Genomic DNA, 144,179 nt, shown 5'->3' on the forward strand with positions numbered 1-144,179 from the left:
GTTTTAAATTCTTTCCCAAGTCTCTATTATGATACAAAGGCATGATTCTGTTGCTTTTTTCTACAAGGAGGATTTCAGTACAGATTTCAAACAGTGGTAATACTAACACGTTTAAAATTTATCTTTTTCTAAACTTAAAAAAAAATCCTTTTAAGCTTTAGAGAATGCACTCAAATCCACCCCTCAGAGATTAATGGACACCAGAGAAGTACAGTCAATCAATAGCCTTTTTCCTTGCCCAACTGCCTATTCATGAAGGTGGGACTCCTTTCCTGATTCCGTGCTTTTGAGATTTACCCTGCCCAAACCTTCCAAGATCACAGGCCTAAATGTTTCAAATGTGCAACTAAGAAAATGTTTTTCTCCCTACATGACTAAACTTTATCTTCTGCCATATATATGTATATGTGTGTGTGAGTGTGTGTGTATGGATATGGATACACACACACACACACACACACACACACACACACACACACACACAAATTCCAGTATCCTACCAGGTCCAGATTTTCCTACAAAATCTGTACCTAGGATAGCTCCTAAAGTGGCTGCCCCAAGTGGTCTTATAACCCTAGACAGCAAGTAAAACAGCCTGCTCTTCCTGGACTTGGCCAACAAAACAGCTTGTTGTACCCATTTACATAACGATATCCCAATGTCAGCTGGAAGTAGTCACAGATGATTATGTAGCCCCTTATCATTTATTATCAAGAAAAGGCTGGGATGTTGGGATTCAGATTATGGACAAAGAACTGATGTGCATATTTTACATACCAAAGAGAACCTGGCCTCCAGGTTCTCCCAGGATTCCTTAGCCCTTACCTATAATGGGTCATGGCTAGGATACCCTGCCTTTATCCTGACCTTTCCAGATCAGGGATCCCCCAGAAGTTCTTCAATCTATAATCCAGACATATTGGCTCCTGCTGTCTCTCCTCTGTCTCTGTCTGTATCTCTGCATATTCTTTCTCCATGCTTGTGCATGTTCTTTCTCTTTTTCTCTCCCCCACTCCTTTATTTTCCCATGGTAACTTCCCTGGCCAAATCCTTGAGACCAGTGAACCTGTCCAAGAGTGGCTTCCCAAGAAACTTGCCTTTACATATTTTAATTAGGCTCGAATTGGCTCGATTATCTGCAGAGAATACCTATCACATATTATTAACTATCTACCTAAAAATAAATGTTACCCAGTGTATAAACATACACTTATATTTCAAGTGAAAATTCCCTATCGGCCTATTCAAAAATCCTCTAACAAAAACCTTAATACCAGTTATGAGAAGTACTCTGTTCTGGTGTTCATCAGTGTTTGCAAAGAGACTCCCCAAAACACTGTAATAACAGTGCTTCTCAATCTTCTTAATGCTGTGACCCTTTAATATAGTTCCTCATGTTCTGGTGTCCCCAATCACATATTTTCACTGCTATTTCATAACTGTAATTTTGGTGGTTATGAATCATAATGTAATTACCTCTATTTTCTGATGGTCTTGGATAGCCCTGGTGAAAGGATCATTTGACTCCCAAAGAGGTTGTGATCCACAGGTTGAGAACTACTGATGTCACTATAAATATATATGTTAAGGTTCAACAATCACTGAAGTAAGACTCGGAACTCAAATAGTATGCAAGAACAAAGAGTGTTTATTCTTCAGAAACAACCAGCATGCAGGAGTCACCACTTTCAAAATGGTGACCCAGACAAAGGCACTCAGGCCTCTTTAATAACAGAGCTGCTATTCAGTCTCTCTAATGTCTAGACTGCAATGATAACTCTGCCATTCCTCAAATGTCAAGAGTTAATTGTTTCTGAGACAATAAGCAGACATCTACAACTTAGAGCAACACTCTGAGAGGTTGTAAAACCATTAACTAAAGGTCATAAAAAGGGAACTAAGGGGGGGCTGGGGATTTGGCTCAGTGGCAGAGCGCTTGCCTAGGAAGCGCAAGTCCCTGGGTTCGGTCCCCAGCTCCGGAAAAAAAGGAAAAAAAAAAAAAAAAAAAGACTGTGTACCAAACACATGTCCTAAATTCTTACTAGGATTGTAAAATAGAGCATTTTCCATGTAAGTTTAATGAAATGATATAGAAAACTTGTAATCAGACCCACAAATAATTTAAAAAGAACTTTTCACTTCTACACTATACAAAACTTCAAGGAGAACTTAGCTAAGGTTTTTAAAAGCCATACAAGCTTTGAAGGAAGAGATGCAGTGAGCAGCTGTTATGGTGCCAAAGAACCACGAGGATCCTTAATCAGCACGGCAGTGAGCCCTGAGTGCAGTACTGGTGCACACAACTGACCAGTAATTAATCAGCATGGCAGTGAGCCCTGAGTGCAGTACTGGTGCACACAACTGACCAGTAATTAATCAGCATGGCAGTGAGCCCTGAGTGCAGTACTGTGCACATAACTGACCAGTAATTAATCAGCATGGCAGTGAGCCCTGAGTGCAGTACTGGTGCACAGCTCTCTAACTTGGGCTTAAAACCCACTCAACAAGAGAAAAATAAAAACCAAGACAACTACTCGAGGATCGTGACATGGATCTTGGAGGAGAACCTACAACTGTCATCCTACAAAACCAGAATCCCACCTACTCTCTAAACATTAGTCCTTAGATTCACATATAAAAATCTTCACCCAGAATCAAGCAAAATTCCCTATGAAACAGACTTACAGACAGTTACCATAAACCACAGCCAATCAAAATGTAGAACTGCAGAGTCTAGTCCCAAGAGATAACATCTACAACAACAACCAAAATTCAAGAATCATTGTTGAAGAGGGAGGGGATGGAAAAATTTTAGGAGCCATAGGACCAGTCCAGGTGCCACCAAGACTGCTTAGGCATGAGCTGAACAAGAACAACAATAGACATGTTAATGTGGCTGAGAATGGGTGAAGGGAGGGTAAGGGCGGAGTCCTGAGGTCTGAACCCAAACATAAAAACACTACTAGAACTAAAGCAATGCTGACAGCAGGAAAAATGGTCTTGCACCAGGAAGAATATTCTAAATGGTCAGTCCTGAAAACATAAAGAGAAGTAACATCATACAGACTGAGTAGGCTGTATTTATGTATTTTTGAAATACCTCCCACTTCCAGCCCTGCACACACATATGCAACAATTAATGGAAAAAAGTTATGAATTTGAAAAACAGCATGCAGAGTTTTGAGTGATGAAATGGAAGAAATAAATGTTAAAATAATATAATCTCAAAATACTTTAAAGTATGAAGAAAGAAAATACTATTATTCTTGGTCCTTTACAACTCCTCTGAGGTAGTAGAGTACACAGCACATTCATCTGAACACTCAATCAGGCCAAATGCTGCAGTGTACAAGTAAAAAAATCCTTTTAAGTTATTTTGGGGTCTGATTACAACTTTTCTATATCATTTCATTACACTTACATGGAAAATGCTCTATTTTACAATCCTAGTAAGAATTTAGGGCATGTATTGGGTACATAGAAGGTTACTATGGCATTCTTCTACCTGACATCGAGGCTACATTACATTATTAAGCACTTTGTTATTCTCAATAAGCTTGTTTAGCAATATCTAGACTATATCTGCATTTTAATAGCAACGATATTTAAAACTGTCAGAACTATAAGCTTCCCTATGTAGGAGGCACTTAGCATGTGAAATTTAAATTTCATGTTAAAGCAGCACACTAAAGCAGACATTTTAGAGAAGACTCAAATAAACCCAAGCAAGGAAATTAATTCTAAATAAGTAGTAACAATTTTATTTTAACTCAACGTGCTGAAACACACAATCTATTTCCAACAATAACACAAATAGTGTGTATCTCATCATAAAACATCAAATGGATTAAATAAAGGCCAGAAAGATTAAATGTTAAAGGTCTGAGTTTTAAAAGTCAACTTCCTTCTGAACTTAAATAATTTTAGCAGAACTTTATTTTCAAAAAAGTGGGCTCAATTCATTTGTAAGCAATGCTAAATTACTAGTTAGATTACAGTATATAATAAGCTTTACTAACAAAATATTTAAAAATAAGTATTACTTCTCAGATATAAACTTACATACAACAACAGAAGATACAGTATGATTTCATTCCTAGTAAAGAAGTCTTACATTGGAGGCACTCAGTATTATTTCAGATTGACATAGCCAACACTTACATCATTCCATGAACACTTAAGTTGGAGCTCACATTCTCTACATAAAAAGCTTTGTAAAATACTCTCATACGTGCTGAAAGTGCTGTATTTATTTTCTGGGAACACTGAAACCCACTCACTCATCCACTCACCTCTCTAAAGAACACAACAAATATTTCCATTGTAACCATCAAAGACCAGACATGACCAAAAGAGATTACTTCACCTCTTCATGAACATGTGACTTGTAGTAAAACTGCTGCGTTAGATTTTCATAAAACTTACCCAAGTCTTTGCTTCTGTTTTCTAAATGAATCATATCTACGATCCCATCTTTTTGTTTGTTGGTATTGCTATGGATCCAACACATGGATCACAAATATTCATAAACACACTATCTATCACTGAGCCATACTTGAGGCCCTTATCTATAATTTCACATAACAACTTAAAATTCATGAATAAAGCTTTAAATGAACAAATTAATATTTCTGAAAATTTAAACTCTCAATTCGATCGAGTTAAAAAATAAAATAATAATGTTCATGACACTTTAAAATATTTAAAGCAACTATTTTTAAAATTTAATTATTCTTGATAATGTAAAATAGCACTATTTTCCTATTTTATAATGTAGAATGCTGGTCACATTTTTGAGGATTACACTGTCTTCTGGCAATCTACTGTCTTTTTAAATAAAGCACACGCATATTTAACCAAGTTCTATTTTCATAAATTCACTCTTAAACATATTTCACACAGCTTAAGAAAATACAAACACATACATATCTCACATAAAGAACCACATTTCGTTCAAGGTTCTCCAATTATTATTTGAAGATAGTAACATAGAAAAATTTAAGGAGGTAACATGAGCAAGCCATCTTATGGCACCTTTATATTTGTGCTCCAAATATCAAAACACATTAAAAGAAAAACAATGAAAAAGGCACAAATACCGTATTTCTAAATCTTACTCTAAAGAACAGTTTTCTAATAGATACATTTTTAAATTGTAATATTTAAAACCAGTCATTGTGTTCTGAGAAAAGTCTTGTTTAGGTGACTAGAAGGTAAGAGGAGCAAACTGGTAACTTAAAGCACAAAGACTGCATTAAGCAAAAATCATACCCAAGTTGTATTTATATAGATAGTTTAAAAATGAGTGAATGAGGAAAATGCAAACAGCCTTTTACCACACACTCAAGAACCAAAACTACTAAAATACACATTAAAAAAAGAGAGAGAGAAAAGATTGTATGATTCTGTGAGTGTATGTACCATCTAAAATGTGGGCATTTCAGCAAACACTGGTATTTATAGAGCACAGTGTTGAATTTTTTTGGTAGAAAATATGTTAGCAAAGTAAAACCAAAAGCCTGTATAAGAAAATCCTGAACATTATCAATCAACATTTACAATGTTTATTATATGGCATTACTACTGATTTCACCATGGTTAGAAATATAGACCAAATCAATGAATCAATTTACATACGTTGTACATATGTACAGTGTTTTTATGATATGTGACAATGTATTCCACCAGCTGAGGGGAATCTTTGCTTTTTGCCAGACCATGAAAATATCTTGTATTAAAAGTGTGTATATATGTGTTTAGAAGTTTGCGCTGTTAATGTAACAGGACTTGTTTTATGATGAAATTAAGGGAATAAATTTTTGCTCATCATGATTCTTTTATAGGGTAAAGCCCACTGTCACTTGAAAATTTTTCCTCTATCCCAAATAATCTTACCATTTTAACACAACAAAGAATCAAAACTAAAATATCTAAAACTACAATCTTTGTTTTCTCTTGATAACTAATGATTTGACAGTATTTTCTCAATGTATTTTAAGATTGCTTTAGTTAACAGCTAAAAAGCTATAGTTAAAAATAGTCTATTTTAAAACATTATGCTTTTTTCCTGAATTTTATAACTAAATAAAAAAAGCATGTAAAATTTAATACAGGGAATAAGCTATATATGCAAAATACAGGTACATACACCTGTTTTTCCAGTAACATGCTCTATCTTTATGTAGAAAGCATATCATCAGTGATCTGACACTGACCACTCCTGCTTCTCTAGAACAATGCATCACAACAGATCTCCCAACTACTAAAACATTTTTGTGTTTAAAGCTAAACTTTAATAACAATAAAAAACTGGTTCACTTAAAACAGTTAACAGGAAACATTTATGCTGTTGACATTATGCAAAATTTCAATAATCTGCCATGTTAGCAACTGAGCCACCGAGGAGAAAAGATTCCTAGTGCGGTTGCACATACTCACTCTGCTTCCCCACACAGCGTGCACAAGCAAGTATCTGTTAATTCCTTTGAAAAGAAGCAGACTATATGGGGCTCATTTACTGTTAGGTGCCTTCCCCAAATGTGATAAAGCTAAAATAAACTCAAATAATAATAATTTGAAATCCAATCAAGCATAATTTTATCTATTATCATGAATATCCAAGTTGGGCTCCATATGTCATAAAAACTTCTTTTAAATGTTGAAACATAATTAAAATCTTATTAATCCACCTAAAAAAAATATATGTGCCATTCATCATAGAAAACTTCCACATTAAAAGTGCAAATATACCTTTCTTAATTGGCCCGCTCATTACATGTACATTGGTCATCCTGACTTACACGCCTATTGAATTTTTCTTTCAAATGAAAGTCATTATAAATTTAAAATATTAACAAAAGCCATGCTTTCTTTTTATCGAAATCTTAACATTATTTTTCAATCTTTACAAATGTGCATAAACCCAGTTTCTTGAGCAGTTAATATATAGACAAACACTACAAATATTACTAAAACTTTAGATCAACTCATTACCTGTCCCTTGAAATGAAAAAAAAAAAAAAAAAAAAACAGAGCAGTGTATGGCCATCATTTACCTAGATGGTAACAGGCTCTTTAGTGTCTACACAACTGAGACTGGAGGTGCCTCTGGCAATCTCCAAATCCAAAAGAACCTAGTTTGATACTTGGAGATCACATAGAACAAAACCTATAAAATCTTTTGTTTTTAAAATAATGGAAGATCCTTTGAAACCCAGTATTATCAGTTATCAATATTACTGCATTGTGGAGCTAGTGCAATCCTGCATGGCCTTGGCAAACTGACAAGGCACAATAACAAAACAAAACAAAACTATTATATGAACAAGAGAAGTCACTGAAGACAATTTAAGGCCTTGAAGTGAATTAATTAGTCAGATTTAAAGCTGAAGTATAAACCATAAATTATCCACGTGAAAGCAAGCAATATGCTTTTCCAGCTCCTGCTCTGTGGACAAGAGACAGAAACAACTGCTGCTTATGGTTTGTATTGGAGTCCTTCGGGACCTTTCTATTGTCTGTGGAAGACTCAAGACTGCTTTAACCTTTTGCGTGGAATACCAAACTGTGGACACTGTGAAGAAGCAAGTGCTCGGAAGGCTTCTGCCACTAAATGAGGACGAGACTGAATCATGGACTTCCACCCTGATGTTTCCATTATGTCAGTTGCTTGGCTGAAAAACAAGATTAAGTGAAGTTTACTGAAAAGACACTTTACAAATGCATTGCTGAATTATCAATTTTTTGTTTTAATTTGTTTTTTAACTTGTGTGTTTTGAAATTTTAGACATCATATCTCTTTTCATACACTCACTTGAATGTTTAAAAACATCTTTATCTTATTAGCATTTTCTGGCAAAACTGAACAGGTTTCTTCTGCAAATCTGAACATAAAGACATGTCATTGTCCCCACGTTCTCCACTGATGGCTAGACACTTCTATCCAGATCACTGCTTTTCCCTTTTCATGCATACCTCCAACAGATTTTCTCCAGAGTTCCAACTTTCACTTAACATTCTTCTCCATTTACTACACTGTGCATGTAATCTTATCCACTTGTCACATTTCTAATCATCAGACATAGTAGTTCCCTGTTGATAAGTCAAATCTCAGTGCTTCCCTGTAGTCAACTGCTGTTTTTATCTGAATGAGCCGTAAGTCTCAGGATCCCAGCACTGTCATGTGAGAATGGATCACTTTTCTCCTTACGTCTCAAGTTTTTTCTCCTTCATTTTGACTGAAGCTTTCGCTGTTGTTCAGTGATTCAAGTTAAACATCTAAGAGCCCTGATTAAGCACCAAAGTCCCATTTTTATTCTAAATGTCATCAAGCAACCATATATTAATTTCATAATCTCACAACTGGATTATCACATTCTCCTAATGCTCTGACAGACACATGACTCTATTATGTTTTATTCCACTTTTCTTTACCTACATTTAAGTTTTAAAAGTGAGAAATGTGGTCCCATCCTTTTTATACCTTTGCATTCCTAGTTCTATACTCTGGTTTCCCCTTTACAATAGTTCTTTTCAACTGTTCTGTGTGTACTACATGCTCTTAATGAGCAATCAGAATAAGTGAAAATGCAATAAACACATTAGTTCCTTTCTCTTCCTTCTGTCCTCTATACCTTCCACTTACCTGAATTTCACCTTGTTTTTCAAATACCAACATTATGACAACCTTTCTATGCGCACTCATCAACCTACTAAATACTGTGTCTCACCAGAGGTATCACCTGTTACTGGAGATTCACTACTCTTGACTCAAAGCCCTAATGTGTGGTTTGGGGATCTGACCTTTGCTGACTTTCTCTAGCTTTTGCACACTACCCACTTACTTTACACCTTCTTTACTCTGATTTTCTATAATAGAAGTAAAACTAGATTCCATACTTTATTTCAATTACTTGTTTCATCAATCTGCTATACACCATAAACTATCTGTAGAGAGGGGAAATATCTGTTATGCTTGCCACTATACCTGATTTACTAAGCAGTAGAGTTCTGGGAACTTGGTAAACAAAGAATCAGGACCCGTGTACAGTGCTATGCTTTGTTTCATGAATCCCTTTTCATTTGTCAGGTCTGATTTTTCCTTCTCACTCCTTCTGCTACCTCTTGTTCATGTTTTAAAATGCAGTTCAGCCCAATCTGTGAAGCCACTCCTATTGTCCCAGGGCTTAGTCAAGTCCCTGAGTATATCTTCCTCTATCAATCATGTTAAAGGGTACAAGTGTGTATTTATCTCCATTAGATTAATTACTTAAAAGCAAAGACATTTTTACAATGTCATTTTATATGTCATATATTAGAACAATGATTGAAATATATTGAACGTTAAGTATATTGAATTAAGTACTAGCTGATATCAACAGCATCACTACTGTTTAAAATTTTAACTAGTTATTTAGAATCACATTGGTACTTATTAATTTACTTGAATATGTTCATTTATCAATTCAATAAATATTTGTTGATTAAATAAATATATATTGAATAGTCCGTACATATAACAGCGAAAGTGTATAAAGTTACCTAATATTTTGATAGAAAAAAGGTTGTATGATGTACTTTCTTAAGACTAAAGTAAACCTGGAAATACTAAAACTAAGGAAAAAGGACCAAAGAGAGACACTGCTGCTAATGCACACACGAAGTTAGACTCACACCCTGACAGCCCTGAGGTCACTGCTGCTAATGCACACACGAAGTTAGACTCACACCCTGACAGCCCTGAGGTCACTGCTGCTAATGCACACACGAAGTTAGACTCACACCCTGACAGCTCATGGCATCATACACTAGTCACTGAAGATAACTACCACAGATTTGAAAGCAGTAAAAAGCTTTACTTTCAGAAAACAGAATTTATAAATATGAAACTGACAGATAAGTGCAATGGAAAATAGTTAAATATGCACTGTCTTTAATACTATCTCCTTTTAAATTTTATCGACTATCCCATGCCCTCGATAATGTATTTTGTGATAGACAGCCCATGGCAGTCTGTAATTTCATATCAACTTTAGATAATTTTTCAAAGGCAGAATTTAAAGGTTTACAGGTAAAACTAAAAGTTTATGAAAAATCTATCATCTATTCTTTTTGTTACTGCAAATAATTACAAGAATACTAGAAAATAAGAGATAGGGAAAAGTAGAAAATTATTCATTTCTAATACTTTATAGGCTCAGCAGGACTTAACACTCACCCAACCTCAACAACAATGCTACTGATTTACAGTAGTAAGCAACTTAGGATATAAGGTGGAGCATTTGGTGATCTAAAGAGTAATAATTTAGCTCTTGAGGTAAAACAGGAAGTCTCTGAGTTTGATGATGGGCCAGAATGCATAGCAAGACTATAACTCAAAAGGATGATCTGTAGTCCTGACTATTTGAGAGGCTAGGGCAGGAAGAGTCGAGTCTGAATCTATCCTTAAAAAAAAAAAAAAAAAACTATTAAGATCTTGACTCAAAATTAAATTTCAAAAAGGGTTATGAGTTAGGTAGCTCTATGGTAGAGTCTTTGCATGTGTAAGACCTCAGGTCCAATCAACAAGCATTATCAAAATCAACAAAAATTTTAAAGACTTCCAAGGCAAGTCTTGAAGATTTAGCCTTCCTTAACACATTCTGAAAACAGAAACCAGATTTCTAGCAACCTTCATAATGACTGTACTCAGCTAAAGGCCATGTGTGTGATGTGCATGTGTACCTGTTCAAGAAATTAAGAGCATCCATCCTCCCACACAGTGGCGACACACAACTTCAGAGGCAAGTGGGACTTCATGAGTTTGAGGCCAACCTGGTCTACAGAGCTAGTTCCAGGACAACCAAGGCTACATAAAGAAACCCTATCTTGAAAAACAAACAAACCAACAAACAACAACACAATAGCGTCCATCTCAATTTGCATGAAAACTAAACTTTAAGCAATCTACTAAAAGAGTAAAATTACTATTTTTAAAATAACTGATAGTTGGCTTTATCGGAAGCCACAATTACTGTTCGTGAACAAAAGTATATACATCTTACTTGTTGTTCCAGTTTTTCCCATCCTTACACCCAAGTTGTCGAAGAACACTGCACCTGCATTAAAGATTTAAACAGAGTTTAAGAAAATCCCAGTGAAAAACATGTTCAATATGTCATGTCCAATGAAATGCAAATATAGCTTACCTATTAATAAAGTCTATTGCCTGGGCTTTCAACTGTTCTGCACTGTGCAAATCTGCAAGGACAAGGGTATCAGCAACATTTTCTACTGAGAGGTTACTACACAAAGCTTCTTCACACATGACCTTCAGCCGTTCCAGTGCATACTACCCAAAAGAAAACATAATTATTAAACATTTATCCCCTTATTTAGTGGGTAAGTATGTGATATTTGTAACATAGCAAATAAAACTCAGAAAATTTTGTTTTGAACTAATGTTATTTTAAATCAATAACCTGTTGTTTTAGCTTATGAAGAAAACTTAAATAAATACATTCAAGAGAAATACTAATTTGCTTTAGAAAATGGTTTAAGTACAAATATAGCAAATCTTAAAGTATGATTTATGCAAGACATCTATCTTAGTAATAAGTTATACTAAAGAATATGCTGTCAGGCAAACATTTATCTCAGTTCTTTTCTTCTCAAAGTAAATAATTCATCTGAGAGAAAATTTAATCTATATTTTGTTTAGTAAAAGAAAGCAAAGTAATGAACACATAACAGAGATCTGAGTGAAACTGTCCTTAAGTTGGGGAAGTGTAACAGCAGTCTGGTAGATTTTGCATAATGGATTTTTAAGATGTTTACAGCCCCTTTTCGTGCGACATAATTTTCAAATTTCTCTTTCTGGGTAGCACCTTCATTTCATCTCATTCTACTGTATGCTGTCTGAAGTCATAGTACCTGTGATGGTTTGCATATGCTTGGCCCAGGGAGTGGCACTATTAGAAGGTGACCTTGTTGGAAGAGGTGTGTCCCTGTAGGGTAGGCTTGGAGACCCTCCTCCTAGCTGCCTGGGGATGCTCAATCTGTTCCTGGCTTCCTTCGGGTGAAGATGTAGAACTCTCAGCTCCTCCTGCACCATGCCTGCCTGGATGCTGCCATGTTCCTGCCTAGATGATAGTGGACTGAACCTCTGAACCTGTCAGCCAGCCTCAATTAAATGCTGTCCTTTATAAAACTTACATTGGTCATGGTATCTGTTCACAGCAATAAGACCCTAAGACAGTACCCTTTTTAAAAATTCATTATGTATTATTAGATCTTCACTGATGTGCATATTCACCATTGTGAAAAGTATCCTAATATCTCAATTTCTAATTTGGAGGAAAGAACACAAGCTTAGATTTAAGGATGCTGAACTACAGAAAGGCATACATTCCACTATCACGAGGTAACAGTATAGTTACCAAGCTGCCTTAGCTAGTTCCCTGGCACTAAGTGTGAAAATACCTAACTACAGAAATAGTGACTGTCTAGAACCCACTCGTGTCATCCCTCTTGTTCACCTGTGCTGCCAGTTACCTCCTGCCACAATTCATTTTCTTTTCCATATTTTACACTTAGTATATAGCATACTGTATTTCTTTTGCCACTATTCAACATTGAAGAATGATTTAACTGAAAGCTAATTAAACACTACAACTACTATTTTTTTTTGCAGATATTAGTGTAAAGTTGCACTAGTAGGTTTGCTGAGGTTTAATGACAGAAAATAAATAGCACCTGTTTAAAATTTTGATCTTGATGATTTAACACAACCATAAATTCATCATCCAAAAGAATGAATATACCCTTTGAAGTTATCTTTCTCATTCAATTCCAGGCAGTTTCTGTGCTACTGACATGTGCTGAGGAACTGTTTTGTATTTTCTGAAGTTATTTTCACAAATGTAATTATACAGTATGTTACTCACCATCTAGCACTGCTATACAGTGTGACTTTTTTCAGGCTCGTGCACATTATTGATTATAGTTCAACCCCTTCTTACTGCTATGTAGTCGGTCATTAAATATGAACATCTTTCTCTTTCTAACTCCTACTCTCTCTATATTTACATATGTGTGTAAATAAATGAACATATGTACATATCTGTGTATCTGTGTGCCAGATAACTAATATAACAATTCATTTTCTTTCCTAATACTTCAAACTTAGCATTTACTACTGAGTATTTACTCTGCCAACTCAATCTTGAAGAATGACCCTTGAAACGTGAGTAAAAATTAACAACCACTATTGTTGCAGCTAACTACATACACGTACATATATTTACCAGATGATGACCATTTATTAGTGCTAGTTCAATTTTTCTTTCTATGCTATATTAAAATAAATCTATAAAGAGAATAATGTAAAGCCTACTGCTCTTAAGGAAAATACACAAAAGTTGTGCAGTGTGCCATAAGTTTCGTTAATATTTTATATGCAGCTATATGCTGCATTTATCTCAGAAATTATTAAGCTTATGGCTTAATCTTCCATGGAAAATTCCAGACCCCTCATACTTTCCTATCCTATTGATATTTTAGTCAACTTTATTCCTATTGTAGTCTACCTTATGCTATTTTATAAAACTGCCTAACTAATAGTATAAATTAAGTTATATCAAAAGTTGTTTTTAGATTTTTATTTATAATAGCTTCCAATAAATGGCAAGTTTGAGGATTTTTTTTTTGTTTTTTTTTGTTGATTTTGTCCTCTAAAAATCCCATTACTTACTTTATCTGCAGCTGCCAACAAGTTGTCAGCCATTTTATCAAGATTTGGTGCCTTTCCTGTGTAAACGAATCTCATCATTTCTTTAAAAACCTCAGGGTCTAAATCATTTATTTCCACTCGATTCTATTATTGAAAAGAACAAAAAAATTAGGAACAGGTACACATATACAATTCCACATGAATCTTTGTTAAAAACATAACATTTCAAACTCTATTTTAAAATTGAGGTTAAATCTATTTTAAGTTAATCATCCAAACTATAGTATAGGCTATGTTAACAACAAAAGCATACACTGAGTAAGAGATATGACCAGCCAGAGAGTAAATGCAGGGATAGTAAAACCAGGGTAAGCATTACTATGTGGGAAGCTTCACATTTTCTAATTTAAAAAAAAGACAAATAAAATACTGCAGTTCAAATAAAATACTTCTGTGTACGTTTCTGAACACAGTTTCAGAAGACAGTTGCTGGCTTTCCCTGAGTACCTAAACTTTACAGCCACAAACTCTATTCAAAGTTTTTAAGTGAAAGAAGAGACTACAAATACTTGTAATGAAAGCTTACTAGCTGAAAAGACATGCTTTTGCAAAATGCCAGGTGATGTTATTTACTGGTTAGGACAGCTATGCTTACTTGAGACATACTCCCATACAAATAAGACCAGTTGCTTTTATATTTCTGTGTCCTTATGTCCAATTCTCTTTTAAGGTAAAGGAAACAGGAAGTATCAACATTTCAGAAACCATCTTGGTCATTTTGTGAAGTCAAGATGTTAGGAACATAAATGATATCATTTTGTATAAGTTAAAAAAAACCATCTAGTGAGGGTTGGGGATTTAGCTCAGCGGTAGAGCGCTTGCCTAGTGAGCGCAAAGCCCTGGGTTCGGTCCCCAGCTCCAGAAAAAAAGACAAGAAAAAAAAAAAAAAACATCTAGTGTAACTTTGTATGTGGTGTCTAAGTTTGCTACCCAGCAACTCTGATAGAACTAGGAACAAAGAGCTCAGAAGGAAGCACCAGGCTGGCAGCCTGGTGCTTCAAATAACAGCATAACCCAAGACAAGCCTTCTTATGCTGATGGACTAAACCAGAGGTGGTGTTGATTTGCTTGTGAACCAAGCTCCAGCTGTGAGCCCTGGTGGAGCAAAGCTACCAGGTAAAGAAATGATACCAAAATTACAACTTTGGAAATGGTTCCTAGGATCACACAGCTGTGCTCCACAGAAAGGTTTCTCTAGCTTGTGTTGATACTCATTTGCAAGACTTTAGACTCTGTGTGTGACCCTGGGCTCATGCAATCCCATCTGTTAATCACATAACCTATGTTCTCCAGGATGTTCTGGGCCATCCTCCCAGCCTCTTCACTATGGATATGGGTTGAGCCTGCAAGCTTCTTCTGAAGCATCCTCACTGGAGAAAATTCTCCAATAGAATCCATTATGCCCAACCAACTGTTCCCCACATAGAGATATGCCTGTTTAAGTTTTATATTAATATGCTACTATAAGGAACGTTTGTGTGAACAAACCAAGCATATTTGAAACAAAAATCTTGTGTGGATATCGTAATTGCTGAGCACCTCACAGTCCACTGGTCAGTGCTCTCCACACAAGGCATGGGATGAGACTTCAGATCCCAGCTTACATCACCCTGTAAAAGTGGGGTTGTGGGGGAGACTTTGGATTCCACCTGCCCACCCACTGAGGTCAGGGAGCCCACTAACACTTCAGATTCCACAACAGAATATGCTGGGAAGTCAGGGAACTTAAAACTTCAGACCTTACTCTGGGCTGACACTGTATTGAAGTCATAAGTATGCTGATGCTTCATTCCCAGCCCCACGATTACCTCTGAGGTGGAGAGTATATTGACATTTGCCCCTACACCACACTGTTCTGTGAGGACAGGGAATGAATACAGACTGATTCTCTTGCTTAGACTCTCTGCACCTCCTATCCCACCCTGCAACTATGCCTTACTTTTATGATATCCAAAATGAATGCAGCAGGACATTCTGACATCTCACGGTTCATACTTTACTTTTTTCCCTCCATCTTTGTTTTTTCCAGTTGTGTTCCTCTCTTTAAGTCCACTTTCTCTGACTTCTCCTCAGGAACATGTTTGTTAGACTAACAAAGTAACACGACTCCTCCTCCTCTTGCAGATTAAACTGTTATGTGTTACCCGAGTGCAAATATGTTACTCCTCACTTCTCACTCTGAATTTAAGCATCTCCCCAAACCTGCATCATTTTCTCTTCCACTTCTGTTCTTCTACTTTCTATTTAACAATCTAATACTTAGTATTACTGTGACTTTTCCCTCACTTATCCCCACAATAATTAATATTAATATATATTAAACAAAATACTATCGGTGTCCTTTTATTCACCAAAGCACATCAAGTACTTAGGATGTGAGTGTACTCTCTTCAGTGTAATCACTGCTACAGTCAGAATTGCTGCAGATAGTAGTCAACTCTAAGGGGGTCCTGGAACTAGCCCAGTGTCCTTAATATCACTAAATTGATTCTTAAAGAAGAAAATATAAATTCCCCACCGCTCCCTGCACCCAACCCTGTGAAGGAGAGAGCTGGACCCTCAGAGGCAGGAACAATCCTGAGACCTCTGGGGAGACTGTTACTTCTGTTTACATTCCTGGCCCAAAAGCAACCTGCATAGTGGCCTCTGGATACAGGAATATAGGAGCAGTCAGCTGAAGGAACATGCTGGTTTCTCCTTGTTCCCAGAACTGAACTGAATCACACAGCTTCCTGTATCCAAATCCCGTCAGGGAGAGACATAGACCCTCAGAAGTTCTAAATATCCTGAGACCTCAAGGGAGACAATTTCTGTCTACATTCTCTACCAAAAAAGAGGAACCTGCCTAGTGCCCTCTGTGACCTCTGGGCACAGGGACCTAGAAGCAGTCAGGGGAAGAACCCTTCGAGTTTCTGCCTGTGCCCAGAGCTAAAAGCCAGTCACCAGGAGTGCCTACACACCTGAGAGCCCAGGTAAGACCAACTTTTCTGCTCCAAGCTACCTACTTGGTGGCTTCAGAACACACAAATGCAAAAGTCGTCTGGGACAGGACACTAACCAGACACCAGGTACCAAAGTTAAATCAGGATCAGATAAACCATCTAAACAATCCCACTTAAAAGTCTCCCAACCAAAAGGAGCCCAGGACCAGATGGGTTTACTGCAGAATTCTATCAGACCTTCATAGAAGACCTCATACCAATACTATCCAAATATTTAACAAAATAGAAACTGATGGAGCGCTACCCAATTCCTTCTATAAAGCCATAATTAGGCTTATACCTAAAACACACAAAGACCCAACAAAAAAAAGAGAACTTCAGACCACTTTTCCCTAATATATATCAACTCAAAAATACTCAATAAAATTCTTCAAACTGAATCCAAGAACACATAAAAAGGATCATCCATCATGATCAAGGGGCTTCATCCCAGGGATGGAGGGTGGTTCAACACCTCTTCACAAAAAAGGTCTTGAAAAGATGAGGAATTCAAGGCCCATACCTAAACATAGTAAAAGCCATATACAACAAACCAGTAGCCAACATCAAACTAAATGGAGAGAAAGTTGAAACAATCCCACTAAAATCAAGGACTAGACAAGGCTGCTGACTCTCTCCCTACCTATTCAATATAGTACTCAACGTCCTAGCCAAAGCAATCAGACAACAGAAGGCGGTCAAAGGGATACAAATTGGATACAAATTTTGACAATATCACTATTTGCAGATGACATGATAGCATAATTAAGTGACTCCAAATGTTCCACCAGAGAACTACTAAGACTGATAAACAAATTCAGCAAAGTGGCTGGGTGTTTAATTAACTTCAATCAGTAGCCTTCCTCTACTCAAAGGATAAAGATGCAGAGAAAGAAATTAGGGAAATGGCACCCTTCACAACAGTCACAAATAACATAAAATATCTCAGTATAACTCTAACCAAACAAGAGACAGATCTATATGAGAAGAACTTCAAGTCTCTGAAGAAAGAAATTTAAGAAGATTTCAGTAGCAGGATTAATATAGTCAAAATGGCCATCTTGCCAAAAGCAATCTACAGATTCAATGCAATCCCCATCAAAATCCCAACTCAATTCTTCATAGAGTTAGAAAGAGCAATGTGCAAATTCATGTGGAATAACAAAAAACCCAGGATAGCAAAAACTATCCTCTATCATAACAGAACTTCAGGAGGAAATCACCATCCCTGACCAGAAGCAGTATTACAGAGCAACAGTGATAAAAGCTGTACGGTACTGGTACAAATACAGGCAGGAAGATCAGTGGAATAGAATTGAAGACCCAGAAATGAACCCATATACCTATGGTCACTTGATCTTTTAAGACAAGACCTTAAACCATCCAGTGGAGAAAGATACCATTTTCAACAAATGGTGCTGGTTCAATTGGAGGTCAGCATGTAGAAGAATGCAAATCAAACCATTCTTATGGCCTTGTACAAAGCTAAGTCCAAATGGATTAAGAACCTTCACATACAATCAGATACACTCAAACTATTAGAAGAAAAAGTGGAGAAGAGCCTCTAACACATGGGCACTGGGGAAATTTTCCTGAACAAAACACCAATGCTTTATACTCTAAGATCAAGAATCGACAAATGGCACGTCATAAAACTGAAAAGCTTTTATAAGGCAAAGGACACTGTCATTAGGACGAAACAGCAACCAACAGATTGGGAAAAGATCTTTACCAATCCTACATCTCACAGAGGACTAATATCCAAAATATACAAGTAACTCAAGAAGTTAAGACTCCAGAGAACTAAATAGTCCTATTAAAAGTGGAGTACAGAGCTAAACAAAGAATTCTGAGCTGAGGAATATCAAATGGCTGAGAAGTACCTAAAGAAATGTTCAACATCCTTAGTCATCAGGGAAATTCAAATCAAAACAACCCTGAGATTTCACCTCACACCAGTGAGAATGGCTAAGATCAAAAACTCAGGTGACAGCAGATGCTGGCGAGGATGTGGAGAAAGAGGAACACTCCTCCATTGTTGGTGGGATTGCAAACTGGTAAAACCATTCTGGAAATCAGTCTGGAGGTTCCTCAGAAAATTGGACATTGAACTGCCTGAGGATCCAGCTATACCTCTCTTGGGCATATACCCAAAAGATGCCCCAACATATAAAAGAGACACGTGCTCCACTATGTTCATAGCAGCCTTATTTATAATAGCCAGAAGCTGGAAAGAACCCAGATGCCCTTCAGCAGAGGAATGGATACAGAAAATGTGGTATATCTACACAATGGAGTACTATTCAGCTATCAAAAACAATGACTTTATGAAATTCATAAGCAAATGGATGGAACTAGAAAATAACATCCTGAGTGAGGTAACCCAACCAGGAAAAAAAAAAAAAAAACAACAACAACACACATGGTATACACTCACTGATCAGTGGATATTAGCTCAAAAGCTCGAATTACACAAGATATAATCCACAGACCACATGAAGCTCAAGAAGAAGGATGACCAAAGTGTGGATGCTTCAGTCCTTTTTAAAACAGGGGAACAAAATTATTCATAGGAGGAGATATGGCAACAAAGTTTGCAGCAGAGACTGAAGGAACAGCCATTCAGACCTGTCCCACATATTTATACACAATACATACATACATACATACATACATACATACATACATACATACAGCCACCAAAATTAGATAAGATTGATGAAGCTAAGAAGTGCATGGTGACAGGAGCCTGATATAGCTGTCTCCTGAGAGGCACAGCCAGAGCATGTCAAATACAGACACGAATGCTAGCAGCAAACCACTGAACTGAGAATGGGACCCCCGTTGGAGAAATTAGAGAAAGGATTGAAAGAGCTGAATGGGCTTGCAACCCCATAAGAAAAACAATGCCTACCAACCAGAGCTCCCAGGGACTAAACCACCACCCAAAGACTATACATGGACTGACCCATTGTTCCAGCTGCATATGTAGCAGAGGATGGCCTTGTTGTGTACCAACTGGAAGGAGAAGCCCTATGTCCTGCCAAGGCTGGACCCCCAGTGCAGGGGAATGTCAGGAGGGGTGTGAAGAGGGGTGGCTGGGGAGGAGGAAGACCCTCAAAGAAGAGGAGGAGGGGATGGGATTATGGCTGGGAAACCAGGAAAGGGAATAGCATTTGAAATGTAAATAAAAATATCCAATAATAAAAAAGAAAAGAAAATATGAACTCAATTCTATACAACCTCATCTCTCCTGAACATTGTAAACATGTCCACTGAAATTAAAAATTAATCTGAATTGAAAACATCTGTAAAATAGTAAAAAACTCAACCAGTTATCTAGCATCAGATGAACCGTGCTGATGCAAAAGTCACAGGTAATCCGAGATACTTTATCTGCTATAAAAATCTACCAATCTTATTAGAACATGCATATGTTCAAAAAGTTCAAAAAACACAGACTTCTGAAAGAACCACAGACAAACAGTCAGTATAAAGGAAGGTGCAGATGCAGTGCTGAGTGTCTAATGCAGACATTAGCAGAAGAGCACAGAGAGATGTACTTCAAGTTCTCAAAGATCAGAACTGCCAGTTTTTACTTAATACATGTGGCGAAACTGAAGGAGAAAGGGACAGATGTAGGATAATGCAATTAATGATCACCAAGCCAGTGCAATAGAGGATACTGAAGAAGAAACTCTGGACTGAAGAAAACAAACAAACCAAGATGCTACAGGTAGTTGTTAAATGCAAGAAGACTAAAAACACAATGAACTACAAAATTTAAGGAAATGTAGGGAATTGCACACCCCTCTTAATAATAACTGAACATCAACATTCTCATTTCTCCAACCTGAACCACACAAACAGAGGACTGGATTAGAAAACAGGGTCCTGGGGGTTGGGGATTTAGCTCAGTGGTAGAGCGCTTGCCTAGGAAGCGCAAGGCCCTGGGTTCGGTCCCCAGCTCCGGGAAAAAAAAAAAAAAAGAAAACAGGGTCCTTCTTTTTGCTTCTTAAATGAAAAATAGCTCACCATCAAAAACAGACATTACCTTACAATGAAAGGACATAACAATGTATTCCAAGAAAGTGGCATGAGAAACCAAGCAGGTGGTGCTCGTCCAGTACCTGAGAAAATTCAGTTCCAATCCAGTAAGGAGAAATAAAGGTCACTTCATACTGATGAGATAAACAATTCATCAAAAGGACATTACAAAATCAAAACGTGCAATGCCTTCAACACACGTAGATCCAATTTTATAAAACACATACAACTAAGAATACAATCAAAGATTAACACCAACATACTATTAGTGGGAGAATGTTCCACTCTTACTATCAGACACACATCATCAAGATGAATATAGAGAAGCATGGAATTAAATAACCTCGAAAGATGCAATAGTCCTAACAGAAATATGTAACACTCCCTCAACTAAATACTAGAATACATTCTAGTAATAAGCCCAAATAGACTACAGATGGAAGAGAAAGCAAGTCTCAACAAAACAGGAGGAAGATGAAATAACTGCCTGTACCCTATCTTACCACAATGCAATAAAGGAAGAAATAAACAGCAAAGTACAGAAAACATGTAAACTCAGAGAAAATAAACAATATACCTCTGAATAATAAGTCATTGAAGCAATCAAAAAACAAAAAATTCTTGTAATGAACAAGAATAAAAATGTAATATACCAAAACTTAGGAGATAAAATGAAAGAAGGTCTAAGAAGGTAGTTCACAGTTCTTAATACCTATAGGGGCCGTGGGTGGGACAACCTAGCAACCTAAAGTCCCAGCCTAGTGCCCACATGCTGATTCCTGTCTATCCTAGTGAATCCTCTGACTTAGTCCTCAATCCTCAGACCTACTGGGGCTCCACATGTAGTGCCGTGGTGCCCACACAGTCTAGTGATCTCTGTTTGCATCTTTCTAAATACTAGATTTGGCCCTGGTTACACAACTTAGTGTCAGTCTACCCTGCTGATGTTCTCTGACCTTAACCAGCCTGTGGCCTTGCTAGACTCAGTCACTTATGTTCTGTATGTTGAGAGGTTGGATGACTTTGTATTAACTGCCAGTTACTACAACTAGTTTCTCTGACAATTGCTGAAATATACATTCATCTATGGATATAACAATAAGTCATAAGGAATTATTTTTAATATTATGTCAATACAAGTCAGTAGTAATCAGTTCTTACCTGAGGCTTATGACCTGGCTAGTGAGAGTTACTAAAAATAAGAAAAGAAATGAGAAAAATATCCCTACTTAACATTCCTTACTTAAGAAGCCCTATAGATTCTATTAAAGAAAACACTTAGATTTGGTAAACATGTTCACTACAGTTGTAGGATACAAAACCAGCATACTGAAGTCAGAAGGACTGAAGAGATGGATGAGCCAGTAAAGGTTAGGCTAACAACCAAAGATCAGGAGACTTCATATATTCCAACAATGAACTTACTGAGAAATTAGGAAAAGCATCTCATTCAAAATATCTCCCAAAAATATAGTGCTTATAAATAAACCTCAACAACATGAGAAAGACACATAGAACTTGGCTTTAGGATACAGAAAAGAAATTTTAAAAAATTATAAAATGGAAAGTCATTCTATGCTCCTAGAATGAAGGTCATATTATAAAAGGGACAGGATAACCAAAAGTATTCTACAGGTTCAATATAATTGCCATCAAAATTCCAATGTCATCCTTCATAAAATAAAAAATAAATTCTTATGATAACAAAAATGACCACATATAAGCAAATAATATTTATAAGAAAGGGCAATGCTGGGGTTATCACAACACTTGACCTCAAATTATAATACAGAAAAAGTGACAAAAGAATGGCACTTGCACAAAACATACATGTAAATTAATGGAGTAGTAATGGAATAGGATAAAAGGCTCTGAAATAAACCCACATTGACAAAGGCCAGGTGATTTTTGACAGTTATTAAGAACACAGAATGTTGAAAAGGATAGCACATTCAACAAATGGTGCTGGCAAAGTAGATATAGAAGCATATTTCTCAGACTGCATAAACATAAATTCAAACAGACCAAGGAATACCTGACCCTATCTGAAACTTAAATTTTTCTAAACAGCAATGATAATCTATTTGCAGAGCAAATACACAGTTCATGAAATGGGAAAGACAAATCTTTCAAGCTATTCCTTAGACACAGTATGATATCTAGAATAGCAAAAGAACTGTAAAAGTTAAACTACAAAACTTCCAATCAATAAATTGTCTAACAAAATGAAAAGACAGACTTCAAGAGAAAAAAAAATACACTAAGAGTTTATATATAGCATGTCAGACAGAACTGTGATCAAGTAAACAAATAGCAACAAATGCTAGTGAGACTAAGGTAACAGCTGGTGGGGTTGATTATCAAGAATTAGAGTGGAAAGTTCTCAAAAAATTGAAAATATAACTATCAAGACTTAGCTAAAACACTTGTGTGTATGTACATATTCTGTAGCTTACTAGCAACATTCCGGTACATCTATGATGGTGACTGTTATACTGTTTACAACAGCTAAGAAATAGAAACAGCTTAGAACCCATCAATAGAGGAATGGAACACAATTATGTAAAATACATTTTTGTTCACCTGTTAAGAAAAAGGAAATTATGAAAAGTGATAGCCACAGCTGTAAAATATTTTAAGGAAGGTAACCCTGTCTCAAAAGGAAAAAGAGTATATATTTCCTCTCCTATGGAGTTCTACCTTCCCATATTTGTATATAAACACCAAGGTGGTTTTGAGATGATGTACAGACTACAGAACTAGAAAGGAAAACACCAAAGGACAATAAAAGCTAGTGACAAATTGGGGAAAGGTCGTGTGTTATATCAGTGTGAGGAAGGCTACTGAGGACTGAAAGGGTATAAGGGAGAAAGAGTGTACAGGTAAAAAGGGGGAACAGCAACAAAAATGTTGTTTGAAAAAAATGCTATAATAAAACCTAATTCATTATTAGCTAATAAAAATAGAATGAAAGTACAATTCAAAGGATTAACAAAATAATGAGATGGTACTTAGAACGAGAGTGAGATAAATTAACCAAAGTGAGTCCTAAATTAATATTAGCCATAAAGCACAGAATACTCATGATACACTCAAAGATCAAAGAAGTTAAAAAGAACAAAGGTCCAAGTGAGGATGCTTGAATCACAAAACAGTCATAGGAAGCAGAGGGAGGAAGGGAAGTGGGTGGGAGAGAGGGAGAGAGGAATGGAGGGGAGAATCAGATGTGCTAAGAGACAAGAGACCTGGAAGGCCAGGAGAATGAACAGAAATCTGCAGCTGCTGGACGTGGGGGCAGAGGGTGGAAGATCTTCAGGAAGTTCCAGAGACCTGAAGCAGACAATGCTCCCAGCAGCCATGCAGCCACCATATACACCAATGACAAACACGGGGGGAAGAAAAGCAGAGAAATAATCATATTTAAAATAGCCTGAGTAAAAATGTCCTGAAATAAACCTAATCAAGAAAATGCTCTCTATGGGGCTGGGGATTTAGCTCAGTGGTAGAGCGCTTGCCTAGGAAGCGCAAGGCCCTGGGTTCGGTCCCCAGCTCCAAAAAAAAGAACCAAAAAAAAAAAAAAAAGAAAATGCTCTCTGATGAAAACTTTACAACACCAAATAAAAGTCAAAAACTAAAGATAATATAAAATGGAGAGACTTTCAGGCACATGTACTGACTGACAGGATTAATATTAAGAAAAGAGTGGACAGTCTGAAGGCCTGCCAAGATATCTGCTGCACACAGAGCAACACTTAAGGGACCCTCCAAAACAACCTCATAAGCTAGGAACCCTAAAGAGCCCAGCAAACAGACCCATCCGCAACCCCAGCCCCCTCAAACTACACCCTCTTCCTTAGGGATAGATCATTGGCTTATCTGCTCCTCTGAAGATCCCACAGTCCCAAGGACTCCCAGAGGGCTATTACAGCCAGGGCCACAGGCCTCCCAGGAGACCTGCAGCAACCCAGGGGCATAAGCAGCAGGCTCCAGACAGAAACACTCAGACTACCTAACACCAAAGATAACCAGAAGGCAGATGGCCAAGGGGCAAGCACAAGACCATAAGCAACAGAAGCCAGTATACTTTGGCATTGTCACAACCCAGTTCTCCCACCACAGCAAGCCCTGGATACACCAACACACCTGAAAATAAGGAAGCTGACCTAAAATCCTATCTCATGAAGATAATAATCCTTTAAGGAGGATATAAATAACTCAGTGAAAGAAATAAAGAAAACCATAGGGAAACAGGTAGAAGCCCTTAGAGAAGAAACAAATTCCATAAAGAAATACAGGAAAACACAATCAAACAGGTGAAGGAATTAAACAAAGTGGTTCAAGGCCTAAAAATGGAAGTAGACACAATAAAGAAAACACAAATGGAGGCAACTCTAGAATGGAAAACCTAAATAAAAGGAAATAGAGATACCAGTATCAACAACAGATATAAAAAGAGAATCTCAGGTACACAAGACATTGATACAAGTCAAAGACAATTCAAAACATAAAAAACTCCTACCCCAAAAACAAACAATGAAAGGACCAAATCTAAGAATAGGAAGAGAGGAGAGCAAAGATTCCCAGCTCAAAGGACCCAAAAATGTCTTCTACAAAATCATAGAAGCAAACTTGCCCAACCTAAAGAAAGAGGTGGCCATAAATGTACAATAAGTCTATAGAACACCAAATATATTGGACCAGAAAAGAAAATCTCTCGTCACATAATAATCAAAACAGTAAATGCACAGAAGAAAGAATATTAAAAGCTATAAGGGAAAAAGGCCAAGTAAAATATAAAGGCGGACCTATCAGAATTACACCAAAATTTTCAACAGAGACTCTTAAAGCTAGAAGAGCCTCGGCAGATGTCATACAGACCTTATGAGAACACAAATTCTAGTCCATACTACTATACCTGGTAAAACTCTCAATAATCATAGATGGAGAACCCAAAATACTCCAAGACAAAACCAAATTTAAACAATGTCTACCAATCCAGCCCCACAGAGGGATTCTAGAAGGAAAACTCCAATACAAGAAGAGTACCTACACCAAAGAAAAAAGCAAAATAGTAATCATCTCACAATAAAACCAAAAGGAGAGAAATAATTATAGATAAGGCCTCATACTACTACTACAAACACAACAGGAACGAACAATGAATCATCTGTCTTTATATCTCTCAATATCAATGGACTCAATTCCCCAATAAAAAGACATAAGCTAACAGACTGGGTACCCAAACAGGAGACAGCATTTTGCTGCATACAAAAAACGCACTGAAAAAAGAGTCTTCAAGCAAATGGTTCAAAAAACAAGGTGGAGTTGTCATCCTAATATTCAATAAAATCAACTTTCAAGCAAAAGTTATCAAGCGAGATAGGGAAGGACACTTCATATTCATCAAAGGAAAAATCCACCAAGAGAAAGCCTCAGAACATCTATCTATGCCTCAATGGCAAGTCCACCAACATTCATAACAGAAACTTCTCTAAAATACTGAATGCTAGTCAATAACTGTGGAGACTTCAACACCTCAATCTCACCAATGGACAGGTCATTGAAACAGAAACTAAACAGAGACACAGTAAAACTAATAGACATTATGGATCAAATGAATTTAATAAATATATACAGAACATTTCCTAAAACAAAAGAATATACATTCTTCTCAACACCTCCTAGAACCTTCTCCAAAACTGACCATATAATCAGTCACAAAAGAAGCCTCAACGATCCAAGAAAACTGAAATAATCCCATGCACACTATCGGATCACCACGGATGATGGCTAGACTTCAGTAACAACAAAACCAACAGAAAACCCACATATCCACGGAAACTGAACAACTTTCTACTCAATGATAACTTGGTCCAGGCAAGAAAGAAAGAAATTTAGGACTTCCTGAAATTCAATGAAAATGATGACACAGCATATATATACACACACATACACACATACACACATACACACACATACATACATACATACATACATACATACATACATACATACACACACACATATTCCCAAACTTATCGGACACAATAAAAGCAGTGCTAAGAGGAAAATTCATACACTAAATGCTCTCATCAAGAAATTGTAGAGATCCTATCTGGCAATTTAAGAGGATACTTGAAAGCCTTAGAACAAAAAGAAGCAAACACACCCAAGAGAAGTAGACAGCAGGAGGAACTGGTCAAACTCAGGGCCTAAATCAATGAAATACAAAGAAACAGAATGATATAAGGACTCAACAAAACCAAAAGCTGGTTCTTTTAGAAAAATCAACAAGATAGATAAACCCCTAGCCCAACTAACCAAAAGGCCCAGAGGCAGTATTCAAATTAACAAAATCTAAAGTGAAAAGGGAGACATAATAACAAGAAAAGAAAAATCACCAGATTCTACTACGAATGTCTATATTTGACAAAACTGAAAAATCTAGATGAAATGGATGATTTTCTAGAAATAAACCACATACAAAAATTAAATCAAGTACAGGTAAACAATCTGCTAAAGAAATAGAAGTCATTAAAAATTTCTCAACCAAAAACAAAACAAAACGAAAAGAAAAAAAGAAAAAAAAAAGAACAAGACAAAAAAGAAACCAAGAAACAAAAGGAATACTATCTAATTCATTCTATGAAGCAAATTACAATGATATATAAACCACACAAAGACCTAACAAAATAAGAGAACTTCAGACCAATTTCGCTTATGAATATTGATGCAAACATACTCAATACAATTCTCCCAAACCAAATCCAAGAGCACATCTAAATTGTCATTCACCAAGACCAACTAGGCTTCATCCCAGGGATGCATACAAAATCCACTAACATAATCCACTATATAAACAAAGTCAAAGAAAAAAAAAGCCACATGATTTATTTTCTTAGATGCTGAAAAGCCTTTGACAAAATACCTCTTCATGATAAAAGTATTGGAGAAATCAGGAATTCAAGGCCCATAAAAATTATGTTTATTACTAAACATAATAAAAACAATATACAGCAAACCAGCAGGAAATATCAAATGAATACTTGAAGCAACCCCACTAAAATCAGGGACAAAACAAGGCTGCCCACTCTTCCAGTATCTATTCAATAGAGTACATGAAGTTCTAGCTAGACCAATAAGACAACAAAAGGCGATCAAGGGGATACAAATTTGCAAAGAAGTCACGGTATCACCATTTGCTGATGATATGATAGTATAAGCAACACAAAAATTCTACCAGAGAACTTCTACAGCTGATAAGCAAATTCAGCAAAATGGCTAGATGTAAAATTAACTCAAACAAATCAGTAGCCTTCTTTTATATAAATGATGAAAGGGCTGAGAAAGAAATTAGGGAAACAACACCCTTCAGAATAGCCACAAATAACATAAAATATCTTGGGGTAACTCTAACCAAACAAGTGAAAGATCTGTATGACAAGAACTTCAAGTCTCTCAAGAAAGAAATCAACGAAGACCTCAGAAAATGGGAGATTCCCTCATTCTCATGGATTGGTATGATTAGCATAGTAAGAATGCTCATCCTATCATACTGACAGAGAATCAATATTTACAATATACAAAGAACTAAAAAATCAAGAAACAAGCTAATTAAATGGACCATACTTTAATGCAGAATTCTTAAAAGAAATACAAATCAACATTCTTAGCCATTGAGAAGATACTAATTAAAACTCCTCTGAGGATACCATCATATCTCAGTCAAAATAGCTTTTACCAAGAAAAAAAAATATACTGAGGATATGAATAAAGGAACCCTTTATTCACTTCTGGTGGGGATACAGACTGATACAACAACTATGAACATCTGTGTGGTGTATCTACATGATCTGCCAACTGACCCAGCTACACCACTCCTGGGAATATATCCAAAGGAACAATACGTGGCTTCAAAGAAACTTGTATATTGATGTTCATTGTTATTCTATTCACAGTAGTCAGGCAATGTAAGCAACTTGGATGTCCATCAACTGACAAGCAGATAATGCACTTTGGAATTTTATTTAGGTACAATAATTAATGAATTAATTAATTAATCAATTGAAATTTTCAGGTAAACAGGTTGATTTAGAAAATACCATCTATTAAATGAAGTAATCAGGTCTTGATTAGAAAAAGTCCCCCATGGTCTCTCTCAGGACTCCAGCTTTTCATTCTTAGACTACACAAACTTTTAGAATGGGTCCATTAGTAGGAGTGGAACAGCATAAGCCTAAATGGAGAGGAGAGCAGTAGAAAACATGTTCTGTGAAAATAGAGAGTGAACTACTAAGGATGGAAAGGTTTTCTTGCATGGGGAAGAAGTCAGGGAATGCAGGTGAAGATATAAAAGGAAGAAATAACAAAAGCAATGGAAAAGCTCCATAAAGCTGACTATTTGTTATCTTTTAAGTTAATTTATTAAAATATAATTCAAAAGAATTCTGAACAAAAGTCTGTACACAGGTGGGTAATTTATGCCCTAGGAACCAGAGATTACTCAGTAATCCCCCGTGTGACTCCTTCCATCCCTCTCTCACTAGGGATGACTCACAGGCTTTCTGCACACCAGTAAGTGCTCTAGCAATGAGACCATGAAATCAGTTGTCCCTTACGAGGTTCAGTGAGCATCCACATTGACAATATTTACTATTTTATTAAAGGATGCATTTCCCCCCAGTTTCTAAAGTTGTTCTGTTATAATTTGAGAACAAGAACATGCATAGCTATTTTTAATATGTGTATTTTATACACATACATATATACAAACTAAATAATATGAAGCCTTTTAACAACATTTACCTTTGTGCATTCTTCCATTTCATGTTCAAACATTGCATTAAAAACTGGGGATCGAGCTATAACAAGAATAAGCATCATTACTCAATGCACAGATTTATTTTTAAAATGTTATATTATCCAAAGGAAAAGGTACCTGCAAGCACTGACTTATGAGCTTTGAATTCTTTTCCTCTCACAAAAAAGCAGCAATCTGTAAATCTTGTGTTTTCCCAAAGATTCCCTAAGTCTTCTGCTAGCCGACATTCTGGCACCTTCAAAGTGTTTGTATTAGTATGTCCTGATACATTTACTGAATCTTGGACCACACTCACCTAATAAAGAAGACAACAAGGAAAACATTTTAAACAACATTAGCAATCATTAGTTATTATGTGAACATTGTATTTACTAAATGTAAGACACCCTGATTAATTCAATGTACCTAATACCTAGTAATCCCAGCTTCTAGTACCCTCAAAACATATTCAATGATACAAACGAAAAAAAGCCAAGGGGAACTAAGAGATCACCTAAATCCTTTCCACTGGTAACACTGTATATAAATAAATGACTATTTAATCAATTAGAAAGCTCACTAATTATAATCACAGAATTATTTCTTACGAGAAACTCCACAATTATCATCAGATTTGAAGAGTTGACATTTTGTTAACAAATTTTTGTTTTTTTCCCCACTTACATTGCACACCTATTAACATTTCAATTTTACTATACATGTAACTATAATAATTATCAAAGATAAAACTATTACTATATAAAAAAGGGAATCTTAGAGGTAGAGAAAACGGCTCAGGATTCAGTTAAGAGTCCAGCCTGCCATTCTAAAACACATGGGTTCCAGAACCACCAACACAGTAGCTCTTAACCATTTGTAACTCCTTGGGATCCTATGTCCTTTTCTGACCTTTCTTGGAACCAGACAGTCAGTGGTATAGAGACACAGATGCAAAATACCCCCACATATAATAAGGTAAATATAAAAAGAAAATTGGTAACTTAATTACTATTCCTACACATTTCGACAATATCTGCTAAAATTTACTTAAAATAATAAGAAACACACTTAAGAAAAAGAATTCCCACTGTAATTTTTAAAATTCATGACATTTTCTAGAAAGTCAAAGGTGAGCTCAATGCAAATGTTTAGTTCAATTTGCATATACTTTATCAGTGAAACACTAAATAAGAATTGGGATAACTGTGACACTGCTTTTACGTAGATTCCCCCATTAAAAATCGTTGCTTACTGAATCAAATCTTATAACCTTCACACCATCTTTAAGAGAATGCACCCCATTATATTATTTTATAAATACATATTAACAATGAACAACAACAGAAATGAAACACTTCAACTAACAAACCAAATAGTTCAGAGCAAATGAACAATTTTTAAAAATTAAATTGCATGTGCTATATTAGTTATGCTTTTGAGTACTAAATATTGGGAACATTTTTTACAAAGCGGTAGACAAATGAATTGATTTCTCAAGAGTGTAATTTAAGGGTACACACTGGGCTTGAGAGATGTCTCAGGCAGTTCACGGTCTGCTGCGCAAATGTGAGGATCTGTGTTTGATCTCCAGTACCCAAGGGAAAAAATAATAATTTACAGCAGCAAGTGTAATCCTAACACTGGGAAGGCTGAGATAGGGGGATCCCTAGTACTTGCTGGCCAGCCAGCCAAATGAGGAGCACCAGGTTGAGTAAGGGGCCCTGTCTCAAAAAGCAAAACAAAACAAAACACCATGCAGGAAACTTGTATTACAATAAATCATGTAGAAAATGAAAATGCATAACAGATAAACTGGAACAAATTATTAACACACAAATATATGGTCTTGTTTAAAAAAGGTTTAGAGATCTGATATATTAGCATATAGAAATATACTAGTTACTAGACACTTCTAAGAAAAAGCTAGACAAGATTTAGATTGGAAATATATATGGCATAGAGGTTATGTGACCCCTTTATCCTAATTTATAGACAGTTCAAACTGGTATCAAAGGTAAATAAAGCAATATAAATCACACAAATAGTCTGTACCAGAAAAGGCTTCATTACCTCCAGACTCCGAAGGTCTTTATACTGTGTTATTTTTAATATACAAAATTACTTTATAACAATTATGAACAATATGCCTTTAACAGTTGCAAACAAAAGTATTTATTACAATAATCTTATTTTCTAAATATGGGGCCAGAATATTATGTACTTCAAGTCATAAAAAAAGGTTCCATCTTGAAACTCCCATAATTCAAAGTATCTAAAATTTTGGTAACTTTAAAGAGAGAAAAATACTTCACTGATCTTTACTTCATTGCCCTGTTTTACTGTTTATCAAAAGGCAATGATACACACATGGAATATGCTGATGTAAATGAATTATTTACCAATCATTTTTAGCATATAATGTATTTAATTGCTTATATTAATAATTACTCTTAGAATTTTTAAGTAGAGAGAATTGGTTTAATTACCTGTATATACAATACATTATATTATACAATAGTTATAAAAAATTATATTATACAATAGTTATAAAAAATACAGTCACAATTTATATATGAAAAGATTTCTTAAATTCTAGGTGTTGTATCTAATTCAATAGAACATATTTGTTTCTTGGCACTCATGTGTGCATGTGTGTGTATGTGTGCATGTGTGTGTGTGAACTGCAAGTGCACAAGTGTCAAACCATCAATGTGGCGGTCAGAGAAGAACTTTGAGGAGTCAGTTCTTTCCTTCCTTTGTTTCTGAGGTTGAATCTGGCTTCCTATGTTATTTCTAGCTAGACCACAAGTCTCAGTCTGATTCTCTTGTCTCAGCCTCTCATTTACTGTAGGAATGCTGGGACTACAGGCGTGTGCCGTCACAACTGGCTTTCTATGTGTTTTCTGGTCATCAAGAATGAGCGTAGCAAGTGCTTTTACACGCTGAATTATCTCCCTGGGCCCCAAGCTAATATATTTAATATAAAAACTTGGCAGAAGACACACAATCATATATAAAATAAGTATATAAAAGAATAAGAAAACAGAGTAATTATCATTGTGGCAGTGATGCACAGCTACATTCTGTATAAGCAATCACAGTGCTAAGGACTTGTATTCCTTGCACATCTTATCTATATCTTATCTTTCTTCCAAAGACCATACATTTCAATTCAAATAGAAATTAATGACCTAAATAAAGTTGAGAAGTGATCAGTTCTCATTGTTTGATATCTAGAATTTGAAATGATAAAAACATTGAGAACAGGTAATAAACAACTTTACGGAACCTAGAGAGAAAATTCAGGAAGAAGGCTGAGATTCTCTGCTGACTTAACACATAGGACAATTCTCTTTTTAAACCTGCCATTGGTTTACCCTAAGATCATAATATAATGAAGATGAACATTTGAGGGGTATAACTGAATATGAATCTAGCTCACAAATCTAGTTCTTTTCTGATTTGACTGAACAGAACTTGTTCTGAATTTTAAAAATTTGAACCCTAAAAGGGAGCTGTTTCTAAACCCACACAGTATTACAATATTATCACTAGAATCAACTACTTGCTTAACCCAAGGCAGATGCTTTTAAGAGTCCAGTGTTGCATATCTCCTAGAAAAAGGAAATAATAAGAGCTTGGGGGTTTCAAGACCCCATTTTAAAAGTTCTGGTCATAGCTATGAGTTTGGAAAATGAAACCCATCTTCTATACATTACCACAATTAAAAAGACCTTATTAAAAGGATACCTTATCAATAGGAAATTTTATGTGTCCTTAGGAAAGAATGAGTTCAGCTTTATTAAAAGCTTCTCATATATTTTAACTATACATATGTACATACAAATATCTATTAGCTATATCCATATATATTTCTCTGTTTCTCAAGGAATGTCATAGATCTGTAGACTATTGATAATATTTTTAAAAAATTTTAAGGTTTCAAAATATGAGTGACTCTAACCAGTGTTCTATTTCTCCAACTTATTCTCAATTCCTGTTTGTGCATCATTTTGGAGAAAGGAAACAGAGCTGCTTTACACTGTTAGAGATTTTCATCTAAATCTTGCCACTTGAGCCACTATGTAGACTGCAAGACTAAGCTATGTCTTGCACAAAAAGAGTAGCACCCAGCTGCCTTACCTGTCTACAGCACCACTTGCAGTGGAGGGGAGGTGCCAGTTCTTTAGGGAGGGCAGTGCAATGCTTCCACCTCTTCTGCAAGCAGTGTTGGAGATGCTGTAGAATGAAGGGCATCCATGAGAGGAGTAGAAGGAATGATGGAGGGCACAGAGAATGTTAATTAAAGGTCCTTTTGCCCACCTAACTAAAGATAGTGCCCGAGATAATGTCTGGGCTAGTGAAAAGCACATTTCAAAATCTAAAAATAGGATAAAACATGTCATAATACGTCTTATGGGTCACTAAAATGTGTTATTTAGCATACTGATAACACAAGACACATACTTGAATAATCTTAAAATTAATTTCAGCCTTAATTCTGAATTTGTTAATTGTCTAGGTTCCAGTACATATACCCAGGAAAACACCTATTAACAAATACTATTTCAGTTCTATAATACAGATTATTTTCTAAAAAAGGTTAAATCACTAGTCAAAACTATCAGGCCATTTTGTTTGTGTTTTCATAGATTGCTCAAATAATGTTTAAGGACCATGAAATATGACATTAAAGAAATAACTAACATTTTCAAACTAAGATCAATCCTAAAATTCTGGAAGGGTCTACATTAAAGGCCAAAATTTAAAGAGTATAACTTCTATTTAAAATATTACTTAAATACATGCTTACTACAAAGACTTCAGGTTTAAAACCCTTGAAATAATGAGAAAACGACCCAACAATTGTACTTAAACAAATGAATTATGCTGTTCATTTATGTATGAATTTCTCTGTGGTCATATTTTAAATACAATATATATTTCAGAAAGATAAAACATACAGAGTTTGTAATTTGTAATTTTGAAAGTTTTTATACATTGACTACAGAAGACTAAAGCTAATTGAGTAGATAAGGAAGTTACAACATTCATCTGTTCACATTAACTTGTTGAAGTATATTGATACTTTAAGAAATTCATCTGCTACTTTAAGTATATCAATAAAATTGTACTAGAAACAATAAAAAAACCCTTGAGTTTACTCCAAAAATTGAATTTCATGATTTCATACAAATAAAACTACCCCAAAATAAAAATGGTACAAGAAAACAGAAACCTAAACATAACACAAGTTGTAAGAGTCAACTCCTGGCAGAGGAAACACTCACAATTTTCAAAATATGATGTATTATGAATATAAATTAAGCATACATTCTTATGCCAAATTATATGTGCACAGCATTAAAACCTCAGATTTGCTTTTTAGAAGATTAACACAGATTTGACTATGTTAATCCAATTGCTTGAAGGACCAGAAGGCTTCCCAATGTTTTCCACATGCTTTTTTATTCAAACTACAAACTGTACATAATAAAGTTATATCAGATTATTCTATAATACTGGCTATGTCAGCATTATTCAAAATGAGGAAGCTATTAAACAAACACAATGATATATATTTAGTATGTGGTAATGTAATTAAATAAACAACTAGATATATGGCAAATATATAAAACACCATGTTGATTTGTAAGATTATTTTGCTCAGCTTTTTTTTCTAAAGAAAGAATTTATAAGGGAAACCTTGTAAAATAAACCAATCACTGTCATTTTAAACTTATACCTGCGTTAATATACTTCACACTTTTCCACATCACTAAATAAACCATGGAGTTATGTAAAACATACCTACCTCACAGAATAACGTAAGCTTGTCATCTGGAAGGAGACCATTAGCTTCGTCAAGCAAAAAATCCCTTCTAATGAATTTTTTAAATCCCCAATCCTTCCCCTGTACAAATCGATATGCTCTTTGGCTTTCTGGTGGAAAACAGAGGTTTAAATCAAACAAGTATCACAGATAATTTTTTTCTTAATGGTAAAGAAATACAGATGTGCAGAATATAGCTAGAATATTCATTGTGATGTGTTAGCTACAAGTATAAAAAAGGCATCTGAAGAAATTTGTCAAGGAGAATTAAACGATTCACTGTTGCTCAAAGTTTGGCCACAGTCACTGAACTTAAGACTTCTGAATCTCATAAAAAAAGAAAAAAAGAAAAAAGAAAGAAAAGCCATGAACTCCCATAGAAGGAAAAAGACACAGACATGCACATATACTTATTTTCACACACACACACACACACACACACACACACACACACACACACACACACACACACACACTGCTGCATGTAAATATAAGTTGAAATCATACTGATATTGGCATAGCAGTCATCATCTAATATCCAAATTTTGTTAAAAAATATCTTATTTGTTGTTTCTCTCCTTAAAACCAAATGATCTAATCCATTAAGAAATCTTTTAAGCACTGTTGGCAAACACACCCTATTGATTTAAGTTTGCTGAATAATAGAAAACCTCAAGGTGGTGAGAGTAAGAGAAAAAGTCTCTTCCCATTCCCAAGATTTTAGATATAATCTCATGAAATAAATGCCCTCACATAAGAGCCAAAAAATGCTTTTTGTATAATTTGTAAAAGATTTTAATAAAATCTAAGATGTTTTGAACATTTTAGGGACTGCTCAATTGCATGTTGTGAAATACACAAGATTCCCAACAGAAGGTATTTATTATATATTATTATCTATACAATCAGCACAGAACTTTAACTGAAATACTTTACTATTTTAAATGACACATAATATGAAAATATAAAAGTTAATAATTGCTATGTATAATGAAGTTACTCAGTTCTTTGATTCATTTCTAATAAAGTATTTATAATTCAGAGTGGCAGTTCACAGGCTACTAAAGAAACCCTATTAAACACATTGTAAATATTCTCTAACATTCTTCTCTTATGCAGCTCTGAAGTAAAGAAAAAGGCTCTGACTATGAGAAAATTTTCTTTTCTTTCATTCACTGTTAATTCACTATAATCAAAAGAAAAAGAAAAATCTAGGGACAAAATATGAGGCCATTCTACTTCCTTGTAATGCTGTCCAGCAAAAAGGTAAGGGAGAGGAGACATTTTCCTGATGACATATACTAGGAACCCTGTTTTAACAGAAACTACTTTTCCAAGTGACAAGTACAATGTCATTTTAGGACACAAAATTATTGTAAGTACTTCTATATGTCAATGAAGCTAAAATATATTAAACAACTTTAGTTTGAATGTGAAATATAAAATTAAACAATGGCCAAAGAAAGACTAAGACTTAAGAAAGGACAATCATCTCAAACTTTTCCAGGTAAAGTATAAAGAGAAGTCTTCATCCAGTTTGCCAATAACTTACCCATTGCTTTTGTTTCTTCCCTTTTAGCATTCAGAAGAGAAAATTTGAATTTAGCTCGAACCTCACTCTTCGGGCAGCTGACCAGAAGCAAATACAAGGACAAGTAGTCTCTACTTTCCTCATCTAGGCCTTTTGGGTTTACCCTCAGGCACCTAAAATTAAACAACATGGCAGTTATAGTAACTTAGTATTTGGCAAGAACAAAAAAAGGCAGACAATATTGAAATTACCTACAAATTAATATCACAACAGCACTTCTGAAATAAACCCATAGATTTTTACATTTCTCCATTTTATTAGGAATAATATAATAATTTATTAATTACTAATTTAATATAAAATTATACTAATAACCATAGGACCAACAATAACAATAAACATAAAGTTAATAAAATAGAGTAAAAAATATGTTTACCATTTCATTTTATCATTTGGGCCAGAAGAAAATGTTGAACTCTTTAACACTTCACCCATTTCTTCTCGACAAAAACTGAAGTTATTAATAGTCCACATGTAGGAAAATTTCACTACTTTAACCTACGAGATGAGAAAAACCACCTTTTATACTCATGTCTTAATCTTGTCACAAATCAAATATTGATTCTAACAACAACGATGAAGCCACACTGCTTTATAATTTTATAGTAATATTTGTCATAGTTAGAAAATGTATTTGACAAGCAGCCAATGTACTTTAAATAGCACGTACCTGTGTGTAGCACCAGCTTTCCGCAACAGGACTAGTAGACATATCTCCAGGCAGAGGAGGGGTAGGTTCCCGAGACATTGCCACCTTATGACAGTCGTAAGATTCATATAGTATGCCACAAACTTGAATAATTTAACTACAAACAAAGAAATTAAATTTATTGATCAATCTTTGAAAAAATCAGGAAGAGAGATTATATTTAAAGTTGGGAGAATTAGTATTAAAATTAGATTTTGAAAGAGATTAGAGCTTTTTCATAAATAAATCCATAAACATCAGTCTCAAATGCAAACCAACTTAATATTTACATAAGACTATTTTTCAAATATATTTTTCAAATACTATTTTTCAAATCAAAAATATCCATATATCCTATATCACAGAAACAATGTCATCAATGTCTGGCTTACCTTCTGCGATCATTTCTTGAAGTGCAAAGAGCCATAAGCAAGTTCCCACTGTAACTCCGTGTCGCCACTTGCCAGATCCTAGTTCTCACCAAAGAACACAGATGTCTACAAAAGCCTATAAATAACTCAGACTACTGCTCTGTCCCAAGACTATTATCTGTGACACAGTGCTTCCTTCGCAGATGTACTAAGTGATTGATTTCCCTTCTAGTTATCTATTCCTGTTCCAAATCATTTTGGATGTATAATTAGTAACCTATCTAGATGTTGTGAACAGCATTTGTTTGAGATGCTCTCTCTTCTCCAAAGTGTACTTTTGAAATCTCTATGAAAATTAGGAGGTTGCAGTTACATGGGAAACCATCAATACACTATAGCAATAGTTTTCATTATTGGACTATGTCCTTCTCTTCAGTTCTCACCTTCCACCCTATTGTCATCCTTGATTCTGTTGAATATACTAGACTTTGTAAGAACAATGAGAACCTACTTTTGATTTAAAAACTGATCAAGGAAACCACATAAATCTGATAGACAAAATTTTTCAATTAAAAATTTTTTCTCTAAAGCTATAAAACAACAGTATAAAATAAAAAAAAGACAGATTAAGAAAGAAATAAAGCTGTAAAAGATAAGCCATCATATAAAACTATGAGTGAAGAAGCACTTTAAAATTTCTCAATACAGATAAAAACAAGAGCCAGGAATCAAGGTGTAGACCTGGAAGCCCAGCCAGAGAGCAGAAGGATCACAGAACAAGCAAATTCCAGCTGACCGACTCAAAACAAAGAAAACAAAAGAATTTGAGGAAGAGAGGTAGAAATAGTTAAGGGTTTGTTTGTTGAGTGAAGGAGAGAAGAAAGTTGGGGGAAAGGGAGAGGACAACAGGAGGAAGGGAAGAGGATTGAGGTGAGAACTGAAGAGAACACAGTCCCAATAATGAAAAATATATTAACGTTCTCCCATGCAACTACAACTGATTCTTTTTTTTTATAGGTCCTCTGTAAATTTTACATCATGCACCCCAATCCTAATTATCTCCCTCTCCCCTCATACCCACCCTCCACCCTTGTAACCTTTCCCCAAACGGGGGTGGGGAGTGGGGGTGGGGTAGGGGAGACCCATTGTGAAAGCTGTAGCTGAGTCACTGTGGAAACACAGTATACCCTTTTGTCAATATTTCTTTGCTTGTAGATGTTCATTGCAGTGAGTCTTAGTCTGGTACAGGCCTCTGACTTCTGTTACACTATCAATACTAGAACCTCACTGGGACTCTTCTTGGCTATCTTGTTGCCCTTTGTCATTTAGAGATCCTGTAATTTTGGATCTGTAGGACTGGCTCCTTCATGCACTGGAGCAGTTCATCAATGGGGTAGATGTTCAATAATGAAGATAGGCCAATTCAAAGCCTTAGAGCTGGTCAGTGCACTAGTTCTCAAGCACCCACAGGACCCGGGCAAGCTCTCCTAACCTGCCCCAGCTGTTTCACCCAATGCCACTGCCAGCAAGCGGGCAGAGCCAGCTCTCTGGCTCATGCTCTTGAAGCTGGCTAATCTATACCTACACATCAAGGTCAGCTCTACTCAGGCGAGGTACAAGGTCTGCTGTCTGGGATGGTAGAGCAAACAAGGGACAGGGACAGTTCTCCCACTCTCATGCTCTCAGGGCCAGCTCTCCCACATTCCAAAAGTGGTGGATAGACAAGGGAAACGTACGATTGAACAAACTGATTTTTGACGATGATTTCAAAAGAACACATTGAAGAAAATAGAACATCTCAAACAAATGTTGCTACATCTACCAGCCAAAGAATGAAACTTGATCATCATTTCTTATCCTGCCAAAGTAAGTATATAAATTCTAAATGGAATCAAAGTCCTTAACCTAAGACCAGAAACCAATATAGCTATAGCAAAATGTAAGGAATTTTGAACAGGACTCAGGTCATTCAAGAAATAAGATCAATAGAGAACAAATGAGACCTCATGAAACTAAAAGGATTTTGTACATCAAAGGAAACTATATGTATGACCCAGGTATACCATTCCCAGGCATATACTCAGTCTGTTCTAACAAGGAGATACCTGCATATCTATGCTCCTTGCTGCTCTAGTCACAACACCTAGAGAACTAAATCAGCTTAACTAATTGGTTACCTAATAAATGGATAATATCTCTGGGCTAAATATAAATATAGAACGTTTTTCAGCTATAAAGGGAACTAAAATTTTCTGGAAAATAAACAACACTGAAGATATTATTCTGAGTGAGGTAACCTAGGCCAGAAAGACAAATGCTACATGTTTTTTCAGACATGGATAATGCTCACGAATTTTCAGAGTGGAGTGTTTAAGTTAGAATATCTACAGAGAGATCAGACAGTTAGAAAAGGATCACTGGTAAAGGGAAGCAAGTCTATAACGGGGTTGGGAGTGGTACAGAATGTATATAGTATAAAAACAAAGGGAAGAAATACTGGGAATTTAAAGACAGTAAACAGGAGAGGGAGGGAATGAAGGACAGAGATGGTAGGAAGGGAAGGCTAACCAAAACTAGTAAGTATGAAGAAACCTATTATACTTTAGGTTAATTAAAGCTATTTAAAGATATAATTAAAATAATAAAATAGAGGCACTTATCATATGTAGAATGTTGTCTCTCCCTAATGACCATGAGTTACTAAATGAAATCCCAGTAGCAGGTATAGAATACCATTCAGTGAGTTCTAGACCAAGAACACCTCAAAGCCCCTTCCCCTCCCTAAACAATATAGGTCATTGTCACCAATATTGGTTCTTTACCAGAACTTTAAGTTTAGACCCCACCATTGAAATAAAGGTACCACAGAGTTTGAAATAGAAATCACACAAATCAAGTAGAAACTAAGCCAGAAAGTCCCTCCTGCTGGGTAGCTTTTATAGTGCCAGATATTGCTACTCAGATAGCTAAGGGAAAAATCATTAAGGGTCTTATCTAGATGTGAACCTTGTAAGCTACAGTACCAACCTGCTAGAGAAGATGTACCCATTGGTCCAATAATAACATTAGTCTTATAGGATTAGCAAACTGCATTATGATTGGATCTGCAGCCTACTCTGCTAAAAGAAGCTATCTCTTGAACATAGTAAATTCACTCATTACTTCCCAATCAAAGGCAGACATGTAATGAAAACACACACACACACACACACACACACACACACACACACACACACACACCCCAACCTCCATATAAAGAAGTTCTAATTTTTTTTTTTTATAGCACACGAACACATAGCAGAAATTCATGTTTGTAAATGAAATGGTAGCCAGGCATGGTCGCTATAGAAGAGGCTGGCTTCATAATCACCATCAACTTTCCTCTCCCTTCCAAATTCTGGATCACAAAGAAGCTGTACTAGTTCTCGTTCCCACTCATATTATGTTAGTGTCTGTATTTCTCTACATCCAAATCAGGCCAACATCTAGTCCCTTTTGTCTTCCTTGATGACAGCCATTTTAAAAGGTAAATATTTGACAAATGATTGAACACAAATTTGCCTGGCTCCAAACACATGCTCCTCCCATAGAATATCGCTGCCATTAAAAATTATGGAGATGAAGCAGGCTGACTATTTTAACTCTTAATTTTACAGATGACAACTAAAAGACACAGGGTAAATGAAATACCAATTTTATAATGTTAGGTAAGTACTGGAATAAGGGACAAAAAATGAGATCCCGGAACATCAACTTCACTATTTCCAATATTCTTTACCCATCTCTTTTTTAAAAGAAAAATTAATGTGTTCTATTAACTAATGCCATTCAGACCTCCCTATCTCTGTCCTTTCAAATAAGATTGCATAAAAAAGAGAACACAACTAAAATAATATCAGTAAACAAGTGATTTCTTCCTTATTCTATGGACATATGATGGGGGTCATAGAATTAGAAATCCATGCAAAGTAGTTTAACACCACACTATAACTACACAATACACCATCAAATACCATGTATTTACTTGCATGGCCAAACAGCTAATGTAGTTGCTGCAGCTTAATATCCTACATACTGCTAGCCTAAGCAACATCAAAGTTTAAAAACTGAAAGAACAATATCTTCTGAATATGGACTGCTTTCAAAAAGTAGTAAAACTCAAGTTAAACCTACATTAAGTGAATGAGTGTCTGGATTCAGTTTAGAAATTTCAAGTGTAATATTTCCTCCTTATTAATGAAAAATGAATCTTACTGATATGAACATTTGTGCGATTTTTCTCTTTTACAGAAGCATCAGCATTAATGTTTGATACAGATGAATATTAATTAACATACCTATGTTTACTACAAAATTTTCCCAATATTTAGGAGAAAATAAAGGTCATGTCAAATAACCATACACCTATTGTTCAATTTCTTCTCCCTACCAAAAGTAAATATTGGCTTGAGATTACTGATACATTAAATGAATATGAAGAGATTTATCAATAAATTTCTAAATTTTACAGGCAGGAGTTCACAGATGTAATAAATACATACATAGATATAACAAAAATAGTGTAGTGACTCTCAGTTCAGTTATAAGTAATATGACATTTTAGCAAATGTCCCAGGGTCACCTTCATCAGTAACCATGATGTTATCAGCCCAGGTTCTGAGAACAGGGTGCCAGAATGCTAGTACCAAAGAAAGCTTGTGAACTTTATTCTAAAACAACTAGAGTTCTGTCTTTAACTAGCTTGATAACTCTGAAAGCTTGGCTCAAGGGTTTGCCTTTCTTTCACCTGTGTCCACACTTTGGGGATACAGAAGAAGCATTCTGGTCTTTAATATTCATTAAAACATTTAGAGCAAAGTCTATTTGCTGCAGTCACCTAAAACAAATGGGAATGAATATAAGCAGTGGATCACACAGGACAGTGTAGGAAGAAGTCTTAAAAAAAAAAAAAAGATAATATTGTAATTTGACTATAAAATACCTCCCATAGCTTCATGTGCTTGAATGCTTGTTTCCTCTATGTGCAGATTATGGAAACTTTAGAAAGGCGCACTTCGCTGAACAAAATACATCACAGGGAAGGGCTCTGAAGTCTTCCCCACCCTTCCCCTCCTCTTTTTGTATGAAGACAAAACGCGATCATTCTGCTTCCATGGCAGCCAAGTGCCTGCTGCTATGCCTTCCTTGTTATGATAGACTGTATCCCCACTGGAACTAAGACAAAATAAGGCCTTTCTTAGCTAACTTGCTGTATGTCAGGGTACTTTATCACAGGAATGGAAAAGTAACTAACACAGATAATTAGAAGACTAATAAGGCTTTGAAAAAACCTCCCACATTATACTGGAAATCATGAAAGCCATGTACATGTCAAGGACCTAAACATGTAAGTAGGAAGGATAATATCAGACACCAAGCTTTCAGTGATGGCTAGAGGTACTGAAACAGTGAAAACTGAGAACCTGCATGCAAAAGACACTATCATTTGCACAGAACGCCTACAGAACGGGAAAAGATTTTTACCAACTACATATCCAACAGAGGACTAATATCCAAAATATATAAAGATTAAATATTAAGAAATCAAACACTAAATATCAATAAATCAAATAATCTACTTAAAAATGGGGTACAGACTGGATCGTCTGCACATGTCTCATGGCTGTTAGCTTAGTGCTTTTCTGAGGCTCCTGACAGTGGACGCAGGTGTATCTTTGACTCTTTTACATGCTCGTTTTACTATTTCCCTTCTATTGAGTTGTCTTGTTTAGCCTCCAAGGACTTTAGCTTTGTCTTATTGTATCTTATTTGATTGTTAACATTTGGAGGCCTGCTCTTTTTTGAAGAGGAAACAGAGGCAAAGTAGATATGGGGCAGAGGGGAGGTAGGAGGGAAGCTAGGAGATATGGAAGGAGGGGAAACTGTGGTTGGGATTTGTTATGAAAGAAGAATCTATTTTAAATTACAAAGAGAGAGAGAGAGAGAGAGAGAGAGAGAGAGAGAGAGAGAGAGAAATTAAAACTGGGTACAAATCTAAACTGGTTTCTCAAAAGAGGAAACTCAGATAGATGAGAAAGTTAAAAGAAATGTTCAACATAGTTAGCCATCATAGAAATGAAAATTAAAACTACTTTGAGATTTCATTGCACAAGTGTCAGAATGACTTAGATGTCATCCATTATGGATGGACTCACCTGCTGGCACTACTGAATCCTAGGCTTCTTTTCCCAGGGTCTCGAGGCATGTCAGGCCCACCTGGTCTTCCAGATCTCCTGACAGACTCAGGTAACATCAGGGCATCAGTTACACCTTTTTCTACCTCAGACCTAGTCTGACTGTGGGTTCCAGCACCAACCTTCTTAACTGGGTCCCCAAACCTGTACACTCACTATGGAAATCAGCATGATGGTTCCTAAAGAAGATGGGAATCGATCTACTTCAAGACCCAGCTATACTACACTTTTGGGCATATACCCAAAGGATGCTTCATCATAATATAAATATACCTACTCAAGTATGGTCATTGTTGCTTTATTCATAATTGCCAAAAATTAGAAACAATCTAGATGTCCTTTCACAGAAAGATGGATAAATGTGATATACTTATGCAACAGAGTATTATTTGGCCATTAAAACAATTACATCATGAAGTTGCAGACAAACGGATGAAAGCAGGGGAAAAAAAAAATCATCGTGAGTGAGGTATCCAGGCCTAGAAAGATATATATGGTATGCACATATTAACCATTAAATCAGTAATAACTAAACTACAATCCACAGTACCACAGAGGGTAAATACAAAAGAGGGTACATATAGATCTCATGAAGGAATAGGAAATCAAATAGATAATTATGGATGGGTGAGGAAGTAGTTGGACTGAGATGAGCAGGTGGGGATGAGGAAGGAGGAGTTGAGGGAGGTAATAAGGGGAGAGACAGCTAAAATTAAAGCCCAATTGAGGGGTAGTATGAAAACCATATTTGGTAGGAAAGTCCTAAAATATATACACATATAAAGGCACTCTAAGTCAAATCAAATAATGAGGACACAGGGTCCTAACAGTCAATCTCATCATCAAACAAATCTTCTGGTACTGGAACTGATTTACATCTAATTAAGCAGTTGGCCAAACAGAAATTCCCAAACAACCAGAGCAGTTGCCAAGACTATAAAGATTTCTCTCCACAAACTGACACCAAGGCCCCACTGCTGAAGACAACATCTGCAGAACTCACTGAACATGGAGAGGTGAGCTGGTGCCTATGTCAAGCCTTTACTACATCCTGGCTTCTTTGGTACAGAAAGGTACTCTGCACACTGCCAAAAGAGTACAAACCTACAATGCTATACTATTTACATCTATACATGCTATACATCTGCAATGCTATAGTGTTTATAAGATATGCTAGAGCAATAGTGGCACAAACCTTGTGGTGTGAGCCAACCAATACATGATTAAGGGCCACTCTGAGTGCAACTCAAACTTGATACCTCCTGGATGCTCAATAACCAGAGACCAGATAGACTGGAGACCTAGCGTAAAACGAAATACTACTGGTCATTTAAAGAATGCTCTGGAGACATGGCTCAGAGGTTAAGAGCACTGGTTGCTCTTCCAGAAGACCCTGATTTCATTCCCAACACCCACATAACAGCTCACAACTATCTTTAACTCCAGTTTCAGGGGTTCTGACACCCTCACAGAGACATATATGCAGGCAAAACACCACTGCACATAAAATAAACATTGAAAACCAATTTTTTAAAACTAGTGATAAGGTGACTTCTAATCATTGTCTGTTATACTTATAGATCAGTACTTTGTTTAGGGAAACTTCCTCCTGCAGCAGATGGGAACAACCAGAGAGAGCTACAGCCAGACATTACACAGAGAAAGAGACCTTTGAACACTCATCCCTAAATAGATGTCTCCATCAAATCCCTCCCCTCAGAAGTCATGGAATCTGGTAGTAAAGGAAGCAGCCAGAAGGGATGACAGATAATAATCAAACAAGGCCCTTTAAATCAACATGAGCAAAGCTGATATGAACTCACAGAAACTGAAACATGATGCAAAGGACCAAGACAGGTCTGCACCAGATCTGTTCCATACACATACATGGTTTAGAGTTTTCATGGATTTCTTGAGTATACAAACAAGTAGGTCTCTGACTCTTATGCTTTCTTCTTTCTGTTGGTTGGTCTTGCCAACTTCAATGTAAGATTTTTGTTTTATCTTTGTTATTGTGTTTGCTGGTTCTACATAAAGGCCTGTAGGGCATTTTCTTAATTAGTGGCTGGTGAGGGAAGGCTGAGGCCATCACAGATGGTACTTCCTTGGATTGGTGGTCCTGGGTTCTATAAGAAAACAAGACAAAACAACAGGATAACCAAGAGCAGTCCTGAGGAGGATACAGTATTGATGGTGTAGCAGAAGACAGAGACCTCAAACCACACCAATCACTAACTGCAATGAACATTTCCAAGTAAGTGTGCACAATATACTGTGGGACACACTAAGACACACCATAGCTTCCACAGCAACATGTTTTCTATGCTTTGCTTTGTTTTTTGTTTGTTTGTTTGTTTGTTTGTTTTTCATTTTTCTTAATTTTTGTTTTGTATTTTCTTTTGGTGGAGAGGTTGCAAGGACAGGGCATGGATATGAAGCAATTGACAGATGCATGGGATTGGGGTGCATGATATGAAACTCACAAAGAGTCAGTAAAAAAGTTAGAAAGGAAGGAAGGAGGGAAGGAGGCCAAGCAACCCACTGGAAGTAAACCAGTAGGCAGCATCCCTCTATGGCCTCTGCATCAGCTTCTGCCTTTGGGTTTCTGCCCTGATTTGAGTTCCTGTCCTGACTTCCTTCAATAATAAACAGTAATATGGAAGTTTGGTCATGGTGTTTCATCACAGTAATAGAAACCCAAACTAAGGTAGTTATATTTTATTATCTCTTAAAATCCTGTTCTTTTCTAATGAGACAGAATAGGAATGGACCCAGATGAGAGGGGAGATAGGATGTAACTGGGAAGAACGGAAGGAGAATAAACTGTAACTAAGATATATTGTGTGAAAAAAGACTATTTTCAATAAAATAAAATATTAGAAAAAATTAAAAGACAAAGTATCTACAAAGTAACAGCCAAACTACAGACACTAGACTTTTTACATTATTTTTGAGAACTTAATACATAAGCACTGCATTTGTACTGATCTTGCCCCTCCAGCACTATGTTCACAGAAGTCTAAAAATCACACAGGAGTGTGCGTGCACAAACTCATGCACATGAGATCCCAATAAAATAAAATCAAGAACTGGGTGACTTTTCAAAAACCATTATAAGTGACCAGTGACATATTACCTTAAAAGGGGATCATTTAATCAAGTAGCTGTAACATGTAATTTGCACATACATAAAATCCTTTAATTATATCATGCTAAAAGTGACAAAAATCAAAACAAGAACAAAACATTCTCCATTAATAGATAAAGACACCATTATTCAACCTTCTATGACATATAGACACCAAGAATATTCATAACAAGATAATTTTTAAGTATAATATAAAAGAACCAGACCTAGCAGTTGTTTCATCCATTAACAGCTTAAGTCCATAAAACAACTCAGCAGATTTTAAGATTAAAATCATTTAACCTATCCACTCTGAGTTTTAATAAAAACTCAAAACTGTAAATTCATGGAGACAAAGAAAAATAAACAAACAACAAAAACCAGAGTAACATACCCTAGCTTACAGGTACTGACAGTAGTGCACAGTTAAGAAAAGCAGCTAAACATCTGCATTGAAAAGGGGATTTAAGGCCCAGCAGACTCAGGAGCCAAAGCACAGCCAGGGATAGGATCCTTCCTGTTTCCACTGTACAACAGCCCTCCTTACCCCAATCCCACTCAGAGAAAACTTGTTCCCCAGGAGTGGCCACATCCAAGCTCAGAGGTGGGAAGACCTTAACAATACCTGTCACAGGTGGGAACTGCCCAGGAACAGTGGACCCAGGAACCACAGCACAGTCCAGGACACAATCTTTCCAGTTTCCACCTGTGCCCCAGAGCTGTCCCTGTCGAGAGAAAACCTGTCCCCCAGGAGTGTGAACATACCCAGGCTCACAGGCTCACAGGAGGGACAAGGTCCAATCAGAGAGGGCAAGGGCAGCTAACACCAGAGATAGCCATATGTCAAGAGGGAAGCATAAAGAACATAAGCCACAGAACCCAATGCTACTTGGCAACATCAGAACCCAGTTCTCCCACTACAGCAAGCCCTGGATATCCCAACACACAAGAAAAGCAAGATTCTAATCTAAAATAACATGTCATGATGATGATAGAGGACTTTAAGAAAGACTTAAGTAACTCCCTTAAAGAAATACAGGACAACACAGGTAAACAAGTAGAAGCCCTTAAAGAGGAAACACATAAATCCCTTATGGAAATACAGGAAAACAATATCAAACAGGTGAAGGAATGGAACAAAACCATACAGGATGGAAATAGAAACAATAAAGAAATCACAAAGGGAGAATACCCTGGAGATAGAAAACCTAGGAAAGAGATCAAGAGTCATAAATGCAAGCATCAACAATAGAATACAAGAGGTAGGAGAATCTCAGGTAGAAAATACCATAGAAAACATTGACACAACAGTCAAAAGAAAATGCAAAATGCAAAAAGCTCCTAACCTAAAACATCCAGAAATACCAGGACACAATGAAAAGGCCAAACATAAGGATAATAGGTATAGAAGAAAGCAAAGATTCCCAACTCAAAGGGCCAGTAAACATCTTCAACAAAATTATAGAAGTTCTCTAATCTAAAGAAAAAGAGGACTATAAACTTACGAGAAGCCTACAGAATGCTATATAAATTGGACCAGAAAAGAAAAGAAATTCCTCCCGTCACATAATAGTCAAAACAACAAATGCGCAGAACAAAGAAAAATGAAAAGCAGTAAGGGAAAATGGTCAAGTAATCTATAAAGGCAGACCCATCAGACAGACTTACACCAGACTTCTCAACAGAAACACTCAAAGTCAGAAGACCTTGGTCAAAAGAGAACAAAAACACCAGTCCAGGCTAGTATACCCAGCAAAACTCTCAATTACCACAGTCGGAAAAAACAAGATATTCCAGGACACAACCAACTTCAAACAATATCTTTCCAGTAAACCAGCCATACAGAAGATAAAAAAAGGAAAGCACCAACATAAGGAGGGAAACTACAGCCAAGAAAAACCAAGAGACATTCTTCTTTCAACAAACCCAGAAGAAAATAGTGACACAAACATAACTGCACCTATAACAACAAAAATAACAGGAAGTAACAATCATTGGACCTTAATATCTCTTAACGTCAATGGACTCAATTCTCTAATAAAAAGATACAGCCTAAAAGACTGGATACTAAAACAAGACCTAGCATTTGCTGCATACCCAAAACACACCTAAGTGATAAAGACCTATACTACCTCAGCATAAATGGCTGGAAAATGAATTTCCAAACAAATGGTTCCAAGAACCAAGCTAAAGTAGCCATTCTAATAATGAATGAAATACACTTTCAAACAAAAGTTATCAAAAAAGATGAGGAAGGACACTTCATATTCATCAAAGGAAAAAATCCACCAAGATAAACTCTCAATTCTGAACATCTATGAACCAAATGCAAAGACACTAATATTTTTAAAAGAAACAAAGCCCAGACCAAACACTGAACCTCATACAAATAATAGTAGGATACTTTAAACACTCCACTATCACCAATGGACAGATCATGGAAACAGAAACTAAACAGAGACACAGTGAAACTAAGAGAATTTATAAACCATTTGGATTTAATAATTATCTATAGAACATTTCATCCTAAAACAAAAGAATATATCTTCTTCTCAGCACCTCATGGTACTATCTCCAAAACTGACCATATAATAGGACACAAAACAGGCCTCAACTGATACAAGAAGATTGAAATAACCCCATGCATCCTATCAGATCACCATGCACTAAGGCTAGTCTTCAATAATAACAAATTAATAGAAATCCCACATACTCATGGAAACTGAACAACCCTCTACTCAATGATAACTTGGTCAGGGAAGAAATAAAAAAAGAAATTAAGAGACTTTTTATAATTTAATGAAAATGAAGGCACAACATACCCAAACTTACAGGATAGAATGAAAGCAGTGCTAAGAGAAAACTCATACCCTGAGTGCCTCCAAAAAGAAACTACAGAGAGCATATACTAGCAGCTTAACAACACATCTGAAAGCTCTAGAACAAAAAGAAGCAAATACACTCAAGAGGAATAGAAGGCAGGAAATAATCAAACTCAGGACTAAAACCAAGAAGAAACAAAGAGAACTCTACAAAGAATCAACAAAAACAGGAGCTGGTTCTTTGAGAAAATCGACAAGATAGATAAACCGATAAGATATAGATAAGCTAATTAACCAGTTGGCACAGAGACAGTATACAAATTAACAAAATCAGAAATGAAAAGGGATGGGGCTGGAGAGATGGCTCAGTGGTTAAGAGCACTGACTGCTCTTCCAAAGGTCCTGAGTTCAAATCCCAGCAACCACATAGTGGCTCACAGCTATCCATAATGAGATCTGATGTGCCTAAAGACAGTTACACTGTACTTACATATAATAAATAAATAAATCTTAAAAAATAACAGAAATGAAAAGGGAGATATAACTGAAACTGGAGAAATTTAAAAAAATCATCAGATCCTACTACAAAAGTCTATTACTCAACAAAGCTGGAAAATCTAGATGAAATGGATGATTTTCTACACAAATACCTGGTACCAAAGTTAAATCAGGATTGGCTAAAACCTCTACACAGTCCCCTAACTCCTAAAAAAATAGAAGCCATTATTAAAAGTCTCCTAACAAAAAAAGCCTAGGACCAGATGGTTTTAGTGCAGAATTCTGTCACAAGTTCAACGAAGATAAAAATATTCTTCAAACTACTTCACAAAATAGAAACAGAATGAGCACTACCTATGAAGACACAGTTAAAACTGATATCTAAACCACACAAAGACAGACCAAAGAAAAAGAACTTCAAACCAATTTCCTTTCTGAATACCAATGCAAAAAATAAGAAAATTATCACAAACAGAATCTAAGAACACATTAAAACAATCATCCATCATGATCAGGTAGGCTTCATCCCAAGGATGCAGGTATGGTACAATATATAGAAACCCATTAACAACCCCTATATAAAAAACCAATTCAAAAAAACAAAAACAAAAAAACAAACAAAAAAAAAAAACAAAACAAAAAACAAAACCTCACATAATCATCCCACCAGATCTGAAAAAGCCTTTGACAAAATACAACAACCCTTCATGTTAAAAAGTCTTGGAAAGATCAGGAATTCAAGGCACATACCTAAATATAATAAAAGCAATATACGGCTAATCAATAGCCAACATCAAACTAAATGGAGAGAACCTTGAAAATCTCACTAAAATCAGGGACCAGACACGGATTCTTCCTACTCTCTCCTTATCTATTCCATATAGTGGTTGAAGTTCTAGCCAGACCAATTAGACAACAAAAGGAGGTAAAAGAGATTAAAATTGGAAAGGAAGAAGTCAAGATATCGCTATTTGCAGATGATATGACAGTATAATTAAGTGACCCCAAAAAATCCATCAGAGATTTCCTACAGCTGATAAACAAAATCAACAAACCAATCAGTAGCCTTCCTCTACTCAAAGGATAAACAGTCTGAGAAAGAAATTAGGAAATCCACACCCTTCACAATAATCACTAACAATATAATATACATTGGTGTGACTCTAACCAAAAAAGTGAAAGATCTGTATGACAAAAATTTTCAAGTCTCTGAAGAAAGAAATCGAAGATCTCAGAAGCTGGAAAGACCTCTCATGCTCATGGATTGGCAGGATTAATATAGTAAAATGGGCATTTGCCAAAAGCAATTTAGATTCATTGCAATCCCCATCAAAATTCCAACTCAATCCTTCACAGAGATAGAAAGAGTAATTCTCAAATTCATCTGGAATAACAAAAAGCCCCAAAGAGTGAAAACTGTTCTCAGCAATAAAAGAACTTCTGGAAGAATCACCATCCCTGACCTCAAGCTGTATTAACAGAGCAATCTTGATTAAAAAAAAAAAAAAACTGCATAGTATTGGTACAGAGACAGGAAGTTAGATCAATGGAATAGAACTGAAGATCCAGAAATGAAGCCACACACCTATGGTCACTTGATCTTTGACAAAGGTGCTAAAAACCATCCAATATAAAACAGACAGCATTTTCAACAAATGGTGCTGGTTCAACTGTAGGTCACCATGTAGAAAAATGTAAATTGACCCATTCTTATCTCCTTGTACAAAGTTCAAGTTCAAGTGGATCAAAGACCTCCACATAAAACCAGTTACACTGAAACTAACAGAAGAGAAAGTGGGGAAGCGTCATTGAACACATGGGCACAGTGGACAATTTCCTGAACAGAACACCAATAACTTGTGCTCCAAGATCAAGAATTGACAAATGGGACCTCATAAAATTGCAAAGCTTCTGTAAGGCAATAGGACAAAACAGCAACAACAGATTGATAGAGGGCTTATATACAAAGAACTTTAGAAGTTAGACTTCAGAGAACCAATTAACCCTATTTAAAAATGGGGCACAGAGCTAAACAAAGAATTCTCAACAGGAATCTCAAATGGCAGAGAAGTACCTAAAGAAATGTTCAACATCCTTAGTTATCGGGGAAATGCAAAATCCCTGAGATTCCAACCTTATACTAGTCAGAATGGCTAAGATAAAAAGCTCAGGTGACAGAAGATGCTGTCGAGGATGTGGAGAAAGAGGAACACTCCTCCATTACTGGTAGGATTTCAAGTAGGTCCAACCACTCTGGAAGTCAGTCTGGCCATTCCTCAGAAAATTGGACATAGTACTACCTGAAGACCCAGCTTTACCACTCTTGGACATATACCCATAAGATGCTCCAACATAAAACAAGGACACGTGCTCCACTATGTTCACAGCAGTCTTATTTGTATAAGCTGGAAAGAACCCAGATGTCCTTCAACGGAGGAATGGATACAGAATATGTGGTACATTTGCATAATGGACTACTACTCAGCTAATGGACTACTACTCAGATATTAAAACCAATGACTTCATGAAATTCACAGGAAAACGATGGAACTAGAAAATACCATACTGAGTGAGGTGACCCAGTCACAAAAGAGTATACACATAGTATTATTCACTGATAAGTGGATATTAGGAAAAAAGCTCAGAATACTCAAGATACAACTCACAGACCATATGAAGCTCAAGAAGGAATATCAAAGTGTGACTATTTCAGTTTTACTTAGAAGGGGGAACAAATAAGTCACTGGAGGAAATGCCCAGAACAGTAAGTGGAGCAGAGACTGAAGGAAAGGCCATCCAGAGTCTGTGCCATCAAACCCTAAAACTATTGCAGATGCCAAGAAGTGCTTGCTGAGAGGAGCCTGGTATGGCTGTTCCCAGAGAGGCTCTGGCAGTGTCTGACCAATATAGATGAGGTGGCTTGTGGCCAACCATCAGATAGAGTAAGGGGACCCCAACAGAGGAGTTAGGGAAGGGACTGAAGTAGATGAAGGGGTTTACAATCCCATAGGAAGAAAAACAGTATCAACCAACCAGTCCTGCCCCCACCAATCTCCCAGAACTAAACCACCAATCAAAGAGTACACATAGAGGGACAGATGGCTCCAACTGCTTATGTAGCAAAGGAATGTCTTATCTGGCATCAATGGGAGGTGAGGCCCTTGGTCCTGTGGAGACTTGATGCCCCAATGTAGGGGAATGCTAGGGTGGCGAGGAGGAAATGGGTAGGTGGGTGGAGGATCTCCCTCATAGTAGCAGGGGTAGGGGGGATAGGAAAGGGGTTTTGTGGAGAGATAACAGGAAAAGGGGATAACATTTGTAATGTAAATAAAATAACCAATAAAAAATGTTAATAAAAAAGGGATTTAAGACCACTCTACACCAGGGACACTCTAGACTACCCATCTACACATGTAGATTATCTGTATTCTATTTGTCCAGGCCTGTCCATGCAGGTCATCCCTATGCCACATAATGACTTGCCATGAACATCACCTTCTCTTTATCTCTCTTCCTCCCCTTGGGATTTCCCAATGCTCAGTCAGTTCCCAGCAAAGCATCCTCCAGCATACCACATGGCTGGGAAACCCACTCAATTCCCTTGGTTCCCAGTATAGCAAAGCTTTAGCAGCTGCTTACCTCAGATCTTTAGTAGTCTATCCAGTTTTGAAAACCCAGCCCAAGGGACACAACTTGTTCCAAGCAACTTGACCATTCCACTAAAGGCCATAGCTGACAAACAGATAAGTCATAGGCTCCAAAAGGGAACATAGATATTCCAATCCTGCTATGAATTAGCCTCCTCCTGAACACTGCAATCACCCATATGCTGAAACAACATGCTGTATAAAACATAAAGAAAAACTCAACCAACCAACTACAAACCCACAAATCTAAACACAGAAATAAAAACATGAAATACCAAAACAACATCTCCAACCAACTACAATACACAAATCTAAACACAGAAAAACATGAAATACCAAAACAACATCTCCTCCAAAAAGAAAAAAATCTTCTAATATCCCCTACTGAAAATAACATGGAAAAGCTCCTCCCAAATGTGAAATTCAAAAGAATGATTGTAGCATTGGTTAAACAACTAAAAGAATACTAGAACAAAGAGATAAATGAGATAAGGAGGTCATCCCAAACAGGAAGGTAGACTTTGAATCAATGAAGAAAACCCAAACTGAAATAATGCTTGAACTGAAATTTTAAGTAAGCCAGTTAAAAACCTCATGGAAAGCCTCACCAACAAAACTGATCATTTCAAATCCAGAAAGTCAGGGATGGAGGACGAAGCAGAGGAATTAGAACACCCGGTAAGCATCAAGTTTAAGGGGAAAAAAGTTACAAGAACGGAACATGGAACAGTCAAGAGAAGAAAAGTAATTCTCCACCACATATTACAGCTAAAGTATTACAAATACTCAGGACAAAAAGGTGCTGAAGGCTGCCAAGCGAGAAATGTCAAGACACATACAAAGGCAGGGATAATTCATCTGACAGAACTCTTTAAAACAAAGAGGGCCTGGAAATAAGTATTTCACCTTTCAAAAGTTCATAACTGTCAAACAGACTACTATGCCAAGCAAAATTGTCTATAAAACTGAGTAAGAAATAAAAATTTTCCATAATAAAAATGGATTAAAGATATTTTGTTGTTTTATTGTGATATTAAATTTGTTGTTTTATTGTTTTATTAATACCATAGTTTGTATTTAATAAAATACAAATTTTATTAAAATTTTATTTTAAATTGTTTTATTAAATTTACTTATTCACTTTACATCCCAATACGAGCATCCTCTCTCCTCCTAGTACTCCCTCATGCAGATCCTCCTCCTACTGCTCCCTCCCCTTCTCTTTTGAGGAAGGCCCCTCTAGGCATCACCCCTTCAATACTACCCCTCCATACACCAACCCCCAACTCAAATCCCACCCCCACCCCCACCCCCACTCCTATACATCAAGTCACTGATGCAGGACTAGGCACATCCTTTCCAACTGAAGCTGGACAAGGTTAGGGGGAAGACACTCAGGGGAAACAGGATTTACAGTTAGACAGGCAACACATTCAAGGAGCCTCTGCTCCTTCTGTTGGAGGTCCTCTACATGAAGACCAAGCTGCACATCGGTGGAGGGGGCCTAGGTCCAGTCCATGCTCACTCTTTGGATGGTGATTTAGTCTCTGAGAGGTCCCAAGAGTCCAGGTTAGTTGACCATTCCCCCAACTCTTCCATAAGACTCCCCAAGCTCTATCTATTGTTTGGCTGTGGGTCTCTGCACCCTGACTGCTGGATTGAGCCTCTCAAAAGGACAACTATGCTAGGCTCCTGTTTGCAAGCATAACAGAATATCATTAATAGTGTCAAGGATTGGGTCTTACCCCTGGGATGGGTCTTAATAATTTGGGGCTGTCATTGATTGGCCATTCCCTCCACATCTGCTCTACCTTTTTCCCTGCACAAGATGTAGGCAGGACACATTTTGGGTTGAAGGTTTTGTGGATGGGTTGATGTCCTTATCTGTTCACTGGAAGTCCTATCTGGCTACAGAAAGTGGCCACTTCAGGATCCATATCCCCTACTGCTAGGAGTCTCAAGTAGAGTTGCCTGAAAGACCCTCTGGGGCCTCTCCTATCCCAAATCTCTGGTACTTCCTAGAGATTGCTCCTACCCACAATTTCCCTTCTTTCTCCCTTGCTCCCTATATCTGATCCCCCTTGCCACCACATTCTACTCCCCTCCTCAACCCCTCTCCCACTCAGTTCCTTCCCTCCACCCACCTCTGATATCTATTTTATTTCCCTTCTTAGAGAGATACAACCATCCTCCCTTGGGCCCTCTTGACTGTCTGACTTCTTTGGGTTGGTTGATTACTGTGTCATAATCCTGTACTTTGTACTAATATCTACTAAGTGAGTATACACAGTCCATATTTGTGGCCTGTGTTAACTCACTCAGGATGATATTTTTCTAGTTCCATCCATTTGCCTACAAAATTCATATCCTTGTTTTTAATAGCTTTAATTGTATAAATGAGCCACATGTTCTTTATCCATTCTTCAGTTGAAGAACATCTTGGTTGTTTCCAGCTTTTGACTATTATGAATAAAGCTCTTAAGAACATAGCTGAGGGGGCTGGGGATTTAGCTCAGTGGTAGAGCGCTTACCTAGGAAGCTCAAGGCCCTGGGTTCGGTCCCCAGCTCCGAAAAAAAGAACCAAAAAAAAAAAAAAAAAAAAAAAAAAAGAACATAGCTGAGCCAGTGATCTTCTGGGATGGTAGCACATCTTTTATGTATATGCCCAGGAGTGATATAGCTGGGTTTTGAGGTACTATTCCCAATTTTCAGAGAAACCACCAAATGGATTTCCAGAGTGGTTGTACAAGTTTGCATTCTGACCAGCACGAAGGATTGGTCCCCTTGCTCCATATCCCTGCCAGCATGTGCTGTCCCTTGAGCTTTGAATCTGAGTCACTCAGATGGGTGTAAGATAGAATCCCAGAGTTAATTTGAACATTTCTTTAAGTGCTTTTCCACCATTTGGGATTCCTTTGATGAAAATTTTCTGTTTCACTCTGTACCTGTTTTTAATAGTTATTGGGTTTGTTGGTGATTAACTTCTTGAGTTCTTTATATATTTTGAAGAGATCAAAAATATTTAACAACTAAAAATGTTTCAGAGGACAAAATAGTGCAATCTGTAAAGAAAAATAAGCACACACAAAAAGTCACATGAAACAACAACAAAAAATAAAAAACCCAATCAAACAAATAAACAAACAAAAAAATTACCAGGACAGGTTGTCAAAACAAACCTAAAAAAATTAAGTAAATAAAGCAAAGACAAAAAAAAAAAAAAAAAAGGTCAACAAACTGGCAGTAATTAACATATGTTGTTCAAATAACATTGAAGACCAATGGTCTCAATTCCTCAATGAAAAGACACAAGACACAGATTCATAGAATGGATTATAAATCCATTATTTTTCTACCTCCAAGAAACGTACCTCACCATCAATAATAGATGACACAGAAATGTACAAAGAAGGGAAATAGCATTCTAAATAGAATCAAGAACCAAAGAAAGACAGCTATTCTAGTAACTGACAAAATGTACTTCAAAACAATATTGGTCAAAAAAAAGATAAGAAACAGTATTTTGTACATATTAGGGAAAATGCACAAATGTGATGGTATAATCCTAAACATAGAGGTTCCAAACACAGGGGTAACAAATTACATATAAGAAATACTATTATAAATAGGCGGACCCCAATCCAGTGATAGTGGGTAATTCTAATACCCTATTTTCATGAATAGAAAGGTCATCTAGAGAAAAAAAAAAAAAAAAAACTCAGAGCAGGTAACATCATGAATCAAACAGACCTAACTGATATCTACAGAAACTTTCCTCCCAAATACTAAAGAATACATATTCTTCTCAGCAGCCCATGGAGCTTTATAAAAATTCAACTACACACAAGGGCACAAAGGAAGTCTTAACAATAATAGAAAAATTAAAATAACATTTTGCATTCTGTATGACCACAGTAGAGTAACAACAGCTATCAACAGCAATAGAAATGACAGAAATTACACAAGTTTGTAGAAATAAACAATACACTATTGAATGAGAATTGGATGAAAGTAGAAATGAAGAAAGAAATGTAAAATCTCTAGATGTGAAGAAAAACAAAAACACAACAAACCACAATCTATGGGACTAAGAGAGGTCTTCACAGAATTAAATGCAAGGGTTGGGGATTTAGCTCAGTGGTAGAGCGCTTGCCTACCAAGCACAAGGCCCTGGGTTCGGTCCCCAGCTCCGGAAAAAAAGAAAAAAGAAAAAAGATCCAAACACAGAATTAAATGCCTGCACTAGTGGTAGAGAACTGTGGGTCAAGACTTCCTTTGGAGGTCCAAGGACCCTTGGAAAAACAGACACAGTTTATGATTCCTCAAAGTAGTAAACTGTTGTGTTATAAAGAAGCAATGAAAACAACGTTGCGTCAGTTCTCTTTGAAGTAATGGAATGGAAGCTTTCTTTAGGAGTGGTACATCTGGAACACTCCTCCATTGCTGGTGGAATTACAAACTGGTACAATCACCTGGAAATCAATTTGGAGGTTCCGCAAAAAGTTGGAAATAAACTTACCTAAAAACCCAGAAATATCACTCTTGGGAATATACCCAAAATCTGCCCCGCCATGCCACAGGAGCATGTGTTCCACTATGTTCACAGCAGCCTTATTTGTGATAGCCAGAAGCTGGAAACAACCCAGATGTCCCAAGACAGAAGAATGGATAGACAAAATGTGGCTCATTTACACAATGGAATACTACTCAGCTATTAAGAACAAGGACATCCTAAGTTTTTCAAGTAAATAGGTCAAACTAGAAAATATCATCCTGAGTGAGGTAACTCAGACCCTAAAGGACATATATTTAAACTAAAAAGTGGATATTAGCCAAAAAAATTAAATAAACAAAAAAGAGCAACAACAACAACAAAAAAAAAGTATAGACTACCCAAGATACAGTCCACAGAACTCAAAATGATCAACAAACTGAGGGGCCCAAGTGAGGATGCCTCAGTTCCACTTGGGAGGGAGAAGAAAGTTACCACAAGGGTGAATCCAGAGAAAGAGAGAGAGAGAGATGGAGGGAGGAAGCGAGGGACAGATGGAACAACTTGGGAGGGAAGGGGACTGTAGAGGGGAGGCTAACATGATCTGGTACTGGTGGGGGAAAAAGACTGAAGCCCTGAGGGCCAGCATAAAGAATGGAAATAGGCAACATCTGGAGGTAGGAGGTTGGGAGGACCCTCCAGAATGTACCAAAACCCAGGGAGGTGAGTGACTCTCATGACTCAAAGTGGGGGCACCCTAGATTTCATGCCCTAGAGTGGAGAGAGGGAACTTGTAGGGCCCATGTGCAGCATAAAAACAGGGCATCAAGTGAGGCAAAGGGTTATTATCCCACATCGATGCAAAAATAATAAAATTCTGGCAAACCAAATCCAAGAGCACATCAAAACAATCCTCCACCATGATCAAGTAGGCTTCATCCCAGGCATGCAGGGATGGTTTAATATACGGAAAACCATCAACGTAATCCATTACATAAACAAACTGAAAGAACAAACCACATGATCATTTCATTAGATGCTGAGAAAGCATTTGACAAAATTCAACCCCCCTTCATGATAAAAGTCCTGGAAAGAATAGGAATTCAAGGCCCATACCTAACTACATAGTAAAAGCCATATACAGCAAACCAGTCGCTAACATTAAACTAAATGGAGAGAAACTTGAAGCAATCCCACTAAAATCAGGGACTAGACAAGGCTGCCCACTCTCTCCCTACTTATTCAATATAGTTCTTGAAGTTCTAGCCAGGGCAATCAGGCAAGAAAAGGAGATCAAGCAGATACAGATTGCAAAAGAAGAAGTCAAAATATCACTATTTGCAGTTGATATGATAGTATATAAGTGACCCCAAAAGTTCCACCAGAGAACTACTAAACCTGATAAACACCTTCAGCAAAGTGGCTGGGTATCAAATTACCTCAAATAAATCAGTAGCCTTCCTCTACACAAAAGACAAACAAGCCGAGAAAGAAATTAGGGAAACGACACCTTTCAAAATATTCACAAATAATATAAAATACCTCAGTGTGGCTTTAAACAAGCAAGTAAAAGATCTGTATGATAAGAACTTCAAGCCTCTGAAGAAAGAAATTGAAGACCTCAGAAGATGGAAAGATCTCCCATGCTCATGGATTGGCAGGATTAACATAGTAAAAATGGCCATTTTACCAAAAGCGATCTACAGATTCAATGCAATCCCCATCAAAATACCAACACAATTCCTCAAAGAGTTAGACAGAACAATTTGCAAATTCATCTGGAATAACAAAAAAGCCAAGATAGCTAAAACTATCCTCAACAATAAAAGGACTTCCAGAGGAATCACTATCCCTGAACTCAAGCAGTATTACAGAGAAATAGTGATAAAAACTGCATGGTATTGGTACAGAGACAGACAGATAGACCAGTGGAATAGAATCGAAGACCCAGTAATGAACCCACATACCTATGGTCACTTGATTTTTGACAAAGGAGCCAAAACCATCCAATGGAAAAAAGATAGCATTTTCAGCAAATGGTGCTGGTTCAACTGGGGGTCAGCAAGTAGAAGAATGCAGATAGATCCATGCTTATCACCCTGTACAAAGCTTAAGTCCAAGTGGATTAAGGACCTCCACATCAAACCAGATACACTCACACTAATAGAAGAAAAGGTGGGGAAGCATCTCGAACACATGGGCACTAGAGAAAATTTCCTGAACAAAACACCAATGGCTTATGCTCTAAGATCAAGAATCGACAAATGGGATCTCATAAAACTGCAAAGCTTCTGTAAGGCAAAGGACACTGTTGTTAGGACAAAACGGCAACCAACAGATTGGGAAAAGATCTTTACCAATCCTACAACAGATAGAGGCCTTATATCCAAAATATACAAAGAACTCAAGAAGTTAAGACCACAGGGAGACAAATAGCCCTATTAAAAATTGGAGTTCAGAGCTAAACAAAGAATTCACAGCTGAGGAATGCCAAATGGCTGAGGAACACCTAAAGAAATGTTCAACATCTTTAGTCATAAGGGAAATGCAAATCAAAACAACCCTGAGATTTCACCTCACACCAGTGAGAATGGCTAAGATCAAAAACTCAGGTGAAAGCAAATGCTGGTGAGGATGTGGAGAAAGAGGAACACTCCTCCACTGTTGGTGGGATTGCAGACTGGTACAACCATTCTGGAAATCAGTCTGGAGGTTCCTCAGAAAACTGCACATTGAACTACCTGAGGACCCAGCTATACCTCTCTTGGGCACATACCCAAAAGATGCCCCAACATATAACAAAAGATACGTGCTCCACTCTGTTCATAGCAGCCTTATTTATAATAGCAAGAAGCTGGAAAGAACCCAGATGCCCTTCAACAGAGGAATGGATACAGAAAATGTGGTACATCTACACAATTGAATATTACAAGGCTATCAAAAACAATGACTTTATGAAATTCATAGGCAAATGGATGGAACTGGCAAATATCATCCTGAGTGAGGTAACCCAATCACAGAAAAACACACATGGTATGCACTCATTGATAAGTGGCTATTAGCCCAAATGCTTGAATTACCCTAGATACACAGAACACATGAAACTCAAGAAGGATGACCAAAATGTGAATGCTTCACTCCTTCTTTAAAAGGGGAACAAGGGTTGGGGATTTAGCTCAGCGGTAGAGCACTTGCCTAGCGAGCGCAAGGCCCTGGGTTCGGTCCCCAGCTCTTAAAAAAAAAAAAAAAAAAAAAAAGGTGGCCCTAAAAGGGGAACAAGAATACCCTTGGCAGGGAATAGGGAGGCAAAGTTTAGAACAGAGGCTGAAGCAACACCCATTCAGAGCCTGCCCCACATGTGGCCCATACATATACAGCCACCAAACTAGATAAGATGGATGAAGCAAAGAAGTGCAGGCTGAGAGGAACCGGATGTAGATCTCTCCTGAGAGACACACCCAGAATATAGCAAATACAGAGGTGAATGCCAGCAGCAATCCACTGAACTGAGAACGGGACCCCAGTTGAAGGAATCAGAGAAAGGACTGGTAGAGCTTGAAGGGACTCGAGACCCCATATAAACAACAATGCCAACCAACCAGGGCTTCCAGGGACTAAGCCACTACCCAAAGACTATACATGGACTGACCCTGGGCTCCAACCTCATAGGTAGCAAGGAATAGCCTAGTAAGAGCACCAGTGGAAGGGGAAGCCCTTGGTCCTGCCAAGACTGAACCCCCAGTGAACGTGATTGTTGCGGGAAGGGTGGTAATGGAGGAATGGGGAGGGGTTAGGGGGATGTTGGCCCGGAAACCGGGAAGGGGAATAACATTCGAAATGTAAATAAGAAATACTCAAGTTAATAAAGATTTAAAAAAAAAAAAAAAACTCTGATCAATAATTCTTCCTGTTTGAAAGAAATGCAGGGATAGCAATAGAGAAGAGCCTGAGGGAAAGAAGGTCCAGCTACAGGCCCAAAGTGGAATTCAGTTCAAGGGGAGGCCCCAAGACCTGATACCATTACTGAGGCTATAGGGCACTCACAAAAGGGGACCTATCACAACTGCCCACCAAAAGACCCAACAAGCAGCTGAAAGAGTCAGATGCAGATATGTGCACCCAACCAATGAACAGAAGCTGCTGACCCCTCTGGTTGAATTAAGGAAAAGCTGGAGGAAGCTAAGGAGAAGGGCAACCCTATAGAAGGATCAGCAATCTCGATTAACCTGGACCCCAGAGATCTCTGGATCAACAACCAGGTAGCATACACCAGCTGACATGAGGCCCCCAACACATATACAGCAGAGGACTCCTGGGTCTGGGTTCAATCAAAGATGTATCTAATAATCTTCAAGAGACTGGAGGCCCCAGGGAGTTTAGAGGTCTGGTGGGGTGGCGATACCCTAGTGGAGATGGGGGGTGGGGGGCGCAGAAGGTGTGAAATGTGGAACAGCCAGACGGTGGACAGAGAGAATAAAATCTGGAGAAAAAGAGAGAGAGAGAGAGAGAGAGAGAGAGAGAGAGAGTGAGTGTGTGTGTGGGGGGGGTGGTGAGGGAGACAAAACTAATGGGTAAGGAAGGAGGTAGAACTCAACAGTTCTCAACCCATGTGTACTGACTCCAATGACCTTTTCACAGGAGTCACCTAAGACTACCCAAGACCACCAGAAAACACATTACATTATGATTTATAACAGTAACAAAATTATAGTTATAAAGTAGAAATGAAAATAATTTCATGGATGGGGACTATATTAAAGGGTCATGGCATTAGGAAGAATGAAAACCACTGAGCTACAATGAGTTAGGTGAGGGAGTGTACTGCACAAGCTAGAATTAATTAGAAAGAACAATAATTGAGAGAAAATGCTTCTGTAGAACTGACCTGTAGTAAGTCTCTGGAGTATTGTTTTGATTAATGACTGATATGAGAGGGCCCAGTTCACTGTGGGTAGTACTATCTTTGGTTAAGTGATACTGTGTGCTACAAAAAAGTAGGGTAAGAAATCCATGAGAAGCAAGCCAGTCGGCAATATTCTTCCAAGGTCTTTATTCCAGACTCTGGTTTGATATAGGTTCTGCCCTGACTTGCCCCAGTGATGAATGAGTGACCTGAAAGTTATAAGATGAAATAAATAAACCCTTTTAGCTGAAGTTGCTTTAGTGGTGACTTAACGCAGCAATAGAAACCTAAGTAAAACAGGGTAAATATGGTAAAAGCACACTGTACAAAATGTCAATGAGCTGATAAAAATTCAAATAAAGTGTCAAGTCAATATGCTTCCTTTATATCACAGAAAATGAGAAAAAAGGCAAATAAAATTCGTACAAGAAAAGATTTTAAAAGGATAATTACATTAGTGAACCAAAGAAACAAAAAGAATCAAAATGTAAGTTTTGACTTAATAAAATTGATACACTATACTTGTCAAGAGAAAAGAGCAAATTGCTTTAATTTCATTTTAGTACCTCACACATTCATAATTAAATGATTCATTCTTTATGCCATTCTCCACTCAGAACACTGATGAGGAAATAGACCTGCACATGTGAAAGAAAGCCATACCAGCCCCATACCATTACTTTGCAAAGTTGTCCTGCATCTTAAAATATAAGCAGATCATGCAGGAGAAACCAAAACTACCAATTTACTCAACCAACATAATTCCTAAATATGTATCCTTATACCACAGATGTATAGTTTCCACCTCTCATCAAAGAGACTTTCCTTTAGAACAGATCTAGAGACTATCACAGAAAACCATAACCAATCCAAATAAAGTGTTATAAAGGCCAGTCTTATATGTTAACATCTACAACACAACTCTTTCACTTACAGCTCAGGGATCATTTTTAAAGACAGGCAGGAAAGATTATAAGAGTCAGATAGTAGGGGAACACCCATAGAGAAGGGAAGGGGGAGGGGTTGGGGGACGTTGGCCTGGAAACTGGGAAGGGGAATAACAATCGAAATGTAAATAAGAAATACTCAAGTCAATAAAGATGAGAGGAAAAAAAAAAAAGAGTCAGATAGTTGTAAGAGCCAGAGATCCAGGAAGTCTGCTGTGAGATTGTTTCTCTAAGAAATATCAAAAAGGCTGTATCTATGAAGTCTTATCAACATGACTGCCTAACTAATAGACATGCTAACATGGAAGGATAAAAGCTCATGAGGGCTCAACCCTGGTCAAAAAGCTATGAACAACTAAGAGAAATAGTCTTTCCCAGGTAGTAATTCACCAATTGATTACTCAGTACCAAATGGTCAGTCCTGAAAAATATACACACAATACATACAAGTAAAGCTATATGGACTGAGCAGGCTGAATTTGTGAGAGGTGTGTGTGTGTGTGTGTGTGTGTGTGTGTGTGTGTGTATGAATATATAGCATATGTATAAACACACACATTACAAAAACTATAGAAACAGCCATAGTTTGAAAAAGAAGGAGGGTATATGGGAGGGCTAGGAGGGAAATATGAGAAAGAAGAAATGATATTCTAATCTCAAAAAAATATTTAAACAAAAATATGAGGAGTACTAAGGCTAATATTCATTTGGGAAGAACAAATGAGATTCAACAGAAGTTCTAAAATGGGAGAAAAAGAGAAACATGTAACCTATAGCCAATTCAGCAGACAGAATGAGAGACTTAAATTTTCTTCTAAAGTATACAAAGATACAGGGAAATCTCTGAGGGTCTGACCCCAGCCTGGTCTAAATAGCATGTTCCAGGCCAGGCAGGGCAACACAGACTCTGTTTCAAAAGATAGATGAATGAATGAATGAATGAATGAATGAATGAATGAATGAATGAATGAATGATTTCTTATAAAGAATATTGGAAAAAGGTAACAATAACCTGTTTTGAATAGGTGTTCATAAATGGAAATTATTAAAGACTAATTCAATCCACAAGATAAGTAAAAAGGTACAGTTTATTCATAATTGGAACATAAACGTTAGTTTTGAAGACAATAAAAACCTGAACATAGAACCATTTGGAACCAGATTTAGCAACAAATTGAGTTAAACAGGAATACCAATAATATATAAAAAGAAAACAACAATATTATTATCATGAGATAAAGGAGGCACAAGGTTATAGTCAGACCTCATTAAATTTCAAAAATTATTACTGAGAAAAGATTTAAACAGAACTTCTGGTAAAACCTGAATTCTTTAATTTTTTTTTTAAGTAAAAGAAAATCCTAAAATTCAAGTTACCTACCAAACAAAAACAAAACAAAGCAAAAAACATATTGAAGTCTAAATAGTACTAATGCAAATAGTAAGTACTGTTAAGATTTTCTGAGGAAAAAAAAAACTTGGAATTCCATAATCAAATTTGCTCACAATTGAATGTCAAATAAAGAACAGTTTCAAACTACAAACAGTTCATTTACCTCCACTAACATACTCAAGAGTATATTCTAAATCCGATAAAACCTAAGGCTTTTCAAGAGCTTAGTCTCTCTATATAAAGCAGTACACACTATATGATTTTAAAACGTAATAAAAAATTTAAACTAATCTGATAAAATTCTTTCTCAACAGCAATTTATTGGCTGTAGCTCTTCATCTAGAGATGGGTCTAGAAAATTCCCCCGTCCACATTTGCATGTTAACTGGTATCATCATGCAGGCCTTATTTAGGCAACCATATTCCTGAATATCCAAGGATAAATTGGTATCCTGATCAGTCCTCTTGCTTTTACCCAGGTCTAGACCCTAGTGGGTTATAGAATTCCAAGTAGTCATCAGTAAACACATGTATATATGAGTGTAATGGCTATTCTTGGTTGTCAATTTGATTATATCTGGAATGAACTTACAGTCCAAAATTGGAAGGCTATGACCCAGATCTTGAGGCTGGGAGATACAAGTTTCCGATCTGAATCCTAGCATGGAGATTTTTTTTTAACTTTTTCCCCCCTTTTCTTTTATTGGATATTTTCTTTATTTACATTTCAAATGTTATCCCCACTCATGGTTTCCCCTCCAGAACCCCTCCATCTCATCCCCCAACCCCTGCTCAATGAGGGTGTCCCCCCCCCACCCACCCATCCACTCCCTCCCGCCTCCCTGCCCTGGCATTCCCCTATACTGGGGCATCAAACCTTCACAGGACCAAGAGCCTCTACTCCCAGATGCCCTACTACCCATCCTCTGCTACATAAGTGGCTGGAGCCATGGGTCTGTCCATGTGTACTCTTTGTTGGTGGCTTAGTCCATGAGAGTTCTGGAATGTCTGGTTGTTTGATATTGTTGTTCTTCCTATAGGGCTGCAAACCCCATTGGCTATCTCGGTCCTTTCTCTAACTCTTCCATTGGGGACCCAGTTCTTAGTTCTCAGTGCAGTGGTTGGCTTCGAGCATCCATCTCTGTATTTGTCAGGCTCTGGCAGAGCCTCTCTAGAGACACTATATCTCATGTCAGCATATACCTCTTGGCATCCCCAATAATGACTGAGTTTGGTGACTGATCTCTGACTTCAAGGTCAGCCTGGGACAAAACAACTCCCAGATCCAGGCATGGTGGTACACACCTTTAATCTGGGGCACATCTTCTGGTGGACACCTCCATAAGGACATTGGAAAAAGGAAGATTCACTCTTCTTTGCCTGCTTATATTTCCTTGCCAGCACATCTGTTGCAATCTACTTGCCTTGTGGGACTGAGCAACTACTAGATTCTTGGACTTCCCATTCACAGCTGACCATTATTGGGTAGTTAGACTACAGACTGTTAAATCATCAAAAAAAATTCCCTTTCTATGTAGACATTATCTGTAAGTTCTGTGACTCTAGAGAACCCTAATACAATGAGTAACATTAAATGGACTAAGTAGGTTTTGTGTGTGTGTGTGTGTGTGTGTGTGTGTGTGTGTGTGCGCGCGCGCGCGCACGCATGCCCGCATATGTTTGCATGTGTGTAAAACATTACTAAAGAGAAGTCATAAATTTGAGTGAAGAGGGGCAGAAGTTGAAAGGAGAGAGGAAAAGGTTGAAATGATACAAATATAGTACACTTATGTACAGAAATGCTCAAAAAATTAAATTAAAAAAATCAGATAAAAATTAACACATTTCTTTTCTAATTCTCTCCTCTTATAGTATAATTTTATAATATAGATGTCTCATTTTGAAGACTACAGTTCTAACCAAGATAATAAGAGAAAGAAAAAACAAAAACAAAGAGAGAAGAAAGTTATAGTGTCAGAGGAAAAGAAAAAACTAGAAAAAGTTAAGGAAGAATTTACATGAATTTGTTCTTTGTGATTTTTTTTCAGTGGTGTGATAGTTTGCATATGGTTGGCCCAGGGAATGGCACTATTAGAAGGTGTGGCCTTGTTGAAGGAAGTGTGTCACCATGGGGTGGTTTGGAGATCCTCCTCCTAGCTGCCTGAGAATGCTCAGTCAGTTCCTGGCTTCCATCAGATAAAAATGTAAAACTCTTCCTAGTCCATGCCTCCCTGGATGCTGCCAGGCTTCCTGCCTTGATGACAATGAACTGAACCTCTGAACCTGTAAGCCAGTCCCAATTAAATGTTGTTCTTTATAAAACTTGCATTGGTCATGGTGTCTGTTCACAGCAGTAAGACCCTAACTAAGACAGTCCACAAGGGAAGAAATTGTGTTTATTTTGAGAAAGCAACCTATTTACAATGCAATGCCATTTTATGGCCAAGATAGCTAGAAAATATGATATGGCAAAAAGCAAATGTGGCAGAATAGTGGGAACCAGAACTCATGTTTCTTATTTATAATATTACAGATGCACAAATCATATAATGCTGCTCTCAAACCATAGTGCAATTAAACTAGAAATCCAAGATAGAGATGGTTGTGAAAATCCCAAATTACTTGGATGTTAAACAACTCACTGCTAAATACACTAAAGTAGACAAAAAGTAAAAGACAATGTATTAAAATTTGTGGGATGTACCAAAACGACCCTCAAAGGAAAATTGGGAATAATGAATGAATACATCATTGGCCTCTGTTAAATATTTGTGGAGTCAATTAACCAAGTATAGACTAAATTATTTCTATAGCAACAACCTGCATATATAATGAACATTGCATTTCTTTTTCCTTGTCCTTAGTCTGTAAACAAGACAATATAGTGTAGTAACAATAAAGGAGTTACGTTATAGGTAATGTAATACTCCATAATATATAATATAGGTAATATAGGTCATATTGAATTGGTCTAAACTATGTGAGAAGATATGCACTGATCACATGAAAATGCCTCCCCATTTTATAAAGTACTTGAGTATCATCTTTCCATCTTGGTATCCATAGGGACCTTAGATACCAAAAGACAACTAATTATCAGAACATCAATGATGATTTAAAATCCCACTTAAATTTCTACCTTAGTAAACTAGCAAAAAATAAATAAATAAATAAATAAATAAATAAATAAAATAAAACCAAAAAAAGGACCAAAAAAAAAAAATACCACCAAAAAACACTTAAGTTAAACCCAAGTCAACAAAATTAAGAGTAAGAAAGCAATAAAGAATAGTAAAACCAAAAGAGGATTCCTTAGAAAGAGGCATAAAACTGGTAAGTTTACAGTCCAATTGGTAATCAGGAAAAAATAAAAACTAAACAACAAAAAAACAAAGAATGCAAATTATTGGGAAAGATCATAAAGGATTCCACGGAAATGAAATGGGTAATAAAGAAATATAATATAATCAATTCTATATCCACTATTTGATAGTCAAAATGTAACGAATGTAATGAACCAATTTCTTGAGAAAGAATCTCCAAAATTCATGTAAGAGGTAGTGTTAGCAATCCGGCACCTCCACAGACAGCTGAAAGGGACCCCATGATGTCTGCAACCAGGCATCTTCCTAGTCAGCTTTCAAGGGATCAAGTGACACTAAGACATGTCATCACTAGCTGCCCAAAGGTGTCACCCTTGTCATTTATCCTCTGTACATGCACCGCAGCCTGATAAAAGGCCATGTTTTTCTACTCCTCATCTCGTCTTCTCTTTCCCCTTTCTTTTCATAAACTTCTCATGTGAGATCTGTTGTTGCATGGTATGACTTTTGTCAGAATCTACCACGTAGTTCCATCGGATAGACCACAGGAAAAAGCTGATCTGCTAAAGAAACATTAATAACTAAACTTCCAAAACAAAAACATCATGCCTAGATAGTCTGATAATTCTACCAAATATTTAAAGAGGAAATTATAGCGATTTGGGGCTGGAGAAATAGTTAAGACTGCTATATTTGGAGAAGCCAAGGTTCTGTTTCCAGAACCCACATGGCAGCTCACAATCCTGTTACTCCACTTTCAAGGGAGCTAATACCCTCTTGTAGCTTCGACAGACTCTTAAACACATGCAGTAAACATAAACTCACAAAGGCATACACATACATACATACATATATACATACACATGAAAAGTAATAAATCATTAGTGAGGTAGAGAAATGGCTCTGTGGTTAATAATAGTGCACACTGCCCTTCCAGAGTACCTGAGTTTGGTTCCTACCACCCATAGGTTGAACAGCTCACAACTGTCTGTAACTCCAATTCCAGGGGATCCAACACATTTTTCTAGCCTTTATGAGTACCTTCATATACCTGGCATATGTAGAGAAATAAACATACGCATAAATTAAAATATATATTAAAAGAAAAGACACTTAGAGCAATCTAAGTGTAGTCCTCACCTCTCATCCAGGAGGCTTCTCTTTGTAACAGAGACCATTATACTGGGATACATCTATGAAAGACCTCCTACACCAAAGGCTCAAGAACATTGTAAAAGATGGAGCAGAAAGATTATAAAAGCCAGTAAATCAGGGAGTATGTTGTAAGACTATCTCTCCCATAAAGCCTGAAGCTATACCCATAAAGTTTCATCGACGGTATGCCTAAACATGAGCTGTGCAAAGACAACAATAAGCATGATTAATGCAAGAGAAAGATCACAAGGTCTCAACTTTTTCCTCCCCAGAGGCAGGCTGAGTGGAAGAAAAAGTCTTCCCCAGGAAAGACCACACCAATTGGCTATCCAATATCAAATAGTCAACCCTGATTTATTTATTTATACACACACACACACACACACACACACACACACACACACACACACACACACAAATAGCCCTGTTAAATATGCATGTAACATAAAAGAGAAAATAAGGGAGGAGAATATAGGAGGAGTTGAGAGAGAAAGAAAGGAAAGGAAGAAATGGTGTAATTATACGATAATCACAAAAATAAATAATAAAAAAGAAGTTAAAGCAATTCTCTACAAACTCTTGTAAGATCAAACCTACCATAACGAAATTAGACCAGACCAGAACAGTACAAAAGCAGCACTATCTGCCATAAACAGAAAATTCTTTAAAACAATGTAGAAAAATCAAATCCAATAATATACTGTCAGGTCCAAAGTAAACTCCATTTCCTTGTGACTAGACAAAAGCCAGCATTCCTTCAGAAATTGTGAAGTACACCAACCCCCGACCCCACCACCAACACATACACCAAAAGAGCCTTACCACTGACAAAAGAGACATATCAAAGTGCCCCTGGCCTCTAGGCTACTTCGCTACACTAGGAGCTTCACCTAGCATGTCTGATCTTCTCCCCTATATTAATCCTCCAACACACCACAAACAACTAGAATTTATCACAGCAACATAAGCTTGCTCCACATTTGAAAACCTATTCATTAATCAATCACACTAATATATCAACAGACCAAAGCAGCAACAAAAAGTAGACTGCTAAAGTAGTCTTGCAAAAGACACCAAAAGACACAGCAGGGGAAGGGCAACAGAGAACAGAAACTTTCCTTCCTACCTCTTCAGGAATAGACAGATCTGACTTTGAACTTCTGTATCTTTCAGAGAACCTAGAGTTCTCCAGTCCCACTGATTGGACAATTCTTCCCTGACTGATCTCATCTTTTTTCTCTTTATTTGCATACCTACAATTATCAATCAGGGATCACAGGCACCTGACACTATAAATTCCAACTTTAGAACATAGGCATAGAACTGCCGTCAGCATAGACAGAAGAAAGGAAAAAGAAAAGAAGTAGACTCATCCTGCTCCTGATTATATGGCCTGGCCATGCACCTGCCCCTCTGCCCCACCCATCCCCAGATGTTCCTGCTCTTTACAAGGGAAAAGAAGCCTGACTGAAGACTCTACTGTCTGTCACTCAGCCAGCTTGTTTGGTGAAGAAGAACCGAACTCAAGACTCTGAGGACAGGCCCACTGAGGGCTAGGGCTTCTCCTTTGGTAAGGAGGCTTGGTTAGTCCAGCGTCCAAGACTGGACCAGAGGCACAGAGAAGGCTTGTTTTTGCCTCAAGTTGTGATACTACAAACTTCAGCTGTAGACAGGAATTCATTCCTGCAGCCTCCAAAACGTGCTACTCCCTTACCTCTAAACTTACTCAGCAAGCAACTGCTTATCTTTGGCACCCCCAAAACCCTGAGAGCTTTTGAGCTCTCACATTTCTCAGAACTTTAATAGCTTTCGGGTGGTGTACTAGTTACTTTTCTATTGCTGTGATAAAGCACCAGGATCAAGGCAACTTACAGAAGGAAGACTTTATTGGGATTACCATTCCAGAGAAACAAGAGCGTTTTATGGTAGGAAAGCAGTAAATACATGGCAGGAGCAGCTATTCAGTTAACCTTGAATGGCAAGCAGGAAGCAGAGACAACACACTAGAAATTGAGTCTTTAAACTACCAAAGTCTGTTCCTCAGTGACACACTTCTCCTAGGAAGGCCACACCTCCTCAACTTCCCAAACAGCTCCAGTGGGGACCAAGTATCCAAATGCTAGAGGTTATGGGAGACATCTCATTCAAACCATGAGAACTAGCACCCCACTCTCATCTACCAGGATGAATCATTTGTTGAATGAATCATTCAGTTGATTAAGCTGAATTAACATATCATTATTACTCTACATGCCTACATTAAGAATAACTCCTATACAGTCTATGAAATTCATCAAATTTGTATTTGCCTATCATAATGTCATACAGAGTATGCTAACTACCACAGTAATAGTATATGCTCCACCCATTCATCCACCTGTCCTCAGTCTCTGGAAAACAACTAACTTTAAAAACAACAAACCAAAAAACAGAAAACAAAAACCCAGAAACCTGTTTTGCCTTTTCCAAAATGTGATGTGAGTCATACAATGTACACTTTTTTTCATTCTAGTTTCTTTTATTCACTGTGCTTTTTAGCTTCCTCGGTTTCATGGCTTGAATGCTGAGTAGTATTCCATTGCATAGATGTCCTACCATTTGCTTGTCTTACTAAAAGACATCTTCAAAGTTTTGGCAATTATGAATATAGCTATTATGAACAACTATTTTGTGGAGACATAAAATTTTCAAATCCTTTGGGTAAATAACAAGCAGTGTAGTTGCTATGTGTAAGATTGTGTTTCACTCGATGACATGCTGACTAAATATCTTTTAAAGAGGTTTTATCACTGAACAGCCTCTAGCAGTGAAACTATGTGAAGTATGTGAATATGGACACAGAAAAATTTTGAGAAATCTTTGTACCTTCACTTAACTTTGCTGTAAACTGACAACACCTTCAAACATTTTCTTTTCTTAAATTAATTACTTGGGATGGGGGCAAATGAGAAGTTTACAAATACTCTTTATATACAAATTTTAAAAATTAATTTGCTTCAGAAAACATACCCGTGTAGGAAGCAACAATATGTTCTTTTATTTTTTATTTTGTTATGTGTAGGTGTTTTGTCTGCTTGTGTGTCATGAATCTCATGTATATAATTCTCATGGAGGCTAGAAAAGAGCAATGGGTCCTCTGGGTAGTGAGTTAAAGGCAGTTCTATGTTGTTAGGCAGCTGGGAATTAAACTCAAGTCTTCTGGTAGAGCAGCCAGTGATCTTTAACTACTGAGCCATCTCCCAAGTATCAATATGTTCTTTTTAATAAATCTCCAAAATATTTTAAAAGAATTATATCTACATTAGCTACTAAGAGATTAAACTTCTCCTTTTGTTATACTTTTCATTTTTGACACACACATACACACATACATATGTGTTTTGTTTTGTTTGGTGACATTTGGATACATATCTATAACCTCTCCCCCTTACTAATTTAAAGTCTTTTTTAAAAGACTCACTATCAGATACTAAGTTCTAGACTTAACTATGTAGTTAAGAACTTAGAGTGTAGGTAACAATGACCTGTAGATAGATGAATAATTGTTATCTGATATGCATAGTGCCATCAAAGCAGTTTGTTTACGTGGGCTTGGAAAGAGAGTGATATTAGGCAAGTTGAACTTGAGTGGATATTATAGTAGGTGGGAAATGTAAAGACATACTTTAGTTGTTTTTGACAACATGTATAGGCAAGGGTTTTAATGCTGTAGCTGGAAAAGTCTTACTTCAGCAGGAATGATTTGAAAGAAAAGGAACATAAGATGTACCTTGTATTGTTGTGAGGCAATCTCTTCTTGGTGAGGCTGGTGTTGACCTTTAGTCCTGGAGTGCAGGGATTATATGTATGTATTGCATGCCTGGTAAAATGTTTTGGAATTGTTTCACACTCCCCCTCTCTCTTCATGGTGTTTACATATGGTTCATATCTAGAGGTCAGAAGACAATGTAAGGGAGGTGCTACCTTCCTTTACCATGGGTTCCAGGGGATTGAACTCAGATTCTTAAGCTTGGCTGTAGGTTGCCTAATATAGTCTTCTTATATTTTATGTTAAGAACTTTGCGACTTTTGAATTCTTTTATTTATTATTTTACATTTTTTATTGCCTTTAACATTCACCACACCTGTGATCTCCATGCTTCTTAGTTTTGTAGGTCTAATTAAGTAACAATTGTTTTTCATATGATCTTTGGTTGTTACTATTTCTTAATTATTGGCATAATACCTGAGTTATATAACATAATTATATGCAAATGAGCTTTCCATAGCTGAAAGCTAGCAAATTTGAAATTTAAGGGGCCAGGTGATAATATAGAGCTTTAGTTATATATAAGCTAGAGGTCAAGAAGGAAAATATGGTTCATGCTACAGATTTTTAATCCCTCTATGTTAATAGTGGTAGCTTTGGCAATTAAAACTGAATAGTTTGTGGGTGGACTGACTGAGGAATTCAAAACTGTCTGCATGTCACTAAAACCAATGTGTATTTTGTAGCTTTTAACTGATTTCTTGGCTACATTCAAAATTCTTTCATGGGGTCTGTAGAAATTGCCCAGTGGTTAGGGGCATTTGGAGCTCTTGCAGAAGACCTGGGTTCAGTTTCTAGCACTGATATGATGGCTCATAATCATCTGTAACTCCATTTCTTGAAGAGTTGACACCATCTTCTGGCCTCTGTAGACACTGCATACCTGTGATACACATCTATACACTTGCCTCTTTCTCTCCACACATACTTCAGGTACCAGTCTTCTCTCTCTGAAGTCTGAAGGACTGAGTCATTACTAAGTCCTACCAATTTTGCCTCTCTGGCATTCACGAAATCTACTTCAACTCTGTTCTTGCTACCCTACAGTTTCATCATTTCTTGCCCAAACTGCTTTATCTCCTGGCACTTCAAATAGAATGCAGCATCGTAGATATGCATTATTTTACCATATGTTCAAAGCCATTCTCAGTATATTCTTTAAATTAATATGACTACTCCACAAACTTTAAAAGCTTTAACAGCCATCTGACATACCAAAACCTTCACATTATTGTGTTTTACTGAAACAAGACAATTGAACACAAATGCCTTTCATGTCCGGTAACACATAAGGCCTCAGATAAACTGTCCCAAGAGCTCAGGTGCATGAATTTTAGTAAACAGGGAAAAGCTTAGGAGTATGAATGAATGTAAGAGGTGCAAAGAGTTGCCAGTCTAGAGGAAGGCAAGTCTTTGCCTCCTATAATTCAATATAAAAGTCACGTGTAGACCACCAACCCAGCTCTGAATATTTCACCTGTAGTACTAATACTGTTATGTAATTTTTCCACTGTGAAAAAATCTGCTATGTACTTCATTTCATTTATTCTTAAAGCAATTATAAAGTTTTACAAGTTCCAAACAAATATTTGAAACAGGAATTCATCTATTTCCCTATGCAAAAATAGGGAACATACAAAAAGCTAAAACATGTATTTGTAATATATGTGCATAATAATGCAGTACAAATCTTATGTGCACCAAAAATGGATGTTAAGAAAAAACAACACAGTACCTCTGAATTTTACCTTCTCTTTTAGAATCAACTTACCAACACTTAAATCAAGTCAGCTATAAAAGGGTAACATTTCACAAGCACTTATCACACCCCTGGCATTGACATAACACTTTAACTGCATTAACTTGTGCAAGCACTACTAACCAAAGAGCATTGTCACCACCTCCTTTATAATTATAAGACTACTAAAGGCTGGAAAAGTTAAATGACTTTCTCAAAGCCAGAACAGAGGTTGCTGAGTAGAATGTTTGGCAATTCAACTACACTCTCTGAGCTCCTATCCATGAAGCAACATTTCTCTTGGGAATGATAGAAAAAATTTTGAAATGTTCTGCCACTTCTATCATCAGGAGTGTGGGGTGTAATTTGCCTAGTTATAAGCCTTGTTTCCACCCCAATAAGCAATGAATTTCAACTGTAGACGAAAATAAGAAAAGTCCCCTAATGGGGCAAACTAAGCCCAGAATTATTCAGATATATATGAAGTGTCGTCAGACACCTGGAACATGTGGGCAGACAGCTTAGGAATTTTATTCAGTCATGAAAATAGAAGGAATGGGTTTTATTTCTACAGGGAGTGTCAATTTCTTGGAGGGGGAAAATTCTATCACCCTTTTCCTTTTGTTCAACACAAATAAACATACTTAAGACTGAGTCTTAGCAGCGGGAAAGACAGCAGCAAAAGATAAAAAGGGAAGACAAATTTTCGACATTCAAGAATTAGACTCTTAATCACGGGGCTGGCTTGTCATGGCCTGGTAAATATGAGCTGTTACGGGCAAGAATGTGGTTGGAGACAGACACTCCTGGTCTGGGGAGCTGAAGTCGCCCTAAAATGAGCTAACAGGAACCACAGTTTTCAGAACCCATGCTTGAGACGACGGATGAAAACTATAGAGGGGTGCAGTTCTTTGCTTCGGGAAGACAGGAAAAGGCATAAAGATTCCTGGATGCAGATGAGGAGGGAGTTAGACGCGAGCAAAGGGGAACTGGGAGCTAAGGGGTAGGGGCGTCCTGAGGAAGCAGAACTGGATAAGGGAGAGCGGGGCCTGGGCTGGAGAAGCGACGACTGGCGCGGCGAGAGCGACGCGGCCCAGCGCCAGCCGATGGCCGGAACACCTACCCGGACACGAGGGGCGGCGGGCGGACCCTCGGAGGCCCCGGGGGCCGAGGCTGAGGCGGCGGCGAGCTCCTGCAGCGGGCGCCCCGGCCAAGCTGCATCCTCCTCCTGGCCTCCCTCCTTGTTCTCACCGGATGCTAAACTTCTTCCCCACAGTAAACAAACCGGGCGCGAAAGAGTGCTCCTAGCCTGAACCCCCTCCAACTCCTGAGGCTGTGGCGTCCAGTTTCCGCCCCTCCAGTCGCGCGTGCGCCAAGGAGCTTTTCCTGCTCTGAGACCGGGAACTTCCGGCGGCGGGTTTGCGTGCTGAGCTGCAATTTCCTGCTATCCTTGTTCCTTGCAGCTCCAAATAGAAAGTTTCCCGGGAACAAAAAGCCCCAGGACACCTCCTGACTCCGAAAATCCCATTTCAGTGAGAAAACACAGCAGGGGCCCTGTCCATTAAGAATGCATCCGGGGGGCTGGGGATTTAGCTCAGTGGTAGAGCGCTTACCTAGGAAGCGCAAGGCCCTGGGTTCGATCCCCAGCTCCGAAAAAAAGAACCAAAAAAAAAAAAAAAAAAAAAAAAAAAAAAAGAATGCATCCGGGTGTAACCTTTGTTCACCTCTCATTCTGACCCCCAAACTATTAAAAGCTGAAACCCAAGTCTCTGTAGATAAATAGTTGCCTGTAAGACATTTTAGATTGGAGAGAATGAAGGGGATTTTTCATAGAAGAGAAGAATTTCTTTGTACTCTGTCTGGGAATCAATCAAGTTAACAAATGTAACAAATCCACTCCCTTGTTAACTGAACACCCAGGTAACAAGAAATCTTATGCACTGCAAGCAGAATCAGCAGCTAAAGGAATATATGTATTTGAGAATGAGGAAATGGGCACACAGCAAATAGACGAAAAGACCTTCTGCAAGGCAGAGGGGTGGTTGACTTGAATAGACAAAAATGAAGTTTCTTTTTGAGGGTTGTGGTTATTAAAGCCTCTGAAATGCTTTCCTACCTTACTTAGGAGGTTGGTCAGTTTGAAGAAAGATAGTATGGTTGTTTGTTTCTCAAATTGTGTGACACTTCCTGAACTGTTGAGCCAATTCATTAAAAGGAGCTTATGGGTGGAAGACAAAGGCTGCAAGGCTTTTGTCTCAAGTCAAGCGAATGAGGAAGAAGCGGGCCATCTTGGAAATTTGGCACCTTTATTACCAGAACATGGCCCTCTCTCCCTATCTGTTTGCCTACCAGGGAGTCTTTCCAACTTCTGCTCTGTCATTATGCTCTCTCAGAGATTACCCTAACTGCCTTTAAGAGGTCACTGAAGTTAGGCAGTGACTCAAAGGAGGATTTATCGAAGGGGGCATGATAAAACTTAGCAAGGTAAGGGAATGATCCATAGCTTAAGACAGTCATTTGGTAATGATACGTTTTTTTTTTTTTTTCTTTTTTTTCGGAGCTGGGGACGGAACCCAGGGCCTTGCGCCTGCTAGGCAAGTGCTCTACCGCTGAGCTAAATCCACACCCCCTTGATATGTATATTTGAAGATTATCATATACTTAGGATACCATCTGTAACACATAAAAAGGAAGATGTTTGCAGTACTGTAATTCCTACTGAAAGCAGTTAGGAAAATAGCTGGGCAGTTTCTCCCTTATGAGAGGAAGAGAACAGGAAAGAAAACCACCCTAAGAATTATTTGCATATGTTGTCATAGGTAACAATAAAAATGATGATTTCTCTGATACCACTGTCTACTGTAAGATGCCTTGGAGGATGCCATTTTTGATTCAGGAGTTCAAGAAGCCTTTCATTAGACAATTTAAGCTCAGAACTCAGTCATTGAGTTTCCTTTATTATAACCTCTTGGGGAACATTAAGAGACAAGGTTAATGAGGAAAGTTCCTGAACATGATGATTAACATAACTTTGTTTAGTAATGTACTGTGACTATGACCAGCTTAGCAGTGCACCAGAGCCAAATAGTACTGAAGGAGTGCTTGAAAACCTCACATGAGAAATTGACAAGAGTAAGTGTATAATTACTTAGCCCCTCCCAACAATATATACCATACATAATTTTTGTTGGGAGTGAATGCTAAAAGACAAGTTTGGGTGAAATTTGGGCTCATTTCTTTTGGAGGCATAACCAGGTGTCTTGTTTCAGTTGACAATCTTAAAGGGAAATGTATTGTTATTGTGTTTTGTTTCATTGAAATACACTGGCATTCTAAATAATTTTTCCTAATTATGTGAGTCTGATAATATAAGTGTTGAGGTGATGTTTTTGTGCACTATGTAAAGATTGTCTTTGTATTATTTCAAATGTTGATTTCTGTGTGGCAGGGAGTTGAGTGCAGAGCAGACTTTGGTGTTGATATTCATATGACTACATTATATTTTGTAAACACACCCTCTCTCACTTTCTGATTGGTTTAATAAAAATTTCTTGGCCTATAGCAAAGGAGGAAAGAGCAGGTGGGACTTCCAACAGTGATAGAAATTTAAGAAAAGAGTCAGACATTGGAGAAAGTCACCAGTCGAACATGGACCAAGAAGCAGGTGTTGGAACTGGAGACTGAGGGGTAATGGACCAGGTAATGGGACATAGGGCAAGCCAGTGTTGTCTAGGTCAATTACCTGAGAATCTGCCCAGCTATAGTGCCAAAGCTTATAATAGATATAAAAGTTCTTTTAGCAAGGCAATAAGAATGAATTGATTTGCATCCTGACATACAGTTGAACCTACACCATTTTTTAAAAATGCTGTCTTCTTCCCACTGGGTGATTTTAGCTCCTTTCTCAAAGATCAAGTGACTGTAGGTGTGTGGGTTCATTTATGGGTCTTCAATTCTATTCCACTGACCTACATGCCTGTCTCTGTACCAATACCATACAATTTGTATCACTACTGCTCTGTAATACGGCTTGAGGTGAAAAATGATGATTTCCCCAAAAGTTCTTTTATTGTTGAGAAGAGTTTCTGCTATCCTGGGATTTTTGTACTTCCAAATGAATTTGCAAAATGCTCTTTCTAATTCTATGGAGAATTGAGTTGGAATTTTGATGGGAATTGAATTGAATCTATAGATTGCTTTGGCAAGATGCCCATTTTTACTATATTAATCCTGTCAATCCATGAGCATGGGAGATCTTTCCCTCTTCTGAGATCTTCAATTTCTTTCTTCAAAGACTTGAACATTTGTCATACAGACCTTTCACTTGGTTGGTTAGAGTCACACCACAGTATTTTATATTATTGGTGACTATTGTGAAGGGTGTTGTTTCTCTAATTTCTTTCTCAACCTTTTTATTCTCTGAATACATGAAGGCTACTGATTTGTTTGAGTTAATTTTATATCCAGCCACTTTGCAGAAGTTGTTAATCAGGTTTAAGAGTTCTATGCAGGAATTTTGGAGGGTCACTTAAGTGTACTGTCATTTCATCTGCAAATAGTGATACGTTAAATTCTTCCTTTTCAATTTGTATCACTTTGACCTCCTTTTACAGTTCAACTGCTCTGGGTAGGACTTCACCTACTATATTGAATAGATAGGGAGAAAGTGGGCAACTTTGTCTAGTCCCTGATTTTAGTGGGATTGCTTCCATTTAGTTTGAGGTTGGCTACTGGTTTCCTTAAATTGCTTTTATTATGTTTAAGTATGGGCCTTGAATTCCTGATCTTTGCAAGACTTTTAACCTGAAGGAGTGTTGAATTTTGTCAAATGGTGTCTCAGTACCTAATGAGATGATCCTGTGGCTTTTTCTTTGAGTTTGTTTATATAATTGATTACATTGATGGATTTCCATATATTGAACCATCCCTGCATACCTGGGATGAAGCCTACTTGATCATGATGCATGATAATTTTGATGTATTCTTGGATTCGGTTTGCCAGAATTTTATTGAGTATCTTTGTGTCTATATTCATAAGGGAAATTAATCTGAAGTTCTCTTTCTTTGCTCAGTGTTTGTGTGGTTTAGGTATAAGCATAATCATGGCTTCATAGAAGGAATATGGTAGTATTCCTTCTGTTTCTATTTTGTGGAAAAGTTTGGACACTATTGGTATTAGGTCTTCCTTGAAGGTCTGATAGAATTCTGTACTAGTCCCATCTGGTCCTTGGCTTTTTTTGGTTTTCAGACTTTTAATGTCTGCTTCTATTTCTTTAGGGATTATAGGACTGTTTTGATGGTTTATCTGATCCTGATTTAACTTTGGTACCTGGCATCTGTCTAGAAAATTATCCATTTCCTCCAGATTTTCCAGTTTTATTTAGTATAGGCTTTTGTTATAGGAATCGATAACTTTTAAAATGTCCCCAGTTTCTATTGTTATATCTCCCTTTTATTTTGATTTTGTTTATTTGGATATTGTCTCTGTGCACCAGGTTAGTCTGGCTGAGGGTTTATCTATCTTGTTGATTTTCTCAAAGAATCAGCTCTTAGTTTTGTTGATTCTTTGTATAGTTCTTTTAATTTCTACTTGGTTAATTTTAGCCCTAAGTTTGATTATGTCCTCCCACTTACTCTTCTTGGAGGTATTTCCTTCTTTTTGTTCTAGAACTTTCAGTTGTGCTGTCAAACTGCTAGTGTATGCTTTCTCCTGTTCCTTATTGGAGGCACTCAGAGGTACAAGTTTTCCTCATAGCACTGCTTTCATTTTGTCCCATAAGTTTGGGTATATTGTGCTTCCATTTTCATTACATTCTAGAAAGTCTTTAATTTCTTTCTTTATTTCTTCCTTGACAAGTTTATAATTGAATTGCCTTTTTCAACTTCCATGTTTATGTGGGCTTTCTGTTGTTTTTGCTGTTACTAAAGACCAACCTTAGTCCATAGTGAGTTGAAAGGATGCAAGGAATTATTTCAATCTTTTTGTATCTGTGAGGCCTGTTTTGTGACCAATTATATGGTCAGTTTTGGAGAAGGTACCATAAGATGCTGAGAAGAAGGTATGTTATTTTGTTTAGATTGAAATATTCTAAAGATATCTGTTAAATACATTTTGTTCATCACTTCTATTATTTTCACTGTGTCTCTGTTTAGTTTCTGTTTTCATGATCTATCCATTGCTGAGAGTGGGGTGTTGAAGTCTCCCACTATATTATGTGTGCTTTGAGCTTTAGTAAAATTTCTTTTATGAATGTGGCTGCCCTTCCATGGGGAGCATAGATGTTCAGAATTGAAGTTCATTTTTGTAGATTTTTTTCCATTGTTGAGTATGAAGTGTCCTTATTTACCTTTTTTGATAACATTTGGTTGAAAGTCTATTTTATTTGATATTAGAATGGCTACTCTAGCTTGTTTCTTGGGACTGTTTGCTTTGAAAATTGTTTTCCAGCCTTTTCTCTGAGGTAATGTCTGTCTTTGTCACTGAGGTGCTTTTCATGTATGCAGCAAAATACTGGGTCCTGTTTATGTATCTAGTCAGTTAATCTATGTCTTTTTACTGGGGAATTGAATCCATTGATGTTAAGAGATATTAAGGAAGAGTGGTTGTTGCTTTCTGTTATTTTTGTTGTTAAAGGTGGAATTATGTTTGTGTGGCTATCTTCTTTTGGCCTTGTTGAAAGAAGATTACTTTCTGGAGGTCCCACCGAGACTTGAACTTTGAATCCAGAGAACCAAGATCGGAGAAGAGAGGTCTCCTGATGGGACGTCCCGGGAAGCCGGCGCAGAAGCAGGGATGTATTGGGGTAAGATGGGCTAAAAAAGGCCTCGGTGATTTAGGCTAGCATGAGTAAAACTTGTAATAAAAAAGGGACAAGGTAATTGTAAAGTGTTTTTGCATATGCGTTCTTTTAGAGTTATGTTTTAGTCTTTGGACCCTGATTAGAGATAGTTTACACCCTAGACATGAGAAAGAATGAATGGACTTGAGAAAAACAGTCCTCCCAGATTCTCAGCAGATGCTTTGGAGAAAGAGAAAAACTTTTTAGAGCTCTCCTAGGAACAGAGGGAAGGCAGGAGACGACCTGTCTATCTGCTGGCTCCTATTGGAGAAATGCTTATTTCTGGTTCTGGGTTCCATAGGTAGGATATCTGGGTCCCTTCAGTGGGACACCATCTAGTTTTTTCCCTCTATGTCTATTGTCTGTCCTTGGTGCACCAAGCTGTCCATGTCTGTCAGTTATGTCTGTGGTTTTTGTTTCTCGCTTAAATGTTTTATGTTTCATGTTCAAAAGAAAAAATGGTAAAAACTTTATCTGCCGGTCGTTCACACATTGATTTGGTTTTAACTCGTTTCAAAAAAAAAAAAAAAAAGAACAAATGAATAAAAAGCAGTTTCAATCGGCCTTTGGAGCCCTGTACCTGTAGCTAGGAGCCTAAGTCAGCTGGAGAAGCTGCCTGGGGGATGAGCGTCTGCATGAGCTGATTATTAGACTTAGCAGGCGACAAGGTGCTTCTCTTAAAATCACAGCTAGAAAAGTAAAAATGGTGTTTGGTCTAAATATTAAAGATATGTATAGCCACTTCAGTTTTGTTTCTGATTGGTTTTAAATGTATAAATATGCTCTACATGCCTTGGTTATGGACTATTGGTTTTTAAGTTATTAGATACAGTTAAAAAGGTGTAATATTGGTAACAGAAAGTTGGCTTAAAACTATAATTTGGATAAAGTCATTCTAGACAACATGTGGCATGAGCCAACCTAGGGAAACAGGTCTAAATTGAGATAATATTTTTATGGAATTCTTATTCTAGAAACCAGGCGTCTAAAAGATTTTAGGGCAATGTCTCTTTATTGAGGTATTAGAGACCGCACCATCGTGCGTTCATATGTAGGAATTGGCAGTCAAACTTTGTAACACGAAGGACAGACTCGGTGTTTTGGAGACTGGATTTTAGAGACTAGGTTGTTAGAGGTTGAATTTTGCTTTCCAAAGTTGTGGTTTGCCCTGAAGTTACTATATTTTGATGCTAATTCCACTGCCCCAAGGACAGCTGCCTGGTTACGTACTCAGAACTCAGGCGACTTTCCAAAGTTGTGGCTGTGCTCTGGTGTTACAAGGAAAACTTAAAAGATTGTGATTAAGGATTGCCAGTGTTACACTGACTAACTCAAACTTATTTGTAATTAAGAAAAAATCAAACAGGTAGAGATTGTTACAGGATTTATGAAGGGTTGATGAGGTTTTGGAACTTGTGAGAGCATTACAGCCAGTTTGCTTACTCCAACTGCCATTTCAAGATAGATTTAGAGGATTGTTTTTATACAATTTGTTTACGTACTGGCGATTGTGAGTTTTCATTTCGTGAGCTTGCTTATAATTTTAGAGAGCCCTTCCTCTTCTGGCTTGACACAATAACCTGTGTGTGTGTGTGTGTGTGTGTGTGTGTGTGTGTGTGTGTGTGTGTGTGTTTCTTTAATCCCACAGGCTTTCGCCTGATTCTCGGTACCGTGTCGGTGCAGGCGCCAACAACTTTCTTTCTTTTTCTAAGGTGTAGTTTTCCTCCTTGTGTTGGAGTTTTCCATCTATTACCCTTTATAGGACTGCATTCATGTGTAAATTTACTTTTATTGTGGAATATCTTGGTTTTTCTATCCATGTTAATTGAGAATTTTGTTGGTATAGTAGCCTGGACTGGCATTTGTGTTCTCTTAGGGTCTGTATGACATCTGCCCAGGATCTTCTGGCTTTCATAATCTCTTGTGAGAACTCTGGTGCAATTCTCTTAGGTTTGCCTTCATATGTTACTTGACCTTTTTTCCTTACTGCTTCTAATATTCTTTTTTTTTGTGTGTGTGTGCATTTAGTGTTTTGTCTACTATACGATGGTAGGAATTTCTTTTCTGGTCCAAGCTACTTGGAATTCTGTAGGCTTCTTGCATGTTTTGTGGGCATTTCTTTCTTTAGATTAGGGAGTTTTCTTTTAAACTTTTTTTTTGAAGTTATTTACTGGCCCTGTAAGTTGAGAATGTTCACTCTTATCCTTAGGTTTGGTCTTTTCCTTGTGTGTTGGATTTCCTGGATATTTTTGGTTAGGAATTTTTTGCATTTTGCCTTTTCTTTGACTGTTGTGTAAATGTTTTCTATGGTATTTTCTGGCCCTGAGAATCTCTCTTCTATCCCTTGTATTCTGTTGTCGATCTATGACTCCTGAGCCCTTTCTTAGATTTTTCTTTCCTCAGGGTTGTCTCCCTTTCTTATTTTTTTATTGTTTCTATTTCCATTTTTAAATCCTGGATGGTTTTGTTCAATTCTTTCACCTGGTTGATTGTGTATTCCTGGGATTCTTTAAAAGATTTTTGTGTTTCCTCTTTAAGGACTTCTACTTGTTTACCTGTGTTGCCCTGTATTTCTTTAAGGTAGTTATTTATGTCCTTCCTAAAATTCTCTATAATCAACATGAGATGTGATTTTTAAATCCAAATCTTGCTTTTCCGGTGTGATGGGGTATCCAGGACTTGCTGTAGTGGTAAAACTGGGTTCTAATGATGATGCCAAGTAGGCTTGGTTTCTTTTGCTTGTGTTCTTGAGCTTGCCTCTTACCATCTGGTTATCTCTAGTGTTAGCTGCCCTTGCTGTCTTGGACTGCAGACTGTCCTTCCTGTGATTCTAATTGTGTCAGAACTCCTCAGAGTCCAGCTGTCTCTGTGATCCTATGATTCTGGGATTCTGGGATCCTGAGGTCCTGGGCGTTTCAGTTAGAGCACCTGGTGTTGGCATTCTGTCTAGGCTCCACCCCACAGTTGCCTGGCAAAAACCAGCTGTGCCTGACACTACACAATGGGCTGCTCTTGCCTCTCTCTATTGCTCTTGCTCTTTGCTCTCTTTTCTTCCCTGCTCTTCCCCTTTGTCCCTTATCTCCCCATTCCCCTTCCCCCCTTTCCTTTCCATGTTCATGGCCCGCCTTTACTTCTCCCCTCTTCTACTCTTCTTCTCTCATTAAACGTTTCCACATGGAACCATGTTGGTTTGGTGTGTTCTGTCTGGACACAAGCTGAGATTTAAACCCCAACATTGGTGACTGGTACAGGGTATTTGATCTCCCTGTGACTACCTGGCCTGGCGGCCTACAGCATCATCCAAAGGTGAGGTCAGGGTTGTTCACAGGGAGGGATAGAGCTGTGTGGGCACCTGCATCTCCCACAGCATCACCTGCTGGCCCATAGCCTGCCCTGGACCCAGGTGCAAGGTCACAATTACTCAGCTTGGGTCTTGTGCTCAAACTGGCCGTGGCGAGGAGGGAAGGAGACGTGAGCTGCTGCTGCCCAGCACCAACTGATTACTTCTGTGTTCTATCATTGTGTCCGCACCACCTGAATTGGAACTCACTTCTTGACCTCCACTGCGCCATTTGACACCACCACCTGCTGGCTGCTCTGGGACTCAGGACTTCTACCATGTGAGTTGCTGCTGCAGCTGTCGCACAAGCAGACTTCTGTGTGAGCCACTGCCCTCCACGGTTCACCACATGGTGCCATCTCTTGCCACATGTGTCATTTAGGCCCTCATCAACCAAATGGTCCCTCTTCTGCTACCTGACTGCAACTACAATTTCCACAAAAATACTGGCAGATTGGTAGGTCTATTCCAGTTGGCAAGGAGGACTGCAGATCTCCCAGATAGGGCCTGGCCAGTCTTTATGGGATAAATGGAACCCCTTGCTAATATACCAGATAGGACTTCAGTCATTGGGCAGAGATTTCCTTGAAAGGGCTTCCTCATTCCCCTCCCCTCTGGACTCTCGTAGTCGACTGCAAAATCCCAGGCCTGGGTAGGAATGCCTTCTGGCAGATCCGGAACCATCGTGTATGGCCTCCAGGAGTCTGTGATGACTCAGACACCTGGCCTGGCAGAGTGCTGCTGTTATGGAGTTATTACTTCTAGGATGCTGGTACAGATGACTCATAACTTCCCCTAATGAGCAATTCATTGTCTTCAAACGTACATCCAGATTATGTTTTCTGGAGCATTTCAAAACTCTAAAACTAATGCCTCACCTGAGGACATCAAACTGATACACCCTCACAATAATGCCTGGACTCAGTACAATGGTTCAAAATGGCCACAAAATGGCACACTAAATTCCTCAATTTTATGGGATCTTCACAATTACTGCCATTAGTCTAGTAAATGGAAGGAGGTTCTTTATGCCCAAACACTCATATACCTTCACTCTAACCCTTCTCTGTGTTTCACTTCCTGTGGCATCTCGCTGATATAACCTGTGTCCCGGGTACTGGCTGGTCAGTCCAGCAGGCCTCCCTATCGCCATGGTGCCCTGCATGCAGCTGTCTGCCAAGGAGAGAGCCCTCTTCAAGCACGTGCTAGTGCACGGTACCTATTCGACCTCTGTGCACTTTCTTTATCTCAGAGCTTGACTTTCCATGATGTACATATGGTCTCCGGGGAGCGTTCTTGAGCTTGGAGCTACCTGTGCTGCCCCTGGGGATGGATCCTTTCAGTGACCCTCGTTCTAGGACCTTTTCCCTTGGGTGAGTTTTTCTTCCCTTTTTTGAGGCCTTTTTTTTTTTTTTTTTTTTTTTTTTTGATAAAAATGCCAGGTCAGGCCTGGATAAACTGCTCTCTGGCTCAGGAGCAATAGCTCTGAGTGCAGCCCCAGCATTGGTTGGGGCAGTTACTAATCCCTATTCTCACCCACAGGTCTATTGGTCTTCACCGCCTGTCCTTATTTCCTGGGATGTTTTGGTCTAATTTACACTAAGCAGAGAACAATATCTCTATGTGGTCAATAAACTAGCACTCTCTTGCTAGCTATCTGTAGTATGGGCCTCCACTTCCTCCCTTCCTTGTTGTTGCTGCACTGTTGCAGCTCCTGGTTCAATGCCCCATGTTCCTTGTGTCTACCAGGGACTCTGTAAAACTTGCTTTCCCAAGAGCGTGCAAGCCCTATACTTGGCAAACTCTCTCATGCTGGGCCTCTGTGCTCTGCCTGCCATTGCTCAGCAGCAGGAAAAGTGAGTCTGGCTCCATCCTTCCAGGGATTCTGCTTGCTGAGACCCACATGCCAGCGAGCTCTCCCTTTCTGTCTGAGACTTTGCTCCTATGCTCGACCTGCCACAGCCTCAGGAAAAACAGTTTATACACTGTCTTGTCCAGTGTGCTCACACCGCCACCCTGGAGCCAGTTTCTCAGTTGCATGCGCCTGCATACACATGCTCACGCCTCTCCCTTGCTCTGCAGATTAGCCATTCCCAAACCTTGCTGTGCTCTGTGTCACAGGCTTAAATCCTCCCTGTCAGTCTCACCCATGACACGGTTTCCTTATTTCTTTTCTCTATTTATAAAACCTGTCAAATTTATTTAAGATTTTCATTCCTACCCTGTCTTGACATATGATCCTTACTAATAATTTGCTTCTGGAGGAACGCCATTGAGCTTGGGAGCAGGAAAGAACACATATAGACAAGATCCATCAAACAGAGACGAACATACCCAATTGGATCTGAGGCAGTGTCTGACCAAGATTGCCGATGGAATGATAATTCCATAGGTGGTATTTTAGCCAGAGATAGATCATGACTGGCTGGTCTTTACAGGACAGTCTTAAAACCAGTAAATTTTGAAAAACTACAAGAGGTCATCCAGGAAAAGCAGGAAAACCCATCCCAGTTTTTAGAATGACTTACAAAGGCTTTATTACAATACACTAATTTGGACCCAGAGCTACCCTGACAATAAAAGACAACTTAAAAAGCTAGAGAGAAGGCTCCTAACTCTACAGGCAGAAGTTTTGGTGCTGATTCTCCATGGGAGAAATGAGAAGGTTTACAGACAAAACTACCATAGGCTGGCAAAGGCTGTCCAACCAGCCTCAGCCACTGCACTGGATTCCTTGTCTTCTAGGGCTAGGAGACCACTAAGCTCCTGTTACAGATATAGTCAACAAGGTCATTGGAAAAGGGCTTGCCCTAACTTCTGCAAGCCAAGGGGCTATATTCTAGGTGCCATCAAGAGGGAAACTGGGCTGTCGATTGCCCTCATGTTGCACAGGACAGGGGACATCACACCCAGGTAACCCTCCAGCAGATCTCCTAGGCTTGGCTGTGGACGAATTCCCTAGACCCGACTCGGGCTGGGGCCCGAGTTCCCTAGACCCAACTATTGCCATCATCAGCAGGGAGCCCTGGGTAACTATCATGGTATGTGGGTAGCCTATCTTCTTCCCCTTGGACACTGAGGCCACTTACTCAGTCCTAACAGAGTTTTGGGGACCCACTTCTCTCTCCCATTCCCTATTGTTGGGGTAGGGAGACAACCTTACCTTCCTCACCAAACCCCACTGTTTGGCTACATTTTTAGGGGTGTACCTCTCAGCCATTCCTTTTTGGTAGTGCCAACATGCCCTGCCCCTTATTGGGAAGGGATCTTTGAGCCAAGTTGGGAGCCTCTATCTTGCTCTACCCATTTGTCCAAACTCAAGCTCTCCTGTAGCCCTTCTGTTCCTTCTAGACAGACAACCTACTAACACAGACATGTTGCCTCCTTTAGCAGTTTCTCAGGTAGATCCCCAAGTCTGGGAGGTCCAGAACACCTCTATTGCTAAACAGTCTTTCCAAATAGGATCTGCAAACTGCTTTTTCTGTCTTTTTGTCATGGCAAAGTGTTTCAAGACATCCAAGACATGTTCAGTAGGACAAATTCTTCCTTCTGTTCCACAAAAAGCTTATCTTAAAGTCTGTTCATGTTGTTAACTCATGATATCTCTTTTATAAACGTATAAACTACAGGAAGCCCACTCAAACCTACCTCTCATGGACCAAATAGGCTCCACCTGGATGAGTACATCTGCCTAAAGTTCCCACTAACTTCCTATTCCAAAGGGTGAGATTCCTCTGGGTTTCAAATGTACATCTAAGAAAAAAATTTCTTTTCTCCCAAGCACACTTAATCTTATTCTCTACCTATAGCAAATATGTGTGTGTGTTCCAGCATTTTGTCAAAGTCCAGGTGCTTACTCAAGAGAAACCATCTTCCAGATATTCCAATCGCCTCTCACAGACAGATGCTTCTATTGGACCTGTTCCTTCTGACCTATCCTCAGATGGTTCCACAGACCCTGGACAACAAAGAAGCAGCCAACTCTTAAGACTGGACAGACATCTATTTCCCTAGGTTCCCTAGAGACACAACCCTATTCCTGCCACACCATCGCCTTTCTAATTTTTCTTTTTTAATTAAACCAAAATGGGGGGAATGTTGGTATTCTAAGCTCCACCCCCACAGCTATCTGGCAACAGTCAGCTGTGCCTGACACTATATAAGGGGCTTCTTGACCCCTCCTTGCTTCTTGACTCCTCCTCTCTCTCTTGCTCTTGCTCTTTGCTCTCTTTTCTTCCCTGCTCTTCCCCTTTGTCCCTTCTCTCCCCATTCCCCTTCCCCCATTTCCTCCCCATGCTCAGGGCTGGCCTTTACTTCTCCCCTCTTCTACTCTTCTTCTCTCATTAAACCTTTCCACGTGGAACCATGTAGATGTGTTCTGTCTGGACTCAAGCCAAGATTTAAACCCCAATACCTGGGAATCTGGCTTTCTCTGAGTGTTTTGGTACTTGGTGCAGAGCCAGCACTCAAGGTCTACTCAGGCCACTGGTTCAGATCTGAAGGATTCCCTACCCCTGACTGGACGGGATGTTCCTGGATCCTGGGGGAGCCAGTTACTCCGGGTGTTGGGGCAGATGTGGTAACCTCCTCACCTCTGATCCTGGAAGTGTTAGAGCACCTGGGAGTCAGGCTTCTGCTGGGGGTTGTGAGACTGGGTGAAGAGCCAGTACCCAATCCTCCCATAGTGTCTTCAAGAACACTCTCCATGTGACTCTTTTGAGATCTGAATCTCCCTCCCTCTCTCTCTCCTTCCCCAGGCTGGCAGAAGTTTCTGCCCTATTCTCTCTTCTGCCCAGTTATTGGGTGATTAATATTTATTGACAAGGCAGGGAATAAATAATAAGAATTGTTTACACAAACTTAAGACAGGGTATTCTACAAATTCACAAATTTTAAAATGCTGTGTCCAGATTGAAAAAATATATGAGGGCAGAGAAATCAGCATTTGATTGATACAAGGATAACCTAACACAGTGCACAAAAACATTCTGCCCTACATAGACATCTGTAGTCAGGTGACTTGGATTCTCATTCTCTTATATTTTTCCATGAATCATTGACATAGTTTGAGCTTCAATTGATAAAATGAAGTCATGAGCAGAATCACATCTTATTGAAATAAACATGTATAAACAAGAAGAAAGAAAGATAATATAATATTGAAACAAATATTTGGTTAGAGTTTTAGCATCATATTTAGATTAAATGTAGAAAAATGTTACCTTAAATCTAATTGAAAGATTGGCTAGGCAGTTCATAGGCCTTAGTATGAGAGCTCTACTTATTGTTTTTGTTTGTTTTGTTTTTTCTTTCTTTCTTTATTAACTTGAGTATTTCTTATTTACATTTCAATTGTTATTCCCCTTCCCGGTTTCGGGGCCAACATCTCCCTAACCCCTCCCCCTCCCCTTCTAAGGGGGTGTTTCCCTCCCCATACTCTCCCCATTACCGCCCTCCTCCCAACAATCACGTTCACTGGGGGTTCAGTCTTGGCAGGACCAAGGGCTTCCCCTTCCACTGGTGCTCTTACTAGGCTATTCCTTGCTACCTATGAGGTTGGAGCCCAGGGTCAGTCCATGTATAGTCTTTGGGTAGTGGCTTAGTCCCTGGAAGCTCTGGTTGGTTGGCATTGTTCATATGGGGTCTTGAGCCCCTTCACTAGCTATTGTTTTTACTAAATGAACATATGTCCATTGTATTGCCTTCTAAATTGTCATATTCATTTCCATAGATTGTTACAGTTGCCAGCTTTTGTCAGTAAAGCTTCTTAGTGAGGCACGTAGCATAACTGCAGAAATTCATAACTGGTCAAAGTATTTAAAATAAGTGATTGGCTGAATATTTAACCATAAATGTGACATTTATGTTCAAAGGTTCAAGGAACATAATGGAAGAGAGAACTTATCCAAGAACTGAAGGTTTTGTTTGTTTGTTTATTCATTTATTTATTCATTCCCCTCCCCTAACAGAGTTCATCCAGCAGTACCTCTTCCCTTCTCTACTGAGAGAGTACTCTTCCCTCACCCCACCCCCATGGGTATCTCCACATCTGGAGCATCAAGTCTCTGCAGGAGTAGGTGTACCTTTTCCCACTGAGGTCAAACAAGCAGCAGAATTAGAGGTATGGATTCCAGAGTCAGGCTTTAGGGGAAGTGCCCACATAGATACTAAGCTACAAAACTGCTACAAATGTATGCAGAGTGCCTTGGTCCAGCAGGTGTACACTTTTTGGTTAGTAGCAAAGTCTATGAGAACTCCCTGGGATCTAGGTTAGTTAGTGTTGTTGGTCTTTCCGTGGGGTTCTTATCCCCTTCAGGGCCTTCAATTCTTTTCCCACCTCTTCCATAAGGGTCCCCAACCTCCCTCCAATGTTTGATTGGGGGTATTTGCATCTGCTTCAGTTAGTTGCTGGGTAGAATCTCTTAGAGGAAAGTTATGCTAGGCTCCTGTCTGCAAGCCTAACAGTGTATAATTAAGACGGTCAGGGATTGGTCCTTACCCATGAGCTGAGTCCCAAGCTGGTTGGTGATCCCTTCTATCTCTGCTCCAGCTCCATCTCCGCATTTCTTTTAGACAGGACAAATTTGGATTGAAAGTTTTCTGGATACGTTGGTGTATTTATCACTCCATTTGTATATTGGAGTATGTTCTCTCTGGCTACAAGAGGTGGCCTCTTCAGGTTCCATGTCCCCACACCTTGATCTTGATGATCTTGGCTAAGGTCATCTTCATTGACTCCTAGAAGCTTCCCCCATCCTGAGTCTCTGGCAGTTCCTAGAAATTACTCACCAACTCCCATAACCAGCAGCTGCAGATTCCCATTCATTCTCCACCTCCCTCTACACCTGATCCTCACATTATAGTCCCCCCTCCCTTCTCCCACCAGGGCCCTATCACCCACTACTGTAAAGCACAGGTGAGGGGGTTACCTGGAAGAGAATGATGGGCAAGAGACGCGAAGAAGGACGCCAAGACAAGAGTCTGATCAAGGCGACAATTTTATTTTTCTCCAAGGCTGAATTTATACCATAACAGGGGTAACAGAGGGAGGGGGAAAGTAAGAAACATTTATGCAGGCCAAGGACACAGTATTCATGTGGTCAGGGAATAGGCTGAGGTTGACAGATGTCAGAAAGGTCACAGGTTTGTCATATCTATTAGTCAGCAGGATGTTGGTTTTTCAGAAAGGTTACAGGTTATCACATTGGGTATCTTGATGTATCATATGTATTTCTCAACAAGAGAACTTTATCATATTATTATTCATCCTGACCACCAGATTTGTATTAGTCTTCTTCAACTGTCTAGGGACTTTCCATGAACCCAGTCATACTTAACTAACCATAATAATAACATTAATAATGGAGGGTTTCAAGGGCATCACTCCCAACATCTCCCCCTTCCTTATAGTCAAATGAAAAGTGACCAAATGGCCATGCTGTCCTGGAATGAGTCCCTCGGGAACTGCATCTGTCTTAGGTTGGAGTGATATTTGTCACATGGCCAAGGGTCCGATATTTGTCTTGTGGCCAGGGTCTGTCATGGGATAAGGCAGCAGCTAGTGGTGGCCCTCCTGTCTTAGGCCCTTTGTTCATTAATATATCACTCTCTTACCCGTCATTGACTGTCCAGCTCAGCATGCAGGGGTAACAATTCCTTGATTTTTCAGCAAAGACATCAGGACAGCAGGCAGAAAAGAATGTTGGCCTCATTTGGCTGAAGGACAAAAATATCCTTGCCTGGGCTGGGAGGAGATGTGTAGGTGAGCTTGGCCATCATCAAAGCATCCTCCACAGCTAGCCTATGATAATATACCTGAATAGGTTTTGCTGCTATATTATCTACCTGTTGTTTAATATAGCTGGTTACATGATTAAATGTCCAAGTGCCAAAAGATATAAACAAAAGACGGCCTACTAGGGGGCCCAACAGAGAAGGAAGCAGGGTGGACAACCAAGGGGAGGTGGGGAACCAATTATGATACCAGTTCTCAGCTTTTTCTCTTCCTCATTTTCTCTTTTTTAATCCTTTTCTGACTTTTTTCATGCTTTCTTTAACCATATTCTAAGACACAGAAAATATCCAAGCACTGCCTTTCTCTCACAAACCAGAATTCACTGTGATTACTCAAAGTTGAGAAATTAAAGGTAAAAAGCCAACCAGAAATAAATACACTTGTTCGCATATACAGTTTACATAAAAGGGGGGCCAGACAATTGTTCTTTTTGATTAACCTCTGACTCTTAAAGACAGTGTGAGTAAAAATCAAAATAGATATACTTAAAACACTGCTTCATATTTGGTAGATGTGGACGTTTAAAATTGAATGAATTTATATGATTATAAATGTTTACCATGAAATATCACAGAAGGGATGCCACCAGGCAGAGAATTACAATTTTAACTGATATTAAACATCTTAAATAATTTGGAGAAACCTCAGCAGTGAGTTATAACTATCAGGAAAAAAACAAAGACATACATAGGTATCCCATGCATGTTATGTCAGAAATAAGCAAACCCCAACTCAGTACAGTACAGTATCAATAACTGAAAGTTAAATAATATGTTGATACATAATATCAAGGAAGGAAAAATAACATGTTGATTGACATTGTTGACATTCACAAAATAATTCCAATAGACAATTCAACTTGGTTTCATGTAACAATCATAAGTGCATTATCCAAAAAGTCAAATCCTACAAAAGGTATCGCATTGTGGGAGAACACATATCTCAGCGTCCTGGAGTGCGTGGCAGAGCTTCCAGTTCTTCTTGTGCGACGGCAATGGACTCGAAGCAGTGCAGTTCTTTGAGCAAGCAGCTCCTCTCGGTGGAGTGTAGGCTGTAGATGAAGTCGCGTGTGCCCTGCACCGTGGTCAATGCCTCCCTGGGCTCCAACTTTGGGTGAGCACCCAGAAGCGGGGGGCGGGGGGGTAGGAATGTCCAGGTTTTTTTTTTTTAACAACTTTGTGGTAAATATAATCCCTGTATCAGCACCCGATGAATACATTCTAAGACCCTAAGTATATCCATGTGTCCAATCCTGGTTTTACCCCCCAGAGGTAAATTTAATATTTAGGGGGATATACCATCTCCTTGTTTTAGAATTAGAACCTTCACAATGGGAATCTGGAACATGCATATTATTAGCAGGACGGGGGGTATTATAAGTCAAAACAACATAGTGTATTAGGTGATAAAATTCTTAAGAACAGGGGAAAGAGAGCCAGGCAAGAAAGCTAGAGGGTGGCCCGTGAGAACTGGTGGAACAACTAGATCAGGTGACAAACAGCATTCAGTCACACAGCTAAATGAGGAAGCTTTCTTGGGATGAAAAGGCCATTGCAAAAATAAATGCAAGCTTTGTGCCTATGAAACAGAAAGGCAAGCAGAGGGGCAGCCAGAGTCTGTTACAGGCCGTCTCTCTGGACTTAGATTTTCCCTTAAGGAGTACCTCACTTCAGTGTCAGCTCAGTGGCTCTGCCTCTCAAGAGACCCAGCCTCTGAAGGACACTAGGCTTCCAGTAAGAACTAATAACAAAAGGATGGAGAGATGGTTAGGACCTGGGTGCTAGATGCCAAGTGGCTGACAAAAGAATTGTGTGGTTTGTCTGCTTTTGGGGGTGAGTTTCTTCCAGGTTGTCAGACACGCCTGGCGACCTTGAGGCAAAAGACCAGGAGAAAATAGCATTTGAGTATTGAAGGGGGGCTTGCCCAGGGGGGTGTTATCCAATTGAAGCCTCAGGTATCAGAGAGTAAGCTATAGTTAGAGATAACTGGTTATAAGGACTCTTTCTGCTGCCATTCCTGAGGCAGGTGTACACAGTTGAGTGGGGCTTCCTGCCTCTCATATCCAATAAAGAAATTGCTACACCGGAGTACTGATCTTTAATAGTACTACAGCCCTCCCAGGACTGCAGTAGCAGCCCTTCACCAAGCCATCTCACTGGGTTAGAGGGCCAAAGAAAAGAAAACATTGATCCTGACCTTGGCCACAGCCTGCAGTTAGAGTAAGCTGAAGAGCCGGTGCCAAGACTTTCTCCTCTTATCATCCTAGAGTAAAGCCTGTTCTGTCTGGCAAAACAAAGTTACTCACAGTTTGCTGTAGACTCTTTTTGAAACTACTTTAGGGGCTCCCCTGCCTCCCAACCTGGGGCATTTTGACCATAGGGGCAGGAACTGACTGCTGCAGGGATAGGATCAGAGGTACTCTCTATGTCAATGATGACTAACGGGGAAGGTGACTTAATGCTGGAGATCAACTCCTCTCTTGGAATAGGGCCAGCAGATAAGGCAGGCTCCCTTAAAGAACTTCTCTTAATGAACGCTCTCCTGTGAGCAAGTGTTGAAGGTCTGGCCACTGAAGGCAGTGACTGGAATTTTTACTAACTCTCCACTATCTTTTTATTGTTAAAGCTTCAGCCCCAGCCGGGCTCATCACCTTGAAACTCCTCTTACGCCAACTTGGCCTGAGCTGCGCAGCTGCCTGTGTGCAGCCTGCAGCTTGCTTGCTAGCTGCCACCCTCAGCCCCATGCTTCCTCACTCTGTGCTTCCCTTCCTTAGAAGCTGTGAATGTCTAAGCAACAGGGAGATCCCTTCTTCAGGATCCAAGGCAAAGCTTTCAGGTTCTTGTTAACACCTGTTTGAGACAGGATCACTCGCTAACCTGGGGTCCTTCATATACATGTGTGATTAACTGTTAACAGTAGCTAGACTGGTCAAGGGGATCAAAGGGAGGGGCATCTCTCCTTGGGGAGGAGGCTCAAGAGAGAACGACAAAATTCTCTGGCAGAAAACAATTTCTCTCAAGCAAATTATTTCCAAGTTAAGCACCAAGAGGACCAAGTAAAATTCCTTGACAAACAAAACAAACAGTTCCATGATCGATCTCAAACACAGTCGTCAGTCCATGATTTCAAACACAGTTGTCAGTCCAAGTCCAAAAATGAAACAAAAGCCAAAAAGACACTCGACAATACCACAGAGAACAAACTAGACAAACAAGACCAAGACAAAGCATCCTATAAGCGATTTCCACAGATGCCTGGTACCTTCAGTACCTAGCCCAAACTGCAGCTTAACCTTAGCTGCTTCTGGGATGAGGTGGACTGTAGAGAGCTGCGACGTGCTGCGCCTCAAAGATGGCGCTGGTTTCCACCTTCCACCCTCCCAACGGTGAGCGCCTCTTGCAGTAAACAAGTCTTTATTTGGCTATGTCTGCCTGGCCCGCTAGCTTCCGCATAGTGACAGCCTATCTACATGACCCACATGGCTTGCTAGGACTGGCCAGTGCTAGCTATTTAAGTGTGGTGCAGGGCGTTCCCCGGGGAGAGAGAGCCAGAAGAGAGAGAGGTCAGAAGATTGAATCAAGGTTCCTGAATAAAACTGCTTGAAGAAGATCTCCTGTGGTCGTGTCTTCCTTGCTGGTCGAGGTTGGGGGCGGCAGTGGACCATCTGATCCCACCTCCCAATGGGATTCCAGAGTGTCCTCTAGATTCCTTTCTCCTCCTAAAGCATCCTTTAGGGCCTGTGGCCTGTGACAACTAGCATGTCTGCCTGTCAAAGCCGTAAGCCCCTCAAGGGACCCATATCGACCACCAAGGGGACTCTAATCTCTCTCGGGGGCGGGGGACTGGAACGCTTCAGACAGCAGACGCAGACAACACAAGACAACATGAAACAAAGACGAGACATGACACAGAGACAAACAGAAAGTAACACAGAACACAAAACACAGATTTGCTCGAGCTTGCCTCTGATCTCCCTGCCAATTGTGGTCTGGGGGAAGCACAGTTCCCGGCCGATCCACCAAAATATTGTAAGACCCCATAGTGGCCTTACCTCAGGAGCGCCACCCACAGAGCACAGATTGACAAAGTGACCGCTGCAATAGCATGAGGGTAAAAGGTTTTTAATCCACATACGAGGGGTTGCTCATCCACGCAGGGAGAGGCAACCTCAAACCCAAAACGCACACAATTTTTATTCATTACAGAGGGCAGACTTCAGAAACAAGGTTAGCCGATCCATTAAACAATCACTAACTCTGCATTATCTTTTGTGTCAATTGTTCCCCCTGGGGGAGCTATGGACAAGGATTTCCTACAGAATCTAAGAATGTTTTTTTTTTTAAATTTTTTTAACCCTATTCTTTGCGTCCTGAGTGACTCCCTGAGTCCTGTCACAAAAGGTGACTGTAGAATGCTTGTCCCATCACTCACCACTGAGATCTGCGTTGTCCGGGGAGAAACACACACCAAGCCTCTGAACCAAGGTTGGGCAGTCCATGGTTGCCAGAAGCGGGGGAGCAAAGGCTCCGACAAACAAGGAAGACAGGCCTGCCTATTCATGGGGGACGAGTTCTCCTTCAGAAGACCTCCAAACAGCTGCATGCTGGGCACCATTTGTAAGCGACAGGTATGAGGGTACCTGGAAGAGAATGGGGGACAAGGGACACGAAGAAGGACGCCAAGAGTCTGATCAAGGCGACAATTTTATTTTTCTCCAAGGCTGAATTTATACCACAACAGGGGTGACAGTGGGAGGGGGGAAGTAAGAAACATTTATGCAGGCCAAGGACACAGTATTCATGTGGTCAGGGAATCGGCTGATGTTGACAGGACGTCAGAAAGGTCACAGGTTTGTCATATCTATTAGTCAGCAGGATGTTGGCTTCTCAGAAATGTTACAGGACATCACATTGGGTATCTTGATGTATCATATGTATTTCTCAACAAGAGAACTTTATCATATTACTATTCATCCTGACCACCAGATTTGTATTAGTCTTCTGCAGCTGGCTGGAGATTTTCCATGAACCCAGTCATACTTAATTCTAACCATAATAATAACATCAACAATGGAGGGCTTCAAGGGCATCGCTCCCAACACTCTCCATCCCATGACTATTTTGTTCCCCATCTGAGTGAGAAGGTTCATCCTCACTTGGGCCTTCCTTTTTGCTTAACTTTTTTGAGTCTGTGGGGAATGTCATAGGTATTCTGTAATTTATGGCTAATATCCACTTATCAGAAAGTGCATACCATGCATGTCCTTTGGGGTCTGAGTTACATCACTCAGATGATATTTCTAGTTCCATCCGTTTGCCTGCAGTATTCATGCTGTCTTTGTTTGTAATGGCTGGGTAGTAATGTTTTACATAGTGAACCTCATTCTCTTTATCCATACTTCAGTTGAGGGACATCTACATTGTTTCCAGTTTCTGGATATTATGAATAAAGCTTCTATGAACATAGTGGAGCACATGTCCTTGGGGTGTTGTGGAATATCTCTTGGGTATATGCCCAGGAGTGGTATATCTGAGTCTTCAGGTAGAAGTATTTATAATTTTCTGAATGACTGCCAGACTGATTGCCAGAGTGGTTGTACCTGTTTGAAATGTCACCAGCAAAGGAGGAGTGTTCCCCTTTCTCCACATCCTTGCCAGCATGTGCTTTCCTTTGAGTTTTTTGTCTTAGCCATCCTGATTGGCATACAATGTCATCTTAGAGTTGTTTTGATTTGCATTTTCCTGATGTCTTTAACTGCTTTTCAGCCATTCAAGATTCCTCTGTTGAGAATTCTCTGTTTAGCTCTGTACCCAATTTTTAAATTGGGTTTTGGATTGTTGGAGTTGAACTTCTTGAGTTCTGTGTTTATTTACCCCTCTTTTGGGTTTATGGTTAATGAACTTCATTTCCCAATCTGTAAGCTGCTCTTTTAAAATATTTATTTCTGAGAATATCATACATTTGGAGGAATGAAGTTTGTACTGGTTGGATTGATCTGGAGGGTTGTCATATCAGAATGAGTTATTCAATATACCAAAGGAGAAAATAAACCAATAACCTAACCATTTCTAAAGCCTGTTAAATATAGCAATTACTAGCCCTTACATACATCCCCAATAGGGCAATATTGACATTGGGTTTAAGACTCTTCATTGAAAGGGAACCCATGGTAGTCTTTTAAACCTAAATACCTATGGTTGAAGAGATAATAGCCCTAAGGGGAGAGCTTACTACTGTGATTTAAGTAAATATAGTTTCTAACTGTACTTTAAGTGCTTATCTTTACATACACGGATAATTGTAGTTCTGCTCACTGAAGAAACTTCTTTTCGCATCAGTTAGAGAGATTCCTAATAAGAGAAAATGCAAGAGTTTGGTCCGGACTTTGTCAGTGGAAGTTCCTCTGCTCCTTTGTCGCTCGAAAACCTCGGTTCCTGGTCACAGAGGAAAGTGCCTGCTAGGCCTCTCTCGCCCTTGCGAGCTTCATCAGTCCCTAGATGTCCTTGCGGACGGAACTCGGATCTGAATAGGAAGTCAAGTCCTCAGCCACCTTGTCCAAGTACTTGTGGCCCTGCCCTCCGCTGGAGAAAGCCTTGCTGTCCACCTCGGGCTCGGGCCGCTCCAGACGCCAGTGTCGCGCTCCTGCAGCCGCTCTTCGTCCGGCAGCTCCACACCCGACTCCCGCAGCTCCAGCCGCTTGTCTTCGCGTAGCCATAGCCGGCGGCAGAGGATCAGATGGTCTCGATCCCGGTCCCGCAGGAGCCACCAGCTCAAGTACAGGCAATACTCGCCATCGCTGTACTCATGCAGCCCGTGGCAGTCCTGAAACCACCGCAACTACCGAGACATCGGTTAAGGGCGACCGCGGAGACATACTACCAGTCGCTGTCGCGGTACCGGTCCGTAGTAGGTCGCGCTGCCGCGGGAGGTCTCATCATGGGAGGTCATACTGCAGGATCACTGGAGGGCAGCGCTACTGTGGCTTCTGCCGAACTGTGTATCCGGAGGATCGCCCCAGGTGGAAGGAAAGATCCAGAACCCGGTCGCGCAGGAGCAGAACCCCTTAGAGAGATTGCTATAGCTGTCTCACTTTTCACTTGTTCTATTCACATTGATCAGAAATAATTTCGAACACTAATTGCTATGAACTGTATTTATTTCTAACCAAGTCAAATCAAAATAAGCCATGGTTATAAACATAAATATTTAGAAGGCAATTTGAGAGGTAAATCATATAAATTTAAAAATAATAGCAATAGCTTCACTCCTGGGAACTCTTCCTTCTTAGCCACAGGCTCCTGAAAATGCTGACAGTACCAGATGTGAATCTGGGAATAGGACTCATTTCCAACAGGAAAGTAATTTGCTATACTCTAAGAAGTTATTTCACTATTTTACCAGGTGGTACATATTACATGGCATGTTGACAATGTAGCATGCAGGGTCAGAAACTAAGTAGGTTCATTGATGATAACTCTCCCCTAGCACCCTATATAGCACCTTCCAGCACAATAAAAGATAAACACTAGAAGTGAAACTTTTAGCTTAATCTGAGATTGATTTCTCTACATCCTGTAATGGGAGTAGAGTCTTGCCATCTAGTTTTGGGGGGCAACCAATACAGAGATTTTCATTTAGTAACCTTCTAGCTTTTGGGACCTTTTTTTGCAATTCTTACAGGGACCTCCATTTAAGCTCTGTAGTTACTTTAACATTTAAAACTCAGGGTTTGAAGAAATTTTCTCATTCATCTGATTGGGTATCATATTCACCTTACCAGACTACAATATTATGAAGAACTTTGCAGTTGTATAGGGTTCTTGAGTTTTGTGGGAACTTTTCTACCTGTGTGATTGCCTATCTCTTATATGTTTTTCTAAATTTTCAAAGCACTCAGATGTAAGCATAAACCATTTCTTTTTTCTTTTTTCTTTTTTTAAAATTTATTTTATTTATATTAGTACATTGTAGCTGTCTTCAGACACACCAGTAAAGGGCATCTGACCCCATTAGAGAGATGGTTGTGAGCCACCATGCGGTTGCTGGGAATTGAACTCAGGACCTCTGGTAGAGCAGTCAGTGCTCCTAACCACTGAGCCATCTCTCCAGCCTGCATCAAACCATTTATGAAGTGAAACTTTCTATAAAGTATGAGAGGATCTCAAGAGGCATAGCACCTACCATCTCAAATAAGTCCTACTTCATTTCAGTATTCAACAGCTAAGAGTATAGTGCTGCACATGCTGCTTCCTAGGTCTCACACACTCTGGAATTATGCTGTGGCTGTAATGTCTCTGTCTAGCTGGTTGCTAAGGATATCCAAGGAGAGATGAACAGTCTCTATTTCTATTATATTTTCTTATAATAGAAAAATTTATACATGTTACTCATGGGTTAGGTAAGTGGAATAAGCTTGATCTTTTCCCTGAACCATTTTATTGTCTATCCCATCTATGAAATGCACTTTAGTTAGGCTTTAAAGTTTTACAGAGGCTTACAAACAGAGTTCCCATTCTATTTCTTTCTTCCTTGGGAATTTTGGCCTAATATGAATCCTGAGATATTTGCTTTTCTTATATTGATATTTTTTATTTACATTTCAAATGTTAGTCCCTTTCCCTGTTTCTTGTCAATAAACCATTCCCCTCCGATCCCATTCCCCTCCCCTTCTTCTATAAGGATGTTCCCCCTCCCAAACACCCACCTTCCCACCTCCCCGCCCTGATATTCCCCTACACTGGTAAGTCCAGCCTTGGCAGGACCAAGGGCTTCTTCACCTATTGGTGTCCAACAAGGCCATCCTCTGCTACATATGCATCTGAAGCTGTGGGGGCTGTCCATGTGTAGTCTTTGGGTACTACTTTAGTCCCTGGGAGTTACAGATGGTTGGTATTGTTGTTCTTATGTGCTTGCAAGTCCCTAGAGCTTCTTGAATCCTTTCTCTAATTCTTCCAACATGGGACCCCATTCTCAGTTCAATGCTTTGGGGCTAGCGCTCCCCTCTGTATTTGTCATGATCTGGCTAAACCTCTCAGGAGACAGCTATATCAGGCTCCAGCCAGCATGCACTTCTTGACTTCAACAATATTGTCTACTTTTGCTGACTGTATATATATATATATATATGGGTAGGATCCCCAGGTGGGGCAGACTCTGAATGGCCATTCCTTCAGTCTCTGCTCCAAACTCTGTCTCCATATCTCTTCCTATGAATATTTTTGTTCCCCCTTTTAAGATGGACTGAAGCATCCACACTTTGTTCATCCTTCTTCTTGAGCTTCATGTGGTCTATGGATTATATCTTGGGTAGTTAAAGCTTTGGGACTAATATCCACTTATTGGTAATGCATACTGTGTGTTATTTTTTGTGATTGGGTTACCTCACTCAGGATGATACTTTCTATTTCCTTCCATTTGCTTATGAATTTCATGAAGTCATTGTTTTTGATAGCTGAGTAGTACTCCATTTGGGTAGAAGTACCATATTTTTTGTATCCATTCCTCTGTTGAAGGGCATCTGGGATTTTTTCCAGCTTCTGGCTATTATAAATAAGGCTGCTATGAACATAGTGGAGCATGTGTCTTTGTTATATGTTGGAACATCATTTGGGTATAGGCCCATGAGTGGTATAGCTGGGTCCTCAGGTAGTACAATGTCGAGTTTTCTGAGGAAGCTCCAGACTGATTTCCAGAGTCGTTGCACCAGCTTGTAATCCCACCAACAATGGAGGAATATTCCTTTTTCTTCACATCCTCACCAGCATCTTTTGTTACCTGAGTTTTTGATCTTAGCCATTCTGACTGGTGTGAGGTGGAATCTCAGGGTTGTTTTGATGTGCATTGCCCTGATGACTAAGGATGTTAAACATTTCTTTCTTTTTTAATAGGGTTACTTGAATCTCTGGAGTCTTGAGTTCTTGAGTTCATTGAATATATTGGATCTCAGCCCTCTATCATTTGTAGGATTGGTAAGGTCTGAGTCTGGCAACAGAGTGCTGCTCCTGGGTTTGTGTCCTGAAGCCTCCAGGCTGGTGGCTTGGAGCAGAAGAGTTGGTCTCATCTCTGCTCTCAGGTGTGTCACAGCTGCTGGTGACTGGCTTTCAGCTCTAGACTCAGGCAGAAAACAGAAGAGTCTTGTCCCTGACTGCTCCTAGGTTCCGGTACCTAGAGGGCATTAGGCAGGTTCCTTTTGGGCCAGGAATGTGAGTAGAAGTGGTGGTCTCATCTGAGTTCTCAGGATTGTCTGCACTTCTGAGAATTTATCTCTTTCCCCCCATGGGATTTGGGTACAGAGAGCTGTGGAACTGGTTCAGTTCTAGGCATAGGCAGAAACTGGAAGGTTCTTGCCAATGATTGCTCCTATGTTCCTGTATCCAGAAGGCACTAGGCAGGTTCCTCTTGGGCCAGGAATATGAGCAGAAATTGTGGTCTCCCCTGAGCTTTCAGGATTGTCCGCACTTCTGAGAATCCAGCTCTCTTCCCAACAGGATTTGTGTACAGAGAGTCATTTTTGCTTTTGAACAGATCTCATTTTATTCTTTGTTTCTTTTCCTCATCATTTGTTGATTTAGTTACCATGTTTTAAACCACATTTATATAATTGAATATGTATTCAGATCTGTTCGAGTTTCTACTATTTTGAATAAATTATATTACACGGTGGTACTCTTCAAACTCACAAAAGCCATAGAGCAATGCCAGAGTCCTTTCTGAATTAACTTTCCCCCGCTTAATTTATCTTAGAACAGTTCTATTAGCCAGGTGAGCTTGTAAGAAGTGGCCACTGGTGTAGTTGTGGTTCAGTGCTTGTGAGGATAGCCAACCTCTTTCTGTTGTATGTGAGGCTGAGCCTATAGGAGTGGTTTTGTGCTTGGTTCTATACAGTTCTCCATGACAGAAAAGGTCATAAGCCCTAGCATACAATCTACTGCTTGGTTTTCTGTTTATTTGTTTTTACTAAACAGCCCTGATGTTAAACTTCTTTCTAAATATTTAGGTATTTGATTTGTAATATTTACATTTTGATTGAGTATTTAATATAGTGTTTAAATATTCATTTCTCATAGTTTTTTTTCTACTCTCTACCTTTGTAGTGGTTCAGCAATGAACATATTTAAACATGTCCAGAATAAATTGGTATATAAATATACATATACAGTTGAAACGTTCTCATGTTAGCTAACAATGAGAATAGAAAGGCATAGATTAACTAACAAAAGTCCAGCTCCAAGCATGAAAATCCTTTTGAGTTGTTCATCATAGTTGTCCTAGAGATGCCCAAAACATTGGAGGGTATTGCTGCTGCAATCTTGGTTGCCATTTAAGAGGTAAGTCCCTGTTGTTGAAAACACCATGTATTCACACATAGGACAAGCAGCCCATGAATTGTAAATGATTTAAAAGCCTCTTTTCTAAGAACTAGTTTTATGGTAGCAGAAAGCATTTTCAAGCTTCTAAAGGAGGTTAACAATCTACGTTCCTACCAAACTGTGAAGACTCTGAATCATAACATCTCAGCATGGTACAATAACAATAACTGTGCAATAGTAGAATACATATCTTGTTGTAACTGTCTTAGTTATGGTTTCCATTACTGTGAAGAAATATCATGACCATGGCAACTTTTATAAAGGACAACATTTAATTATGGCTAGCTTACAGGTTCAGAAATTCAGTTCATTATCATCAAGGTCAGAGCATGGGCAGTGTCCAGTATGGCATAGGAGGAGCTGAGAATTCTACATCTTGATTGGAAGGCAAACAGGAGAAGACTGGAAAAGTCTACCACTATAGTAACACACTACCTACTATGAGGTCACACCTACTCCAACAAGGGCACACCATCTAATATGCTATGTGGGTCAAGCATTCTATCGCATGAGTCTATTTGGGCCAGACCTACTCTAGCCATTACAGAAACCAAGAAACTCTCTAATTGGATTTACAATCCACTCAACAGGAAAGACTCATGTTTGGTATTGGAAACCTTTCCAACTATCCAGGGATAGTGAAGTTGTAAATACCAAAAGAGAATCAACAACTCACGTTTTTCTAAGACAATGTAATGCCTAACTGTATGTTAAATATTTGTTCTTATATTCACAGTTAAATGTGGTCCTCACACTTTATTAAGGAAACCTCTTATTTCAACAAATGAAGACCATTATAGAAAACTACAACCTATAAAATTATAGAACTGTGGAACCCAGTCCTAATACACCAACAGACCTGAAAATCAGGAAGCTGACCTAAAATCCCATCACATGAAAATAACAGTCTTTTAAAGAGAATATAAATAACTCACTGAAAGAAATACAGGTAACCAGAAGCTCTTAAAGAGAAGACAAATAAATCCCTTAAAGAAATACAGGACAACACAATCAAACAGGTAAAAGAATTGAACAAGGTAGTCCAAGAACTAAAAGTGGAAGTAGAAACAATAATGAAAACGCAATTGGAGCAACATTTGAAATGAAAAACCTAGGAGAGAGGTCAGGAAATAACAGATGTAACTATCATGAACAGAATACAAGAGATAGAAGGGAGAATCTCAGGTGTAGAAGATATTTTAGAAGATATTGACACGAATGTCAGAGAAAATTCAAAACATGAAAAACTCTTAACCCAAAATATCCAGAAAATCCAGGATACAATGAAAAGACGAAATCTAAGAATAATAGAAATAGAAGAGAGCAAAGATTCCCAGCTCAAAGGACCTAAAAACATCTTCAACAAAATTATAGAAGAAAACTTTTCCAACCTAAAGAAAGAGATGGTCATACATGTACAAGAAGCTTATAGAACACTCAGTAGATTAGACCAGAAAAGAAAATACCCTCATCACAAAATAACACTAAATGTAAGAACAAAAATTGAATATTAAAATCTATAAGGGAAAATGGACAAAGAACATATGAAGGCTGAACTATCAGAATTATACCAGACTTCTCAAAGAGACCCTAAAAGTCAGAAGAGCCTGGACAGAGGTCACACAGACCCTAAGACAACACAAACAACAGCCCAGTCCACTCTACTCAGCAAAACTCTCAATCAACATAGTTGGAGAAACCAAAATATCCTGGGACAAAACCAAACTCAAACAATATCTATCTACTAGTTATGCCCTACAGAGGATTCTAGAAGGAAAACTCCAACACAAGGAAGGAAACTATACCAAAGAAAAAACAAGGTGTTAATCATCTCACAACAAAGCAAAAAACAGAGAATCATATATACAAAATACCACCTACAACAAAAAACATAACAGGAAGCAACAATCATCTGTCTCTAATATATCTCAATATCAATGGACTCAATTCCCCAATAAAATGACATAAGATAATGGACACATTAACAGGACCCAGCATTTTGCTGCATATAAGAAACACACTTCAATAAAAAAGACAGCACTACCTTAGAGTAAAAGGCTGAAAAAAGACTTCTGAGCAAAAGGTTCAAAGATACAAGCTGGGGCTGGGGATTTAGCTCAGTGGTAGAGCGCTTACCTAGGAAGCGCAAAGCCCTGGGTTCGGTCCCCAGCTCCGAAAAAAAGAACCAAAAAAAAAAAAAAAAAAAGATACAAGCTGGAGTTGCCATTCTAATATCCAATAAAATAGACTCAACCAAAAGTTATCAAGCAAGATAGAGAAGGACATCAAAGGAAAAATCTACCAAGTTTCAATTCTGAACATTTATGCCCCAAAGGCAATGCCACCCACATTCATAAAAGAAACTTTACTAGAGCTGAAAATACACATTAAACCCCAAACAATAATAATGGGAGACTCAATATCCCACTCTCACCAATCCAAAGGTCATTGAAACAGAAACTAAACAGAGACACATTGAAACTAATAGAGGTTACAAACCAAATGGTTTTAACAGATATCTACACAACATTTCACCCTAAAACAAAATAATATAACGTCTTCTCAGCACCTCATGGTACATTCTACAAAATTGACCATACAATGGGTCACAAAGCAATCCTCAACCTATACAAGAAGATTGAAATAATCTCACGCATCCTATCAGATCATTACCAACTAAGGCCAGTCTTCAATAACAACCAATCAGGGCTGGAGAGATGGCTCAGCAGTTAAGAGCACCCGACTGCTCTTCCAGAGGTCATGAGTTCAATTCCCAGCAACCACATTGTGGCTCACAACCATCTGTAAAGAGATCCAGTGCCCTCTTCTGGTGTATCTGAAGACAACTACAGTGTACTTATATATAATAAATGAATAAATCTTAAAAAAAATAACAACCAATCAACAGAAAACCCACATATCCATGGAAACTGAACAACTCTCTACTCAATGATAACTCATGATCCAGGGAAGAAATAAATTAAAGACTTCCTGAAATTCAATGAAAATGATGACACAGCATACCCAAACTTAAGGGTCACTGTGAAAGCAGTGCTAAAAGGAAAATTCATAGCATTAGGTCCCCTGGTAAAGGAATTAGAGAGATCCTACACTAGCAACTTAACGGCACACCTAAGACCTCTAAACCAAAATGAAGCAAATACACCCAAGAGGAGCAGACTGCAGGAAATAGTTAAACTCAGGACTGAAATCAACCAAATAGAAACAAAAAGAATGATACAAAGAATCAACAAAACCAAAAGCTGGTACTTTGAGAAAATCAACAAGATAGATAAACCCCTACCAAACTAACTAAAGGGCACAGAGACAGTAACCAAATCAACAAAGTCAGAAATGGAAGAGAGGCATAACAGAAACTGAAGAAATTAAAAAATAAAAAGAATCAGATTCTATAGTCGAAAGAATCGAAACCTAAAGTCAATAAAACTGGAAAATCTAGATGATTGATGATTTTATAGACATTTACCATGAACCAAAGTTAAATCAAAGGCAGGTAAACTATCTAAACATCCCCACATCTCCTAAAGAAATAGAAGTCATTAAAAACCTCCCAACTCAAAACAGCCAAGGATGAGGATCATTCAGGTTTTTTTTTTGTTGTTGTTGTTTTTTTGCTCCATAGTTTAAGGCTAGAATGGGCTATGGGACAATTTTCCAGAAACAAACTACGCCCCAAGCCCCACTCCCAAACTCTCATTTCACAGAAAGATAATCTTTGTGGGTTCAAGGCCAGACTGCCCTCTTTATAGCCAGTTCCAGGCAAACCAGTTTTATATAGAACTACAATATTAAGCAAACAAACAAAAAACACCAAAACTAAACAAAATTCAGCTCCAATTGAAAAATCTGAGGTTGGTCTTGGCAGCACATGATTGTAGTCCCAACCTTGGAAGATTATTTTGGAGGATTATTTTTTAAATTTTATGTGTATGAGTGTTTTGTGTACATTTAAGTCTATGTTTCACATGTAGGCCTTGTACACAAGTAATCCAGAAGAGATCACTGTATTCCCTGGAACTATCCTTACAGATGGTTTTGAGTCCCTATGTGGGTGCTGGGAATTGAACTAGAGTTCTCCAGAAAGGAAGAGCAGCCAGGACTCTTAAGTGTTGAGTCAATCTTCTCACAAACCATCCTTGGACAGCAATTTGAAGACCTGGGGCTCCTTAGCTTTCATCTGGCCACCTCTGCCTGCACTAGTGAATCAGCTTTCTTCAGCTTCAAACTAGCCTTATTGGACTTCTGCTACATATGCCTGTACCGCTGTGCCTTGTCAACCTGATTATTAAAAAACATAGCAAACTAGCTTGCACTTCTCCTTGACCAGCTCTCATTGGCCTTGGAGCACATCTGATGGGGCTCAAATACACAAAGGGGCTCAGGTAGAGGCAGAACCTCACCACTGATGTTGCAATCATGCATATTGCTCTCCAGGATTCACTAGTGGCCCACAAATCCTATGTCAAGGACCCAGGGGAGGATTTCAACTCAGTGTGACTATTCGTAGAGGCAATGAATCTGACAGAGGCTGGCCTGGGCATCTAAGGGTGCCTCGTACACCAGTGCACAGAGCAGATGTTCACATGGGACAGCTGCTTGGTCTCCACAAACCTAGGTGTCCAGCTGCACCCACATACATGGCTTTGCTGTTGAAGGTTTCATTACCACTCACTTTCTCCCACTTCACTAAGCCAAAAGGAAAAGCATCTCTTCAGAGCAGTTGTCACCATTCTTTTCTCATGGTCAGGAGGCTGAGTGGAAAGGCATACCACAGGAATCAGATTTTCCTCTTTTGAAAACCATTAATTCTCTAATGTTAAAGATTCTCACCTGTGGGTCAGGAACCCTTTGACAACTTCCATCTCCAAAAAAATGATTGATAACTATAGCAAAATTACAGTTAAAAAAGTAGCAACAGAATAATTGTATGGTTGGGGTTTATACAACATGAGGGACTGTATTGAAGGGTCCCAGCATTAGGAAGGTTGAGAACCACTGCTCTAATCCATTATAACTATGTCTTTCTTTGCTAACATCTGCAAAGTCCTTATTTACACATAACTATATTCCCAAATACTTGGTGACATGAATTCGGCAGGCTACTTTTTTTTTTTTTTATTAACTTGAGTATTTCTTATATACATTTCGAGTGTTATTCCCTTTCCCGGTTTCCGGGCAAACATGCCCCTCCCCCCTCCCCTTCCTTATGGGTGTTCCCCTCCCAACCCTCCCCCCGTTGCCGTCCTCCCCCCAACAGTCTAGTTCACTGGGGGTTCAGTCTTAGCAGGACCCAGGGCTTCCCCTTCCACTAGTGCTCTTACTAGGATATTCATTGCTACCTATGAGGTCAGAGTCCAGGGTCAGTCCATGTATAGTCTTTGGGTAGGGGCTTAGTCCCTGGAAGCTCTGGTTGCTTGGCAATGTTGTTCATAAGGGGTCTCGAGCCCCTTCAAGCTCTTCCAGTTCTTTCTCTGATTCCTTCAACGGGGGTCCTATTCTCAGTTCAGTGGTTTGCTGCTGGCATTCGCCCCTGTATTTGCTGTATTCTGGCTGTGTCTCTCAGGAGCGATCTACATCCGGCTCCTGTCGGTCTGCACTTCTTTGCTTCATCCATCTTGTCTAATTGGGTGGCTGTATATGTATGGGCCACATGTGTAGCAGGCTCTGAATGGGTGTTCCTTCTGTCTTTGTTTTAATCTTTGCCTCTCTCTTCCCTGCCAAGGGTATTCTTGTTCCCCTTTTAAAGAAGGAGTAAAGCATTCACATTTTGATCATCCGTCTTGAGTTTCATTTGTTCTAGGCATCTAGGGTAATTCAAGCATTTGGGCTAATAGCCACTTATCAATGAGTGCATCCCATGTATGTCTTTCTGTGATTGTGTTAGCTCACTCAGGATGATATTTTCCAGTTCCAACCATTTGCCTACGAATTTCATAAAGTCATTGTTTTTGATAGCTGAGTAATATTCCATTGTGTAGATGTACCACATTTTCTGTATCCATTCCTCTGTTGAAGGGCATCTGGGTTCTTTCCAGCTTCTTGCTATTATAAATAAGGCTGCGATGAACATAGTGGAGCACGTGTCTTTTTTATATGTTGGGGCATCTTTTGGGTATATTCCCAAGAGAGGTATAGCTGGATCCTCAGGCAGTTCAATGTCCAATTTTCTGAGGAACCTCCAGACTGATTTCCAGAATGGTTGTACCAGTCTGCCACCCCACCAACAATGGAGGAGTGTTCCTCTTTCTCCACATCCTCGCCAGCATTTGCTGTCACCTGAGTTTTTGAACTTAGCCATTCTCACTGGTGTGAGGTGAAATCTCAGGGTTGTTTTGATTTGCATTTCCCTTATGACTAAAGATGTTGAACATTTCTTTAGGTGTTTCTCAGCCATTCGGCATTCCTCAGCTGTGAATTGTTTGTTTAGATCTGAACCCCATTTTTTAATAGGGTTATTTGTCTCCCTGCGGTCTAATTTCTTGAGTTCTTTGTATATTTTGGATATAAGGCCTCTATCTGTTGTAGGATTGGTAAAGATCTTTTCCCAATCTGTTGGTTGCCATTCTGTCCTAACCACAGAAGCTTTGCAGTTTTATGAGATCCCATTTGTCGATTCTTAATCTTAGAGCATAAGCCATTGGTGTTTTGTTCAGGAAATTTTTTCCAGTGCCCATGTGTTCCAGATGCTTCCCTAGTTTTTCTTCTATTAGTTTGAGTGTGTCTGGTTTGATGTGGAGGTCCTTGATCCACTTGGACTTAAGCTTTGTACAGGGTGATAAGCATGGATCGATTTGCATTCTTCTACATGTTGACCTTCAGTTGAACCAGCACCATTTGCTGAAAATGCTATCTTTTTTCCATTGGATGGTTTTGGCTCCTTTGTCAAAAATCAAGTGACCATAGGTGTGTGGGTTCATTTCTGGGTCTTCAATTCTATTCCATTGGTCTATCTGTCTGTCTCTGTACCAATACCATGCAGTTTTTATCACTATTGCTCTGTAATACTGCTTGAGTTCAGGGATAGTGATTTCCCCTGAAGTCCTTTTATTGTTGAGGATAGTTTTAGCTATCCTGGGTTTTTTGTTATTCCAGATGAATTTGCAAATTGTTCTGTCTAACTCTTTGAAGAATTGGATTGGTATTTTGATGGGGATTGCATTGAATCTGTAGATCGCTTTTGGTAAAATGGCCATTTTTACTATATTAATCCTGCCAATCCATGAGCATGGGAGATCTTTCCATCTTCTGAGTTCTTCTTCAGTTTCTTTCTTCAGTGTCTTGAAGTTCTTATTGTACAAATCTTTTACTTGCTTGGTTAAAGTCACACCGAGGTACTTTATATTATTTGGGTCTATTATAAAGAGTGTCATTTCCCTAATTTCTTTCTCGGCTTGTTTCTCTTTTGTGTAGAGGAAGGCTACTGATTTATTTGAGTTAATTTTATACCCAGCCACTTTGCTGAAGTTGTTTATCAGCTTTAGTAGTTCTCTGGTGGAACTTTTGGGGTCACTTAAATATACAATCATATCATCTGCAAAAGTGATATTCTGACTTCTTTTCCGATCTGTATCCCCTTGACCTCCTTTTGTTGTCTGATTGCTCTGGCTAGAACTTCAAGAACTATATTGAATAAGTAGGGAGAGAGTGGGCAGCCTTGTCTAGTCCCGGATTTTGTGGGATTGCTTCAAATTTCTCTCCATTTAGTTTAATGTTAGCAACTGGTTTGCTGTATATGGCTTTTACTATGTTTAGGTATGGGCCTTGAATTCCTATTCTTTCCAGGACTTTTATCATGAAGGGGTGTTGAATTTTGTCAAATGCTTTCTCAGCATCTAATGAAATGATCATGTGGTTTTGTTCTTTCAGTTTGTTTATATAATGGATCACGTTGATGGTTTTCCATATATTAAACCATCCCTGCATGCCTGGGATGAAGCCTACTTGGTCATGGTGGATGATTGTTTTGATGTGCTCTTGAATTCGGTTTGCCAGAATTTTGTTGAGTATTTTTGCGTCGATATTCGTAAGGGAAATTGGTCTGAAGTTCTCTTTCTTTGTTGGGTCTTTGTGTGGTTTAGGTATTATAAGAGTAATTGTGGCTTCATAGAAGGAATTCGGTAGTGCTCCATCTGTTTCAATTTTGTGGAATAGTTTGGATAATATTGGTATGAGGTCTTCTATGAAGGTCTGATAGAATTCTGCACTAAACCCATATGGACCTGGGCTCTTTTTGGTTGGGAGACCTTTAATGACTGCTTCTATTTCCTTAGGAGTTATGGGGTTGTTTAACTGGTTTATCTGTTCCTGATTTAACTTCGATACCTGGTATCTGTCTAGGAAATTGTCCATTTCCTGTAGATTTTCAAGTTTTGTTGAATATATGCTTTTATAGTAGGATCTGATGATTTTTTGAATTTCCTCTGAATCTGTAGTTATGTCTCCCTTTTCATTTCTGATTTTGTTAATTTGGACACACTCTCTGTGTCCTCTCGTTAGTCTGGCTAAGGGTTTATCTATCTTGTTGATTTTCTCAAAGAACCACCTTTTGGTTCTGTTGATTCTTTCTATGGTCCTTTTTGTTTCTATTTGGTTGATTTCAGTTCTGAGTTTGATTATTTCCTGTCTTCTACTCCTCCTGGGTGTATTTGCTTCTTTTTGTTCTAGAGCTTTTAGGTGTGCTGTCAAGCTGCTTAAATATGCTCTCTCCTGTTTCTTTCTGCAGGCACTCAGCGCTATGAGTTTTCCTCTTAGCACAGCTTTCATTGTGTCCCATAAGTTTGGGTATGTTGTACCTTCATTTTCATTAAATTCTAAAAAGTTTTTAACTTCTTTCTTTATTTCTTCCTTGACCAGGTTATCATTGAGTAGAGCATTGTTCAATTTCCACGTATATGTGGGCATTCTTCCCTTATTGTTATTGAAGACCAGTTTTAGGCCGTGGTGGTCCGATAGCACGCATGGGATTATTTCTATCTTTCTGTACCTGTTGAGGCCCATTTTTTGACCAATTATATGGTCAATTTTGGAGAAAGTACTGTGAGGAGCTGAGAAGAAGGTATATCCTTTTGCTTTAGGATAGAATGTTCTATAAATATCTGTTAAGTCCATTTGTCTCACGACTTCCCTTATTCTGTCTACGTCTCTGTTTAATTTCTGTTTCCATGATCTGTCCATTGATGAGAGTGGGGTGTTGAAATCTCCTACTATTATTGTGTGAGGTGCAATGTGTGTTTTGAGCTTTAGTAAGGTTTCTTTTACGTATGTAGGTGCCCTTGTATTTGGGGCATAGGTATTTAGGATTGGGAGTTCATCTTGGTGGATTTTTTTTTTTTTGATGAATATGAACTGTCCTTCCTTATCTTTTTTTGATGACTTTTAGTTGAAAATTGATTTTATTTAATATTAGAATGGCTACTCCAGCTTGCTTCTTCCGACCATTTGCTTGGAAAGTTGTTTTCCAGCCTTTCACTCTGAGGTAGTGTCTGTCTTTCTCTCTGAGGTGTTTCCTGTAGGCAGCAGAATGCAGGGTCCTCGTTGCGTATCCAGTTTGTTAATCTATGTCTTTTTATTGGGGAGTTGAGGCCATTGATGTTGAGAGATATTAAGGAATAGTGATTATTGCTTCCTGTTATATTCATATTTGGATGTGAGGTTATGTTTGTGTGCTTTTCTTCTCTTTGTTTTATTGCCAAGACGATTAGTTTCTTGCTTCTTCTAGGGTATAGCTTGCCTCCTTATGTTGGGCTTTACCATTTATTATCCTTTGTAGTGCTGGATTTGTGGAAAGATATTGTGTAAATTTGGTTTTGTCATGGAATATCTTGGTTTCTCCATCTATGTTAATTGAGAGTTTTGCAGGATACAGTAACCTGGGCTGGCATTTTTGTTCTCTTAGGGTCTGTATGACATCAGTCCAGGATCTTCTGGCCTTCATAGTTTCTGGCGAAAAGTCTGGTGTGATTCTGATAGGTCTGCCTTTATATGTTACTTGACCCTTTTCCCCTACTGATTTTAATATTCTTTCTTTATTTTGTGCGTTTGGTGTTTTGACAATTATGTGACGGGAGGTGTTTCTTTTCTGGTCCAATCTATTTGGAGTTCTGTAGGCTTCTTGTATGCCTATGGGTATCTCTTTTTTCAGGTTAGGGAAGTTTTCTTGTATGATTTTGTTGAAGATATTTACTGGTCCTTTGAGCTGGGAGTCTTCACTCTCTTCTATACCTATTATCCTTAGGTTTGATCTTCTCATTGAGTCCTGGATTTCCTGTATGTTTTGGACCAGTAGCTTTTTCCGCTTTACATTATCTTTGACAGTTGAGTCAATGATTTCTATGGAATCTTCTGCTCCTGAGATTCTCTCTTCCATCTCTTGTATTCTGTTGGTGAAGCTTGTATCTACAGCTCCTTGTCTCTTCTTTTGGTTTTCTATATCCAGGGTTGTTTCCATGTGTTCTTTCTTGATTGCTTCTATTTCCATTTTTAATTCCTTCAACTGTTTGATTGTGTTTTCCTGGAATTCTTTCAGGGACTTTTGCGATTCCTCTCTGTAGGCTTCTACTTGTTTATCAATGTTTTCCTGTGTTTCTCTAAGGGAGTTCTTCACGTCTTTCTTGAACTCCTCCAGCATCATGATCAAATATGATTTTGAAACTAGATCTTGCTTTTCTGGTGTGTTTGGATATTCCATGTTTGTTTTGATGGGAGAATTGGGCTCTGATGGTGCCATGTAGTCTTGGTTTCTTTTGCTTGGGTTCCTGCGCTTGCCTCTCGCCATCAGATTATCTCTAGTGTTACTTTGTTCTGCTATTTCTGACAGTGGCTAGGCTGTGGTAGGCTACTTTTTAGCCAGATCATTCCAAACAGTTTCCAGTTAAATGCTGGAATGTATTATTATTCCTCTTACCAAAAAAAGAGAAAAAGAGAAAGAAAAACAAAAGAAAGAAAAAAGAAAGAAAGAAAATGCTCCCCACATAATATTAATTAATTATTGATTCATAAATACCAGGGTGGGGTTGCTAGCCACCTCAAGGGTTTATGTTCCCAAATGAAAGACACACACACAGATTTTATATTTAATATGCCTTATGCAGCACAATAACTGGGCAACTGCCTAGCCTCTATGCTATTAGCATCTACCTCCCATTAATAATTCCAAGTTACAATTTACTAATTTCTATGTTCCATCTTGGTTGCTCTAGACTCAACTGAGCAGCCCTCTAGATCCCACTTTTTTTTGGCTCAGAGCCCAGGATGCTCTCCTTGCTTTCTACCCATTGCAGCCTCTGTGTCTCTCCTCTCTACACTCTATTAAAGCATGGAGGATCTCTTCTGTCCTGCTCCTTGAAGTCTGAAGCCTGGGAAGAATAAAATCTTGCCTTTACATGCTTTTTTCCAGCTGATATCTTTATTTACCAATCAGAACCAACTGGGGGCAGGGTCCCAGAAGCTATGTGCAGACCCTTTTGTGCAAACTTTTTTAGGGGACAAAATTAGCATTTGTAATACTCACAGCTACATGCCCATATTAGTAAAGAAAAATATTCTCATCAATTCCAAGGTTATCCACCTACATTTACATATTGAGGCTCTCTACCAGGGTTAGATATCAAGCACTACATAGAGTGCAAAACTTAGGGAGGTACTGTTTCTTAATAATATGCAAATTGTACATAGGTATTCATTGTACAATGAAGACGAGCTGAGAGTTCTTCATCCAGGTCTTCAGGAAACAGGAAGAGAGAAGATACTGGGCCTAGCTTATGTTTTAAAAACCCCAAAGCCCAGCCCCAGTGACATACTTCCTTTAATATGAAAGCCATGACTATTCCAATAAGGCTGTGCCTAATCCCTCTCATATAGTACCACCCAATGATAACTAAACATTCAAATGTATGAACTCATAAGGCCCATTGCTATTCAAAATACCATATTTACCTAATCAATACAGTCTATTTATATTTTTATGTTTACCTCTGAAACCTCTTGAAAGTGACAAAACTTCCTTAACCCTTGAAGCCTATTCTGAAAGCTGCACTCACACACACACACACACACACACACACACACACACACACACACACACACTGTGGTAGATGAGCATTAATATTAGTTATTTAATATTTAAATAAAAAACTTGAGTTTACTTCAGTTTACTAAGAAAATGGGATTATCTCAGAAACTGTTGCTACTGACCAACCACACCTTGTGACTTTATTGTTATTCAGCAAAACCTGACATTGTGTGTTAAAAGTATATTGTTGTGTATATCAAAATGGAGAGATTAATGAGACCCAATCCTGCCTCTAAGGATCTTAAGATTTTTTTTTTTAATTGCTTTGGGGAGTGAGAAAGGAGCATTAGAGCAAGCTATATGAATAAGTGTCTTCCACTCTGGTCCCAGCCCCTTTTTTCTCTTTACCAAGCACAACCTGTGACCCTGAAAGTATGAATGATGATCTTGACACCAGGAATGATGGCCCCCCGTAGAGCTTTGTTTCCTGAGTCTCAAGTGCTCTAGTTTCTAAATAACAAAACAATGTATGCAAATCCTTTCTCTTTAGTAAATGAGGTGTGCTCAGGGCTACATTATCGTCCTTCACGTCAGTGTTTTCTTAATAACAATTGTAGAAAAGAGTGAGGACTTTTTGAACACTGTCTGAAATCTCTTCATTAAAATTGTTTGGTTTCAGACCTGTGACAAGATGCTGATATGCATATTTTACATACCAAAACTGACTTGGCCACCAAGTTCCTCTAGGATCCCTCAGTTCATACCTGCCATACCCCATCCCTGTGAGGAGCTGTCCTCACATATGTGAGGAGCTGTCCTCACATACTCCATTACAAGATGGCACCGGCAATCCAGCAGAACGCACCTAGTAAAAAGGGCAATACACAGGCGCCTGGTAACTTCCCTACTCAAAGGGACACATACGCTTTGGTACGTCATCTGGCATAATTGGCAGCGACCAGTCAGAGTGTGACACGTCCTAGGCGAGGATAGTTTCCTATATAAGGGACGGTTATTCCTCACTTGGCATTGTAAGCTTATGGTCTCCCTCTCAAGACGCATTAAAGCTTTTCTGCAGTAGGATCCTGTGTGTGCCGCGTCGTTCCTGCTGGCGAGACGTAGCGCGGGACATCTGGTGCCGAAAACCCAGGAAAGACCTCACCATTGTCAGCACCTTCAGAGATCCCTTGGCGACAAGGAGGATTCAGAACTGCAGGTAGGTACGTTCGGAGAGGCAGGCCTCTCTTGGACTTTGGTCTGGGGTTGTCACCGCCTTGGGAAGGATTTGTTGAGGCTATAGTATTTGTCCTGGGAGCCACCCTACTCTTTCTTATTATTATGTTCTGTTTTCACCGTTTTTGCTGTTAAAAGGACGATCACAGCAGCTGAAGGCGCGTCTCAGTCTCTCGTATATAAGTGAGCTTCGCGCAGCTCCCTTTTACCTTCGATTTTGACTGTTGAGGAGCAAGGACACGATAAGGCTGATGTAGATAAGCGGCACCGTCCGGGGAGGCGCGTGTAAGACTCCCGTACATAAGAGAGCAGCGTGTCCATCTCTACCCTTTCACCTCACGCCTTGTCAGACGGACATAGATAAGCCGCCGGCATTCCTGGCCCATCACGGGATCCTCACAGTCTGTGGTCAGGGCCTTGGAAACAGTGTTAAAGCAGAGGGACATCAAAATTGTTGGAAGAACACTTAAAAACTTTGTGAAGGAGGTGGAGAGGGTGGCTCCTTGGTTTGCCTGTTCAGGCTCGTTTACAATTGCCTCATGGAACAAACTTGGAAAGGACCTTGACAGAAAATTGGCGGAAAAGGATCTGCGCCTAGGGACCAAAGCTATATGGAAGCTGGTTAAGAATTGTTTAAAGGATGAAACGTGTAAGGCAGCAGTAGTAGAAGGACAGGCCACTCTCGAGGTAGTCCGGGACAGTATGTCAGAAACCGAACGTAGTGAGAGGTTGGGCACGCGCAAGAAAAAGGACGTCCTAAGAAAGAAAAAAGGCCCTCCCAGTAAGTCTGCAGACAAGGGAGCGTTGAAATTTTCAGATTCCAGCACTTCCTCCTCTACACATAAACCAGGAGGGGGAGCCAGCCTATACCCTGTGAAAGAGCTAGAAGCGCTGAACCTCGACAGTTCTGAAAGCTCTGAAAATAAAACCTTAGACTCAGAGGAGGAGGCCGAGCTAGATGAGGAAGCAGCTAAATATGAGGAGGAAAGATATTACCCCGATGAATGTAGGGGAAGTAATAGAAGGCTTCTAGCGCGGCCGCCACCAACGGCACCCCCTCCATATGAGACACGCTCACGCGCCTTCTCACTAGTCCCCGAGAGGGTGAGAAGAAAGCTGAGTATGACATTTCCTGTCTTTGAGACTCCGGAGGGAGGACGGGTCTATGCCCCTGTTGAATATAATCAGATTAAGGAATTAGCGGAATCAGTTAGAAAGTATGGAGTCACGGCCAACTTTACTCTAACACAACTTGACAGGTTGGCCATGACGGCATTGACACCAGCTGATTGGCAGATGATTGCTAAGGCAGCCCTTGGCAGCATGGGCCAATACATGGAATGGAAAGTGCTCTGGTATGAGGCAGCCCAAACACAGGCCAGAGCGAATGCTACAGCCTTAATACCTGAGCAATAGGAATGGACTTTCGAACTCTTAACAGGACAGGGCCGCTTTGCAGCTGATCAGTCTGCTTACCACTGGGGCGCCTATGCTCAGGTCTCCAGCATGGCTATTAGAGCCTGGAAGCACTGTCCAGGAGAGGAGGGATTGATAATCAACTTACAAAAATCATTCAGGGACCCCAGGAAAATTTCTCAGATTTTGTAGCTAGAATGACAGAGGCTGCAGGACGAATCTTTGGCGATCCTGAACAAGCAGCACCGCTTATAGAACAGCTAGTTTTCGAGCAAGCCATCCAGGAGTGCCGAGCGGCCATAGCCCCCCGAAGAAATAAAGGGCTACAGGATTGGCTTAGAGTCTGCAGGGAACTTGGAGGGCCCCTTACTAACTCAGGCCTGGCGGCTGCCATTCTCCAATCCCAGCGATGCCCCGTTAAAGGGACGGATAAAAGATCATGCTTTCAATGTGGGAAAACAGGCCATCTAAAAAGAGACTGCAGGATGACAAAAGGAGACAGGGGATCTGCAACCCTCTGTGTCCGATGTGGCAAAGGCTACCATAGGGCTGACCAGTGCCGATCAGTGAGAGACATTAAAGGCAAACTACTCCCTCCTTTGGAGACTCGGCCTAATGAGATGTCAAAAAACGGGCTGGTGGGCCCCCGGTCCCAGGGCCCTCAAAGATATGGGAACCGTTTTCACAGGGCCATGACCCCGGCAGAGGAGGTCCCCCAAGAGGCGACACAAAATTGGACCTGCGTGCCGCCTCAGACTTCTTTCTAATGCCCCAGATGGGCATTCAGCCAATTCCTGCTCAGACTGTGGGGCCTCTACCCCCGGGAACCATAGGCCTTGTCCTTGGGAGAGGATCTCTCGCCCTACAAGGACTGATAGTCCATCCAGGCCTTGTTGAAGCTCAGCGCTCTCTTGATGTTCAGATTCTTTGTTCAAGTCCCGATGGGGTTTTTCCATAAGTAAAGGACATAGAATAGCACAGTTATTACTCCTTCCGTGCTCCCAGGCCACGATACAGGATACCAAGGGACCCATGGGGTCCACTGGTCATGATTCGGCATATTTGGTGGTTCACCTTAACAACCGCCCAAAATTGAGCTTAGAAATTAATGGAAAGAAATTCGAAGGCATACTGGATACTGGGGCTGATAAAAGTATAATTTCCTCAAAATGGTGGCCTCAATCATGGCCTACCACAAAATCTTCTCACTCGCTACAAGGATTAGGCTACCAGTCATGCCTTATGATCAGCTCTGCCACTCTAACTTGGACAACTGCCGATGGCCGACAGGGACAATTTATTCCTTATGTACTTCCCCTGCCTATTAATCTTTGGGGGAGGGATGTTATGCAGACCATGGGACTGACCTTATCTAATGAATACCCCCCACAAGTGGCCCACATGATGTCAAGGATGGGGTATAAGGAAGGGAAAGGCCTAGGGCAATTAGAACAGGGTCGTCTCACGCCCATTGAACCAATCGCCAACCCCCATAAACAAGGCCTGGGTTTTTCCTAGGCGCCATTGGGGCAGCACGACCCATACCATGGAGGACGGAGGACAAGGTGTGGGTTCCCCAATGGCCATTAACCTCTGAGAAATTACAGGCAGCTACAGGACTGGTGGATGAACAATTAAGATTGGGATATTTGGAGCCCTCCACCTCTCCTTGGAACACCCCAATTTTTGTAATAAGGAAAAAATCAGGAAAATGGCGACTACTCCATGACTTGAGGGCCATTAACGATCAGATGGAATCCCTTGGACCCATTCAGCGGGGCCTTCCTATACTCTTGGCCCTACAAAAAGATTGGAATTTGGTAATAATAGATATCAAGGATTGTTTTTTCTCTATTCTGTTTTACCCCCCCCCCCGATAGGCCCAGGTTTGCTTTTACTGTCCCATCAATTAATCATACTGAACCTGATAAAAGATACCAGTGGAAGGTCCTACCTCAGGGCATGGCCAACAGCCCTACGATGTGTCAGTTATATGTTCAGGAAGCCCTCAAACCAGTCAGAGAGACCTATCCAAATTTACTATTAATCCATTACATGAATGATATATTGATGTGTCATAAAGACTTAGAATTACTCAAACAAGCCTATTCCTTATTACAAAAAACCCTTAAACAATGGGACTTACATATTGCTACAGAAAAGGTCCAAATTGCTGACACAGGTCATTTTCTAGGATCCATTATTTTCCCTGATAAGATTATACCCCAGAAACTGGAAATCCGTAGAGACCACCTCCATACTCTTAATGACTTTCAGAAGCTCTTGGGAGATATCAACTGGTTGAGACCATTTTTGAAAATCCCTTCCGCGGAATTAAAACCTTTGTTCGAAATATTGGAAGGGGACGGCCACATCACCTCCCCTCATGTGCTAACTCCCGCTGCAACCAAGGCCTTACTAAAAGTAGAAGATGCCATAAAACAGGCCCAATTGCAACACATTGATTGGTCTCTACCTTTTTCACTCTGTGTACTAGATACCAAGGATTTACCCACTCCAGTTTTATGGCAACAAGGTCCACTGTTATGGATCCATCCCCATGCTTCCCCTGTGAAGATTATTGATTGGTATCCAGCCGCAGTAGCATATCTGGCTATTAAGGGCCTAAAAGCTGCCATCTGTCATTTTGGGACTCCACCCCAATCCTTGATTATCCCATATACACCCTACCAGGTCCAAACTCTAGCTGCTACCTCTGATGATTGGGCAGTGCTGCTCACATCCTTTACAGGGAAGATAGATAATCATTATCCTAAACACCCCCTATTGTGTTTTGCAAGATCACAACCTGTTGTTTTCCCTCGCGTCACATCCCACAGACCATTAAAGGAGGGGATAACAGTGTATACGGATGGGTCAAAAACAGGGGTGGGAGCATATGTGGTAAACTCCCAAGTATTCTCACGACAATATTTTGAAACCTCACCCCAAGTGGTAGAATGCCTAGTGGTCATGGAGGTCATTGAAAAATTCCAGGTTCCTCTAAATATTGTTTCAGATTCCTCCTATGTGGTTAATGGTGTTAGTATTCTTGAAATCGCCGGTATAATTAAAACCACTAGTAAGGTGGCAGATATTTTCCGAAATATCCAAATTATCCTATTAAATAGAAGATTCCCTGTATACATTACTCATATACGGGCCCATTCTGGACTCCCTGGCCCAATGAGTTCAGAGAATGATTTGGCTGACAAAGCCACAAAAATGATAGCTGTGGCCCTGGCCTCTCCTTTAGAGGCCGCTAAAGCCTTTCATGGCAATTTCCATGTCACCTCAGAAACTTTACACCGCCGCTTCTCTATAACTAGAAAAGAGGCACGTGCTATAGTCACCCAATGCCAACAGTGCTGCCAGTTCCTCACAGTTCCTCACATCGGGGTCAACCTGAGAGGAATACAGCCATTGCAAATCTGGCAAATGGATGTTACTCATAATTCTACTTTTGGAAAATTACAGTATGTGCATGTATCTATAGACACATGTTCTGGCATTCTACATGCCACCCCACTTACAGGAGAAAAAACAACACATGTCATTCAGCACTGCCTTGAAGCATGGAGTGCTTGGGGAAAGCCAAAATGTGTAAAAACTGACAATGGCCCCGCCTACACATCTCAAAAATTCGGTCAGTTTTGTGCTCAGATGCAGGTTACCCACCTGACGGGCCTGCATTACAACCCTCAAGGACAGGGAATCATAGAGCGTGCTCATCGGACGCTCAAATCATATTTAATAAAACAAAGAGGGGGAATTATGATAGAACTCCCCCCAACACCCCGAGTGGCCACTGCTCTGGATCTTTTTACCTTAAATTTTTTAAATCTTGATGAAGCTGGACAAACAGCGGCTGAGCGACATTGCTCAGAGCCCAAGAGGACAAAAGAATTAGGCAAATGGAAGGATGTATTGACAAATGAATGGAAAGGCCAGGATCCTGTTTTAATAAGATCCAGGGGAGCTGTCTGTGTTTTTCCACAGGACAATGAAAATCCCATATGGATCCCAGGACGACTTACTCAGAGCATCACAGCAAGTGATCAAGAAGGGACTGGGACTCCTGCACCTCCTCACTCTTCTTCCATGGATGCCAGCAACGGTGCAGGGCGAGCTACGATGGGGAATAATGTCAACCTTTCCACTCCTGATGCCGGTGATGTACCACTAACAGGGATTTAGGGTTGGCCTATTTACCTGAGGATCCACAGGTTGAATTTACCTGAGGACCCACAGGTTGAACGACTAAAAGAAAATAGGACTATTCCCCTTAAGGGCAGCCTTTGTTTTGGCATATTCAACAAAACATCTTTTGATCTCCCTTGCATTATGTTATGTAATCAATCTTCTGCTTGGTTAAGGGAGGCCACATGGGGAACTGGTGAGGAGGACATTGTGGCTAACACCACAGTTCTCTATGGTGGTGGCCTTACATTGCATTAATGGTAGCTGCACTGATCTTACGCCCATGGCGATGCTACTTGGAGGAAAGGGTGAAAAGGGACGGTTGTCATTTTCCTGGACGGGGAACATCAAACCTGCTGCCTCTGTCTGGACAGCTACTCATATTAAATATCGCAGTAGTTACCCGCATGCCTCGCTTTATCCCGATCCCTGTTGATACCCCAGGGACCATGACCTTATTTAGAGGAAAAAGAGATTTTGGTACTTCTGCAATTATTGCTGGCATTATTGCTACGACAGCAGTCGCTGCCTCGGTTATTGCCTCGGCACTGGCCTTGTCAAATTCAGTACAGACAACCCAAACTATCAATGATTTATCGGCCACCGTCTGTGTGGCTCGGGACAGACAGGCCTCAGCCAATACTCAGATATAGGGAGGCCTTATGCTTGTCAACCAACGTATAGATCTGGTCCGAGAGCAATTAAACATTCTATGGCAACTGGACCAGCTTGGCTGTGAGCAAAAACTCCCAGGCCTTTGTGTCACTTCCATATAATATGACAAATTTACCCGAGCTGCTAATCTGTCTAAGAGTCTTTCACAGCATCTGCTACAGAATTGGACCTCGGAGTTTGAACAGACACTTCGGGAGCTGAGAGCGACCATCATTCAAGTAAATTCTACCCGACTGGACCTGTCTTTGACAGAGGGATTGTCGTCCTGGATCACCTCAGCAGTCTCTTATTTCAAGGAATGGGTGGGAGTGGGACTTTTTGGAGTGATCCTCTGCTGTGGATTAGTGTTACTCCTCTGGTTGCTTTGCAAATTGAGATCTCAAACAAGAAAGGACAAAGTAGTGATCGCCCAGGCGCTTGTAGCCCTTGAACAAGGAGCGTCAGCCGATATCTGGTTGACCATGATCAAGCAACAGGTCGCCGGCTGGACAGCTCTTGCACTCCTAGAACCTTGGTTCATTGCACAGGATTAGAGTGTCTGGCTTGAGCAGCCCATGAGGGGTGACGAGCTTAGCATCGCACAGGGAAGTTCTACCAAATACGCTCCCTGGAAGGCATGTCATATTACATGAGGGTTTCTGCCCCACTTTTCCCTCCTTCGAAAAATGGCAGTGTGACGGGTCGGGAGTCCCAACAACAGCCTAAGGGTATCTCTCTTATACAGGTTCGCCAACTTTGTACGAGGATATGACCTCTGTCTTCGCCCTCCTATATCTGGGTGTCCTGTTTGCTTAAAAAAAAACAGAAAAGAGGGAGATGTGAGGAGCTGTCCTCACATATGTGAGGAGCTGTCCTCACATACTCCATTACAAGATGGCACCGGCATCCGGCAGAACGCACCTAGTAAAAAGGGCAATACGCAGGTGCCTGGTAACTTCCCTACTCAAAGGGACATGTACGCTTTGGTACGTCATCTGGCATAATTGGCAGCGACCAGTCAGAGTGTGACACGTCCTAGGCGAGGATAGTTTCCTATATAAGGGACGGTTATTCTTCACTCGGTGTCTCCGCATTGTAAGCTTATGGTCTCCCTCTCAAGACGCATTAAAGCTTTTCTGCAGTAGGATCCTGTGTGTGCCGCGTCGTTCCTGCTGACGAGACGTAGCGCGGGACACATCCCCAACCCCAAACTTTCCAATCCAGAGGCTGGGCTGTCCTTTTTCCATTGGCTCTTTGCTATATAACTGAGACATTTTAGTCTTTTCTGTCATTCTCTCTCCTTTTATTTCTCCCTGCAGGAGCCCTTTCTGTCCTTTTCTTTCCACTCCCCTCTTTCCTTCCTGGGCAACTTCCCTGACCTCTTTCTTTGAGGTCAGTGAACTCACCCTCCCAAGAACAGCTTCCCAATAAACCTGTGCCTGTGTTTTTATACATTTTAAACAATATTGAATTGATTCACCTTACTGGTGGAGAAATAACTTACCAAAAATTATACCTAATCCTATAAAATGGTTTGACCACAACTTCTAAAACTAATGTTTTAGATATTCTAATAAATAAAATTTAATACATGCTAAAAGAGCTCATACTTATAAACTTCAATACTTTATACTGCTTTATGATTTATTACAAAATTAATGAACATTACAATGTACATTAGCATCTATACTTTGATCATGGTTTCAGCATACTTGGCATTTATGGTTCATGTTTTGGTTGGAAGAAGATATGAGGATTGATTTCTGTGAATAAGACTTTTTCTCCTTAGAAGATGTGGGAATGGCCCTGTTGAGTTACTATTTAGCTAAGATATCAAACTGTTCCCTGAGCAGCACTGTCCTGTCTTGCAGAAAAGTTGAATGAACTGGCAAATGGTAAATCTTTTCAGTCCTCTTCTTTCTCCTTTCAAAAATTTTGCTGATAATGTTGATTAGAAGTTGGTTGTTTTGCAGTTTATGAGAGATGCAACTGACATTTTTACTAACTTGATAAAATTGTCTAAAACTTTACTTTTTTTCCTTTCATTATATGATATTATGTAAGACATACACACAATATGTTGTGGATAGAGGATAGAGGGTCAAATTTATGCATAACCCATTTATATTTATCAGACTAAAAACTGATAGCTGTTAAAAAATAAAGTTTTAAACTTTGTTGTTAGTATATTTCCTCTGTGAATGAGAAATTCTGGAAGCTGTATCTGCAAAGGCTGATTGATTAGAACTATAGTGATGTGGTGTGGTTGGTGTGGTGGTTTGAAAATACTTACCCCTGCGAAGTGGTAAAGGTAGGAAGCCTTATTGATGAGGAATAGCCTTTTTAGAGAAAGTGGGTCATTATGTAGGAAGGCTTTGAGGGCCTCTATGCTCATGCTCCAACCATTCAGGAAGAGAGCCTCCTTCTGGCTGCGTGTAGAAGACTTTCTCCTTCTAGATGCTTTTGAATTAAGGTGTATAATTCTCAGATCCATCTTGGCCTCAGCATCTGAGGTCTGTAGCTGAGGTTTCTCTGCTTTGCTATAACCCACCTCTCTGTTTGTAACAGTGTGTTTGAAAAGTCACTTGGTTCATGATTTTCTTTGCTTAGTTACTATAAGCTATTCATAAAAATGATAGTCTAAGGGTCTTAATAAGGTTTATTTTCCTTGAAAATCTAAGAATTACAAGGCAAGAAAACTCTGTGGGCTCAGCAGGAAGCAGCAGAGAAGTCTAGAGCAGCAGAATCTGGTGGTTGAAGAAATGCACATATGTAGCAGATACAGAGAGATAAAAGATCCTCTGCAAAGCAGAGGAAGCCAAAAAACAAAAACAAAAAACAAACAAACAAAAAAACGAACCAAATGAAGTCTTTTTTTTTTTTTTGAGAGTTTTAAGTCTCTGAAAAATTTCCTGTAAGGATTGGTCACTTTGAAGAGAGACTGTTTCACAACTCTTGTGTAAACATCTTATGATCTGGCCTCAAAATTGTTGAGCTAGTCCACCAGCAGAAGGTTTCCTGATGGGAGAAAAACAACAACAACAATAACAACAACAACAAAAACCCCCAACCAAATGAAAATCTTGCAAAGCCTTTGTTTTAAGCTGCCAGTTTTGTCTTGGGACAGGAGAGTGAGGAAGAAGCAGCCAGTCCTCTTGGAAGCCCACCATCTTTATTGCCTAGTCATTGTCCCTCTTCCTTCTGTCTGTCTATCAGGGATTCTATCTAACTCATACACACTCAAAACTACTTCCATGTTGGAACTTGGAATTTGGGGAAGTCCAAACTTGTATTCCTCGGTTATGATCACTCTGGACTTCGAAATAAACCATCTCTGTCAACTTTGAGATAAGAATTGTGTCTTACATTGTATAAGAAATATTGAATATATTTCTTTTTTATCAAATACTTTGTGTTTGAGATAAGGGATTAAAATCTTTTTTATCTTCCACATCTTTTAATACTTTTATCCTTCCCTCACAATAAGATATTTCCATGAAATCCCCTTATGAATTTGATGACCTTGAACGCTCTTTGCCTTCCTCCATTTCCTCTGGGATGCTTATTTTCAGATTAGCCAACTAAAAAAGATTTCTAGGCTAGAATCCAACCAATAGGGAAAAGATAGCCATCACCAGAGTTAGAACAAATGAAAACACCCCTGTCTCAATTTGTTTGCTCTTCTGAGCTCAAGATTAAAGTATGACTAGATTAAATGGTTCAATAGGCATGATAGTCTCCTTTCCAACCTTTAACTTACTTCTAGCAATTTACACCCCCCAAAACAAGTTTGTCTTTAAATATTGAGCAGATATAAATATTATGATAGAAAGTACTATACAAGTATAGAAGACCGGAGATTTCTATTTTGAGGATATGGGAAGGATAACTGGCTTTCATGTCAGTACACTTGTAATATGTAAGAAGTAAAGAATTCTGTTCGCTTCAAAATGTGCTTCTATTTCTTAGCTGATAGAATGTGCATTAATTCACTATATGCTTCTTCTTATACAAGTCTTGCACTGATTACAACTCCCTTAAGGAATTTTTGTACACTACTATTTTCCAAAATATAGTCTTAATACTCACTTCCTGGATCCTAGAAATATTTTAAATGAGGCTGCAGAACTAGTTTTCCTTAAATTTTATACCTCCTAATGAGAAGAGGTACTAAAATGAGAAATAGACAATTAAAAGGGTGCTTTGTTGTCAGTTAGTGATTTGGTATTTTAAGCTAAAGGTTTAGATATTGGAAATGCCTCAGTTATGTAGGCATTTGGTAGAAATTCTTTTACAAGAGTTAGACTGTAAAATTATTTTATAAACCTACTGACTTTGTCCCACAGACTTAGAAAAAATAGTTAAAAAATAAACTCTAAATTTGCCTGAGTTATTGTTGTTGTTGTTGTTAGAAATAAAGAAATCATCTTTATTAGGATATTGAATATTAAAGTCTTAATTTTGACACAATTTTAAAATAAATTCATTATATTTCTAGATTTTTTTCTATCTGATGTGTGTGTGTGTGTGTGTGTGTGTGTGTGTGTGTGTGTGTGTGTTTGGCTAGATTTTTAGTTCTGTGATAAAACACCATAATTAAAAGCAACGTGGATTAAAAAAAGGATATTTCAAGTTACAATTTATAATCTTTTATGCAGAGAAGGCAAAGCAGGCATTTAAAGTTGGAACCCAGAGGAAGGAATTAAAACAGAGCCTAGAAGAAACACTACTTACTGGCTTTTTCTCCATGGTTTGCTTATTCTTTTTTACACCATCCCTGACCACCTTCCCAGGGGTGGAATCATAGACAGTGGGCTTGGCCTGCCCAGATAGGTCATCAATAAAGAAAGTGTCCTCCAGCTTTGCCTTTAAGTAATTTGATGGAGGCATTTCCTCAATTGAGGTTGTTTTTACCAGATAACTCTCTATTTGTGTCAAGGTGACAAGACAGCAGTAGCAACAACAACTATACTGTTTGAGATAGACCAAATTCATTTGGGTGAACATTCTTCACTTCCAAATGAATGCTATATGGAAGCTCGTTTTCTCTGTTAAGGTTTAAAAAGTTAGCAAAAGCAACTTTTTGATTTCTAAAAGTCTCTCAGCAGCTCTCACTGATGGCTTTGGAAATTTAGAGAAAGACAAGTGTAATGATTTGGTTGGACTGCTGTTGCTCACTGGAGAGGCTTTTGTGATTGCTATAGTTATTTTTCTAAAATTTGGGCCAAATCAAATCCTGCTTCCTTTTGTCCCTCCTTGTATCCTGGTACTTCAATGAGCAGCAAATTTAGGAAAATATTTAACCTATTTCAGTTTCTAAACAGTACCTTTTAAAGAACTATAGATCCTTGAAATAATTGAGAATGTTATGACAATGACACGTTTGGGATTGAAAGCCAAACATTCCAAAGTGCTCCCATGCCCCTCCCCACCTTTTAAACCTTTTTTTCTTCATTTAGCCAGGCCTACTTAGAGGCAGTAATAGAGGAACATTTTTTATCTTTTTCTTCTAACAGCCATTGAGTCAAGTTGTGTCAGGTTAACAGAACAAAAACAAGCTAAGACACTCTAAGAGTCCCTTTGAAAAAGACTGTGATCTCTGCTCTGCAAGCATTATGTCTAAGTAGGAAATGGTGGACAGTGATTTATTTTTGAATACATAAAAGAAGGAAAAGATAGGGAGAAAGAGCTAGTAAAGGCCTGAGAAAGAAGAAAGTCCTTGCTATATTACCAGTTGTTTGGTCTTCCATATATAACAAAAGGTACTCTATTATATATATAATTTCTGAGGTTTGGGGTCCAATTGTCCTGGTTCAGGCTCTAGTAAGAGTCCTTGGAGCTACATCATGCAATTATGAAAGTAGGTATCCTTTATATACCTTGATATTGTTGTTTTAAAGCCAGCAGTATTTAATTTGGGGCTCTAACCTAATTGTGATGGCTAAAACAACTCCATTCTGTACCAGGCAATCCATCACCATCACCATCCTCACCCACCTACCACATCACTTATACCCAACCATCCTTGTCCACCTTTTCCCTCAATTCCTGTAAAAGATGGGCTTCTAGCAGCCTTCATTATTCACAGGAATAATGTTCCTGCTGTGAGATAAGAATGAATGAATCATATGCCTGCTGTGAGGGAATTAACCACTTGCTCTGGTTTTTGTAAAGCTGCTTATTGATGTGTAACTGGTAGTGTGAGTTGAGGCGAGTAAAAGTAACTTCTCAAGCAGCTGCAAAATCCACAGAAATGAGATAATGCTTTGTTGAACAGAGAGCTATAATCAAACTTCTGAACTCCTAGTTTTGTTAAGTTCTCCCACTGGGGTGTATTATTTTTAGAATCACCTTTCTCATACTTTCACCAGTTCATTGACTTGTTTTAGTATCTTTGGACATCAATACAGACCATAGAGACTGGTTATCAACTTATGGGTTCTTTTTCTCCATCTGCCATTTTTCATAGTTATAATCACAAAGACAAATTACTAACCTGACATAGGTCTTATTTGGGGAGCAGTGACTGAATTTCATAAGTGTATGAATGTTTAAGCCCTGAGCCTATTCTATACCATATGACATCAGACATTAGAGGATTTTGACAGAATTACTGTATGCAGTTAGGAAAGAATGATTAACAAGAGTAAGTTCACTCATAGCAAGTGTCTAGAAGGCAGAATGAGTATTGACGAGGAATTGTAATTTATAAATAATATATTATATATAATAAATATAATATACAACATAAATTACCTTATTTTATATTTATTTATGTTAGATTGAGAGTAATTATAAATCACAAGGGAAAAAGCCATCTGAAAATTGGGTGGAATCTATAGTCTATTTCCATCGCTTGTCTTTCCCCAAGGCTTCATGATTCCCTTTCTAATTATTTAAAATTTAACAGTTACAAAAAATGATAGTTTTGCCATGATTTTAAAAGCTATCCTATTAATGAACTATTTTTGAATCTACTAGTTGTAATCTGGATAAATATTATAATATAGCTCCCATGCCAAATAATTTCTCCTACCAGAACACACTGCATATTTTTTGCATTATTGAAACTTTAAGTTTTAAAGTCAGGACTGATTAATAAAGAAGTTAAATATATTGTACTATGGAATAAAGAATTAACATGATCCTGGCACTAAATCTATACTCAGAATACTGGTGTTTATCATAGTCTAATGTGTAGTCTAATTGACTTATGCATAGAAAATGAAAAGACTGTACAGCAGACCAAGATGTCAAAAAGCATTATCTCTGTGCTGGCAGTAAGCGTCACAATAGGCAGCTGGAAGGAATTATAGTTATTCATTATATCCTTAAGTGATAAATTTGGGGCCAGGTAGGAAGATCCTAGATTAAGTGGCTCAGGGAAGGGAAATTAGAATAAATGTGTTTAGATAGAAAAGTCCTCAGAAGAATGGGCTAGTTATGAGCCAACATTGAAAAATATTACAGGACAATAAAATGACTACAGAATAAAGTTGAAATTATTTTTATCATCACAAATATTTAAGTAGAAGTAAAATATAAAATCAAAAACTGTTGAAACAGCACAAGAAGATCATAGGCAGATAAGAGGAGGGAAGTTCTCTAGAATGGTGAACTCTTATTTTAGAAGATTCTGTGAAGAGAAACAACAGAAATGCACAGAAGTGGGTATTAGACGGGACCAGTTAAGGAAAGGGGAGAACTCGGGAACTTATAAAATGTCCAAGCCTGCACATATTTAAAGGACTTGGAGTTGAAAAAAAAAAAAAACACCAGCAGATGGAAGGAACTTGTGGATTGGTAAGATTAATCTTCTGAAATGGTCATCCCATCAAACGCAATGAACTAATTTGGTGAAATTCTCATCAAAATTAGAACAGGGTTCTTTACAGAAATTGGGAAATCGACTTCAGTTTCATATAAAAACAAAAATTTCAGGATAGCTAAAAAAATTCCTTGGTAAATAAGAATTTTTACAAAACTATTGGAGGTGTCAGCATCCCAGATATAAAGTTATACTATGGAGCTATGATATAAAAGTAGCATGCTATTAGCATAAAAACAGGTAACATTGATTAGTGGAATTAAATATCACCATGAGCAAAAGTCAACTAAAAATAGAACAAAGAACTTAACATAATGCAAAATAACTTGAATTAGATAGTACAGAAAGTGAGGAATAGACTTGAACTCATTGGCAGAAGAAATGCTTTTCTAAACAGGACACTCAAAAAACAGGCACTGTGACCAAAAATTATTAAATGAAACCTTATGAAACAGAGAAGCTTCTGTAAGGAAAAGGCATCATCATTTGAGCAAAGTAAAAGGCTACAGAGTAGAAAAAGATCTTCAGTAATTATACGGCTGTGTAATTCTATCTAAAGCATAGAATAACAAAAGAAACCTGAAACCTAAACACCTAATTTAAAAGTGGGGATCAGACCTAAACAGATAATTCTCCAAAGATTAAACACCAATAACTGAGAAACATTTAACTAAATTTTCTGTAGTTATCAGAGAAATATAAGCTAAAACTTCTTTTGAGATTTCACCTTATACCAGTCAGCATAGCCAAGATCAGTAAAACAAATAATGTGTCACGAATGTGACGAAGTACTTATTCATTGTTTGTGGGAGTACTATGAAAATCAGTGTGATAGTTCCACAGGAAGCTGAGAGATGTTCTACCTTAAGAGCCAGCTATAACATTCTTGGCACATATCAAAAAGATGCTTCATCCTCTCTCAGAGACACTTGTTCAATCATGTTCAGTGCTGCTTATTCATAATACTCAGAAACTGTGAACAGTCTAGATGTCTATCAACTGATAAATGGATAGTGGAAATGCAATACATTTACAAAATATAATATCATGTAGTTATTTAAAAATAAAATTATGAAATTCATAGGTAAATGGATGTGGACCTAAGAAAATGCATGATGAGTAAAGTATCACAAACCCCAAAGGACAATTACTATATGTTTTCTTTAATATGTGGGTATTAGCCTACAAGCCCTTGACATTCATGCTACATCGCAAATTGGGTACCTAATAAGGGACTAGGTGGGAGGACAGGATTTCCACAAGAAGGGGAATAGAATATATAGTTTTGGAGAACCATGGGAGACTGTAGTAGAAGAATTAAGTAAAGTGGGTGACGGAGAAGAGGTCAAAGGAGGATCTATGGAGAGGGAGAATAACACCAAAGGCCATTGGGTGGTCATATAGAAACCTGCTACTATAGAAGCTTCCTAAGATATAGAAATGTATGAACAGAACTTAAATGTAGTCACCAAATAATTGGTGAGACATTGCCCTAACTAGACATCTTCAACAAACAAGTGGCAGGAATTGGTCATATCTAGTTGAGCCATTAGCCAAAAAGATGCAATGAACAGCTACAAAAATCTCACACTGTTTCCAAGGCTACTGGTTACTTTCCACAACCTGATAAAAAAGCCCTGTTGCTGAACACATATGTTAATGAAAACAAAAAAGTCAAGCTGGTGCCTAAGCCTACTAGAGTCTTTACCCAGGGTGAGTAGTCTTTATGATACCGGTTGGTACTTTGCATGTTATCAGAGGAGAAAGGGAAATATCAACACATCCACAGTCATTGCAACCTACAATGCAAGATATACCTGTGTAATGGAGACACAAATGTTGTGGGAGTAAACCTGCTATTCTGATTTAAGTGTACACCCCATGACATGAAACTCATACTTAACACTCCTAGGATAACTAAGAACATGACATTTGATAGGGCAATATCCTAGGAGAAACCCAAATATTCATATTTTGCTCAAAGAACATAGCATTCCCATAGCATAACATACCATTATTCCTAATGGTATTTGGTTATACTTATAGGTCATACCTCACTCAGCCATCCTCAGAGAAGATTCTTTATACAGAATATGGGAATGAATACAGAGACCCACAACTGGACACTTTGAAGAGAATAAGAGACTTTGAAGCACCAATTCCTTAATGGAATGTCCTTATCAAACTGTTACTCTTAGTGCTCAGTGATCTATGCAACAGTGGAGGCAGAAAGATCACAGGAGCCAAAGATGATGGATGACTCTGTGGTTTTGGATAGTGGGTACATAAAAATACTACAATTAGAAAGATATCTAAATAGCCTTCATATTTCATCTTAGGTTTTATGTATGATTTTATTAGACTTACTTTTATATTAAATTTATCTGCAGGAAAATCACTTATATTAAATCTGTAAAACTGGGCTAAGAAAATTAAATTATATTAGTTTGAGTATTAAATGAGGTTGTATATGGAGTTTAAATAAAAATAAGATGAATAAATTGAAAAACTACATAAACAAATATAATTTGACACATGAAGAAGACAAAACATATTATTTGATTTGTCTAAATTTCATCTTAAATGATTTGAGAAGCCTTTGAAACATTTATGAAAAGAGGTCTCAGTTGTTTTTACACTAAATTGGTACTAAACTAAATGGAAGGCTGTGGGGAATAGGGTACTATGCAAATCAAGTTAATTTGGAGACCTCATCTGGTAAAAACCTATGCATACCCTTTGCATGATGCCACAGTCTTTGTTATGAGATGTGCTTACTTAATGTTTATATAATGCAATATGCTTTAAAATGAAATTATGAAATTCATACGTAAATGGATAGACCAAGAAAAACTCATCCCATGTGAAGTATCAGAGACCCCAAAAGACAAATATTGTATGTTTTCTCTAATATGTGGGAGTTGGCCTTTAACATTCATGCTACATCCTGAACAACCACAGAGATTTGGTACCCAGTAAAGGGCTAGGTACCTAATCTATTAGGTACTAACTAACCTAAGTTAATAGGTGCATCAGGCCTACTATGTTTATTGGGTTGGTTTCCTCAATATCTTTCACTTCTTCTAGATCTTAAAATCTTTCCACCTTTTTCTGTAGAGTTTCCTGAGCACTGAACAGAGGAATTTGTTGGAGATATCCCCATTTATGACTGAATGTTCCATGATTTCTCACTCTACATATTGTCTAACTGAGGATGTCTGTATTGTTTCCCCTCTACTACAAGAGAAAGCTTCTCTGATAATGACTGAGCAAGGTACTGATTTATTAATATAGCAGAATCTCATTAGGAGTCATGTATGACTATTTTTCTGTCGCAGAACAGTTTTATTTGGTTATCTCCTAGGTCTTTGGACTACCGATTTTTTTGTTCTTTGCTATCTGAGCAGTCATAAATGAGTTCAACTGTATGAAATGTGCCTCAAATCCAATCAGATATTGGTTGGTTACTGAATCAACTTTGTATTGGCTTATGAGAATTGCTGATAAAATAAAAATGGTGACTCCCCTTCCCTGCACGGCCAACCAAGTTCATTACTTCCCACCCCTAAGCTCCTAAGCTCCTCTGGTACTGTCCTTCTTCAATCTGCAAGCTTAATCCTTATTTTTCAGCCTCCAGAATTCCATGTCTCTGTGCTATATGTGGTCTTATGTCAGTTCATTTCCACCACCAAGGTTCACTGAGATCTTAGCCATTCCACCAGTATGCCTGGTCTTCCCCATAAGCCCATTCAGATCCTCTGGGACATTCCTTACTTAAATACTTAGGGACTTCCTTCCTTTTCTCCTCGGCAAGCCCTGTTCCTAGAGCCCCTGTATGTCACTTACTATTTATCTGGGACCTAATTATTGATCTGTTAGCTAGTCTCTGATCCTTTCTATACTGGAGACAGTCCACTTCCTCTGTATCAATACTTCTCTGAGATATTGGGTAGGTATAGCATTGTCACATAGTCTTTTGAAATGCTGTCTTCACATGCTACAGACAGCCTGTCTCCTCCAAGATCTTCCAAATTCTATCCTCAGACCAGGACCAGCCATACCATATGGCACCAGATGGAAGGATCAGCAAGGGGTGTGTTCTCACAGTAGAAAATTATCAAAAACTTAGAGATATAATATGAAGCTTTCAATAAAAGCTCCACGAAAGAAAAGTATTTCAACCTTCTGACATCATAATCTCTTCTGGTTCCCAAGTATTATCAGCATCTGCGAACCCCTTCCACTTCAGGAAATCACCTTCCCATTTACTACACGACGGTCCAGTACTTTTTCTACCACAAATTCTTCAGGCTCTGCCTCTTCAACAGTTTTACTCTTTCCATTCTGTTTCTTTCCCATTTTCTGCAATGTAGTTTTATCGGAGGCCATTTTTAAAATTCGAAGACTTGAAGAGTTCACTGCTCAGATACTCAGGGCTGCAGATCCTGTAGTCTCCCACCTGCCCGCTTCAGCTTAGCCACTGAAATGTAAATTTTAATAATCCAATAAAAATAAAAAAAAACCAGTATGGTAACATCTGTCATAGCAATACATAATGTATGGTACTAGTTTGTATAGTAATTAAGGTTTCTATTATTGTGACAAGGAACCATGATTCGAAGACTTTTCTGGAGGTAATTTCTTTGTTCTTCTACATCACAGTTTATTATCAAAGACAGAGTAAGAAATAAAACAGAGCAGGAACTTTGAGGAACTTTGAGGCATGGCTTGTTTCTCATGACTTGCCCAACCTGCTTTCTTACTATGCCCAGGACCATCATCTGAAGGATGGCATCACCAATAATGAGGTAGGGCCTCTCAAATAAATCACTAATTATGAAAATGCTCCAAAGGCCTGCCTGCATCCTATACATACCATAATACGTTATAGAGGTATTTCCTCAATTGAGGATCATTCCTATTACATGACTTTAGCTATGTCAAACTGAAATAAAACCAGCCATCACATGAATTCTCTAATCTTAGTGTTCCTTTCCAAAAAACAAGTTTTCATAAAACTAACCACTACAGGATATACGTGTTCATCCATGCTCATCCATTGCTTCTCTATTTTAAGTAGCCATAAAATATAAAGTTTACATGTTCATCAACTAATAAACTGATAATGAAAATGTGATATGTTTACACAATGGAACATTATGCAGCTATTAGGAAAACTAAAATTCACAAATTACTCTATGGAGCTAGAAATAGTTATTATTTAAGATAACGGGTTAAAGTAATGGTAACCAGTTCCAGAAAGGCAAACATTATATCTCCTCCCCTCACCCCCCCATATGTTGATGGGACTTTATAACCTTTGGAGTACCCATAAATCTAGTATTCAGTAATCTAGAAATGGGACATTAGACAGGATATTTCAAACAAAATGATAGGAAAACAAGTATTATGGGGGTGAAGGGGAATAATGGATCAGGAAGAATTAAATGATGTAGGTTTGGGAAGTCAGTGAAGAGAATATGAAAATATAACTAATATTAAATACCTTTGTAAAAGAAATACTGAAATCTACTTTTTCCAAAGCCTCCTAAAATCACATATACATAAACATATGCATAATATACATAATAGAAGAAATTTAAGTTGAGTTTCACATAATGGGGAGGGGGGAGAAGCTTACTCCAGACATCAGTTATGAGTAACTTCTTTTCATGTTATTGGTTAGTAGGGCTTCCAAACATTGAAGCATTTTGTTACTTCTTTTTTTTTTCTTTTTTTAAAAAATTTTTATTAGATATATTTCTTTACTTATGTTTCAAACGTTATTCCCCTTCACGGTTTCCTGTCCATAACTCCCATCCCTCCTGTCTGCCATACGGGTATTACCCCCATACATCCCCCTTACTGCCCCCCCATTCCCCTGCACTGGGGGTCAGATCTTGGAAGGATCAACGGCTTCCCCTTTCACTGGTGCTGCAACAAGGCTATTCTCTGCTACATATGCAGTTGGAGTCCTGGGTCAGTATATGTATACATTTCGGTAGTGGTTTAGTCCCTGGAAGCTCTGGTTGGTTGACATTGTTGTTCTTATGGGGTTGCAAGATCCTTTAATTCTTTCAATACTTCCTCTAATTCCCCCCAAGGGGTTCCTATTCTCAGTTCAGTGGCTTGCTGTTAGCATTGACCTCTGTATTGGACATGCTCTGGATGTGTCTCTCAGGAGAGATCTATATCTGGTCCTTTTCAGCATACATTTTTTAGCTTCATCAATCTTATCTAGTTTTGGTGGTTGTATAAATATGGGCTACATGTGGGGCAGGCTCTGAATGGCCATTCCTTGAGTCGCTGCTCTAAACTTTGCTTCCATATCCCATCCTATGGATATTTTTCCCCTTTTGAGAAGAAGTAGTGGGAGCATCCACATTTTGGTCATCCTTGTTCTTGAGCTTCCTGTGGTCTGTGGATTGCATCTTGGGTAATTCCAGCTTTTTGGCTACTATCCACTTATCAATGAGTGCATACAAAGTGTGTTTTTCTGTGATTGAGTTACCTCACTCAGGATGATGTTATCTAGTTCATTCCATTTGCCTATGAATTTCATAAAGTCATTGTTTTTGATAGCTGAGTACTACACCATTATGTAGATGTACCACATTTTTTGAATCCATTCCTCTGTTGAAGGGCATTTGGGTTCTTTTCAGCTTCTGGCTATTATAAATAAGGCTGCTATGAACATAGTGGAGCATGTGTCTTTGTTTTATGTTGGAGCATCTTTTGGGTATATGCCCAGAAGAGGAATAGCTGGGTCCTCAACTAGTGGAATGTCTGATTTTCTGAGGAACCTCCAGATTGATTTCCAGAATGGTTGTACGAGTTTGCAATCCCACCAGCAATGGAGGAGTGTTCCTCTTTCTCCACATCCTCGCCAGCATCTGTTGTCACCTGAGGGTTTTATCTTAGCCATTCTGACTGGTGTCAAGTGGGATCTCAGGGTTGTTTTGATTTTCATTTCCCTGATGACTAAGGATGTTGAACATTTCTTTAGGTGCTTTTTGGCCATTTGATACTTCTCAGCTGAGAATGTTTTGTTTAGCTCTGTACCCCATTTTTAATAGGGTTAGTTGGCTCTCTGAAGTCTAACTTCTTGACTTCTTTGTACATTTTGGATATTAGCCCTCTCTCAGATACAGGATTGGTAAAGACCTTTTCCAAATCTATTGGTTGCTGTTTTGTCTTAATGACAGTGTCTTTTACCTTACAGAAGCTTTACAGTATTATGAGATTTCATTTGTCGATTCTTGATCTTAGAGCATAAGTCATTGGTGTTTTGTTCAGGAAATTTTCTCCAGTGTCCATGTGTTCGAGATGCTTCCCCACTTTTTCTTCTATTACTGTGAGTGTATCTGGTTTGATGTGGAGGTCCTTGAGCCTCCTTAAGCTTTGTACAGGGTGATAAGAATGGATCTATCTGCATTCTTCTACATGGTGACCTCCAGTTGAACCAGCATCATTTGCTGAAAATGCTATCTTTCTTCCTTTGAATGGTTTTATGTCTTCTGTCAAAGATCAAGTGAGCATAGTTATGTGGGTTCATTTCTGGGTCTTCAATTATGTTCCACTGATCTATCTGCCTGTCTCTGTACCAATACCATGTACTTTTTATGACTATTGCTCTGTAACACTGCTTGAAGTCAGGGATAGTGATTTCTGCAGAAGTTCTTTTATTGTTGAGTATAGTTTTCACTATCCTAGGTTTTTTGTTATTCCAAATGCATTTGTAAAATGCTTTTACTATCTCTATAAAGAATTGAGGAGGAATTTTGATGGGGATTGCATTGAATCTGTAGATTGCTTTTGGCAAAATATCTGTCTTTATTAAATTAATCCTGCCAGTCCATGAGCATGGAAGATCTTTCCATCTTCTGAGATCTTCCTCAATTTCTTAAGAGACTTGAAGTTCTTGTTATATAGATCTTTCACTCACTTGGTTAAAGTCACACCAAAATATTTTATATTATTTGGGATGATTGTGAAGGGTGGCATTTCCCTAATTTCTTTTTAGCTTGTTTATCCTTTGAGTAGACAAAGGCTACTAATTTTTTGAGTTAATTTTATACCCTGACATTTTGCTGAAGCTGTTTATCAGGTTAAGTAATTCTCTGGTGAAGCCTTTGGGGTCATTTGAGGACACTATTGTTTCATCTGCAAATAGTAATATTTTGATTTCTTCCTTTCCAATTTGTATCCCTTTGACCTCCTTTTGCTGTCTGATTGCTCTGGCTAGGTCTATGAGTACTATATTAAATAAGTAGGCAGAGAGTGGGCAGCCTTGTCTAGTCACTGATTTTAGTGGGATTACTTCAATTTCTCTCCATTTAGTTTCATGTTAGCTACTGTTTTCCTGTATATTGCTTTTACTATGTTTAAATATGGGCCTTGAATTCCTGATCTTTCGAGGACTTTTATCATGAAGAGGTGTTGAATTTTGTCAAATGCTGTCTTAAAGAAATGATCATGTGGTTCTTATCTTTGAGGTTTTTTTTTTATATCTAGTGGATTACATTGATGGATTTTCATATATTAAACCATCCTTGCATTCCTGGGATGAAGCCTACTTGATCAATGATGGATGATCATTTTGATGTGTTCTTGGATTTGGTTTGCAAGAATTTTATTGAGTATTTTTGTGTCAACATTCATAATGGAAATTGGTCTGAAGTTCTCTTTCTTTGATGGGTCTTTGTGTGATTTCCATATAAAAGTAAAGGTGGCTTCATAGAAGGAATTTGGTATTGCTCTGACTGTTTCTATTTTGTGGAACAGTTTGGACATTATTTGTTCGAGGTGTTCTATGAGGGTCTGTTAGAATTCTGCACTAAACCCACCTGGTCCTGGGCTGTTTGGGAGACTTTAAATAACTGCTTCTATTTCTTTAGCAGTTATGGCATTCGTTAGATTGTTTATTTGTTCCTGATTTAACTTCGGTACCTGGTATCTGCCTAGAAATGTGTCCATTTCCTCCAAATTTTCAAGTTTTGTTGAATATAGGCTTTCGTAGTAGGATCTGATGATTTTTTTACTTTCTTCAGATTCTGTTGTTATGTCTCCCTTTTCATTTTTGATTTTGTTAATTTGGATACATTCTCTGTGACCTCTGGTTTGTCTGGCTAAGGGTTTATCTTGTTGGTTTTCTCAAAGAACCAGTTCCTGGTTTTGTTGATTCTTTGTATAGTCCTTTTCATTTCTACTTGGTTGATTCCAGCCCTGAGTTTGATTATTTCCTGCCTTGTACTCCTCCTGGGTGTATTTATTTCTTTTTGTTCTAGAGCTTTTAGGTATGCTGTCAAGCTGCTGGCATATGCTCTCTCCTGTTTCTTTTTGCAGGTACTCAGAGCTATGAATTTTCCTCTTAGTACCACTTACATTGTGTCCCAATAAATTTGGGAATGTTGTATCTTCATTTTCATTAAATTCTAAGAAGTCTTTAGTTTCTTTCTTTATTTCTTCCTTGACCAAGTTGTCATCGAGCAGAGCATGTTCAACTTCCATGTATATGTGGGCTTTCTGTCATTATTGTTGTTATTGAACACCAGTCTTAGTATGTGGTGATTTGATAGGTTGCATGGGATTAATTTGTTTCTTCCTGTATCTGTTGAGGCCTGTTTTGTGAACAATTACATAGACAATTTTGGAGAAGGTTCCATGAAGTACTGAGAAGAAGGTATATCCTTTTGATGTAAGATGGAATGTTCTCTCAATATCTGTTTAATACATTTGATTCATAACTTCTGTTAGTTTCTCTATGTATCTGTTTAATTTCTGTTTCCATGATCTGTCCATTGATGAGATTTGGGTGTTGAAATCCCCTCCTATTATCGTGTGAGGTGCAATGTGTTTTGAGCTTTAGTAAGGTTTCTTTTATGAATGTAAGTGCCCTTGCATTTGGAGCATAGATATTTAGGATTGAGAGTTCATCTTGGTGGATTTTTCCTTTGATGAATACAGAGTGTCCTTCCTTATCTTTTTTATGACTTTTGGTTGAAAGTCAATTCTATTTGAAATTAGAATGGCAACTGCAGCTTGTTTCTTCCAGCCATTTGCTTGGAAAGTTGTTTTCCAGCCATTTACTCTGAGGAAGTGTCTGCCTTTGTCTCTGAGGGGTGTTTCCTGCATGCAGCAAAATGTTGGGTCCTCTTTACGTATCCAGTCTGTTAATCTATGTCTTTTTACTGGGGAATCGAGTCCATTGATGTTGAGAGATATTAAAGAATAGTGATTGTCGCTTCCTGTTATTTTCGTTGTTAGAAGTGGAATTATGTTTGTATGTCTCTCTTTTGGTTTCATTGCAAGAAACCAAAAGAGATCATTCTTGCTTTCTGTACAGTATAGTTTCTCTCCTTGTGTTGGAGTTTTCCATCTATTACCTTTGTAGGACTGGATTTGTAAAAAGATATTGTGTAATTTGGTTTTGTCTTGGAATATCTTGATTTCTCCATCTATGTTAATTGAGAGCTTTGCTGGATACAGTATCTTGGGCTGGCATTTGTGTTCTCTTAGAGTTTGTATTACATCTGTCTAGGATCTTCTGGCTTTAATAGTCTCTGGTGAGAAGTCTGGTGTAATTCTTATAGGTCTGCCTTTATATGTCACTTGATCTTTTTCCCTTTACTTTTTTTTAATATTCTTTCTTTGTTTTGTGCATTTAGTGTTTTAACTATTATGTGATGGGAGGAATTTCTCTTCTGGTCCAATCTATGTAGAGTTCTGTAGGCTTCTTGTATGTTTATTGGCATCTCTTTCTTTAGGTTAGGGAAGTTTTCTCTATAATTTTGTTGAATATATTTACTGGCCCTTTAAGTTGGGAGTCTTCACTTTCTTCTATACCTATTATCCTTAGGTTTGATCTTCTCATTGTGTCCTGGATTTCATGTATGTTTTGGGCTAGGAGCTTTTGCGGTTTACATTATCTTTGACAGTTGTGTCAATGATTTCTATGGTATCTTCTGCCTCAGAGATTCTCTCTTCTATCTCTTGTATTCTGTTGGTGATGCTAGTATCCACAGCTCCTTGTCTCTTCCTTAGGTTTTCTGTATCCACGGATGTCTCCCTTTATGTTTTCTTTATTGTTTCTATTTCCATTTTCAATTCCTTCACCTCTTTGGTTGTGTTTTCTTGTAATTCTTTTGGGGATTTTTGTGTTTGCTCTCTAAGGGCTTCTACTTGTTTACTTGTGTTTTCCTGCATTTCCTTAAGGGAGTTCTTCAAGTCCTCCATCATTATCAAAATATGTGATTTTAAATCTAAATCTTGCTTTTCTGGTGTGCTTGGATATCCAGTATTTTCTTCGG

At 38.7% G+C, this 144,179-nt stretch overlaps 1 protein-coding gene across 7 annotated transcripts; it reads right to left on the minus strand.

Annotated features, from left to right (window-relative positions):
- Nucleotides 1-3,734: 3,734 nt before the first annotated feature.
- Spopl (speckle type BTB/POZ protein like) lies at nucleotides 3,735-77,544 on the minus strand. Of its 7 annotated transcripts, XM_039104707.2 has the most exons (14): nucleotides 67,019-68,023; nucleotides 66,734-66,799; nucleotides 44,274-46,438; nucleotides 37,691-37,826; nucleotides 37,397-37,518; nucleotides 36,982-37,133; nucleotides 35,412-35,539; nucleotides 33,740-33,835; nucleotides 29,735-29,912; nucleotides 29,602-29,657; nucleotides 13,730-13,852; nucleotides 11,187-11,329; nucleotides 11,043-11,096; nucleotides 3,735-7,673 (listed from the first exon to the last, which is right to left on the minus strand). In XM_039104707.2, the coding sequence occupies exons 4-14, from the start codon at nucleotides 37,766-37,768 to the stop codon at nucleotides 7,529-7,531; spliced, it is 1,275 nt and encodes a 424-aa protein (XP_038960635.1). In that variant the 5' UTR covers nucleotides 37,769-37,826; nucleotides 44,274-46,438; nucleotides 66,734-66,799; nucleotides 67,019-68,023; the 3' UTR covers nucleotides 3,735-7,528. The 7 variants fall into 7 exon arrangements, 6 of the variants coding, with proteins under 6 accessions (XP_038960635.1, XP_063139523.1, XP_017447114.1 ...); XM_063283453.1 differs by lacking the exons at nucleotides 66,734-66,799; nucleotides 67,019-68,023 and adding an exon at nucleotides 77,289-77,544; XM_017591625.3 differs by lacking the exons at nucleotides 44,274-46,438; nucleotides 66,734-66,799; nucleotides 67,019-68,023 and adding an exon at nucleotides 77,289-77,544.
- Between the last annotated feature and the right edge of the window lie 66,635 nt (nucleotides 77,545-144,179).

The sequence above is a fragment of the Rattus norvegicus genome, chromosome 3, assembly GCF_036323735.1.
Source record: "Rattus norvegicus strain BN/NHsdMcwi chromosome 3, GRCr8, whole genome shotgun sequence".
NCBI lineage: Eukaryota > Metazoa > Chordata > Mammalia > Rodentia > Muridae > Rattus > Rattus norvegicus.

Coding starts and splice junctions, on each gene's coding strand:
- Spopl (XM_017591625.3), bottom strand. CDS start 37,768: ATGTCTCGGGAACCTACCCCTCCTCTGCCTGGAGATATGTCTACTAGT. Junction 37,134..37,396: donor CCAAATGATAAAATGAAATG/GTAAACATATTT, acceptor GTTTAATTTTAG/GTGCCTGAGGGTAAACCCAA. Junction 33,836..35,411: donor AGCTTACGTTATTCTGTGAG/GTAGGTATGTTT, acceptor TTCATTCTACAG/CATCTCCAACACTGCTTGCA.